This window comes from Pelophylax lessonae, assembly GCF_965119305.1.
Source record: "Pelophylax lessonae genome assembly, chromosome: 1".
NCBI lineage: Eukaryota > Metazoa > Chordata > Amphibia > Anura > Ranidae > Pelophylax > Pelophylax lessonae.
Window position 1 is genome coordinate 865,153,681 of NC_138768.1, and position 144,179 is coordinate 865,297,859.

Here is a 144,179-nt window from a genome sequence, read left to right on the forward strand (position 1 = left end):
ACATATACTGTATAGCTGTGCTGGGGGGGGCACATATACAGTATAGCTGTGCTGGGGGAGAGGGGCACATATACAGTATATCTGTGCTGGAGGGGAGGGGGAGGTGCATATATACTGTATAGCTGTGCTGGAGGGGAGGGGGAGGTGCAGTTATACAGTATAGCTGTGCTGGGGGGGGGCACATATACTGTATAGCTGTGCTGGGGGAGAGGGGCACATATACAGTATAGCTGTGCTGGGGGGGGGGCACATATACTGTATAGCTGTGCTGGGGGGGCACATATACTTTATAGCTGTGCTGGGGGGGAGGGGCACATATACTGTATAGCTGTGCTGGAGGGGGAGGGGCACATATACAGTATAGCTGTGCTGGAGGGGGAGGGGCACACATACAGTATAGCTGTGCTGGAGGGGGAGGGGCACATATACAGTATAACTGTGCTGGGGGAGAGGGGCACATATACAGTATAGATGTGCTGGGGGAGAGGGGCACATATACAGTATAGCTGTGCTGGGGGGAGGGGCACATATACTGTATAGCTGTTCTGGAGGGGGAGGGGCACATATACAGTATAGCTGTGCTGGGGGGGGCACATATACTGTATAGCTGTGCTGGGGGGGGCACATATACTGTATAGCTGTGCTGGGGGGGCACATATACTTTATAGCTGTGCTGGGGGGGGGGGAGGGGCACATATACTGTATAGCTGTGCTGGAGGGGGAGGGGCACATATACAGTATAGCTGTGCTGGAGGGGGAGGGGCACACATACAGTATAGCTGTGCTGGAGGGGGAGGGGCACATATACAGTATAACTGTGCTGGGGGAGAGGGGCACATATACAGTATAGTTGTGCTGGGGGGAGGGGCACATATACTGTATAGCTGTGCTGGGGGGGGGCACATATACTGTATAGCTGTGCTGGGGGGGAGGGGCACATATACTGTATAGCTGTGCTGGAGGGGGAGGGGCACACATACAGTATAGCTGTGCTGGGGGGAGGGGCACATATACAGTATAGCTGTGCTGGAGGGGGAGGGGCACATATACTGGATAGCTGTGCTGGAGGGGGAGGGGCACATATACAGTATAGCTGTGCTGGAGGGGGAGGGGCACATATACTGTATAGCTGTGCTGGAGGGAGAGGGGCACACATACAGGATAGCTGTGCTGGAGGGAGAGGGGGCACATATACTGTATAGCTGTGCTGGAGGGGGAGGGGCACATATACAGTATAGCTGTGCTGGAGGGGGAGGGGCACATATACAGTATAGCTGTACTGGGGGAGAGGGGCACATATACAGTATAGCTGTGCTGGACGGGGAGGGGCACATATACAGTATAGCTGTGCTGGACTTTGAATGAAGACTACCATAGGAGAAGGAAGCTGGGCACAGGGGGGGAGGGGGAGGACTGTCAGTGTAGCTGGAAGTGCTCGGGGGTCTCAGCTCACACTCTACACTTATCATAGTGCAGGCAACCACACAAATGCTGGCCATACACTGTCTGAAAAATCGTTCAAACTAATTTCCGAAAAATGAGCCCAGTGGCCCCAATCCTCTGCAAATGGGAGAATTGTCTCTTGTGTCTCTCTGTCATTATACTTTATAGTAACATTTTGAAATGTATAGAAATGGGCTGCTAAAGCTTAAAGTTGTGATACCCAATTCCCCTCCCACCTCCACCATTAATCCCATGATGGGTGAAACGCGTTAGAATGGGGCGTGGTTCGGGAGGAGATGGAGTGGGAGCCTTTCTGTTACATTTGAAGTTGAAAGGCTTTCGTGTTATTTATTTATTTATTTTTTTTTTTTACACAAGATTAGGAAAATAATATCTGGGGTGAATATATTTTAGAGCAAATAAAAAAAAAAAAAAAGTAACATAGACAAGAATGCCTGAAATTCTAAGAATTATAACTTTACCAAATTTAAATACGATCCTAAATATTAAGTTAACAGTTTCAATGGATTACAGCTGAAGCTCAAAGGATACGTTTACTTAAAAAATAATAATATTAATAATGATAATAATAATTAATACACATGAATTTGCAGGTAAAAAAAAAATATTATTATTTTTTTTATTATTATTATATATATATTTTTTTTTTTTTCATGAGCCTGCAAGGCATTGCACCTGTGATCAGTGTTACAAAGCTGGAGAAAGAATGAAAAGACTATGAATGTGCTCATCAGCTCCCTTGCAGTCCATGAAAAAAACTACAAGCCATCAGCCAAGGCTTCCTATGATTGATTATGAGCGCATGTGTTTTTTTTTTTTTTTCCATCTTTTATCATTTCACAATCTTTTTGATAATGCATTTTACATCACATTACCTATATATTTACATATACCCATGTTGCGCAATTGGAGAAAAACCGGGATCATTGAACAGACAGTTTGGATGGAACACGGTGAAGTAAATTAATGATTAATGTGTTATGTTTATTTATTATTAATACTATTAATTATTAATGTATTATATGTATTTTATTATTTAAATATAAGTATTAGTAATTCATTATTTTACGAGTAACGAGTGGAGGATTTAGGTGAAATTGATTTCAAATTGAAATGACCAAACTCTCACTCATTAAGCTGATAAGGTAAACTTTGCTGGTGAAAAGTGATATATATATATATATTTTTTTTTTTTTATTTGTGGGTAGGATTTATTTAGAATAAAAATGAAAAAAAAAAAAAAAACACGTATAGCCTCCCTATATTAATTTATTATTAATACTATTAATTATAAATGTATTCTATTTATTTTATTATTTATTCTAAGATTCTAAGTATTAGTAAATCATTATTTTACGAGTAACGAGTGGAGGATTTAGGGGAAATTGATTTCCTTTGAAATGACCAAACTCTCAGTTTCACTCATTAAGCTGATAAGGTAAACTTTGCTGGTGAAAAGTGACATATATATATATATAATATATATATATTTTATATATATATATATATATATATATATATATATATATATATATATATTATTTTTTTTTTTTTTGCAGGTAATTAATTTGTGAGTATGATTTATTTAGAGTAAAAATGGAAAAAAAAAATCACATATAGCCTCCCTATATTCATTTATTATTAATACTATTAATTATAAATGTATTCTATTTATTTTATTATTTATTCTAAGTATTAGTAAATCATTATTTTACGAGTAACGAGTGGAGGATTTAGGGGAAATTGATTTCCCTTTGAAATGACCAAACTCTCAGGTTCACTCATTGAGCTGATAAGATAAAGTTTGCTGGTGAAAAGTGACATATATATATATATATATATATATATATATATATATATATATATATATATATATATATATATATATATATATATATATATATATATATATATATTTTTTTTTTTGTCTTTGTTTTTTTTTTTTGTTTAGCAGGTAATTAATTTGTGGGTAGGATTTATCTAGAGTAAAAATGGAGAAAAAAAAGACACATATAGCCCCCCTATATTCATTTATTATCAATACTATTAATTATAAACGTATTCTATTAATTTTATTATTTATTATTAGTATTTCATTATTTTACAATTAATGAGTGGAGGATTTAGGCAAAATTGATTTCTCTTTGAAATGACCAAACTCTCCGTTTCACTCATTGAGCTGATAAGGTATACTTTGCTGGTGAAAAGTGATTCATTTGTGGGTAGGATTTATTTAGAGTAAAAATAAAAAAAAACACATATAGCTTCCCTATATGTGATATGTGTTTTTTTTTTCCATTTTTACATAAATAAATAAATGTTACATTCCATAAATAAATCCTACCCACAAATGAATCACCTGCAAAATATATATATATATATATATATATATATATATATATATATATATATATATACACAAAATTATATATATATATATATATATATATATATATATATATATATATACACAAAATTATATATATATATATATATATATATATATATATCACTTTTCACCAGCAAAGTTTACCTTATCAGCTGCACACCCCAAAACTGTATTAGAGACCAGGAAAAATCCCCCCCCCCCCAGGGTTTTTTTTACGTATACAGAAAAAAAAATAAAAATAAAATAAAATGAAAATTTTAATTTTAGGAAAAAGCAGTTGATGAAATAAATTGCTCTAAATAAATCTGGAAAAAAATTCCCCCAGTGTTTTTTTTTTTGCAGCAAATGACTCTTGAAAACAAAATGATAAAATTGTATGATTTTATTAAACAATTTGTTAAAAGATTCCACATAGGATAAAATATGGTTACAATATTGACCCATCCAGTATAACAGGAAAACATTGTTTGGAACAATTCATAGATGGTTACACAATCACAACCAAAATTGGTACCAATTTTGGTTGGGATTGTGTAACTATCTATTAATTGTTCCAAACTATTTTTTTCCTGTTATTATATTGGATGGGTCAACATTGTAACCAAAACTCATATTCTATCCTATGTGGAACCAATTTTGGTTGTGATTGTGTAACCATCTATGAATTGTTCCAAACTATTTTTTTTTCCTGTTATTATACTGGATAGGTCAACATTGTAACCAGAGCTCATATTTTAACCTATGTGGAATTTGTTCAAATAAATTGTTTAATAAAATCATAAAATTTTATAATTTTGTTTTCAAGAGTCATTTGCTGCAAAAAAAAAAAAAACCCTGGGGGAATTTTTCCGGATTTATTCAGAGTAATTTATTTCATTAGCTTTTTTTTCTTAAAATTACATTTTTCATTTTCATTTTATTTTTTTTCATTTTGTACAAAATGTTTTTTTTTTTTTTCTTTCTGTATACGTAATATTAATATTAGGCTTCAGAAACCCTCTGGAGCTTATTACACCCTTAAAAACATAACATCAAAACCATCCAAATTTTGCCTTCCCTATTGACTTCAATGCATTTCATCAAAATGACAAAACTTTGCTGAAAACTCCTGATTTTCACTGAAATGGCAGGAAAGATAAAGCCCTCAAATTTGCTCACCCCAAGTTTTTAAAAATGTAGGATTTAATTAAGTTACCGTATCTTCAGCCTTGATCTTGAGTCTGCAAAGTCTGCAGTGTGCCCCCCTATGGTTCCCAGCTCCAGTGCGTGAGACCATGCCTGGAGCACAGTGAAAAATCTGCTGAATATGGCAAAAACTGAAATATGTATGCTTTAACTTTCTGATTTCAGCACAGCTGCAGTTTTGCCTGGATGGCAGGAAAATCTTTCTTTGATAGAATATCTGTGGATGTATCTGATAAGGTCCACAAGGTGTGCAGACAGGAACAGAAGGAGCTCTGGGCAAGCGGCCAACATGCTGAGCTGGGAGGAAATCTCCTCTGTCCGCCTATAAATACAGGAGGGAGAGGAGGGGAACTCAGCAGAAGACTTTCCTTCTCCCTCCGGAACGCCTGACCTGTCCATCGCTCAGACACCATGAGGGGGTCCGGGACATTCCTTCTGCTGGCCGTCCTTCTCTACAGCATCACCTACACACAAGGTAAGTCCTATAGAATGTTGTCTGATATTCCTTACTACATGGCTGGAGTATGAGGGATCACCTGAGCTAAGCAGACTCTGGAAACTGCTCCCAACTTCTGACTGAACTGCTAAAATGTAACTTAATAGATTAGAAATTGTATTGTGTCTGTCTGTCTGTCTGTCTGTCTGTCTGTCTGTCTGTCTGTCTGTCTATCTATCTATCTATCTATCTATCCTCCATCTATCTATCTATCTATCTATCTTCATCATACATGTTATGTAAACACAGGTAATATATTGCTGTGTTCGATCTGTTATATTTGCTCCAGTAAGTTACCAACTTTTATTCCTGGTTCACAGATATGCGATGCAGGAACCTTGCGAATCCATTACGGGTTCCCGCATCGCACCCCCAACTCTCAGGCAAATCACACTGCCATATGGGAATCGCTGGGGGTGTCAATATACAGTAAAGTTAATGACACCCCCAGATCAGTTTGCACATTGCAGTGAGAACTGTCAGTTCGGACAGGAATCGGATCTCATAGGTGTGAACACCCATGCAATCCGATTCTGGTGCAGACCCAAAAAAAGGGTCCTGTGTGACTTTGGTCTGAATGCGATGCAAATTCAGTCATACAATCTGTATATCTGAATTCCCATCGCACGGACATCGCATGTGATTTGCCGAGCAGTGCGTTCCGAATCACATGCAACGTCTATCATCACACTGATGTGAACCGGCTCTTAAGCTCCGTTTTGTATTCATATTTACATGAATGTCACCACCAGTCATATGTTAATTTCTATACTTCCTCAACCATTCATCTACATTGTTCATAAATCAATAAGGCAATGCAAATCTTTCTTTTCTTTCTGCTTTCTATCTATCTTATCTATCTCTATGGCTGTCTTATTGATGGAGGAAGAAAGAAAGAAAGAAAGAAAGAAAGAAAGAAAGAAAGAAAGAAAGAAAGAAAGAAAGAAAGAAAGAAAGAAAGAAAGAAAGAAAGAAAAAAATAATATCCATATATTTGTGTTCTTTCTTTCTTTCTTTCTTTCTTTCTTTCTTTCTTTCTTTCTTTCTTTCTTTCTTTCTTTCTTTCTTTCTTTCTTTCTTTCTTTCTTTTCTCTAATTTTGTCTAATTGAGAAAGAAAGAACGAAAGAAAGAAAAAGAGAGAAAGAGCACAAATAGATGGATATTCGTTTTCTATTTCTTTCTTTCTTTCTCAATTAAACAGAAATAGAGATGGATACGATAGATAGAAGAAAGAAAGAGAAAGAAAGAAAGAAAGAAAGAAAGAAAGAAAGAAAGAAAGAAAGAAAGAAAGAAAGAAAGAAAGAAAAAAAATAATATCCATATATTTGTGCTTTCTTTCTTTCTTTCTTTCTTTCTTTCTTTCTTTCTTTCTTTCTTTCTTTCTTTCTTTCTTTCTTTCTTTCCTTCTTTCTTTCTTTCTTTCTTATCTCTAATTTTGTCTAATTGAGAAAGAAAGAACGAAAGAAAGAAAAAGAGAAAAAGAGCATAAATAGATGGATATTAGTTTCTCCTTCTTTCTTTCTTTCTTTCTTTCTTTCTTTCTTTCTTTCTTTCTTTCTTTCTTTCTTTCTTTCTTTCTTTCTTTCTTTCTTTCCTTCTTTCCTTCTTTCTTTCTTATCTCTAATTTTGTCTAATTGAGAAAGAAAGAACGAAAGAAAGAAAAAGAGAGAAAGAGCACAAATAGATGGATATTCGTTTTCTATTTCTTTCTTTCTTTCTCAATTAAACAGAAATAGAGATGGATACGATAGATAGAAGAAAGAAAGAAAGAAAGAAAGAGAAAAAAATAATATCCATATATTTGTGCTTTCTTTCTTTCTTTCTTTCTTTCTTTCTTTCTTTCTTTCTTTCTTTCTTTCTTTCTTTCTTTCTTTCTTTCTTTCCTTCTTTCCTTCTTTCTTTCCTTCTTTCTTTCTTTCTTTCTTATTCTCTAATTTTGTCTAATTGAGAAAGAAAGAACGAAAGAAAGAAAAAGAGAAAAAGAGCATAAATAGATGGATATTAGTTTCTCCTTCTTTCTTTCTTTCTTTCTTTCTTTCTTTCTTTCTTTCTTTCTTTCTTTCTTTCTTTCTTTCTTTCTTTCTTTTCTTTCTTTCTTTCTTTCTTTCTTTCTTTCTTTCTTTCTTTCTTTCTTATTTGTGGGTGCTATTGCCACTATACATTATGATATGTCTGTGGTTACTGACCCCCACAACATCTGATTGATTGGTTTTGCTTGCCCTATTGTTTAGAACCACAAAACAGGTACCTGAAGAAGCCAATTATGTTGGCAAAACATGTAGGACCCTGTTGACCTCTACCTTTGTGGTTTTCTGACTCTTATGTATCCGTATACTTACCTATATTTTGTATATGTCTTGATTTTTGTCTTTTTGATGTATATGCTACATCAGTGTTTTTAACATTCTACTATGTGATTGTCAAATAAAGCTGATATTTTTATCCTTTATTGGTCCATTCAATATATAATGTTTCCACCATATGTCTCTGCCTTCAAAGTCCCACGTTTTTGGTGGGGCCATGCTTCTAGCTTTCTAGCATGATAGAGGTGGTTGGCATCCCCATACCCAACTTTTTTCCATATATTTTCAGGGATGTGGCAGTGACAGGTGACTGTACGTGAACCAGTGGTTGCTATATGTTTTTGTATCTACTCTGTGTCAGTTTGCTTCTTGCTATTCGGGAGTCACAGCTCCTCCAATCCTGTGGCACAGGACTGGATCGGCACGTAGGGGAGCCGTGGCTCCCGAATAGCAAGAAGCAAACTAATACAGAGTAGATATTTTCTATGTAAGAATAATTCTATCACCATCATCACTCTCTCAAGTGAGAAGATAATTGATGCCTCGTGGCTACTATTCAAACACAAATAGGATCTCCTGAGGAAGCTGTTTAGCGAAACGCGTAGCAATCCATTGACATCTACACACTAGAATTCATATTGATCCGGACACGGGAGGTTGTTAGTTTCTGTGATTTACAGACTTCAGACCCTGGCATACGATGGGCAATTTATGGGTTCTTTGCTACAGGAGCATGCTGTTTAGCACCTCATGTGAACCAATCATGTTGTGGTTTTCATGCATTTTTAAAATATGTTGTCAAAATAAATTTTGTATTTTTATATATAATCAAGTACTATTGAGATTAACGGTGGTTACCTTTAAAGTCCTATTACTTATATGTTTTTTCTTTCTATACTTACATTAATTGGATGTGGTGCCACAACATCCAGGGACACGTCTCAATTTTGTATACAATGCATGCAGGGGTGTCAAACTGGCAGCCCTCTAGCTGTTGCAGAACTACAAGTCCCATCATGCCTCTGCCTATGGGAGTCGTAACTTGCAAAGCCTCATGGGACTTGTAGTTCCGCAACAGCTTGAGGGGCAACAGTTTGACACCTGTACACGATTAACCACTTAAGCCCCCGGAAGATTTTACCCCCTTCCTGACCAGGCCCTATTTTGCGATTCGGCACTGTGTGACTTTAACGGACCATTGCGCGGTCGTGCGATGCTGTACCCAAATGAAATTAACGTCCTTTTTTTCCCACAAACAGAGCTTTCTTTTGGTGGTATTTGATCACCTGTGAGATTTTTTGATCATGCGCTATAAACAAAAAAAGAGCGACAATTTTGCAAAAATAACATTTTTCACATTTTTTTATATGAAATCCCCCCCCAAAAAAATGTAAAAATCAAAATGTTTTAACATTTTAGGCCAATTTTTTTCTGCTACATATGTTTGGTTAAAAAAAAAAAATCGCAATAAGCGTATATTGATTGGTTTGCGCAAAAGTTATTGCGTTTACTAACTAAGGGAAATATTTTTGTCATTTTTATTGTTTTTTTTTTAACGAGTAATGGCGGCGATCTGCGATTTTTTTTGCGGGACTGCGACATTGCGGCGGACAGATCGGACCCCTGACTGACATTTTTGACACTTTTGGGGGTACCAGTGACATTACTACAGTAATCAGTGCTATACATAAGCACTGTTACTGTAAAAATTACACTGGCAGGGAAGGGGTTACTTTATTGGAGAAGGAGGGGTTAGGTGTGTCCCTAGGGGCGTGCTTCTAACTGTAAAGGGGCGTGGCTAGTTGTGTAACTACAGAGATATACGATCCTACATAGCAGGTCCGTATGATCTCTGCACTTACACAGGGGAGAATAACAGGCGGCTGTGTTTACATTAGCCGCCTGCCTTTCTCCCTCTGTACCGGACGGTCGCGAGTGACCGGCGGACATCGGGTCCGTTGGTCACATGCGCGGGGAAGTTAGGGAGCGAGCGGGGGCAGGAGCCATAGTGTGTATGGCCCTTTAGGCTGTAGGGGAGATGGGCTGTGGCCAATGAGAGTAGAAAATGCCCCAGCGTCAGTGGGAGTAGACAATGTCTCAGACTTGGTGGTCAGTAGGAGGAGGAATAGCTCCCCATCGTTGATATTAGTTGGAGGAATAGTGCCCTAGTGTTGGCGTCAGTGGGATAAATAGTGCCCCATTGTTGGTGTCAGTGAAAGGAATATTGCCCTATTCATGGTATCACTGGAAGGAATAGTGCCCGATCGTTGGTATGAGTGGGAGAAATAGTGCCCCATCATTGGTGTCAGTGGGAGGAATAGTGCCCCATCATTGGTGTCAGTGGGAGGAATAGTGCCCCATCATTGGTATCAGTGGGAGGAATAGTGTCCCATCATTGGTATCAGTGGGATAAATAGTGCCCCATCATTGGTGTCAGTGGGGGGAATAGTGCCCCATCATTGGTGTCAGTGGGAGGAGTAGTTTTCCACATTCAGCTTCGGGTGTGGCTGCAGGAAGGTTCTCTGGCTGTGTGTCTGGAGCTGCTCCAGGTGATTTCTGTGAGAGGGGAGTTCGGTAAAATCTCTCCCAGCCCTGCTGGCCCCTATCTGGGGAGGCCATGCAGGCCAGCAGGGCCTCTCCTGCTGGAAGCTCTGAACCATCCCCTGGGCTGATGGATGACATACCTGCTCCTGGACAAGCCATGGCTGGGGATCTCTCTGCCCCTGGTGAGGATGAGGATACCGAGTCCATTCGGGAGCGAGTGGTGGCCGGGATCAAGGTCCTGAATAGGGAGAGAGACCAGCTCTACAAACTGAGAGCAGAGTTGAAACGCCTGCGAAAGCAACGTGAAGGTTTGCACAGCCGCAACCGTGGATCTATGGATCCGGAAATCCAGTTGGCAAAGGTCCGGGTTCAACACCAGGAAACCATTGTGGCCATGATGGAAGGTAAAGAGGGGCCCTTTAAAGAAAAGTTCTGCAATGACCGCAGATTTGCAAGGATGGCAAAGATGGAGGTGGAGGAGGGGACCCCAAGTTCTGACCCCCTGCCCCCCCAAGGTGAGGTGAGCAGCCCGTTGCCTTCTCAGGGCTCAGGAGGCATGCTTAAAGTGATCCAGGCAGTGGAGTCTCCAGTACGGGGAGATCAGCTGGTGTTTGGTGAGGAGAACATACCTGATAATGTGCCTGATAAGGTAAAGCCAAGCAAGTCAAAAGTGACTGATAAAACTATTTTTGTGCCATTTAACACCTTGGTTAATGCGGATGTTTTGCCCAATGACACCCAGGCTGGTAATTTTGTATCCAGCAATATTTCAGCTGCTGATGTTTCCTTGCAGGAAAAACTGTGTTTAAAAAATGACATTGCAGCAAAGGAACTACAAGAGCCTGAACAACCCATTAACCCCCCTTTTGCTGAGCCCAAGGCTGTTTGTCCAGTCACAGCTGTTGTTCAGGACTCTATACTGCAGCATCAGGCCACCTGTGGTACTACAGCAGAAACTGTGATAGTGAATACTGATTGTTCTGACATTTCTTCCAACACAGCTGTTCTGAATAATCATACTAATGTTTGTGTAATGGGAAATCCTGCTGGCTCAGTACAAGCAATTAATAATAAGGATAATAATAATAATGTACCAACTAAAGTTACATCGGTGTGGGGTCTTGGCCCTGATAAGCCTTCTTTTGCTCAGGTGGTACGCTCTGCGCCTGGTAATGTTATTAAGCCAGGGCTGCAGCCAATGAGGAACCCTGCTTCCAGGCAGAGATTTACACCACAAACTGCCACTTTGAGCACCCCTGGTTCCGGTCTTGGGTCTCTGGCTTCTGCTGGGGGTCCAAGACGTAATGTTGTTATACTTAAGTGGGAAGGTGGTGCAGTCTCTCCAGCACGGCGTGTGGTGGTGGATATGATTTTGGAGATGGGCTTTGGGGCGAATGACCTTTATGCCCTAATACACGTAGCTGGGAGCCGGGAGTACACAATCAGCTTCACCAGGCCAGAGGGTCTTGACCTGTTCTGGGAACGATATGAGGCTCGGTGCAGGTCAAGACCCGAATGGGAAGATCTGGCACCAGTTGCTGTTTCGCAGAGATCAACGGTTAAAAAAATAACCATCATCCTCAATAATGAGAGTGTTCCTGCTCGGGACCTAGAGGTCTGGTTAAGAAACTATGGTGAGGTTTTGACAAGGCTAGAAAAAATCCTTGATGAACGTGACATCTGGACTGGGGGTTGGTCAGTAACGGTCAGGTTGGCCAGGGATGGGAATGTTGTCCGTCACCTGCCCTCCTCGGCTTTCATAGGGAGGGATAGGATGACTATTTTTTATCCTGGTCAGCCAAAGCTATGTCACCGCTGTGGAGAAAAGGGGCATTTTAGCTCCTCCTGTTCAGCCGTAATATGTTCAGTATGTCGGGGACAGGGTCATGTAGCCAGGGACTGTACCCAGGCGATAAGGTGCAACCTGTGCCTGCGCCTTGGCCACCCCTACAGCCGATGTCCGGAGGCCTGGCACAATATGGAGAAGGAGGTAGTAGATGAACTGTTGAGGCTGGACGGGATGGAGGATGAGGCCCCTGGTGTATCATCCTCCTCTGCGGTGACGGACCCCCCTGGTCCTGTTCAGGATACCTCCCCAGTTTCTGTGGCCAACCCTCCTGTGTCTGTAGGTATTCCTTCTGTGGCTGTCTCTGTGTCCCCCCAGCCTACTGTACCCGCTCCTCTTGTGTCAGAACCTTCTAAGTCCGTGCCCCCCGAGTCAGTCTTGCCCCATGAGTCTTCCCCTCCTAGGTCTGACTTAAGGGAAGGTCCCCCCCCACCAAGAGTGGTAGAAGGTACCAAAAAGGGTGCTGCGGCTTCCTCTGTAAAGAAGTCTTCTGTGAAGACTTCAAAAAAGAAGAAAACAAGAGATAACATCTCTGAATCTGACTTGCAGTACCTGGAGGAGAGAAGGAAGGTTGTGAGGCGGAAGAGACAGGCAGTGAGGACGGAACAGGGACAGGAAGCCCCAGTGTCTGTCCCCGACCGTTCTAGGGCTTCTGCATGGGATATATCCTCATCTGGAGCTTCTTCTGAGCAAAATTCTGATTCAGAAATGGAATTGGAGGAGGCTTCAAGAAAGAGAGAGGCTTCTGGTGATGAGCAGCAGAGGGGAGCTAAGAAGCAATCCACCCAATAACCCAAATGGCGGTTCCCCCTCCGTTAAAAGTGGTGACAATAAATGTCGCCAGCATTAAGTCGGTAAGAGCTCGTTCTATGGCCTTCTTTTTGTTCAGCCAATTAGATGCTGAAATTTTATTTTTGCAGGAGACTAGGCTCACCTCCTTGGCAGATATTCATATGGCCAAGAGAGAGTGGAGGTATGGTCCATCTTACTGGTCTCTTGCGGCCGAGCCTTACGGCGGGGTGGCGGTGTTGTTTAAAACCGGCATGGTAACTGTCCGGCGGGTTATTGAGGTGGAGATTGGGAGATGTATGGTCTTAGACGTTCTTGTGGGAGGGCAGGACCTGCGCCTAATTAATGTTTATGGGCCGCACACAAAGTGGGACAGGAAATGCCTTTTTACAAGGATCAAGCCATTTCTTTTTACATCCCGGCAAGTGGTTTTTGGAGGTGACTTTAATACTGTGACTAGGCCCAAGGACAGGAAGGACTTCAATGACAGGCTGGGATATGATAGCGTTTTTTTAAATAGTATGGTTAGGGATGCTGGTCTTGTGGATGTGCACATTAAGCACCTTCCGGATGACACAGGGTTCACCTTTCATCGAGGTAATAGTCAGAGTAGGATAGATAGGTTTTTTTTGAAGGAGGCCTCTGCTTTCTCACCCCCAGTGGTGCAGGCAGTGGAGTTCTCTGATCACTGTATGCTATCTGTGGTCTTGAATGCTTCAGACTTCCCTCAGAGGGGCAAAGGCATCTGGAGATTAAATTCGACTCTCCTTGAGGAAGAACACGTTAGACAATCCTTTGAGGAATTCTTTCAGGCACAGGTGACCATCCTGGACTTTTGTAGCAGCAAGGCTGAGTGGTGGGAGCTGACCAAAAAGAGGATTGCTGGATTCTTCAGGGGCCTAGCCAATAAAAAACAGTTTAATAGATACATGACCTACCAACGTTTGCGGAGGAAGCTGGATATTCTTGTCTCGAGAGGAGGAGATCCTGGGGCAATCTCTGAAGTGAAAATCCTCCTCAGGAAGTGTCAATATGACCGGCATACCTCTTTGGTTCTGGAGCGGGACTATGGGAAATACCACTCGCCTGACCCTTACCAGAACTGCAAACAGGGTGTAGCTGTTAAGATGGTCATTGGCCTTAAGGATAGTACAGGTTCCTTGACAAAGTCCAGGTCAGGGATCCTGGAGGTCGTGAGGTCTTTTTATGCTGAACTTCTTGGGAGGAAAGAGCTTGACCGAGACAAGATGGAAAGCTTTTTGGACTCTACTCCAGGTCTAAATGGTGGAGATGTCCCTTTGATGAATTTGACAGAAGAGATCACAGTTGAAGAGGTGACGAGGGCAATTGAACAGCTTGCCATCAAAAAGTCACCTGGACCGGATGGTCTGACGGCTGAGTTTTACAAAGCCTTTAAGTCTATTCTGGCCCCACATTTGGTAGAGGTTTTTAACAGTTGTCTTGCTGAGGGGGTGCTTCCCCCTTCCATGAGACTCTCAGCTGTGATTCTTCTTTCAAAAGGTAAAGATCCTTCGATGATTGAGAATTGGCGCCCCATCAGCCTTCTCAATGTCGATAGAAAGGTGCTGGCGAAGATACTTTTCTGGCGCCTATCGGCAGTAGCAGAGTCTTTGCTTTCTCGCCATCAGCACTGTTCGATCCAGGGTAGGAGCACCTTCACAGCGGTTTTAGCTGTCCGGGAGGCCTTGGAGCAGTGCAGGGCTGCAGGCTGGGGAAAGTATTTACTGGCATTGGATCAGGCAAAGGCTTTCGATCGTGTCAACCATGAGTACCTGTGGTTGCTCTTTAGTAAGTACGGTCTGCCGGGTGGTTTTGTCGATTGGTTAAAAGTCTTGTATAAGGGGGCAGAAAGCTTCCCTCTTGTTAATGGTTGGGTTGGACAGTCCTTTGAGGTTGGTTCTGGGGTGCGCCAGGGTTGTCCCCTGAGTCCCCTGCTCTATGTGTTTGCAATCGACCCCTTCATCAGGAGGCTAGAGAGCAGCATGTTGTGTGGGGTACCAGTGGGAATCCCGGGTGAGCCGCCTTTGAGGGTTGTTGCCTATGCGGATGATGTGTCAGTGATTGTCACTGGGACAGATGAAGCGGAGGAGGTGGTCTCTCTGACATCACGATACTCTGAAGCATCAGGCTCCAAGATCAATCAGGACAAGAGTGAAGTTTTTTGGATGGGAAAGGAAGGTGAGGGGTTTGATCTCCCGGACACCTTTCCAGTGCCCCAGGAAAAAATTAAGATATTAGGCATTGAATTTGGACCTGGCGATTATGGCCTCAAAAACTGGGAAGGCAGGCTGGAAGTTGCCAATACTAAGGTGGTCAGCTGGAAGAGATGGAAGTTATCTCTGAGGGAAAGGGTTGATCTGATTAAGACTTACCTGATACCGATCTTCTTGTATGTCAGCCCTGTCTGCATCTTGCCAGTGTCTCTCTATGCTAGGATCTATAGTGTGTTCTTCCAGATGCTGTGGGGGAACAGACTGAACCCCATCAAGAGGAATGTCACCTATCTATCCAGGAGGGAGGGTGGCTTAGGTATGGTCAACCCCGTTCTTTTCTTTTCACTGCTATTTATCAAGTTTAACATTGGTAGTATGCTTGCAGTGGAACCTCCTGGATGGGCAGGCATGTTTAGATCTTGGTTTAGGCCTTTTCTGCGACTTTGGGAAGAAGGTGGCCAAGTGAAGAATCTCAGGGGTCATCGTGGTCAGCTCCCAGCCTATGTCGCTCCGTGTCTGAAGTTACTGCGGCAGTGGCGACTGTCGGCTGAAGATCTCAGATCCGCTCCGAGGAAAGTCCTTATGAGCCGAGTCTTGAGCGAAGTCTTTCATGACCCACTGGCCTTAAGGGATTGCCCAGGCCCAATTTTGAGGGAAGGGTTAAGACTGATTAATTTGGCTAGAGTCCCCCTTAAATTCAGGGATCTGGCCTGGTTGTGCTTCCACGGGAGGCTCTATGTTCGGGGCAATTTGAAATTCCGCAGTGGGATGGATCGTGGTTGTCCTCGGGAGGAATGTACAGGTGAGGAGGAGACTATGGACCATTTTCTGCTTCGTTGCCCTTTTAACATAGAGGTATACAAACAGGTGGGGCGGGCCCTCGGTGTTCCTTTCCTCTCCAGGCTGGGTTATGCTGAGTGGGTGTACGGAGCATTCAATACTGGTGGGGGCTTTTGTTTGGATACACTTTTTTTAGTTAGTTTAGTAGTCCGTTATTACACATGGAACGCACGGTGTCAGGTCACCCTTCGGCGTAAAATCCTTCCTGTTCAGGTGGTGGTGTGTGACATTCTGCATGAGGTGGGGAAGATTCGGGCGCTTGAGAGAGACAAGTGGGGTCAGAGGGCTTGGCTGAAGGCGTGGAGGGGTTTCAAGCCTCCCTGACTGCCAGGAGTCTCTTTCCCGGGTGTGGCTTTCTGTCTCTTATCACCCTAGATTTTTTCTTAATGCTCAGTTTTTGATAAATGGCTGCATACATAGGTGATGGGTTGTGCCTCTTAGGCCCTCTCTGCTGCTTTATGTAAATAGTTTTCTAAAAATGTTGGAAGTGGATTATGTATATATTGTATATATTCTGCACATGGATGTGTATTCCTTTGTTTTCTGTTGGAATATTGTACTATAGTTATGTTTTTTACTTTTGTATAAAATATGTTGCTTGATTCTTTTCAATAAAAGATCAATAGTGACCCATCGTTGGCGTGAGTGGGATAAATAGTGCCCCATTATTGGTGTTAGTGGAAGGAATAGTGCCCCATCGTTGGTGTCAGAAGGAGGAATAGTGCCCTATTTATGGTGTCAGTGACATTACTACAGTAATCAGTGCTATACATAAGCACTGTTACTGTAAAAATTACACTGGCAGGGAAGGGGTTACTTTATTGGAGAAGGAGGGGTTAGGTGTGTCCCTAGGGGCGTGCTTCTAACTGTAAAGGGGCGTGGCTAGTGGTGTAACTACAGAGATATACGATCCTACATTGCAGGTCCGTATGATTTCTGCACTTACACAGGGGAGAATAACAGGCGGCTGTGTTTACATTAGCCGCCTGCCTTTCTCCCTCTGTACCGGACGGTCGCGAGTGACCGGCGGACATCGGGTCCGCCGGTCACACGCGCGGGGAAGTTAGGGAGCGAGCGGGGGCAGGAGCGTGCCTCCGGCGGCGCGCACTTGCCCCCTAGCCTCACAGGCTAGTAACGTACCCCTACAACACTTTGCCTGTGAGGGGCTGACTGCCGCCGTAAATAGTTGTGCGGCAGTCAGCAAGTGGTTAAGGTGAACAATCTTGAAGCTTTAGAACCACTTTAAATCCAATTGGGGCTTCCCAAGACTGTCCAATGGGGCTGTTTTGAATGAGCCCTCAATGGTCTGGTATTTCGATACAAAATCCTTGAACCATGGGCTGAAGGTTGAAAAAGGCCAATAAGTATGTTTTTGGATAAGCCCCCCCACACTATAAAGGAGGGGGATACAGAGCAGCCATGGTGTCAGTGTATTGGAAGCCTCTGTAGGGAAATCTTAGGGAAAACTGATAAATTGCATTGGGATGAGTTAGGGATTTGTACTTGTACTGTTCTGATTGCTAGTTCTTTGGGCAATCAACTCCCGGGCTTGGTAACTATTCATCTCAATCCTGAGTATATGTGACATACTGTGTGTATATTATATATATACTATACAGTACCGGAGGGCAAGAATGTGGAACTGAGCCCCCCTCCCCTACTACTAATTTATGTTACAGAATGGGTTTAGCACCTTGTGCTCATTGTCTGCTCCCTTTGCTCCGGCTGCCCATAGTTGGCATGCACTGCGCATGCAAGGACGATTGTTTGCTTTAGAATGTAGTTGTGCATGCACGGTACGTTTTTCATATCACCTATGGTTGGAGCATGGTGTGACAGCAGATCTGGAGCGTGCAGTGGGGGGGGGGGGGTGTACCCCCTCTCTATCACTACTCCCTGTGCTGCTGCCCCTCTTACGCACCCCTTGTCCTAGCGCTTATATTATATATATTTTATACAGTATATACTGTATATATATGAATGATTAGTACTGCCGGATTGGTTGTAAGACAAACTACGTATATATTCATTGACTGTGGTGTCTTTTGACCCTGGAATTTTTGGTCCTCTTTGATGGATTCGTGTTCATCTATATATAAGAGGTTACCAAAATGGCTCTCTAGTCTACAGTCTCTATGTATCGGCTCACCTACTGAAGGTTAGATGGCTCTATGTGCTTACCTGCTTAGCTCCCGGGGTCCCCCCAGTTTACACACCTGTAGGCCCAGTTTTACTATCAATGTGATCATATGAGATCCTATACATGATGAATACCTCCTATTTATCCCTCCCGAAGAAGTGAATTGGCCCCAGTATATGTTCTTATACCTCAGTAATCATATACCAGCTATATTGATATATTGACTTATTCTTTGATAGGGGACCCAATTTGGAGGTTTCTTATCTATTTTTATTTGTGTGCTTAGTGAACATGTTCTAATGCATGTATGGTGTATTTTATCATTCCTTTGTCATGCCCTATCATTCCTTCCTATACAACAGGGGCCTGGCAAACGTTATAATCAAAGGGCCAGATTACTGTCCCTTATGGGCCATACACATATTTTCTGAAGACTTTTTCCTTTAGACTTATCAAAACCATATAATATGAGGTCAAACCTAAACACTTTCAATTTGTATGCAATCTGGCAGGCCCTTGCACTACATAGAAAAGGTAAATCTGAAGGAAAAAGTCTTCAGAAAATCTTGTGTATGGCCCTTTAGGCTGTAGGGGAGATGGGCTGTGGCCAATGAGAGTAGAAAATGCCCCAGCGTCAGTGGGAGTAGACAATGTCTCAGACTTGGTGGTCAGTAGGAGGAGGAATAGCTCCCCATCGTTGATATTAGTTGGAGGAATAGTGCCCTATTGTTGGCGTCAGTGGGATAAATAGTGCCCCATTGTTGGTGTCAGTGAAAGGAATATTGCCCTATTCATGGTATCACTGGAAGGAATAGTGCCCGATCGTTGGTATCAGTGGGAGGAATGGTGTCCCATCATTGGTGTCAGTAGAATGAATAGTGCCCCATCGTTGGCGTAAGTGGGATAAATAGTGCCCCATCGTTGGTGACAGTGGAAGGAATAGTGCCCCATCGTTGGTGTCAGAGGGAGGAATAGTGCCCCATCATTGGTATCAGTGGGAGGAATAGTGCCCCATCGTTGGTGTCAGAGGGAGGAATAGTGCCCTATTTATGGTGTCAGTGGGAAGAATAGTTCCCCATCGTTGGTGTCAGTGAAAGGAATAATGCTCTATTCATGGTATCACTGGAAAGAATAGTGAACCATTGTTGGTGTCAGTGGAAGGATAGGGCCCCATTGTTGGCATCAGTGGAAGGAATAGTGCCCCATTGTTGGCATCAATGTAAGGAATAGTGCCCCATCATTGGTATTAGTTGGAGGAATAGTGCCCCAATGTTGATGTCAGTGGGAGGAATTGTGCCCCATTGTTGGTGTCAGTGGGAGAAATAGTGCCCCATCATTGTAAAACAATGTGTCAATCCCTTCAGAAGTTAATGATAGAAAAGTCCAAAACATGAGCAGCGCTGATAAAGAGAGTGACCCCCTTTATATCTGACAGTCTGTGAATCGGCAAAGTTCTCCACAAAAAAAGGTCAATATAGTGAATGTAGCTGAAAACTTCCACCACACCTCGTGACCCCTAAGGCAATGCTCACTCACCAGACATAAATGATAAAACAGCCTTTAAGTCGTCAGACCAGACCAGGTATAGATCCCTCCAAACTGCTGAATCTCAGTGACTCCCCATTCACCGACAGGAGAAGGGCACACAGTCCATATCCAGGCTCGTCCAATGTTAAAGTGCAGAATGGGATGTAAAACATAGAAGGGCTCATAGGGTAGTAGTTCAACTCTGTTTTATTAACCAATCCCAAAAAAAAACCCCACTCTATGCACTTACAAAAAGTAACAATAAAAAGGCATGTATACAAAGTATCCAGTACTGCAGCAGTAGCGCTGCCGAGGAGTTCACCGTCCCTCTCCCTCTCCAGCTCGTCAGCCCAGGGAGGATACAGGGGCAGGTCCGAAGCAGATCGTCACACTACTGAAGTCGGGGTGGCCGCGCGCTCACGCCCTGACATGTTTCGTCAACAAACTGACTTCTACTGAGGGAGTGCCCTATCATTATTGTCAGTGGTAGAAATAGTGCCCCATGATTGATGTCAGTGGAGGGAATAGTACCCCATCATTGGTATCAGTAGGAGGAATAGTGCCCCATCATTGTGGTCAGTGGGAGGAATAGTGTCCCATCATTGGTGTCAGTGGGAGGAATAGTGCCAGATTGTTGGTAACAGTGGGAGAAATAGCGTCCCCTTCATGGTTTTAGTGGAAGGAATAGTGACTCATCATTGGTGTCAGTGGGAGGAATAGTACCCCATCATTGGTATCAGTAGGAGGAATAGTGTTCCATCATTGTGGTCAGTGGGAGGAATAGTGCCCCATCATTGGTGTCAGTGGGAGGAATAGTGCCCCATCATTGGTGTCAGTGGGAGCAATAGTGCCCCATCATTGGTGTCAGTGGGAGGAATAGTGCCCCATTGTTAGTATCACTAGAAAAAAATGGTGTCTCATTGTTGGTGTCAGTGGTAGGAACAGTGCCTCAAATCGGTGGTAGTAACAGTGCTCCAAGAGCCACATAATGGCAAGTAAAGGGCTGCACCCTGCCCAGGGGTCACAGTTTGGAGACCACTGCTATATAAGGTGCACTGTCTGCAAACTGCAGCATAAAAAAGCATTATCCAAAAACATCCTGGACAAAAACTATACCAGTGAAAGGACAGAAGAAAACAGACCCCCAAATGGTTACCTTGGTCATCATAATATTGTCCATGTAAGTGATGTATTGTTCAATGATTTCCTGCAGCAAAGTATCAGCATTTCCCCCCCCCCCCCCTCTGATCCTGGAATAAACTGGAAACCATTGACACGTTCCAACATGAAAATATCACAGTTGATTTTTCTTGATAAGAAACAGATATTGTAGACTACGTGTGTGAAGCGTACAAGGCCGGTGTTATATCATAAAGTTTATTAATTGTGTCAGTAATAAGATTTACAGACGGAGAGTCTCCTTAGGTGTTTATGTTGCTGGAATAATTGGAGCAGGTGCAATAAACTGAAGTCCTACCCCCCGTAGGGGCTGCTGGTAGTAGCCGGTTCTTTCTAAATAGTATAAGGGCTGCCCACCACCACAGCAACCACACTGCCTCCAATAACTCAGTCTGGGGGGGGGTGAGTCTTTTTTTAAATGTATTGCTTGTAGAACTTTTAACCACTTCAATACCGGGCACTTTACCCCCTTCCTGCCCAGGCTAATTTATAGCTTTTAGCGCTGTTGCATTTTGATTAACAATTGCGCAGTCATGCAACACTGTACCTACACCAAATTTATGTAATTTTTTTCCCCACAAATAGAGCTTTCTTTTGGTTGTATTTGATCACCGCAAGGTTTTTTCTTTTTTGCTAAACAAATAAAAAAAGACTGAAAAGTTTGAGTGCCGGTTCACACTTATGCGATGCAGGAAGGCTGCGAATTCGCAGCCTGTTCCCGCATCGCACACGCACCCCCGGCAGTTCACACTGCCATATGCGATACGCTGGGGGTGTCAATGTAATCTTAACGACACCCCCAGTTTGATCGCATATCGCAGTGCGATCGTGCAGTTCGCACAGGATGGGATCGCACAAGTGTGAACCGCTGTGCGATCCGATCCTGATGCGGCTGCAAAAATGCCTCCTGTGCATGTTTGCTGCGGGTGCGATGCGAATTTAGCCATACAAACTGTATGGCTAAACTCGCACCGCACAGCCGATCGCATGTAATTTCGGAGCAGTGCGCTCCGATATTACATGCGAACCCGGCACTCGCACAAATGTGAACCGGCACTGAAGAAAAAAAAAAGTTTTTTGTTTATGTTAAAATTTTTTGTAAATAGATACGTTTTTTCCTGCACTGATGAGCACTGATGAGGCCGCACTGACAGGCACTGATGAGGAGGCACTGCTGGGGTGGCACTGATGGGGTGGCACTAATATGCGGCACTGATATGCAGCACTGATGGGCACTGATATGTGGCTCTGATAGGTAGCACTGATATGCAGCATTGGTGGGCACTGATAGGCGGCACTGATGGGCACTGATAGGCGGCATTGATGGGTACTGATATGCAGCACTGATGGGCACTGATAGGTGGCACTGATAGGCAGCACTGGTGGGCAATAATGGGCCCTGGTGGGCGGCACTGATAGATGGCAATGATATGCACTGGTGGGCAGCACTGATGGGGAGGGCACTGGCGGGCAGCACTGATGGGGAGGGTACTGGCGGGCTCCCTGAGCCCTGATTGCCATCCCTGGTGGCCATCTCTGAGGTCATGGGTGGGCATCCCTGGGGTCATAGGTGGGCATCCCTGGGGTCATGGGTGAGCACCCCTGGTGGCTCTAGAGGCACCCCCCAAGGGTCTGAACTGATAATCAATGCTCTAAATACCAGTGCAGGTCTGACATTCACAGACATGACTAGGCATGATGGGAATTGTAGTTCCTGAACAACTGGAGGGTCATAGTTTGAAGACCCTTGGTCTGGGGTTTCATAGCTGAGGACCATGAGACATGTTTCTTTGGGATCTGGTTACCTTCTACCACAACACAACTATTGGCAGCAGATGTGATTTCCATAACACTGCCCAGTCACAGGAGTCAATTTAGGGTCTTTACTCACAAGTCCCCCAGGACACTTTCCAGCCTCCTCTGAACAGGGTCCAGTAAGGGAAACAGTCCTTCTCCAGACCAGATCCCTTGTGGTGTGATCTTGTACCCAGCTTCTAAGACGATCCATCCAGGTCCTCAGCCCTGACACCGCTGAGGCCTCCAAAACAGCTACATAGTCCATGGGCTGCCTAAAGGCAGCAGCCTCTTGGGTTTTGAAATCCTCTTGGGGAGAAAGAACCCAGCTCTCCAGTGCTTCAGACTATTTTCAGTGCCTTGAAAAAGTATTCATACCCCTTGAAATGTTCCACATTGGTCATGTTACAACCAAAAACGTAAATGTAATTTTATTGGGATTTTATGTGATAGACCGACACAAAGTGACACATAATTGTGAAGTGGAAGGAAAATGATAAATGGTTTTCAAACTTTTTTACAAATAAATATCTGAAAAGTGTGGGGTGCATTTGTATTCAGCCCCCTTTACTCTGATACCCCTAGCTAAAATCTAGTGGAACCACCTGCCTTCAGAAGTCACCTAATTAGTAAATTGAGTCCACCTGTGTGTAATTTAATCTCAGTATAAATACAGCTGTTCCGTGAAGCCCTCAGAGGTTTGTTAGAGAACCTTAGTGAACAAACAGCATCATGAAGACCAAAGAACACATCAGACAGGTCAGGGATAAAGTTGTGGAGAAGTGTAAAGCAGGGTTAGGTTATAAAGAGAATCCCAAGCTTTAAACATCTCACAGAGCGCTGTTCAATCCATCATGGGAAAATAGGAAAGAGTATGGCACAACTGCAAACCTACCAAGACATGGCCGTCCACCTAAACCGACAGGCCGGGGCAAGGAGAGCATTCATCAGAGAAGCAGCCAAGAGGTCCATGGGAACTCTGGAGGAGCTGCAGAGATCCACAGCTCAGGTGGGAGAATCTGTCCACAGGACAACTATTAGTGGTGAGCTCCACAAATCTGCCCTTTATGGAAGAGTGACAAGAAAAAAGCCATTGGTGAAAGAAAACTATAAGGGTCTCATGCACACAGGGCGTTTTAGCAGCTGCTTTTAGGAGCGTCAGACTTTTTTTTTTTTTTTTGTGCAGCTTAACCACTTCAATACCGGGCACTTTCACCCCCTTCCTGCCCAGGCCAATTTTCAGCTTTTAGCCCTGTTGCATTTTGAATGACAACTGCATGGTCATGCAACACTGTACCTAAACCAAATATTTGTCATTTTGTTTTCCCACAAATAGAGCTTTATTTTGGTGGTATTTGATCACTGCCAGGTTTTTTCTTTTTTGCTACACAAATAAAAAAAGACCGAAAAGTTTGAAAAAAAAAAAAAAGTTTTTTTGTTTATGTTATAAAATTTTGTAAATATATATGTTTTTTCCTGCACTGATGAGGCCGCACTGACAGGCACTGATGGGGTGGCACTGATGGAGTGGCACTAATATGCAGCACTGATAGGCACTGATAGGTGGCACTGATGGGCACTGATATGCAGCATTGATGGGCACTGATAGGCAGCACTGATGGGCACTGATAGGTGGCACTGATGGGCACTGAAAAGCGGCACTGATGGGCACTGATAGGTGGCACTGGTAAGCAATAATGGGCACTGGTGGGCGGCACTGATAGATTGCAATGATGGGCACTGGTGGGCGGCACTGATAAATGGCAATCATGGGCAGCTATGATGAGGAGGGCACTGAAAAGGTCCCTGAGCCCAGATTGCCATCCCCGGTGGCCATGGGTGGGCATCCCTGGTGGCCATGGGTGGGCATCCCCGGTGGCCATGGGTGGGCAATCCCTGGTGGCTCTAGTGCCACCCCCCCCAAGGGTCTACACTGGTAATCAGTGCTCTGATTACCAGCACAGACCTCCCCCTGCCAGGAGAGCTGCCGATTGGCTCTCCTCTACTCGTGCCTGTCAGGCAGGAACCGAGGAAACGGCACTTCCTATTTACCATGTGACCAGCTGTGATTGGACACAACTGGTCACATGGTAAAGAGCCTACATCATTAGGCTCTTTACCGGGATCGGAGATGCGGTGTGTCAGAGTGACTCACACCAGGACCGATCGCCGCTCTGCGCGCCCCCCTAGGGAAACTAGGGAAAAGATTTATATCATTTTTATTTTTTTACTAGTAATGGCGGTGATCTGCAATTTTTAGCGGGACTGCGACATTGCGGCGGACAAATCGGACCCCCAACTGACATTTCTGACACTTTTGGGGGGGACCAGTGACATTACTACAGTAATCAGTGCTAAAAATATATACTGTTACTGTACTAATGACACTGGCAGGGAAGGGGTTAACACCAGGGGCGATCAAAGGGTTAAATGTGTCCCTAGGGGGGCTTTCTAACTGTGTGGGGGATGGGCTTGCTGCATGAACACAGAGATCTATAGTCCTAAATAATAGGATCCTTGTGTTCATTACTGAGAGAACAGCGGTCTGCCGTGTTTACAACAGCAGACCGGTGTTCTGTCTCCACAGGGAGCGATTGTGGGTGCCCGGCGAACATCGCCGGACCCACGGATTGGCTCCCCCTTATGGCCAATCAGCGTATGCGTGCACCTCCCACTAGTGGTCCTGCCAAGCGACATACAGGTATGTTTCGCAGCACAGAGCCGACCTGCCGCAATAAAACTACGGCGGTTGGTCGTCAAGGCGTTAAGCCAGCTGTCAGTTATTAGAACTGCCATTAGTAGAACGACCCAAAGGATCCAAGCATTAGGTAACCAACAGTTTATATATGAAGAAGTTTGAAAGACCTCAAACATAAAAGAAAGTGAGAACCCAAAATTCGGGATTTACCTCTTGCTGTTAAGAAAATTTTTGATTTCTCATCACTTTCTTTTTTTTTTTGTATCAAATATATTTTAGAATTTAATTATTGTTTTTTACCTTAATTTTTAATTGGTTGATATGGCCTTTTAAACTCCATTGTGTTTATATTGTTTTATTCATTTCGATTACAAAACAGATAAAAACAACAAAGCGAAAAAAAAAAAAATGTACCGTGCAATTCATACTCAATACAGTACTTGCATGGACATGGCACAAAAGGGGACTCACTTTTAGGCTCCATTCACACCAATGCTTTTTTAATGCTTTTTGGAGAAATGCAGGACATTTTTTTTTAACATGGGTGTGACGGACCCCTTTACTCAAGTAAAGTATGTCCGCCGTATAAGCTTCCCTTTCCTGGTGCCAGCACGATCCGTGTCCTATGCCTACATACTTTTGCTTATAGGTGTCCCTCATTTCAATCTCAGAAAGTTGGGAGGTGTGTACATCCCATAAAAAGTTGATCCCAAGGCAGACAGAAACAATAGAACAATGGAATACAGGCACTTAATAGCAAACCCCACCCCACCTCAAACTACCTAGCAATGGTCTATGAGATAAAATACAAGCAGCCTGAAAAGGTTAAACCAATTTATCGTCTTATATTTCCTGAGGGATATTGTTCATAAATATTAGTGTCCTAAGTGGAAGAACCTCTTCATTCTTTTAACACAAACCACACATATAGAACCCAGGATAAACGGGGGTAACACAAAATGCCCCACAAATATAGCTTTATTTTGGTGGTATTTGATCACCTCTGCAATTTTTTAAATTTGGCTCCATAAACAAAAAAAGAGCAACAATTTTGAAAAAAAATATTTTTTGCTTTCTGCTTTAACCACTTTACCGCTGCTCACTAGAGCTCTACTGCGGCAAAGTGGTTTGTTATCGTCTAGCGACGTAGACCTACGTCGCCAGACACTCCCCTTTCTTGGCGGCGCACGCGCCCCACCAGAGGCTCGCTCCCACTGTATTCAGTCACAGCGGGAGTCGGGCCAGGGGAGGAGAGGCGGTGATCACCGACGCTCTTCCCCCATCGTCGGGGAATCGAGTGTGGAGATCCGCCCGCTTGTGTAAACAGAGCGGGCGGATCTCCTAATGTCGCAGTCCGCCCCAATGTCGCAGTCCCGCAAAAAAAAACGCAGATCGCCGCCATTACTCGTTAAAAAAAAAAAAAAAACACCAAAAATGTCAGAAATCTTTCCCCTTGTTAGTAAACGCAATAACTTTTGCGCAAACCAATCAAAATACGCTTATTGCGATTTTTTTACCAAAAATATGTAGCAGAAAACAAATTGATCAAAAATGATAAAAAAATTTGAATTTTACATTTTTTTGGGGGGGAATTTCATATAAAAAATGTGAAAAATATTGTTATTTTTTCAAAATTGTCTCTCTTTTTTTTGTTTATAGCGCAAAAAGTAAAAATCGCACAGGTGATCAAATACCACCAAAAGAAAGCTCTGTTTGTGGGAAAAAAAGGACATAAATTTCGTTTGGTTATGACGTTGCATGACCATGCAATTGTCAGTTAAAGTTGCACAGTGCAAAATCGCAAAAAGTGGCCCAGACGTAAGACAGCAAAATCCTCCGGTGGTAAAGTGGTTAAAACATTCCTAATAAAAAAATTTAAAAAAATCATTTTTTTTTTTTTTTAATCAGTTTAGACCAATTTGTATTCTGCTACATATATTTGGTTAAGAAAATCCCAAAATGCGCATTTTAATTGTTATAGCGTTTACAAACTACGGGATAGATTTTTGGACTTTTTTTTTATTAGTAATGGCGGCGATCAGCGATTTGTAGCGAGACTGCGACATTGCTGCGGACAGATCGGACCCCTAACTGACATTTTTTACACTTTTTGGGGACCAGTGACATTACTACAGTAATCAGTGCTAAAAATATGCACTGTTACTGTAATAATGACACTGGCAGGGAAGGGGTTACCATTGTGGGTGATCAAAGGGTTAAATGTGAGCCTAGGGGAGTGATTCTAACTGGTGGGGGGGGGGGGGGCGTGGTTTCTGAAATGATCATAGAGATCTGTGATCCTATATAGAAGGATCACGAGGTCTTCTGTCAGTTTTCCTGAAGATCATGGGATGCCGGCGGCGATCGCCGCCGCTCCTCCCGCTGGCTGACTCCCGCTGTGTCTAATCACTATGTGAATATGCGCACCCTGCAGCAGTATATCAGCGTGGGGCGTTCGGTAATTGTTTAATGACCAGGCTATTTTTGCGATACGGCACTGCATTACTTTAAATGACAATTGCGCAGTCGTGCAACGCTGTACCCAAATACAATTATTTTGGTGGTATTTGATCACCTGTGTGATTTTTATTTTTTGTGCTATAAACAAAAAAAGAGCGACAATTTTGAAAAAAAAAAAAAAAAAACAATATTTTTTACTTACTGCTATAAAACATTTCCAATAAAAAAAAATGTAATAAATAAAATTTCTTCATCAAGTTAGGCCAATATGTATTCTGCTACATATTTTTGGTAAAAAAAATAAAAATCCCAATAAGCGTATATTGATTGGATTGCACATAATTTATAGCGTCTAAAAACTATGGGATTATTTTATAGAATTTTTATTGTTTCTAGTAATAGCGGAGATCAGCGACTTATAGCGGGACTGCGACATTGTGGCGCATAAATCGGACACTAAGTGACACTTTTGACACTTTTTGGGGACCAGTGACACCAATACAGTGATCAGTGCTAAAAAAATACGCACCCTCACTGTACTAATGACACTGGCAGGGAAGGGGTTAACATCAGGGGCGATCAAAGGGTAAATGTGTCCCTAGGGCAGTGATGGTGAACTTTGGTATCTCACATGCTTTGGAACTACATTTCCCATGATGCTCAACTGCTGTGCATCATGGAAAATGTAGTTCCAAAACATCTGGGGTGCCAAGGTTTGCTGATACTGCCCTAGGGAGTGTTTTCTAACTGTGGGGGGGGGTGCTTGTACTGAGAGAAGACAGAGATCCGTGTTCCTGCTTAGCAGAAACACAATATCTCTATCTTCTCCCCTGTCACCGAATGGCGATCTGCCTTGTTTACATGGGCAGACCGCCGTTCTGTCTGGCTCTGGAACGATCGGTGGATCCCGCTGATTGGCTCCCGCTGTGTCCAATAACAGCGGGAGCGGGTCGCCGGCAGTGCGTGTGCGCGCCCCAGACCCGGAAGAAAAAAATCCCATGATTGGACACAGCGGGAGCCATTCAGCGGGTCTGGTGGAAGCGATGTCCACTGGCACCCGCTGATCATTCAGGAGAGAAGCAAAATGGCGTTCTGTGAGAAGGGAAGGTAGTGATCCTGTGTTCCAACAAAGCAGGGACATGAATCATCGCCTTCCCCTAGTACAAGCACCTCACCCACAGATAGCAAGCACTCCCTAGGAACACATTTAACCCCTTGATCGCCCCTGATGTTACCCCCTTCCCAGCCAGTGTCATTAGTACAGTGACAGTGCATATTTTTAGCACCGATCACTGTATTAGTGTCACTGGTCCCCAAAATGTTGTTAGTGTCCGATTTGTCCGCCACAATGACGCAGTCTCACTATAAGCTGCTGATCGCTGCCATTACCAGTAAAAAAATTAAAAAATAAATACAAATTTCATAAATCTATCCCCTAGTTTGCAGACGTGATTGCGCAAACCAATCAATATACACGTATTCAATAATCGCTTAAAACACAGGGATTAGACGTGTGCGCTTCATTTAGTTATGAATCAAAATTCGGGCAAAATTTTGTTATTCAGAGATTTGGATGTATTCGAATTTCCGAATCCCAATAGTAATAATTTTCAATTAATCCAAAATAAATTATAATGAAACGAAATAGCATAACTAAGTAATGAACGATTCAAGCTCGTATTTGAAAATTATTTTGAACATCAAATGGGAACATATTGCAATACATGAAGAAAAGAAGAGAAAATAATAGCAAAAAAATTAGAATAGAAAGATTAGAATTAAAAAAAAAAAAAACTAGAATAGAAGAGAATACAAAACAGAATAGAAAATAATAAAATAGAACATAATAGAAAATAATGGAATAGAATATAATACAATAGAGTAGAAAACATAGAAGAGAAGAGATTAGAAAAAAAAAAAAAAGATTAGAATAGAATATAATAAAATAAAATGAATATAGTCATCTTCCAAAATAAACTACAACAAATTGAAATAACGTAACAAAATAACGAATTATCCAAATAGGAATACGATTTTAAATTCAAAATGGAAACATATTGCAATACATACAGTTAGGTAATAATGTGATGATTCCTTCTTAGGCTGCTTTATAGAATAGAATAGAATTAAAATAAATAGAATAGAACAGAATAGAATAAAAAATAAATAAAAGAATAGAAGAGAAAATATTAGAAAAAAATGAGAATATATTATAATAATAATAAAAAAAAAAGAATAGAAAAGAATACAAAACAGAATAGATAAGAATAGAACAAAATAAAACAGAACATAATAGAAAACATAGCAGAGAAGAGAGAAGAAGAGAAGAGAAGAAAATAGAATAGAATAGATGAGAACAAAAAAATAATAGCATAGAATACAAAACAGAATTGAATAAAACAGAATAGAAAAGAACAGAATAGAAAATAATAGAATAAAACAGAATAGAATAGTATAGATTAGGATAGAAAAAAATAGAATAGATTAGAAAAAAATAGAATAGATTACACTGGAATATAATAAAATAGAATGAATATAGTCGTCCTAAAATTTTTTTAATCTAAAATAAATTATTACAAAACTAAATAACGTAACAAAATAACAAATTATCCGAATAGTAATATGAGTTTGAATTTGAAATGGAAACATATTGCTATACATACAGTAAGGTAATAATGTGACGATTTCTTCTTAGGCTGCTTTATAGAATAGAATAGAATTAAAAGAAATAGAATGGAATAGATCAAAAAAATAGAACAGAATAGACTAAAAAAGTAAATAAAAGAACAGAAGAGAAAATAATAGAAAACAATTGAATATATTATAATAAAAAAGAATAGAAAACAGAATAGATAAGAATAAAACAGAATAGAATAGAACAGAACAGAACAGAATAGAAAAGACTAGAATATAATATAATATAATAGAATAGAATAAAAAAACATTGCATAGAATAGAAAATAAAAGAAGAGAAGAGAGAAGAGAAAAAAATAGAATAGAATAGATGAGAATAAAAAAAGATTAGAATAGAATACAGCACAGAATAGAAAAGAACATAATAGAAAATAATAGCATAAAACAGAATAGAATAGAATAGTATGGAATAGAAGAGAAAAAATAGAATAGATTAGAAAAAAAAAATAGAATAGATTAGAATAGAATAGACTAAAATAGAATGAATATAGTCGTCCTAAAAAACATTTTAATCTAAAATAATTTATTACAAAATTAAATAATGTAACAAAATAACAAATTATCCGAATAGGAATATGAGTTTGAATTTGAAATGGAAACATATTGCTATACATACAATAAGGTAGACAAGTGAAAAAAGATGATGAATAGAATAGAATAGAATAGAATAGAATAGAAGAAATATAGCTGTCTTCCAAAATTGTAATCTATTTGAAAATAAGGAATATAGTAACTGAATCTGAATATACAAAACATATTTGGAAAAGTAGGGGGGAAACTCACATCCTCATCATTTATTCAGCAGGTCCTATACAAGGTGGTGGGGGGGGTGAGGTCCAAGTCCCGCTATATTTATATAAGGGGAAATCGCAAAGAATGAGGTTGGGAAACACTTTGCTTAAACGTGTCCTGGATGGCCTTTGGTTTGCAAATATTCCATTGAGTTTAAATAATATCACACGTTCTTTTACACCCCCCCCCGCACCTCACCTGTGAAAATAATCGCTTTCCAGAAAACACGAAAACACGGGTCAAAGTTCTGGCTGGTGAAATCAAACAGCGCGTTCTTCCATTGAATGCTACAAGGTGATAGAAACATTATAGCAAACAGTGCGCCATTCTCGGGTGTTTTAAATATTGATTAATTATGTGTGAACACGTCGTCACTTGGCTCCAGCCCCGGCATAGCGGCTGTAAACCTCAACGTCTGATAACTCTTTTCTCATGCTGCAAAATTCCCGCAGTGCCGCCCCAGAAAGAAATTTAATCTCTTCAAGATACGGCCAGAAAAGAAAACTGGGACATGGAGCAGTTCATAAATTACCATCAAACAGCAGTTAGCAGAAAAGGACAACCAAACCAGAATGTACAGGGAACTGCCCAATCTGATCCCATCTGATTAACTCATGATTTGGTAGATATATTTTTAGGACCACCAGTAAGGATGAGCTGGGTTCAGTTCAAGGCGGGTTTAATGAACTTTACTGAATTTTAGGTTCAGAATCCGAAACACATTAAAGTCATTCGAATGTTACAAACCAGTCAAATCCATTTAGCACCCTCCTAGTATTGGATGTTCGGTAAATTTCGTTTTTTTTGGCTCCTCTGTGGTCATTGTAGCAGCTATTGATTTCTTTGGGCTGTTCTAGATCCCGCAGGCTGTAGGTTTGATTGTGTCTCCCTGCATTCAGGAGGTTTCTAGAACATAGAGGGCTGGGAAAGTTAAAGAGGCAACCTGAATATTTATTGTGCTTCAGTATGCCCAGTAGGTGGCTGGTGGAGAACAAAAATAGTCGTGGGTCTGGAACAGCGGGAGGTCTGGAACAGCGGGAGGTCTAGTCGTGCTGAAGAAGTCGCTGCTGCCCCTTTGAGGCAGTCCTGCTGAAGTCTTCCAGGGTCCCAGCTATAGCAGAGCTGGAGGGCCTATTTCTAATTACTTCTGGAGCCGAGCATTTGGTTTGGAAAACCCACTGGAGTGCCTGATGGGAGCTAGGAAGTGTGCAACTGCCATGGGAAATTGTGTTTACGGATCAAAGTTCAGGAATCAACTAGATTGTGCTGTTCTACTTTGGGGTGCCAGAGGTAGCTCTTCTTCTGAGACTGCTCCTACAAGGTCTCAGTATTGGCCTTCCCCTTGGTTTGGAAAAGCCACTGGAGTGCCTGATGGGAACTAGGAAGTGTGCAACTGCCATGGGAAATTGTGTTTACGGATCCAAGCTCAGGAATCAACTAAGTTGTGCTGTTCTACTTTGGGGTGCCAGAGGTAGCTCTTCTTCTAAAACTGCCCCTACAGGGTCTCAGTATTGGCCTAAGGCCTTCCCCTTGGTTTGGAAACCCCACTGGAGTGCCTGATGGGAACTAGGAAGTGTGCATCTGCCATGGGAAATTGTGTTTACGGATCCAAGCTCAGGAATTAACTAGGTTGTGCTGTTCTACTTTGGGGTGCCAGAGGTAGCTCTTCTTCTGAGACTGCTCGTACAGGGACCCCGTATTGGCCTTCCCCTTGGTTTGGAAAACCCACTGGAGTGCCTGATGGGAGCTAGGAAGTGTGCAACTGCCACGGGAAATTGTGTAGAAGAATCCAAGCTCAGGAATCAACTAAGTTGTGCTGTTCTACTTTGGGGTGCCAGAGGTAGCTCATCTTCTGAGACTGCTCCTACAGGGACCCCGTATTGGCCTTCTCCTTGGTTTGGAAAACCCACTGGAGTGCCTGATGGGAACTAGGAAGTGTGCAACTGCCATGGAAAATTGTATTCACGGATCCAATCTCAGGAATTAACTAGGTTGTGCTGTTCTACTTTGGGATGCCAGAGGTAGCTCTTCTTCGGAGACTGCTCCTACAGGGTCTCAGTATTGACCTTCCCCTTGCTTTGGAAAAGCCACTGCAGTGCCTGATGGGATCTAGGAAGTGTGCAACTGCCATGGGAAATTGTGTTTATGGATCAAAGTTCAGGAATCAACTAGATTGTGCTGTTCTACTTTGGGGTGCCAGAGGTAGCTCTTCTTCTGAGACTGCTCCTACAGGGTCTCAGTATTGGCCTCCCCCATGGTTACTGATTACACTCGGTGAAATGTGTCCTCCTGTTACAAGCCAGCATTTCTGGAGAATTCCATACCACCCACCTGTGACAGTACTCACCGTCACTGGGAGTGAAAGACAGATACTTAAGGGACACAGAGAAAATGGTTTGAATTAACTTCAAATGGGAGAGTAATATTTATCAACAATATCTCTCAAGAACTATGAAGATTTAATCCCACTTTACAATGTGAGACCTATAGCCTGTTGCCATGAAGTCTGTGACACCTAAAAATCATAGCAATACATAGATGTGTATTCCATGTTCTTCAATGTAGGAGACAGACAGACTGTCATTGACAGTCTTGTCCTATTGTGTATCTATTGAGGTGGGATGTGTATTGTGTTAAGTCTGCTTGTCCCATTGTTAAATGTTTAAGACCTCACATTATTTCTGTCCAGATGGCTAGATGATTAGTTCAGGTTAATTCTGTTTCAATGTACAATTTCATCTGCATATGATAATGTAATCAGGCAGAGGGGAGGGATTGTGTACACTGTATGGGAGTGACTGAGATTAAAACTCTGTTTTTATTGGATTGTGAATTTCATGTCCTGTTCCCCACAAGGTCCACCTGGGTGGTAACCTTGTGGGGCAAAACTGCATAAAAGAGCAGCTGTACCATTAAACCTTGAGTTCTACTTCACCCTCAATCTAGAGTCCTGTTTTTTTTTTTTTGGGGGGGGGGGGGGGATCTGCTACAAGGGATTGCTATGCTCTTCATACACCTTGAATAATCACTAAGCTCTTGTAAGAGCTTTTTCCGGTTCCTGCTTCACTCTCTGGGGAAAGAGAGGTTCGCCCTCTGGAACCTAGAGCCTTGTCATAGGTCCAGGGCGGGTAGGAGACGGTGAGACCCCAACCAAGCTGCGGTGGTTCGTGGGGTCTGAGGTGGTTATGGTGTCTGGTGAAGTGCTTGGAGCCCTCAGAAAGCACTAGGAGCATCCGTCAACGGAGGTTCCCAGTCGGGGTGCCAGTTGATCCGTTACACCACCCCTCTCCTGTTACAAGTTCTACAAGCAATAAATCATAAAAAAAATTAAGGGGTAGGCAACATTTGAAAGGTGGAGATCTACCTGAACAACATGAAAGAAATCAAAGATCACCAAGCTTTTTTTTTTTAAGAAATCAACTAGCAAGGCCTAGTAAGTAAACCTTAGAAAAATATAATAAAACAAATGTCACTGTAAAAATATAAACTTAGCTTGCCTTACAAGTGGACAGTGTCAGTCTGTAGAGCAGTGGACGGTGTCAGTAGAACAGTGGACGGTGTCAGTAGGGCAGTTGACGGTGTTTGTAGGGCAGTTGGCGGTGTCTGTAGAGCAGTGGACAGTGTCAGTAGGGCAGTAGACGTTGTCAGTAGGGCAGTGGATGGTGTCAGTAGGGCAGTGGACAGTGTCAGTAGGGCAGTGGACGATGTCAGTTAAGTAGTGGAGGGTGTCAGTAGGGCAGTTGGCGGTGTCTGTAGGGCAGTGGACGGTGTCAGTAGAGCAGTGGACTTGTGTCAGTATGACAGTGGGAAGTGAACAGTGTCGATAGGGAGAAGGATGGTGTCAGTAGGAAAGTGGATGGTGTCAGTAGGGCAATGGACTGTGTCAGTAGAGCAATGGATGGTGTCAGTAAGGCAGAGGTTGGTGTCAGTAGAGCAGTGGGCGGTGTCAGTAGAGCAGTGGGCGGTGTCAGTAGAGCAGTGGGCGGTGTCATTAGAGCAGTGGACGGTGTCAGTAAGGCAGAGGTTGGTGTCAGTAGCTCAGTGAATGGTGTCAGTAGAGCAGTGGATGATGTCAGTAGGGCATAAGACGGTGTGTCTGTAATTTTTTTTTTTATAATTTTTTACTTTTTGTTTTATTATTTACTTTATATTCGTGTTTATCATTTTTAGGAGCCCCATTGCTGGGCTTTGGCGAAAAATTAGGGGTCGAAGGGGCCAAGCCCAACCCTTGAAAAACAACCCCACACCATAACTCCCCATCCACCAAATCTTGTGGACCAGTGCACAAAGCAAGGTCCATAAAAACATGGATGAGCGAGTTTGGGGTGGAGGAACTTGACTGGCCTGCCTCATCCCGATAGAACACCTTTGGGGTGAATTAGAGCGGAGACTGCAAGGCAGGCTTTTTCGTCCAACATCAGTGCCTGACCTCACAAATGCGCTTCTGGAAGAATGATCAAACATTCCCATAGACACACTCCTAAATACTGTGGACGGCCTTCCCAGAAGAGTTGAATCTGTTAGAGCTGCAAACTGTGGGCCAACTCAATATTGAACCCTACGAACTAAGACTGGGATGCCAATAAAGTTCATGTGCGTGTAAAGGCAGGCGTCCCAATACTTTTGGTAATATAGTATATATATATATATATATATATATACACACACACGCACACACATACCAAGAAAATACTTTTAGAATACCGAGCCTACAAGTATTTTTTATTCTCACAAAAAAAGAATAATAAATAAACTTGACAATTAAATTGCTTCCAGTAGAACACATTCTTTATTCAGACTAATATAATCATTTCCAGAGCCAAGTAAATGCCTTACATTTTCTTTTTTCTTTTTCTTATTCCATAAAAAATGTATTTAAGTTTTAGGCAAAGGTACAAAAAAACATATAAAGAGGAATAACGATGGCAGTGTATAGAAAATAATTAAAGTAATACTGTACTTAAGAAGAGGGTTATATCATATTGTGAATTAAAGCGGTATTAAACCCAAAACCAAAAATGTAATATATTGCAGCTTACCAATCATTAAATGTGGTGGCTGCATTAGTTTTCTTTTTTTAGGCTTTTTACCTTTTTTTTCACCCTATGATCCTGCCAGTAACACACCTGCTGTCTAAGGGTGCTTTTTACACGGGGCAATCACTGGCTGCGATCCGCTTACTTAGTTTTTGCATTGGTTGTTAGGAGCTGGCAACTGCCGGCATCCTAACAACCACTGACTTATGCCTGCTGTTTGGTAAGGTACCGGCACCTGCCGACTTCCTTAAAATGATGAGTCATCCATGCTGTCAGCATTGGTAGTTAGGAGCTGGCACCCGCCAGCATCCTAACAAGTAGTGACTCCTCCCTGCTGTCAGCCTTTGTTGATAAGGAACTGATACCCGCCGGTGTGCTAACAACCAGTGACTCATCCCTGCTGTCAGCCTTGGTTGGTTAGGAACTGATACCCGCCGGCATGCTAACAACCAGTGACTCATCCCTGATGTCAGCTTTGTTGGTAAGGAACCATCACCAGCCGGTGTCCTAACAACCAGTGACTCATCCCTGCTGTCAGCCTTTGTTGATTAGGAACGGATACCCGCCGGCATCCTAACAACCAATGACTCATCTCTGCTGTCAGCCTTGGTTGGTTAGGAACTGATACCCGCCGGCTTGCTAACTACCAGTGACTCATCCCTGCTGTCAGCCTTGGTTGGTAAGGAACCCGCACTCACTGACGTCCTAACAACCAGTGACTCATCCCTGCTGTCAGCCTTTGTTGGTTAGGAACTGATACCCGCCGGCGTCCTAACAACCAATGACTCATCTCTGCTGTCAGCCTTGGTTGGTTAGGAACTGATACCCGCCGGCATCCTAACAACCAATGACTCATCTCTGCTGTCAGCCTTGGTTGGTTAGGAACTGATACCCACCGGCATCCTAACAACCAGTGACTCATCCCTGCTGTCAACCTTGGTTGGTAAGGAACCGCCACTCACTGGCATACTAACAACCAGTGACTCATCCCTGCTGTCAGCCTTGATTGGTAAGGAACCGGCACTGACTGGCGTCCTAACAACCAGTGACTCATCCCTGCTGTCAGCCTTTTTTGGTTGGGAACTGATTACCTCCAGCGCTAACGACCAATAACTCATCTCTGCTGTCAGCCTTGGTTGGTTAGGAACTGATACCTGCCGGCATGCTAACAACCAGTGACTCATCCCTGCTGTCAGCCTTGGTTGGTAAGGAACCGGCAATCACTGGCATACTAACAACCAGTGAATCATCCCTGCTGTCAGCCTTGGTTGGTAAGGAACGGGCACTCACTGGCGTCCTAACAACCAGTGACACATCCCTGCTGTCAGCCTTGGTTGGTAAGGAACCGCCACTCACTGGCATACTAACAACCAGTGACTCATCCCTGCTGTCAGCCTTGGTTGATAAGGAACCGGCACCCGCCGGCGTGCTTACAACCAGTGACTCATCCCTGCTGTCAGCCTTGGTTAGTAAGGAACCGGCACTCACTGGCGTCCTAATAACCAGTGACTCATCCCTTCTGTCAGCCTTTGTTGGTTGGGAACTGATAACTGCCAGCGCTAACAACCAATGACTCATCTCTGCTGTCAGCCTTGGTTGGTTAGGAACCGATACCCGCCAGCGTGCTAACAACCAGTGACTCATCCCTGCTGTCAGCTTTGGTTGGTAAGGAACCGGCACTCGCCAGCATCCTAGCAACCAGTGACTCATCCCTGCTGTTAGCCTTTGTTGGTAAGGAACTGATACCCGCCAGTGTGCTAACAACCAGTGACTCATCCCTGCTGTCAGCCTTGGTTGATAAGGAACCGTCACCCGCCGGCGTGCTAACAACCAGTGACTCATCCCTGCTGACAGCAGAATACCAATAAAAAAGAAAATTACATGAGGTCCTCCCTATTTCATACCAGGACCTTCGGATCTGGTATGAATTGGGAAAGCCTCATGCCAAAAAAAAAAAAATGGTGTGGGGTCCCTGCCAAATCCATACTGTACCCCGATGTAGATCCATCATCAGTCATGTCGTCCAGAGATGTAGGTCCATGTCAATCAAGATGAACCTGCACGAAACCTGACTGCTCCCATTGCTTGCCAGCGCCGCCAGTCCTCCCTGTGCGGAAAGTAAACAAAGGGGCGTTACCATCCAGTGCCGTCGCAGGGTGACTCCACCCCCTTATGATGAGTAGTGGTATATGAACTAGCAGATTTAAATGGACTTGACTAATTAGTTCAAACCTCCTGCTAACTTTTTTAGGCAGTTACAGCAACAGTTCTTTTTTTTTAGATACATTTTTTACATAAATAAATAAAATCTGTCAGTGTTAAACGGTTTGTCTCAGCCTTGCCTTGCCCAGATGGATCTGATGAATAGAAGTGAAGGAGGGGAGAATGGGAGGATGTTCCAGTTTCCCTGCAGCAAGGGTAGGGTTGGATGGGATTGCCGGGGTACATGCAGCGTTGCCTTTGCCTCGTGGCTCTCAGGCCTCAAGCCCCCAGCAGTAAAAAAGGTTCCCTGTAGCCAGTAACAATAGAGCCCCCCCCCCAACAACAATGGACCACCCAAAACAAAATTTCCCTAGCAGCAACAATAGACCCTGGCAGCAACAACAGGTCTCTCCACAGTCAGCATCAATAGACTCTCCAGCAGCCAGCAACAATAGAACTCCCTGCAAAAATAGATACCCTCCCGCTGGAATAGATCCCCAGCAGCCAGCAACAATAGACCCCCTGCACAAATAGATCCCCCCGCTGGAATAGATCCCCCAGCAGCCAGAAACAATAGAACCCCCGCAATAATAGATCCCCTCCTGCTGTAATAAATCCCCCAGTAGCCAGGAACAATAGACCCGCCTGCAAAAATAGATCCCCTCCCGCTGGAATAGATCCCCCCAGAAGCCAGTAACAATGGACCCTCCTGCAAAAATAGACCCCCTCCCGCTGGAATAGATCCCCCAGCAGCCAGCAACAATAGATCCCCTCCTGCTGGAATAGATCCCCCAGTAGCCAGCAACAATAGACCCGCCTGCAAAAATAGATCATCTCCCGCTGGAATAGATCCCCCAGCATCCAGCCACAATAGACCCCCCTGCAAAAATAGATCCCCTCCTGCTGGAATAGATCCCCCAGCAGCCAGGATCAATGGACCGTGCAGTACACTCCAGCACCCCTTACCATTACATACAGTCAGCGCTGGAGGTGCCGGATCTGCGTTCTGCGGCGTTCCTGCTGAAAAACGAATTCGGAGCTAAAACTAATTGCACACGTCTAGTTCCTAATACAAAACTATTAGCCTCACTTTGTATTGGCGGTGGGAATTATGTATTGTGTTTGTGTAGGAAAATGATTTCTATTTTCCAGTTTGCAGCGTTCTCCTGTTATAAAATAGAAGAAAAAAAAAGAGTAGAGCGCTGGCAGTAAAAGGGCGGCATTTTACTTTGATAAAAGTTGTGCCAAAAATCATCCTTCAGTGTCATAAAGTTTATTAGCTGTCAGTGACTGGCTGGAGGTTTATGTATGAGGAAGAGCAGGAACCTTTCCTCCTTACATTATAGCTAAAAAGAAAAGAACAACTTCAATATATTTCATGTGCCATAACTTCAGCCAATAAATAGACCAATAGAAAAATTGTCTTAACTATCACAGTGCCCAGGGCCACTGATGGGGAGGGGAATGCACCAGTCCTCCTGTAGGGGGCCCGGGCACACAGGGGGCCCCTACAGCACGGGATAATTGGTGCGGTTGGGCAGAGGGGCAATTACAGAAGGAAGCCCTGTGTGGCCCTCTGCAGCAGCTGAAAGCCAGTTTCTCCGGTGGCGGCGGGGAAGCCAATGCCTGTGTCAGGTGGCTCCGATTGCCGCTTGACACCCACGATCGCTCCCCGCTGAGAGAGAAGAACGGCCGGCTGTTGTAAACACATCTAACCGTTCTTCTCTCTGGAATGATCGCAGAGCTCCTGTGATCCTTCTATATAGGATCACAGGTCTCTATGGTAATTTCACAAGCCACGCCCCCCCACAGTTAGAATCACTCCCCTAGGCTCACATTCAACCCCTTGATCACCCGCAGGGTTAACCCCTTCCCTGCCAGTGTCATTATTACAGTGACAGTACATATTTTTAGCACTGATTACTGTAGTAATGTCACTGGTCCCCCCAAAAAGTGTCAAAAATGTCACCAAAAGTGTCAAAAATGTCAGTTAGGGGTCCGATCTGTCCGCCGCAATGTCGCAGTCCCGCAAAAAAATGCAGATAGCCGCCATTACTAGTAAAAAAAAAAAAAAAAACAATAAAAATGACAAATCTTTCCCGTAGTTTGTAGATGCGATAACTTTTGCGCAAACCAATCAAAATACGCTTATTGAAATTTTTTTTTTTTTTTTTACCATAAATATGTAGCAGAAAACAAATTGGCCTAAAATGTTAAAAAATTTTGATTTTTCTATTTTTTTTTGGGAATGTTATATAGCAGAATGTGAAAAATATTGTTTTTTTTTTTTTTTCAGAATTGTCGCTCTTTTTTTTGTTTATAGCTCAAAAAATAAAAATCGCACCAAAAGAAAGCTCTATTTGCGGCGCTGGGCATGATTTTATAAATTGTCCGTTCATTTTATATTTTCATTTATTGGAATAAATAAACCTTGTAATAAATAATTTAAAAAAAAATTGTAAAATAAAATAACTGTAAACATTTTTAACATTTTCTAAAACAAATGTAAATTTTTTTAAAATGTACAAGTCAATAAAAAGGGCTAATTCACACAGGTTCTCTGTTATGTTTGTGTCCACAAATGATGATTTTAGTGTATTTTTAGTGAAAATATTGTCTCGATATATTCGGGGGGGCCCCATGATTTCTAACAGCAGCCCACACAGTGCCCTAAAAAAGTATTCATACCCCTTGACATTTTCCACATTTTGTCATGTTACAACCAAAAACATAAATGTATTTTATCGGGATTTTATGTGATAGACCGATACAAAGTGGCACATAATTGTGAAGTGGAAGGAAAATGATAAATGGTTTTCAAAATGTTTTATAAATAAATCTGTGAAAAGTGTGGCTGCATTTGTATTCACCCCCCTGAGTCAATACTTTGTAGAACCGCCTTTCCCTGCAATTACAGCTGCAAGTCTTTTTGGGGATTTCTCTACCAGCTTTGCACATCTAGAGAGGACATTTCTGCCCATTCTTCCTTGCAAAATATCTCAAGCTCTGTCAGATTGGATGGAGAGCGTCTGTGAACAGCAATTTTCAAGTCTTGCCACAGATTCTCAATTGGATTTAGGTCTGGACTTTGACTGGGCCATTCTAACACATGAATATGCTTTGATGTAAACCATTCCATTGTAGCTCTGGCTGGATGTTTCGGGTCATTGTCCTGCTGGAAGGTGAACCTCTGCCCCAGTCTCAAGTCTTTTGCAGACTCTAACAGGTTTTCTTCTAAGATTGCTCTGTATTTGGCTCCATCCATCTTCCCATCAACTCTGACCAGCTTCCCTGTCTCTGCTGAAGAAAAGCATCTCCACAACAAGATGCTGCCACCACCATGTTTCACAGTGGGGATGGTGTGTTCAGGGTGATGTACAGTGTTAGTTTTCCGCCACACGTAGGGCTTTGCTTTTAGGCCAAAAAGTTAAATTTTGGTCTCATCTAACCAGAGTACATTCTTTCACATGTTTGCTGTGTCCCCCACATGGCTTCTCGCAAACTACAAACTGGACTTCCTATGGATTTCTTTCACCAATGGCTTTCTTCTTGCCACTCTTCTATAAAGGGCAGATTTGTGGAGTGCGCGACTAATAGTTGTCCTGTGGACAGATTCTCCAACCTGATCTGTGGATCTCTGCAGCTCCTCCAGAGTTCACATGGGCCTTTTGGCTGCTTCTCTGATTAATGCTCTCCTTGCCCGGCCGGTCAGTTTAGGAGGACGGCCATGTTTTGGTAGGTTGCAGGTGTGCCATACTCTTTCCATTTTCGGATGATGGATTGAACAGCGCTCTGTGAGATGTTCAAAGCTTGGGATATTTTTTTATAACCTAACCCTGCTTTACACTTCTCCACAACGTTATCCCTGACCTGTCTGGTGTGTTCCTTGACCTTCATGATGTTGTTTGTTCACTAAGATTCTCTAACAAACCTCTGAGGGCTTCACAGAACAGCTGTATTTATACTGAGATTAAATTACACACAGGTGGACTCCATTTACTAAGTGACTTCTGAAGACAATTGGTTCCACTAGATTTTAGTTAGGGGTATCAGAGTAAAGGGGGGTGAATACAAATGCACACCACACTTTTTACATATTTTATTGTAAAAAAAAATTGGAAAACCATTTATCATATTCCTTCCACTTCACAATTATGTGCCACTTTGTGTTGGTCTATCACATAAAATCCCAATAAAATACATTTATGTTTTTGGTTGTAACGACGTGTGACGTGCTGACGTCACCGCGCTCCATTGATCCCGGAAGGACGGGCGAATTTGTTGCAGCCGGCCGGCTTTAAGGCTGATGTTCACTACATTGCTGTAAGTGTAATTCTATATAAAATAATAAAAATATGGTACCTTTTACACTATGGCGGGTTTTTAATTACACTCCATGGGGAGTGTCTCTCCTCTGAGAGGCGGAGAAGTGTGACCAGTGATTGGAGATCTTATAGGAGGAGTCATCTGTCTGCCTATCCCTTCAGCGACTCAAAGCCCTGGCTCGGTTAAAGCCTCAAAGTAATGAGGACCTTTAGAGGTCTATATATCTGGTAAGCAGGTTATCCTGTTTTTAGTGGATGATTTCACTTTCAATGGTGGAGGAATGTCAATTTATGAGGAGGAATTGAGTCTCACATTGTGTTGGACCCTTTTTTGTAATATTTGCACTGGATTCACATTAGTGCGGATGGACTAGCGATATTATAGAATATTTATAGTTAATTTTGTCGTTTCACATTATCTGTTTTCACACAGCGCAACCTTGTTTTGGTTAATAATATATGTATTGGTGTATATCTCACATTTGAGTTGCTGCTCTTGTCTAGTCCGTTGGGTTCAATATTTGGTTGGCCCACCCTTTACAGCTATCAAACATCTACAGCTTCAACTCTTCTGGGAAGGCCGTCCACAAGGTTTAGGAGTGTCTATGGGAATGTTTGAAAAAAGTGCAAGTGTTGTTGGTGCTAGGCGCTACCACAATATAAATAGTAAAGTAATATAAAAAAGTGGTACAAATTGTGAGATGTGCGTTTTAAAATACCAAGTGCAAGTATTATAAAACCAAGTAACATAAAATCATATAGCCATATAGTTGTAAAGTGCACAGTGCGTTTTATTGTGGACCTATGAAGACAAAGAGTGCCACAATATAAAACCAAACAAAGTGCTAGTGCTGCAAATCAGGCAGTGCCTGTGCACTGGATGCTCAATGATTAGTACCGTGCAGTAGAGGTGAGGTGCTATGCCCGTGGTCCCCCCCTAGGCAAGAATGCTTACCGCACACTAGATTGGCGTGGGTGCATCCGGATGTTACTGGTACCAGGTTCCCACTCTCTTTTGCCTCAGGTACTGCAATTAAAAAGTAGCCTCCATTGCGTAGTATGCTGAATACACAATACAAAGATGCTATAGCCACTCACAGTCCAAGAAGTTCACTGTCAGCTTCTTGGACTGTGAGTGGCTATAGCACCTTTGTATTGTGTATTCAGCATACTACGCAATGGAGGCTACTTTTTATTTGCAGTACCTGAGGCAAAAGAGAGTGGGAACCTGGAACCAGTAACATCCGGATGCACCCACGCCAATCTAGTGTGCGGTAAGCATTCTTGCCTAGTGGGGGACCACGGGCATAGCACCTCACCTCTACTGCACGGTAGGGATGATCGAACTTTTCAAAAGTTCGGTTCGGCCAGAACATCCTAACTTCCCAAAAGTTCGGCACGGATTTCAGAACCCCATTGAAATCAATGAGACCCGAACTTCGGTAATCAAAAAACACCATTTTGAAGCCCTAAAACCCAATAAATGCCCCTAAAAAGTGCCTAGGGTTCTGGGTCATACCCCAGGGACTATTAATCACACAAAAAAAGTTCTTAAAAATTGTCATTTTTGATAGAGAGCCAATTATTGGAAAAATTTTAAAAAAAAAAGTTTCTTTGGATTTAGTATCTGGGGTGTCTAAAAGGTGTACCTGTGAAGTTTCAGCTCTGTAGCATGTCCAGAACCATTAAAAAAAAAGATTGTATTAGGCCGGTTTAATAGCAGGCATTTTTTTGGGCATTTTTTGGGTTCTTTGGAGGCAGGAAAAACATCTGAACTTGTGTATACGGGTATATATACCACTATACACAAGTTCAGATGTTTTGTCTGCCTCCAAAAAACCCAAAAAAATGCCCAAAAAAACGCCTGCTACTAAACCGGCAAGGTGTGAAAAGAGAGAAGCCACTAACCTGTTCTATAAGTGACCTAATACAAACGATCTCTTTTTTTTTCTGGTTCTGGACATGCTACAGAGCTGAAACTTCACAGGTACACCTTTTAGACCCCCCCAGACACAAAATCACACAAAAAAAAGTTCTTAAAAATTGTCATTTTTGATAGAGAGCCAATTATTGAAAAAATGTAAAAAAAAAATAAAAAAATTCTTTGGATTTAGTATCTGGGGGGTCTAAAAAGTGTACCTGTGAAGTTTCAGCTCTGTAGCATATGCAGAACCATAACAAAAAAGATTGTTTGTATTAGGTCACTTATAGAACAGGTTAGTGGCTTCTCGCTTTTCACACATTGCCGGTTTAGTAGCAAGCGTTTTTTTGGGCATTTTTTGGGTTCTTTGGAGGCAGGAAAAACATCTGAACTTGTGTATAGTGGTATATATACCACTATACACAAGTTCAGATGTTTTGCCTGCCTCCAAAGAACCCCAAAAAATGCCCAAAAAAAACGCTAGCGTAAAAAAAAAAACGCCCAGGTGTGTTGCAGGCATTTTTTTGGGGTTTTTGGAGGCAGGCAAAACATCTGAATTTGTGTACACACACATACTTTTTACACTTAGATATATATAGGTGTTATAGGAGCGTAACCATATTAGTGTAAATGATTTCATTAGCGCAAGCATATATTTCTGCTACTATCACACCTATATATGTCTAGGTGTGTATATACATATAAGTATGTGTGTATATATACCCGTATACACAAGTTCAGCTGTTTTGCCTGCCTCCAAAAACCCCAAAAAAATGCCTGCAACAACACACCTGGGCGTTTTTTTTTTTGACGCTAAGGTTTTTTTGGGCACTTTTTGGGGTTCTTTGGAGGCAGGCAAAACATCTGATCTTGTGTATAGTGGTATATATACACACATACTTATATGTATATACACACCTAGACATATATAGGTGTGCTAGGAGCGTAACTATATTGGTGTTAATTATTTCATTAGCGCAAGTAGTTTTTCCTGCTCCTTTCACACCTATATATGTGCAGGTGTATATATACATACATGGGTGTATATATACCCCCTATACACATGTTCAGATGTCATACCCGACTCCAAACATGTGCTAAAAAAATCACTATAGATGCCTGCAGCCAAAAAGCAAGCTGACAGGGGCGAAGCCATATTACTGCAGCGAAAGGGACTTGAGAGAAACTATCTTTTCTCTATAGCGGTCACCCTGATATGGAAGGGTTTGGTCACCCTGCCATAGCAGTCACTGTAAGTTCACCCTACACTACATTACGGTCACCCTGATATGGAAGGGTATGGTCACCCTGCCATTGCAGTTACTTAACCCTACACTACATTACGGTCACCCTGACACTTCACACTTTCCCTACAGAAACTAAATTTTTGAAGCTAACTAAAGTGTAAAGGAGCACACTAACTATACTAGATATCCCTTTCCTCACACTAATAATTGCTAAATGACACTTTTAAAGTAAAATTAACAGAACTGCTTCCACTCTCTTCCATGTCCCTGTATTACAATGCTGGGAATATGGCGGGGGCTATCTTATATACTGGGGGGCGTATTCACTAATGATTGGCCTAGGGACCCCCTAGTCACTCCAATCACATTCCTAGCATTCTCCTGCCCCCTCAATTGGCTTTTGCTAATGGTTCTGGTCCAATCACGGGCTTTTAAAGCCCATTTCCTGAACCATTGCATTTTGGTCGGTTCTGATTGCCGAATTCCGAACTTTTTGGGCAAAAAGTTCTAAATTCGGCCAAACCTCGAACACCAAATGTTCGGGTCGAACCGATGGTCGACCCGAACCATTCGATCATCCCTACTGCACGGTACTAATCATTGAGCACCCAGTGCACAGGCACTGCCTGATTTGCAGCACTAGCACTTTGTTTGGTTTTATATTGTGGCACTCTTTGTCTTCATAGGTCCACAATAAAACGCACTGTGCACTTTACAACTATATGGCTATATGATTTTATGTTACTTGGTTTTATAATACTTGCACGTATTTTAAAACGCACATCTCACAATTTGTACCACTTTTTTATATTACTTTAATATTTATGTTGCGGTAGCGCCTAGCACCAACAACACTTGCACTTTTTTCACTCATACACTACCTCAGTGGTAGGTTGACGGCAGCTTACACCACAAATACTTAAGATTTATGTGTTGAAACCCATAGCACTGGTAAAAACCATACACCCTCTATGGGAATGTTTGACCATTCTTCCAGAAGCACAATTGTTAGGTCAGGCACCGATTTTGGACGAGAAGCCCTGGCTCGCAGTCTCCGCTCTAATTCATCCCAAAGGTGTTCTATCGGGTTGAGGTCAGGACTCTGTGCAGGCCAGTCAAGTTCTTCCACCCCAAACTCTCTCAACCATGTCTGGCCAAGTGGACCTTGCTTTGTGCACTGGTCCAAATGATTTGGTGGAGGGGGGATTATGATGTGGGGTTGTTTTTCAGGAGTTGGGCTTGGCTCCTTAGTTCCAGTAAAGGGAACTCTTAGTCTCCATTCACACTAGTACGACTTGGTCAGCCTGACAAGTCACGCACTGTCGCGGTCCATTGACTGCTACAGGACCGGTTCTAATAGGAACGACACAAGTCGCTCCGACTTAGAAAAAAGGTCCTGTACTACTTCGGGGTGACCTCGGAGCGACTTGCATAGACATTCATTTTAAGAAGTCTGTGCAAGTCGTGCCGAAGTCGCGGTGCACGTGACTTCACAGGTCGCCCCTGAAGTCGTGCTGCTTCAGTGTGAACCGGCACTTAAGGCGTTAGCATACCAAGACATTTTGGACAGTATAGTGTAGATGCGGCTGCAGGTTAGGGCCTGGGGTCCGGTTCGTGTCTGTTCACCAATTCAGATGCAATTCAGGTCCAAATTTTTGGAATTTGGACCTGAACCAGACCCATACATGCACAGGACCCTTTTTCAATCTGCTTCATGGCCGCCCCGGACCTGTGTGAATCGGCTCCATTGAGAGCCGGTCACAATTGTCTGTCATGCGAATTGGATGCGGGGGAAACCTGCATCCAATTCACACATATGTGATACCAGCCTTATACTGTTTGGTCAAAATCAGTGACACTATATTTTGAATTGACACAGGTGTAACAGAGCAAGCTTACTTGGGGGGGCATCAAATTTTTGCCTATACACGTTGCAAATTTCTTTCCTGCAACCATGGAAAGGAAAGAAATGTGCTTGATTCCTCCATCAACACAGACAGTGTTAATGCGGGAATACCCCTTGCCCAGCCATTGTATTATTCTGGGTTTTCCTACCACTGCCAAGAGAAGACAGTGAGACAGCGATTACCAGTCGCTAGCGATAACTGCTAGTAAAATCTGACAGGCTGGTTGTACTCAAGTCGATCGATTAATCAACTTGGTACATTCAGCCTGCACATACATGGTTCGAATCTTGGCTGGTTCCTGGCCGAATCTCAGGCTGAGATTTGAACCGTGTATGGCCTTCCTTAGACCCCATGAATACTTGTTATGCTCTGAGCCCGTGCTCGGAATTTTATCCCCATGGCTCGCCTTCCTTCTAAGCAATGAGCCAGCACCCTGTGTTCTGTTGGCAGCTCCAGCCTCAGTTGACTTTACTTCCAGAAGAATACATTTGACTCTTATGCCGTCATGTTGGCCAGTTCCACAACACGAGCCTCCTTGATGGAGATTAATTAGTGCATTACGTCGTACTATTTACTAATTTTTGTGGCTTGGCGCTGCTAATGTTTGTTCAGTGAACATAACTGAATTCCCAGCAATTATGAACTTTAGTGCCCACTCTGGGGAGTTTGTGGTCAGGCGGCCTTAACTATCTCATGGAGATGCCGAGATCAGTCTGTTACACAAAGAAAATTGTGACCTCAACAATATTCATAACATCCAGGATAAGGGCTCATTTACACTTACTTTGCCCTCTGAAATGAGATCTGTGGTGGACCGTGGACCGCTTTTCAGAGGGCAGTTGGGGAACAGCTGGGAGGCAAAATGTTGCCTTCTGTATGCCTGTTGTAACCTCCGAAAGTCTGCAGTGACATAAATGTATAGTGTTTCCATCGAAGTTACAGGTGATCGTTGCAATATTTTATGTCCCCATGTATTTGCGCAGCAGTATTTCAAATGCAATTTTTTTGAAGGAAATACATTTTCATGAACTAAAAAAAAAAGAAGAAAAAACAGTAAAGTTATCCCAATTTTTTTGTATATTGTGAAAGATAATGTTACGTCGAGTAAATAGATACCTAACATGTCATGCTTTAAAATTACGCACACTTGTGGAATGGCGCCAAACGACAGTACTTAAAAATCTCAATAGGCGACGCTTTAAAAAATTGAAACGGGCACCAGTTTAGAGTTACAGAGGAGGTCTAGTGCTAGAATTATTGCTCTCGCTCTAACGATCCCGGCAATACCTCACATGTGTGGTTTGACCATAGGCATGCGCGACTTACATGTCCGTTTGCTTCTGAGCGAGAGCACAGAGGGATGGGGCGCTTTAATTTTTTCCCCTTATTTATTTATTTTTTTAAACTGTTCCTTTTATTTATTTATTTTTATTTTTTATTTTTACACTGTTCCTTTTATTTATTTATTTATTTATTTATTTTTTTATCACTTTTATTGCTGTCACAAGCAATGTAAACATCCCTTGTGACAGTATTAGGCAGTGACAGGTACTCTTTATGGAGGGATCGGGGGTCTAAAAGACCTCAAATCCCTCCTTTGCACTTAAAAGAATGCAAACGCCAAGTTTATAGCACTGAAAATGGACAGTGCACAGGAGTGACAATGGAAAATCAACAGGCAGCAATCTATTGTAAATGTCAATTTATTGAACAAATAAAACCAGGGATTGCAAACACGTTACCGACTTCCCCCGAATACCAATGGTCAATTCGGGGGAAGTCCAATACTGAACCTCTCGGAGATGTAAGGGTGTCCAGGGAACGGGACAGCTCTGGAGAGGAAGGAGGATCCATTATTCCATTGCATCTACATTGCATCTACATCCTATGCTTGGGACTGGCAGCACAGGGATTGTTGGTCTTGATAGTCCAGTGTCTTATTGGTCCAATCCTCTTTAGGGGGTTCTTGATTATCAGCGCTTGGACTTTTTGTATAAAACCCCAGGTTTGGCTGTTCTGAATACTGTTATGTTTTTTTGTTTTTTTTTTTAAATCTTGCGCCTTTAAGGCTTCAGTACCCGGAAGTGATGTCATGGCATCACTTCCGGGTTTCTACATCGGAGACCCAATCAGAGCCAAATCCGGCCTTGTTCAGGTCTTCGGCCACCTAGCAGATGTGCCGGCTGGTTGCTAGGGCTTCCCGGTGGGACGGGAGACCTGGGTGAGCCGCGGAAGGCAGCGCGGGGGGGGGGGGGGGGGGGATGCGATACGATTCTGTCAAGCTCACTGCAATCTGTTCAGGGTGTCATTCATGGAACATTAAGCCCCCGTTCACATCGACAGATTTGACATGCGATTTGACATGTATGCCAAATCCGAGCCTATTGCCGACAACGTCACTGTCTGAATTGGTGACAACCCTGACTTTGTGGCGCCGCACCGATTCCCAAAAGTAGTTTATGCACTACTCTTGGCGACTTCAGGGCGATTTCAATAGACATCTGTGCATGAACCCGTACAGATGTCTGTCAAATAGCCCCCGAAGTCGCACTGATATGCGAGTTTGAGATTGTGCGTGTTCAGTTGAATGATTTCAAACCCGCCCTCAGTGTGAACCGGTGTCCTTGCCAGCATTAGCTTCCAATTTGACATGCAATTTGAAAAGACAAATCGCATGCCAATTGCCAAATCAGCGCAATGTAAACGGAGGCTTTATGTTCCATGAACGATACCCTGAAACAGATTGCAAAATGCAGTGCGCTTGGCAGAAATGCATCGGATGAGTGTTCACACCCATGCAATGCGATTAGGTGTGGAGAAAAAAAGGGTCCTACAATATTTTGGTAAAAATGTGATGCAATTTGAGCCATACAAAATATATGGCTCAAATCGCATCGCACAGACATCCCATGTGATGTGCACAAGAATGCAGTGCGTTTTTGGTGCAAATCACATGCGGTGTTCAGCATGCACCAGTGTGACCCCAGGCTATGTTCCATCAAACAGAACCCAGGCTTAAAAAAAGCAATGGAATAAAAAACACCAGTTAGCAGCGTTTAAAGCATTTTTACAGCTGAAAAACGCCACTAAGAAACCCACTAGTTTTCTTCTTTTTTTTTTACAGCCAGAAAACTCCCCTGCCAAAAACTGCTGATAACAGCCTGTGTGTGCATGGAGACATAGGAGAACATGCTGGGGAGACATAGGAGAACATGCTGGGGAGACATAGGAGAACATGCTGGGGAGACATAGGAGAACATGCTGGGGAGACATGGGAGAACATGCCGGGGAGACATAGGAGAACATGCTGGGGAGACATAGGAGAACATGCCGGGGAGACATAGGAGAACATGCTGGGGGAGACATAGGAGAACATGCTGGGGAGACATAGGAGAACATGCTGGGGAGACATAGGAGAACATGCTGGGGAGACATAGGAGAACATGCTGGGGAGACATAGGAGAACATGCTGGGGAGACATAGGAGAACATGCTGGGGAGACATAGGAGAATATTCTGGGGGGACATAGGAGAACATGCTGGGGAGACATAGGAGAATATGCTGGGGGGACATAGGAGAACATGCTGGGGGGACATAGGAGAACATGCTGGGGGGACATAGGAGAACATGCTGGGGAGACATAGGAGAACATGCTGGGGAGACATAGGAGAACATGCCGGGGAGACATAGGAGAACATGCTGGGGGGACATAGGAGAACATGCTGGGGGGACATAGGAGAACATGCTGGGGGGACATAGGAGAACATGCTGGGGAGACATAGGAGAACATGCTGGGGAGACATAGGAGAACATGCTGGGGAGACATAGGAGAACATGCTGGGGAGACATAGGAGAACATGCTGGGGAGACATAGGAGAACATGCCGGGGAGACATAGGAGAACATGCTGGGGAGACATAGGAGAACATGCTGGGGAGACATAGGAGAACATGCTGGGGAGACATAGGAGAACATGCTGGGGAGACATAGGAGAACATGCCGGGGAGACATAGGAGGACATGCTGGGGAGACATAGGAGAACATGCTGGGGAGACATAGGAGAACATGCTGGGGAGACATAGGAGAACATGCTGGGGAGACATAGGAGAACATGCTGGGGAGACATAGGAGAACATGCTGGGGAGACATAGGAGAACATGCTGGGGAGACATAGGAGAACATGCTGGGGGGACATAGGAAAACATGCTGGGGAGACATAGGAGAACATGCTGGGGAGACATAGGAGAACATGCCGGGGAGACATAGGAGGACATGCTGGGGAGACATAGGAGAACATGCTGGGGAGACATAGGAGAACATGCTGGGGGGACATAGGAGAACATGCTGGGGAGACATAGGAGAACATGCCGGGGAGACATAGGAGAACATGCCGGGGAGACATAGGAGGACATGCTGGGGAGACATAGGAGAACATGCTGGGGAGACATAGGAGAACATGCTGGGGGGACATAGGAGAACATGCTGGGGAGACATAGGAGAACATGCTGGGGAGACATAGGAGAACATGCTGGGGAGACATAGGAGAACATGCTGGGGAGACATAGGAGAACATGCTGGGGAGACATAGGAGAAAATGCTGGGGAGACATAGGAGAACATGCTGGGGGGACATAGGAGAACATGCTGGGGGGACATAAGAGAACATGCTGGGGAGACATAGGAGAACATGCTAACATCAAGGGTCTGTTGGACCCCTGATGTCTCCCCTTGCCCTCCAAATCAGCTAACCTTACACAGATGCTTAAACATCTGCTTCAGCCAGAGAATCAGAACCCTCAGGGCCCTGGTGCAAGAAACCATGAATGGCCCTCCAGCTGGGACTCTTCCCACTGATCCTGAGGTTCTCTACTACCATCATAGGACCCTCTATTACGGTCCAGCAGCAGGCCCCTTTCCTGCTATCTTGGAGTCCACCCCACAGTGATGGAACGCCAGGGCCAGGTCACAAATGTGACCTTTGTAACCTATGGTTGTTACGCCACTGGTCTCAATAGCTTTTTTTTGTTATTTTATTTTTTATTATTTTTTACTATATCATTGTATTTATTTATTTTTTTTACAATTTTTATTCCATTTCTAACTTTTTTTCATTTAGCTAAACCCCCCCAATGTGATAGCTTTGAACAGTTGACAGGTACTTTTTGCTGAAACATCAAGGGTCTGTTGGACCCCTGATGTCTCCCCTTGCCCTCCAAAGCAGCTAACCTTGCACAGATTCTTGATCACCTGCTTCAGCCAGAGAATCAGAACCTTCAGGGCCCTGGTACAAGAAACCATGAAGGGCCCTCCAGCTGGGCCCCTTCTCACTGATACTAAGGTTCTCTACTACCTAGGTCCCTTTCCTGCCATCTTGGGCTCCCCCACAGTGGCAGAACACCAGGGCCAGGTCACAAATGCAACCTTTGTGACCTATGGTTGTTCCACTACTGTTCTTAATAGCTTTTTTATTTTTTTATTATTTTTTACTATAACCTTTTTTTTTTTTTTCAATTTTATTTTTTATTATTTTTTAAAAAAAATTAAGGACCCCTGTCGGATCTAAACAGACCTCTCATGTTTAACCTTTGAGACAAAGAAATTGAGGACTCCACAATGGTGACCCCTGCATGTATGCGTCTGCAGGGAGTGACAGCTGCAAAATCATGGTTGCCTTCAGCTTTTAATTCATCACGGAGGACACAGAGGAGATCAGGGAATGGATGTTCCTCTATCTCCTCTGAGTTGAGGGATCCTGGCCATTTACCAAGATTCTGGGCTCTCGAGAGGAATGGGAGAGTCCAGGAACTACCACAGGGGGCAGCAGAGGGTTGCCTTCTTGGTACAATAAAAGTGATTGGGCAGTTGTAGAGCCACCTGGATCACTTTTACAAGACAGCTTTTCTTCTGAGGGGCATGTGGATGTTGATTAGCTGAAGCAGAGAAAAATGAGGTCTCCTGCCCTGCAAGTCATGGGCTGCACTGTGTGGCAGGGTTGTGCAAATCTCAGGGCTGGATGGACAGAAATATAAATCATTTGGTGGGAAAAACATTTTCCTTATATGTATTTCATTTGTGCATTTGGTTGTTTGGCTTTCAGAGGTAAGTGTTAAAATACAAATTGCACTTTAGGGGTTCTGATTGCCCAATGACTTCACTAAGTACCTCTATAAAATATCAGGGGGGAACGTGCCGGAACCAAGGCCTGGTAGCAACAAAAAAAAAGGAAACATTTCAAAGATGGCACCGCTCCTTGCAACTAGGTAACCGGTTCCCGGCCACCCGCCGCCGTTTTACGGCGGCAGTGCGGCCCTCCTGCGCAAAATGTCATAGCTCTATGTCGGTCACGCGTCTGTAGCTAGGGGGCATGCTCCCACCCCCACTCAGCAGGGGGGACTCCGATGGACGGGACTGATGGCTCCGATTGCCTCCTGACACCCGCGATCGCTCCCCGCTGAGAGAGAAGGACGGTCAGCTGTTGTAAACACAGCAGACCGTTCTTCTCTCTGGAATGATCACAGAGCTCCTTCTATATAGGAACACAGCTCTCTGTGATCATTTCAAAAGCCACGCCCCCCCACAGTTAGAATCACTCAGGTAGACCTAGGTACACATTTAACCCCTTGATCACCCACAGTGTTCACCCCTTCCCTGCCAATGTCATTATTACAGTAACAGTGCATATTTATAGCACTGATTACTGTAGTAATGTCACTGGTACCCCCAAAAGTGTTATAAATGTCAGTTAGGGGTCCGATCTGTCCACTGCAATGTTGCAGTCCCGCTAAAAATCGCAGATCGCCACCATTACTAGTATGTATAAATAAATATGCAGCAGAAAACAAATTGGCCTAAAAGGTTAAAAAAAATTGATTTAAAATTTTTTTTGGGGAATGATATATAGCAGAATGTGAAAAATATATATATTTTTTTTTTTTTATAGTGCAAAAAAATAAAAATCGCAGAGGTGATCAAATACCGCCAAAATAAAGCTCTATTTGTGGGAAAAAAGGACATCAATTTTATTTGGGTACAGAGTCGCACGACCGTGCAATTGTCCAATAAATTAACGCAGTGCCGAATCGCAAATATCATCATTAAGTGGGAAAATCTTCCGGTCCAGAAGTGGATAAAAAAATGTTTTGGAGAAGAAGCTTTCAAAACTATTTGTTGCTAAAATGTAAATATACAAAGCTAACAGTCATTGACAGAGGAAGGGAAGTGGGCGTGACCGAGAGATGCGCCATGTTGCAGCCGAAGCTTTGTATCTGGAGAGCAGAGATGCTTCACAAACTCTGCCAGAGACGAATCCTGAGAAAGGCTTAATTGTTTCCTCGTTAGATGTTCTCCATTTCTTCAATATCCAAACCACTGCTGACACATAATTATTATTACATTGATCAAAATTATAAACGCGACATTTTTTTTTTCCCATTTTTCATGAGCTGAACTCAAAGATCTCAGACTTTTTCTATGTACACAAAAGGCCGATTTCTCTCAAATATTGTTCACAAATCTGTCTAAATCTGTGTTAGTGAGCGCTTCTCCTTTGCCGGGATAATCCATCCACCTCACAGGTGTGGCATATCAAGATGCTGATTAGCAGGGCTTTTTTTCAGCGGGAACGCGGGGGAACGCAGTTCCGGCACCTCCAGCACCTCCAGCACTGAATATATGTAATGGCAAGGGGTGCTGGGGGGTGCCGCAGGGTCTGTTGATGCCCGCTGCTGGGGGATCTATTGTCACTGGAAGGGATCAATTTTAGCAGGGTGAATCTGTTGTTGCTGGGGAGGTCAATTGTTGATGGTGGGGGATCTCTTGTTGCTGGGAGGGATCTACTGTTGAGGGAGGGGTCTACTGTTGCTGGCTGCCGGGGGGGGCTATTGATACTGGTTACTGGGAGATCTTATGCTACTGCTAGGGATCTATGGTCGCTGGTGTGCATCTATTGTTGCTGGGGGGGGGGTCTATTGTTGTGTGGGGGATCTACTGTTGCTGACTGTAGGGCATCTATTTTACTGCTTTTCTTGTTACCATTAACATATTCCATACAAATTACTCAGAACTACAAAATGATACTTGGTTTTGTTTTCTCTAAAAGGTGTGGTACTGGGAGGTGGGTAGGGGGTGGAACCAAGGGACAGTTTTTGGAGGTGGGCAGGGGGCAGAGACAAGGGGTGACTCAAAAGGTGGGGAGTTCCTGCACCTATTCCCTGAGAAAAAAAGCCCTGCTGATTAGACAGCATGATTATTGCACAGGTGTGCCTTAGGTCGGCCACAATAAAAGGCCACTCTAAAATGTGCAGTTTTATCACACAGCACAATGCCACAGATGTCACAAGTGTTGAGGGAGCGTGCAATTGGCATGCTGACTGCAGGAATGTCCTCCACAGCTGTTGCCTGTGAATTGAATGTTCATTTCTCTACCATAAGCCGTCTCCAAAGGCTTTTCAGAGAATTTGGCCGTACATCCAACCGGCCTCACAACCGCAGACCACGTGTAACCACACCAGTCCAGGACCTCCACATCCAGCATCTTCACCTCCAAGATCGTCTGAGACCGGCCACCCGGACAGCTGCTGGAACAATCGGTGTGCATAACCAAAGAATTGTCAGAAATTGTCTCAGGGAAGCTCATCTGCATGCTCATCGTCCTCATCGGGGTCTCCTCCTGACTGCAGTTCGTCATCGTAACCGACTTGAGTGGGAAAATGCTCACATTCGATGGAGTCTGGCACTTCGGAGATTTGTTCTCTTCATGGATGAATCCCGATTATCACTGTACAGGGCAGGCAGCAGACAGTGTGTATGGCGTCGTGTGGGTGAGCGGTTTGCTGATGTCAGCGTTGTGGATGGAGTGACCCATGGTGGCGGTGGGGTTATGGTATGGGAAAGCGTATGTTATAGACAATGAACACAGGTGCATTTTATTGATGGCATTTTGAATGCACAGAGATATCGTGACGACATCCTGAGGCCCATTGTTATGCCATTCATCCACAACCATCACCTCATGTTGCAGCATGATAATGCATGGCCCCATGGTGCAAGGATCTTTACACAATTCCAGGAAGCTGAAAACATCCTCCCAGTTCTTGCATGGCCAGCATAGTCACCGGACATGTCACCTATTGAGCATGTTTGGGATGCTCTGGATCGGCGTATAGGACAGCGTGTTCCAGGTCCTGCCAATATCCAGCAACTTCGCACAGCCATTGAAGAGGAGTGGACCAACATTCCACAGGCCACAATCACCAACCTGATTAACTCTGTGCCAAGGAGATGTGTTGCACTGCGTGAGGCAAATGGTGGTCACACCAGATACTGACCTTTTTTTTGCACCCCCCAATACAGTAAAACTGCACATTTTAGAGTGGCCTTTTATTGTGGCAATAATCATGCTGTCTAATCAGCATCTTGATATGCCACACCTGTGAGGTGGATGGATTATCTCGGCAAAGGAGAAGCGCTCACTAACACAGATTTAGACAGATTTGTGAACAATATTGGAGAGAAATCGGCCTTTTGTGTACATAGAAAAAGTCTTAGATCTTTGAGTTCAGCTCATGAAAAATGGGGGCAAAACAAAAGTGTTGTGTTTATAATTTTATTTAGTGTATATAGCTCTGACATACAGTGCATCCGGATCTCTGCAGCTCATCAGTCATTGGTAGCTGGGACCATGGGCGTCCCAGCAACCAATAACATTACGTGTGTTCTCCCCCCCCCCCAAGGGAGGGCCTTTGTGTGTATACTTCACAGAGATTTACAGGGGCACTCTGATGGACACATTTTATGATAACGGCATGCAGATGGGCACATTTAATGTTAAGGGGCACACTGATGGACATATTTTATGCTAAGGGGCACTCAGATGGTGTCTAGTTCAGGACACCCAACTTACAAAAAGATATTGATAAGGTAGAACGAGTCCAAGACAAGCAAGAAAAATGTTAAAAGGTCTAAGGTAGCCTTTTTCAACCAGGGTTTTAGGCACCCTGGGGTGCCTTAAAAAGGAGTTCCACACGTTTTGGTGTTTATAGCTCCTTGAGGGCAGGGACTGATGTGAATGTGTAATGTATATGTAAAGCACTGCGTAAATTGACAGCGCTATATAAGTACCTGAAATAATAAATAATAATAAAAGTCAGCAGCTACAAAAAGTGTATCTGCTGACTTTTAATAAACACTCTCACCTGTCCCATGGTCCAGCGATGCGGCCAGCGGGAGCCTCGGTTCTCTCCCTCTTCTCCACGCGGCGCCGTCATCTCTAGTATGGGCAGTGCACCTCGCTGTGACAGCTTGTGGCTTCACAGCCAGGTTCGCACTGCGCATGCGCCGAGTAGCGCTGCACATCCTGAGTAGGCGGGCAATCTTCTGGGACCTGTGACGTGTCCCAGAAGATTGCAGGGAGGGAGGGGGAGAGGAGAACTTCGGCTTGAGCCGCCTCGGCAGCCCGAGCGGATGTGGGAGTGGGCACCTGTCCCCCCAAAAAAATGACATGCCAAATGTGGCATGTTAGGGTATCCAGAGCACTTAAAGCAGAAGTTCCGCTGGAACTGTAAAATGCCTAAAATTGCCCCAAAATTGTATACTGTACAAGCCAGCAGATGGATAAAACCTGCCTTTTAGTTGCACAAAGCCACAGAATTTCATTGTCCACCATTACGACCTTCTACCTGCTGGCGTCCTAACAACCAATGACCCCTCCCTGCCTCTTTCTGTCAGCACTGGGGTTACATTAGCTGAGTGATGGAGAAGAACTGAGAGAGGGGAGAAACAGTGGAATACTGGTCAGGACCAGTGTGCAAAAGTGTATTGGATTTGGAAGACATAAATCACCTCTAACGTTAGGTGTTCTACATGTGTGGATGTTGCTGCATTATGTAAAACTAGTAGAATCGTTTTTTATGTTTGGGGATGTGGGTGCCTTGAGATTGTCCATAATTTTAGAGTGTGCCTTGAGATTGTCCATAATTTTAGAGGGTGCCTTGAGATTGTCCATAATTTTAGAGGGTGCCTTGAGATTGTCCATAATTTTAGAAGGTGCCTTTAGATTGTCCATAATTTTAGAGGGTGCCTTGAGATTGTCCATAATTTTAGAAGGTGCGTTGAGATTGTCCATAATTGTAAAGGGTGCCTTGAGATTGTCCATAATTTTAGAAGGTGCCTTGAGATTGTCCATAATTTTAGAGGGTGCCTTGAGATTGTCCATAATTTTAGAGGGTGGCTTGAGATTGTCCATAATTTTAGAGGGTGGCTTGAGATTGTCCATAATTTTAGAGGGTGCCTTGAGATTGTCCATAATTTTAGAAGGTGCGTTGAGATTGTCCATAATTGTAAAGGGTGCCTTGAGATTGCCCATAATTTTAGAGGGTGCCTTGAGATTGTCCATAATTTTAGAAGGTGCCTTGAGATTATCCAAAATTTTAGAGTGTGCCTTGAGACTGTCCATAATTTTAGAGGGTGCCTTGAGACTGTCCATAATTTTAGAGGGTGCCTTGAGATTGTCTATAATTTTAGAAGGTGCCTTGAGATTGTCCATAATTTTAGAAGGTGCCTTGAGATTGTCCATAATTTTAGAAGGTGCCTTGAGATTGCCCATAATTTTAGAGGGTGCCTTGACTGAAAAAAGAAACACTGGTCTAAGGGATGACTCAAATTGGAAGAGACTACAGGAACGTATTATGTATAGTCTTGAGAAAAAACAAAAAGGGGGGGGGGGGGCATGACTGAAACCTTTAAAGGGTGTGAATAAGGTCCAGGAAGGCAGGATTTTCAATATGAAGCCAAGACCAAGAATACGGGGACATGACCTCAAACTAACTGGAGAAAAGTTCAAAACACATCTTAGAAAGTATTATTTTACAGAAGGAGTAGTAGATGCTTGGGGCACTTGGTTTTTATCTGCCGTCATGATGACGATGGGATGATTTTCCCCCAACCTCTACCAAAACTAAATGTAAAAATGTTTTGACTTGAGTTGGACTTTAAAAATAAAACACAGTATCCATCTTGATTTTGTTTGACTGCGATGTCTGGATGATGTACGTCCTCTGTGAACACCAGAGCGTGCAGCTCAGTAAGCGGGGGGCATAAAAGAAAATAATTGCTGAGCGAATATAAATTCTGAATAATTATGTACGGAATACATTACTCCCGGTGCTCTGTAAACAGAACTGAAAGGAAAATTGATGTATGAAGGTAAATATTGTTATAGAACAGCTAAAAATTGATGTTTTCCATCTGGAGAAATTTTTGTTCTCCACCGCTGACAAATTTCTCCAGCGGGAGGGCTTCTGAGCAATTACTGTGCACGGTCCTGGCAGTTCCTATAGATGGTGAACCGCAAACACGTTTTCTAAAAAGAAACAAATGTTGTCGGTAATGTTATCGGAGCCTTTAGCCCCCTGGAACCCATCCAATCTCATTGTTTTAAAAACTCTTTGTACATATTGTAGGCAGGCAGTATATCTTCTGGATGGCCCAGTGACATCAGAAGTCCTTCCTCTTATTCCTTGCTGGACAGCAGTTGGTGGTCCTTTTGGACTGACGGGTACTCATGTCATATGATGACCTGCTACCAGGGGGGATGTCCATGGCAGCCTTGGTCCACAAGAAGTTGGTTCAGTGACTCTCTGAAGACCGGCACTTTCTAGTGGTGGTACTATGGTGCAGGCAAACAGAAAAAAGTCGCTCAGGTGCAAGCTCCCAAGCCTGGTGCAGGTCAGATCCGTCATCCGAAACAATAGAAATCCAAAGGTGAGACCGCACTCAAGGCAATTTTGTTGACCTCAATGAATTCCTTTATTCCTCATAGATGAAACATACAGACAGTGCTCGAAACAGACGTGTCAGGTTGACGCGTTTCACGATACAATTTTACCTATAACCACACCTGGGTGGTACTATAGTGCACATCTCCAGGTTGGAGGTGAATATAGAAGCTCCATTTTTTCTTGTTGCTTGATGCAAGCCAAAAAAAATTCTGGAGGTCGACCTTAACCACTTAACCCAAAAAAGGTTTTACCCCCTTCAAGACCAGGACATTTTTTGCTGTTCAGCACTGCACTACTGTAATTGACAATTGTGGTCATGCAACGCTGTACTCAAATTACATTTTTATAAATGTTTTCACACAAATAGAGCTTTTTTTGGTGGTATTTGATCACCACTGTTTTTTTTTTTTTTTTTGCTATTTAAACAAAAAAAAAATACTGAGAATTTAGAAAAAAAAAAAAATTTTTCTTAGCTTCTGTCAAAAAAAATTGCAAAAAAATAATCTTTCTTCATAAATGTAGGGCAAAATGTATTCTCCTACTTTTCTTTGGTGAAAATAACCCAAATTAGTGTATATTATTTAGTATGTGGGAAAGTTATAGCGTCTAAAGACTATGGTTTATATATTTGAATTTTTTTTTCTTTGATGATTTTAGATGCATTATACAATAAAATTTGATTTTTTTTAAGTACCCAGTGCCTGCAAAGTCCATGTTTCCTCCTTTTTCAATTTTTTTCATATTTGAAAATTGGTCAATCCTGATGTACTAATTTCTAATTTCTTGGAGCCCTAAAATGGCAGGACAGTACAAATACCCCACAAATGATGCCTTTCATGAAAGTAGACAGTCTAAGGTATTTAGTAAGAGGCATGGCGAGTTTTTTGAAGTTTTAATTTCTTGTCACAATTTTTTTTAAAGTCAAACAATGTAGTACAATTTGGGTTTTTTCACATTTTTTTTTTTTTTTTACATACTGTCACCAGTACAGTACAGCATCAGCATATGACTGGTGTGGTGGTGATCAAGGATACGAACTGGTGACAGTACGTTAAAAAAAAATGAAATAATTTTAAATTCAGTTTTTTTTTTCTTTCTTTTTTTTTTTTTTACTATTGCTTCTTTTTTTTTTTCTTTACATATTTTCATCAGAGTAGTCCAGTGTCACAATTCTGACACTGGACTACTCTGAGGAGGTGATCAGGGTTTTTTTTTTTTACAATGTTTTCACTTATAACAGTGTCAATCACTGTTATAAGCACTAGTTAGCCATTTATGACAGCTGTGATTGGCTACAGCTAATCACATGGTACACGGTGCTGTGATTAGCCCAGGTACCATGTGATAGCTGTGGGTCAATCGCAGCATCACAAAAGTAAGCATAACAGTCATTAATAGAAAACGTACATGACTGTCGTATTTGAATTATAATCATGTGAACATTACGACCAATCCTAGCGATCACATAATTCCCTGGCCACTGACAGCAGCCAGGTACAGACGGCCATGATCCGGTGAACACAGTGGTCCCTGGATCACGCTTCTGCACCAGTACCAGTATGTCATGGTGCCTGTAGCTGCCACCCAATGCCAGTAAAAGTACTTTGAGCGGGTCAGCAAGTGGTTAATTATGATGCTCAGTGGTCCCAATTTTTAAGTACTTGATGATGGTTTAATTTGCTGCATATCCAGTCACTGAAGCGCTGATTAACCACTTTACAACCGGAGGATTTTGCTGTCTTACGTCCAGACCACTTTTTGTGCTTCGGCACTGTGCGACTTTAACTGACAATTGTGCGGTCATGCAATGTGGTACCCAAACAAAATTTACTTTTTTTCCCACAAACAGAGCTTTCTTTTGGTGGTATTTGATCACCTCTGCGCTTTTTATTTTTTGCGATATTAATAAAAAAAGAGCGAAAATTTTGCAAAAAAATGAAATTTTCAACTTTGTCTTTTAAAAAATATCCAATATACTCAATTTATGTCATATTTTTTGGCCAAAATATATTTAGCTACATGTCTTTGACAAAAAAAAATTCAATGAGCGTATTTTTATTGGTTTGCGCAAAAGTTATAGCGTCTACAAACTATGGTGTAAATACTGAAATTTTACGCAGCTTTAATTTCTGACTGCCTATCTCAATTCATGAAGTGCTAAAATGGCAGGGCAGTACAAGACCCCCCCAAATTACCACTTTTTGGAAAGTAGACATCCTAAGGAATGTTCTGAGATGCATGTTGAGCTCATTGAATATTTAATTTTTTTGTCACAGGTGTTTGAAAAATGAATAAAAAAAAAAAAAATTTTTTTTTTAACACAAAGTTGTCACTAAAAGATAAATTTCTCACACATGCCATGGGTATATGTGTAATTACACCCCAAAATATATTCTGCTGCTTCTCCTGAGTACAGGGATACCACATATGTGAGACTTTTTGGGAGCCTAGCTGTGTACGGGACCCCGAAAATCAATCTCCATCTTTAGGTTTTCTAATGGCGTAAATTGCTGATTTTACTCCTCACTACCCATCACAGTTTCGGAGGCCCTGAAATTTCAAGATAGCACAAAACCCCCCAAATGACCCCATTTTGCAAAGTAGACACCCCAAGCTATTTGCTGAGAGGCATGGTGAGTCCATGGAATATTTTATATTTTGCCACAAGTTTTGGGAAAATTACAATTTTTTTTTTTTTTTTTTTTTAACACAAAGTTGTCACTAAAAGATAAATTTCTCACACATGACATGGGTATATGTGGAATGACACCCCAAAATACATTCTGCTGCTTCTCCTGAGTACAGGGATACCCCATGTGTGAGACTTTTTGGGAGCCTAGCTGTGTACGGGACCCCGAAAATGAATCTCCATCTTTAGGTTTTCTAATGGCGTAAATTGTTGATTTCACTCCTGACTACCCATCACAGTTTCGGAGGCCCTGAAATTTCAACATAGCACAAAACCCCCCCAAATGACCCCATTTTGCAAAGTAGACACCCCAAGCTATTTGCTGAGAGGCATGGTGAGTCCATGGAATATTTTATATTTTGCCACAAGTTCCGGGAAATATATTATTATTATTTTTTTTTTTGTTTTTTTACACAAAGTTGTCACTAAATGATATATTGCTCACACATGCCATGGGTATATGTGAAATGACACCCCAAAATACATTCTGCTGCTTCTCCTGAGTACAGGGATACCACATGTGTGAGACTTTTTTGCAGTCTAGCCGAGTACAGGTCCTCGAAAGCCAACCCCCACTTTCAGGCTTTCCAAGGGCGTAAATTGTTGATTTCACTCCTGACTACTTATCACAGTTTCGGAGGCCATGAAATGCCAAGACAGCACAACCCCCCTCCAAATGACCCCTTTTCGGAAAGTAGACACCCTAAGCTATTTGCAGAGAGGCATGTTGGGTGTTTTGCAGATCTCACTTTTTGTCACAAAGTTTTGGAATTTGAAAAAAGAGGAAAAAAAATGCATTTTCCTGTTTTTTCTTCATTTTCCAAAAAAAATGAGAGATGCAAAATACTCACCATGCCTCTCAGCAAATAGATTAGAGTGTCTACTTTGCAAAATGAGGTCATTTTGGGGGGTTTTGTGCCATCTTGGCGTTTCATGGCCTTCAAAAGTGTGATAGGTAGTAAGGAGTGAGATCAACAATTTACGCCCTTAGAAAGCCTGAAGGTGGGGAGTGGTTTTCCGGGTCCTGTACGCGGCTAGACTGCAAAAAAGTCTCACACATGGGGTATCCTTGTACTCAGGAGAAGCAGCAGAATGTATTTTGGGGTGTCATTTCACATATACCCATGGAATGTGTGAGCATTATATCATTTACTGACAACTTTGTGTAAAAAAAAAAAAAAAAAATAATAATTTTCCTGAAACTTGTGGCAAAATATAAAATATTCCATGGACTCATCATGCCTCTCATCTAATAGCTTGGAGTGTCTACTTTGCAAAATGGGGTCATTTGGGGGGGTTTTGTGCCATTTTGGCATTTCATGGCCTTCAAAAGTGTGATAGGTAGTAAGGAGTGAGATCAACAATTTACGCCCTTAGAAAGCCTGAAGGTGGGGAGTGGTTTTCCGGGTCCTGTACGCGGCTAGACTGCAAAAAAGTCTCACACATGGGGTATCCTTGTACTCAGGAGAAGCAGCAGAATGTATTTTGGGGTGTCATTTCACATATACCCATGGCTTGTGTGAGCATTATATCATTTACTGACAACTTTGTGTAAAAAAAAAAAAAAAAAAAAAAATAATAATTTTCCTGAAACTTGTGGCAAAATATAACATATTCCATGGACTCATCATGCCTCTCATCTAATAGCTTGGAGTGTCTACTTTGCAAAATGGGGTCATTTGGGGGGGTTTTGTGCCATTTTGGCATTTCATGGCCTTCAAAAGTGTGATAGGTAGTAAGGAGTGAGATCAACAATTTACGCCCTTAGAAAGCCAGAAGGTGCGGATTGGTTTTCCGGGTCCTGTATGCGGCTAGACTGACAAAAAGTCTCACACATGGGGTATCCCTGTACTCCGGAGAAGCAGCAGAATGTATTTTGGGGTGTCATTTCACATATACCCATGGCATGCGTGAGCAATATATTATTTAGTGACAACTTTGTGTAAAAAAAAAAAAAAAAAAAAAACAAATTGTCATTTTCCTGAAACTTAGGGCAAAATATAAAATACTCCATGGACTCAATATGCCTCTCAGCAAATAGCTTTGGGTGTCTACTTTCCAAAAAGGGGTAATTTGGGGGGTGTTTGAACAGTCCTGGCATTTTATGCTCAATTTTAGCAACACATCACCCACTCTTCTAACCACTTGAAAACCAAGCCTTTTCTGTGAGTTTTTGTTTACATGAAAAAATATTTTTTTTTCACAAGAAAATTACTTTGAACCCCCAAACATTATATATTTTTTTAAAGCAGAGGCCCTACAGAACAAAATGGTGGATGTTGCAATTTTTTTTGTTACACGGTATTTGCGCACACATTTTCCAAACGCAATTTTTGCGTAAAAAAACACTTTTTTTATTTTTAATGCAGAAATACACTATATAATTCCAAATTGTTTGGTAAAATTTAAAAGATGATCTTATGCCGAGTTCATAGACACCTAACATGACATGCTTTAAAAATTGCGCACGCCCGTGCCGCGGCAACAAACTACGTACGGTTTTAAAAGCCTTTAAAAGTCTTTACAGGTTACCACTTTGGACTTACAGAGGAGGTCTACCACAACAATTACTGCCCTCGACCTGGCGTTCACGGCGATACCTCACATGCATGCTGAAATTGCGGTTTACATATGACACTAGACCAACGCTTGTGCGCGCATTTGCGCGCAAGCACGGGGGGACAGGGGGGCTTGATTTTTTTTTTTGTTTTTTTTTTTTTTTAATTTGCTTTCTTATGTTATTTTGACACCTTTTCTTTCATTTTTTTTTCTTTAATCATTTTTATTGTTATCACAGTGAATTTAAATTTCCTCTATGATAGCAATCTGTAGTGACAGGTACTCTTTTTAAAAAAAATTGGGGTCTTTTATACTCTAGATCTTTCCTCTGACCTTAACGCATCTGACCATACCAAAATTGGTGTGATAAAATACTTTCCCAATTTCCCAATGGCGCTGTTTATTTCTGGCGAAACAGAAGTTATGAAATGCTCGTAGCCTCCGGCATCTTAGGCCATAGAGATGATTGGAGCCATTCTCATCTCCAATCAGCTCTATGGTTAGATAATTGAACCACCGGCTGCACTCTCGGGTTAACCGGTGGGACAGGAGAGCCCGAGAAAAACCGTGGAAGGCAGCGGAAGGCGGCAGGAGGGGGGGGGGGAGTCCCCTCCCACTGCATGTAAAAGCAGTCTAGCGGCCAATTATCCGCTAGGATTGCTTTTACATGTAAGCCGACCGCTTGCTGTAAAAAACGATACCAAGATGATGCCTAAATCTGCAGGCATCATCCTGGTATAACCACTCAAAGTCCAGCAACGTACCAGTACATTGCTGGTCTTTGTTTGGCATATAGGTTTTTTTTTTTTCATGCAGCCTGTGGGCTGAACGGAAAAAAAGAGAACCTATCAGAAATCAGCACAGGAATAATGCGTAGTATTACTCATCATTAACCGCCCAAACAACCACCCACTGAATTTAATGATGGGTATACACGACACTATCCACGTATACCAAAATAGGATTTTAACTGCAGTGCTGAAATCAGAAAATCACCACAGCTGCTATCAGCAAAGGTATCCATATATGCTGAGCGCAAACACTGTTTGTGTCAGAATATATAAAATCAATGCGTGGTAGCCGACGAGGGACCTGCAAGAGAAACAGGTCACAAAAGAATGAAAAAACAAACAAAGTACATTAAAAAAAGTACATTAGGAAGAGTAGGACATATAAAATGACTGACACAACAAAAGTTTTTGGATTCTCATCATTAACCGCCCAAACAACCACCCACTGAATTTAATGATGGGTATACACGGCGCTATCCACGTATACCAAAATAAGATTTTAACTGCAGTGCTGAAATCAGAAAATCACCACAGCTGCTATCAGCAAAGGTATCCATATATGCTGAGCGCAAACGCTGTTTGTGTCAGAATATATAAAATCAATGCATGGTAGCCGACGAGTACCTGCAAGAGAAACAGGTCACAAAAGAATGAAAAAACAAACAAAGTACATTAAAAAAAAGTACATTAGGAAGAGTAGGACATATAAAATGACTGACACAACAAAAGTTTTTGGATTCTCATCATTAACCGCCCAAACAACCACCCACTGAATTTAATGATGGGTATACACGGCGCTATCCACGTATACCAAAATAGGATTTTAACTGCAGTGCTGAAATCAGAAAATCACCACAGCTGCTATCAGCAAAGGTATCCATGTATGCTGAGCGCAAACACTGTTTGTGTCAGAATATATGAAATCAATGCGTGGTAGCCGACGAGTACCTGCAAGAGAAACAGGTCACAAAAGAATGAAAAACAAACAAAGTACATTAAAAGTACATAGGAAGTGTAGAAGAACATAAAAAATGACTGAGACGACAACTATTTTTGGCTTTTATGTATTTTTTTTTTTTTCTTCAAACGTCGAGTTCCAGGTTCCAGGTTCGGGTCTCTCAAAATGACGATAGCCATCGAACATCTTTTGAGACCCTGTGTAAATGTGCCCTAAACTGTGCCGTGCTGTACCCTATGCTAATAATCCACTAGTGTGTGGTAGCGACGGAAACAGTCACCGTGGCAAAGACCAGGTCGGTCAGGACAGTCGGGACAATAATTCCGGGTGTCACGCCTAAATCCGCGCTTGCTGCAGACACGGCATCTTTTTTGGGGGTATCGTTTGGTATCGGTACTCGGGAGGTATTGCGGAAAATGCCTCTCATGCAGCCGCCTCACTGCATCTGGTTGGGGAAGTTGGGCAGGAGCACCAGCTGAATACACAAGGGCTCTGATTATCTCTTCTTGGAATTGAAAGAAGGATAATGTTCCAGCAGAAGCTTTGTATAAGACAAAAGCGTTGTAAACAGCCAATTGAAATAGGTATACAGACACTTTTTTGTACCAGCGTCTGGCCTTACGGGCAATTAAGTACGGTCCCATCATCTGGTCGTTGAAGTCCACCCCTCCCATTTTACGGTTATAGTCGTGGACACAGAGGGGTTTCTCAACAACAACACCGGTGACCGTAGTAATTTGGACTGCCGTGTCTGGGTGAATGGAGGACAGCACGTAAACGTTTCGTTTGTCCCTCCACTTCACTGCAAGCAATTCCTCGCACCTCAAGCAGGCTCTCTCCCCCGAGCTCAGTGGGGCATTCACTAGCCGCTGGGGGAAGCCCCGGCGATTAGATCGCACGGTGCCACAAGCGCCAATTTGCAATTGATAGAGGTGTCTAAAAAGTGGCACGCTTGAATAGAAATTGTCCACGTACAAGTGGTACCCCTTTCCGAATAAGGGTGACACCAAGTCCCAAACTATCTTGCCGCTGCTCCCTATGTAGCCTGGGCAGTCGGGGGGCTCCACAGTGCTATCTTTTCCCTCATAGACACGGAAATTAACTGTATAGCCTGTGGCCCTGTCACAAAGCTTATACAACTTGACCCCGTATCTGGCACGCTTGCTGGGGAGGTACTGTTTGATAGCAAGGCGACCAGTAAACTTAATCAGGGACTCGTCAACGCAGACATCTTGTTGGGGGGTAAACAAGGCTGCGAACCGCTGATTGAAGTGGTCTATGAGGGGCCGAATTTTGTGGAGCCGATCATATTCAGGGTCTCCCCGAGGACGACAGAGTTCATTGTCGTTGAAATGCATGAACCGAAATATTTGTTGGCATCGAGCCCTGGACATAGCAGCAGAGAACACGTACATTTGATGAATTGGGTCAGTGGACCAATATAACCGCAATTCATTCTTTCTTGTAATGCCCGTGTTGAAGGAAAGGCCCAGAAAGGTTTTAAACTCCTGAATCGTAATAGGATTCCAGGCGAATGGTCTGGCAAGGGGTGAATTTGGGTTGGCGGCGATGAATTGTTGAGTGTACAAATTTGATTGGTCCACAATAGATCTGAAAAGATCTTCAGTGAAAAACAGCTCAAAAAAGTTTATGGGATTAAAACCAGCTGTTTCCACTTGGATTCCGGGTTGGGCGGTGAATGGGGGAAGTACTGGCGCTGTGGAATCTGTGGGCTGCCAATTAGGATATGCCAGCGCTTCAGGGAGGACACTATGGGCTCTACGGGCCTGTCTTCGGATACGCGGTGGCTGCGGGCCACTACTCGTGCTAGCCACCGCACCAGCTTCAACTGCACTCAGGTGACTCGCCACGTCACCAGGTGATACTGCAGTGCTGGTTGAAGGTCCAGGGTGTACTAGGCCGCTCGTGCTTGCCAGTTCACGAGAAGTGTGAGCGGCACTAGTACTGGCACTCTGCTGCATACCAGAAACCTCCAGTTCTTGCAAGTCAACAACTCCAGAATGGGGTCGGGTACGCCTGACCCTAGCAGGGACCCCTCTGTCGGAGCTATCTGTCAGGGAGCCGCTGCCGTCATCTGGTTCGTATATTGACCCTGATTCTGACAGTGAGGCTTCCCCATCGCTCTCACTTGACATGGCCATTATACTGTATATAGCATCATCACTGAACGAACGTTTTGTCATTTTGGTAGCTAAATTTACTCGTACAGTGATGCGACTACTAGGTAATAAAAGCACCTGGTTGTCGAGGACTATTTGGTCGCTACAAAGAAAAACTGCTAGTGCTAACAGAGATCAGGCCTGACTCTGCTAACGCAGCGGTTTTGTGTGATTTGTGTTTTTTGGAAGTGTCAGTAATCTATTGATTACTACACTTGCCTGGGTAAGGTGGGCTGGGCAGGGGGGCTAAATGCAGGTGCTAGCAGGAATCAGTGCTGATTGTGCAAACACTGCGTTTGGGGAACACTAAATTATGAGGACGCTAGTATAGTTCTGATCAGATCAGATATTGATCTGTTCAAACACTATACTAGTAACGGTGGTGTGTGTGTGTTAGTGTACTTGACTCTAACTGACGCTAAGTAACGGTGGTGTAGTGGGACCCTGACGCTAACTAGCTAGCCTAAGTTGTGTCACCCGTGACGCTAATACAGTGATCGGTAATCACTGTATATAGTGAACACTGTGACAGGGAAGTGAAGGGGTTAAACTGGGGGAGATCAAGGGGTTAAACCTTTATAGAGGATAGATGGCGGGTGGCCTAAACCTATTCGGGCCTAGCGCAAGCGCAAATTAGGGTCACCAGTGACACTAAATACAGTGATCAGTAGTTATCTGATATACTGTATATATTAGTGCACTGATTTATATGGAGTGAAGGGGTTAACTGGGGAAGATCAAGCGGTTAAAAGTTTATTAGGGAATAGGTGGCGGGTGCCCTAACCCTATATGGGCTTAGCGCAAGCGCAAATTAGGGTCACTAGTGACACTAAATACAGTGATCAGTATTTACCTATATACTGTATTTAGTGCACAGAGTAATCGGTAGTGAAGGGGTTAACTGGGGCTGATCAAGGGGTAAAAACTTTATTAGGGGATAGGTGGCGGGTACCCTAACCCTATTTGGGCCTAACGCAGGCGCAAACTACGCTCACAAGTGACACTTATACAGTGATCAGTAAAATATCTGTATACCACTGTATATAGTGTTCACTGTGAGGGGTTTTGGGGGTGATCAGGGGGTGATCAGAGGTGATGAAGGGGTTAAATGTACCTATGTGAGGTGTGTCAGTGTAGTGTTGGTGGAACTCACGTTTTTGGTGTGTCTCTGTCTCTCTCCTGGAACCGAAAGGACTCCAGGAAGGACAGTGACATCACTTCCCCTGTCTGTGTTTACATTACACAGACAGGGGACAGATTGCCATTGGTGGGGACCGATCTACAGACACTGACCAAAAATCATTGGTCAGTATCTGATGACTGATCGGTTCCCTACCGAATGACATCGGGATCGGGACCCGCGGCGCGCGGGAGCGCGCTCTGGAGCCGTGATCGCGCATCACGTTAATACTACGTGGCTGAGCGGTATCGTGCCGCTCTGCCGCAGTAGTATTACCGTGAGCGGTATTAAAGTGGTTAATGTATAGTAGGGGATGACTGAATTTAAGCAACTTTTCTAGAACATTTTGGCAAAATACGTTGCAAAAATGCATTTTTGGTGGATTTTAAGGATGCATTGGGCTTTGCATGGCTCCTGAGGGTTGGGAAAGCTCATTTTACCTATCCAGGACCTGTTCTTTTTTCACTCCTTTACATTGGCCATAGCCAATGCTTTAAATAGGATCTGACGCCTGAGGCCAGTAGGATGGGCTCTAGATCTTTCTGCACTGTGATTGAATGTACATCCTTGACGTCATCAGGGGCCCATCCTACAGGCTCCAAAAAGGCAATATGTGACAGGGAGCTGTCGGTGAACCTCAGTCACAGTTCTGGGAGCACGAATGAAGCACATCCCAGTGCAACACAGCAATGCATATATTGATCGCAAATGGGTAAAGCTGAACTCCAGGTAGGCATAACGCGCACAACTTAATGCAGCTCTGTAATCATGAATGTCCTATTCTTCAAATACGAGCAATTTATGGGCCAACAATAAACATCTGATAGGAAGAGAGAGCATAGTAATTAGCTAATCTCTGTGCTGCTTCTCCTTTCACTGTCCAGTCACAGGCCTGGGGGCAGGTTCAGGTCCAGGGCTCCCTTGGCTCTGAGGAAGGTTAAATGATACAAGGAATATTTCTTGAAACTAATTTCATCAGGTATTGCCTCATGCAGAAAGTCAAGGTGAAATTGCTTGTCTTGGTGGTCAAAATTCTTCTTGAGGTCAAAGTTCAGGAGAGAGCATAGAAATGAGCTCATCACTGTGCTGCTTCTCCTTTCACTGTCCAATCACGGCCTTGGGGACAGATCCAGGGTTCCCATGGCTCAGAGGAAAGTTGAATGATGCAAAGAACATTTCTTAAAACTAATTTCATCAGGAATTGCCTCATGGAGAAAGTGTCAAGGTGAAATTGCTTGTCTTGGGGTTCAAAATTCATCTTGAGGTCAAGGTTCAGTTCAGATTCTTCTTCATCTCTAGGCGTGCCTCTGGCCAAAAACCTCCTTGGACACTCACAGTCTATCCATCCAATAATCCTCTGAGGTCTGTGTTCTTCTGGCCTTTCTGGGGGATATTGTAAAGCAAGACAAGAAAATCATCTAGATGTTCTTATCAGTAAAAAATTAAATAATATTAATTATTAAGTTTTAAAGATTTTCTTTAATAGTGAAATGAAAAGCCCAGTAAATGGCTGGAATTTCCTTGAATCCATCAACAGATACAGATGACGTCTCTTTTATAAGACTCTGCAAAGCATTGACTCTGTTAAATGTTAATGGTTGCTCAACCACTTCCAGATGTTCCTATAGAAAATTATTATTTCTTAATGGATGGGGGTTTAGCATTACACAAAGATATTCTAAGTCGAGCAGGGGGCTCCATGAATCTCTGTCAGTAGCTTTCTCCTTAGGATAGCAGTATTTTTCGTTACCTTTTTATGATGTTTTTTGGGCAGGTTCCTGACACTCTGGGTCCTCATCTTTGGTCTTCTCCTGGCAGTGGGAAGTCCTAGATCATGGGTGTCCAACCTCTGGCCCTCTAGCTGTTTCGGAACTACAAGTCCCATCATGCCCCTGCCTTTAGGAGTCATGCTTGCAACAGTCAGCCTTGTAATGCCTCATGGGACTTTCCTTGCAATGTCTCATGGGTCCTGTAGTTCTGCAACAGCCAGAGAGCCACAGGTTGGATACCAATGTCCTAGATGATGCGCAAAGCGGTGCTGATGTGATGACACCATAACTGCCCTCTGCATCAGTACTGTGAGTGTAGGGCATTGTGTTCAGGGGCTGGGTCATGACACCTTGCATTTAGGCTGGGATCACTGCATCCAATTTGCATGACAGGAGAGTGTGGCCGACTCTCAATGGAGCTGGTTTACACACCTCCGGGCATCCGCGGTCCACATTTGGAAAGGGTCCTGTGCGCCTTTAGCGCAGAATCAGGTGCAAATTCAGGCAGAAATTCAGACCTGATTTGCAATGCTGGCAGCACTCATACATCTATTTCCCAAAGACAACCTCTGGATATGACGCTGAGCATGTGCACTCAATTTCTTTGGTCGACCATGGCGAGGCGTGTTCCGAGTGGAACCTGTCCTGTTAAACTTCTGTATGGTCTTGGCCATCGTGCTGCAACTTCCAGTGACCAGTATGAGAGAGTGAGAGCGATAACACCAAATTTAACACACCTGCTCCCCATTCACACCTGAGACAACAAGTAGCCAAAGCTTCCTACACCCTCTAGGCTTCTAGTCATAGAAGGCCCAGGGGATCCCAGGCTAGGGGAAGGGAGCGTCACCGGGGCTCCTCCAACCCGGTGGGGAACAGACATGCCACCCCCATGGGATAAAACTGTAGATGTGGAGACCCCATCACGGGTATCTGGAGACCCGGAAGGTCCCCAGTCCCCCTCAAGCCCCTGTCCAAAGCCACCGGTATAGCTAATGTCAGAGCCAGGGCCACTTGAATCGTATAGAGAGAGATAAGAGGAATCAAAGATCCACTCTCGTGTCCAAAAAAAAAACCTTGTGCTTGGCTATCAAAAGAGAGTGAGAGGAAGAAAAAGAGTTCCCCTTTGGAAACAAGTGTTTAACCTTCTGGGCACTCCATATAGTAACATGAGAAGCGGAAAAAGGATTTCACAATTGGGCATAAAGAATAGATGAAAAGTAAAGAGAGAGAAGAAAGGGGGGAGAAGCCAAGTGGCCTTTAGAGAAAGAAAAGTTAACGAGCAAGGGGAGGGGAAGTAGGTCTGCCGGGAGGGGAAGTAGGTCTGCCGGGAGGCTCTTTTTGGGAGAATACCATGCCTGGGTACAAGGGAGCTCCAATATAAAGCACCAAAGGTTCCCAGACTGCTTCAAACTTTCGCACTCTATCTTGAAGTTTAGCAACAAGTTGTTCCTCTGACATGATCCAGGAGACCTTCCGTTTTGTTGCTAATATTGAGACCGAGGGCTTCTTCCAGGCTTCGGCTATCGTAATTTTAGCTCCCAAAAACATAAAGAAGATCAAGGTCTGAGTATGTTTAGTATGAGTATGTTTTGGGGGTCTTGTCTACCCTGTGGTTCAAACGGGCTATAGATGGATCTTGAGGAACAACAACCCCAGTTACTTTCCGTATTCGGTGGAGATATTTGTTCCAATAACCTCTAATACAGGGGCAAGACCACCATGTGTGAAACATGGAGCCAACTAGATTATAACCTCTGAAGCACAGGAACGAAGAATCTGGGTAGATCCTGGCTAATCTGACGGGGACATAATGCCATCTAGTGAGTATTTAACATTTGCTTCTATAAGAGATATGTTCATGATACCTGTGTAAGAGCATTGGAGTGACTGGAATTGGAGTGACTGGAACCACTCGTCCGGGCCCCACTGTATATCCAAATCCGATTCCCAGGACTGAGCATAGGATGGTTTATCTGCCTTGTCAGCCAGGCCAGAATATATAGAAGAGATGCCTCCCCTCTGATACATAATTTTGGAACACCATTGTTCGTAGGTTGTAAGTTTGGGGGGGGGGGGTCAGGTTTGTCTAGCCAGATAGAGTGTAGAGTGTAGGAAGTGCGAAGTCTGGGACAGTCTAAATTTTCTCAATGGGAGGCATTTTGATTTTACTCACACAGTATCCAAGAGAAATGGGACCCATTGAGTTAAAAAAGTGTCCTATCCTGAAGAGACCTTTGCTGAGACACCAACGAAAGGCTTGTATATTCAAACCCGGGGGAAAGGAAGGGTTATTAAACAGGTTGGAGAGTGGTTTGGTTATAGGGATTAAGGAATATATTGTTTATATAGAGCATGACACAATGCCAGGGAGTGAGAGAGGTTCGGGGTGAGGACTGTGGGTCTCAGTTTAGGAGAACTCCAGAGCAGAAAGTCTATAGTGTGCAGGGGAACTGCCTGTCTTTCCAAAGCAATCCAATCAGGTTTGGGACCCCTAGAAATTGCACAGCCTGATAGTACCACCATAAATTGGGTAGGCCCAATCCCCCTTGATTGTCAGTCGGAAGAGGACTTCTTTCCGGCAACAGTAACCCTTCCTCCCCCAGACAAAGCGGATGATTTTGATTGAAATTTGAGAAGTATGGGGAGAGACCTGAAGAAAGAGGTACAGAGCGAGAGCAATAATTTGAGCCCTAGACCTCCTCTGTTACTCTAAACTGGTCACCTGTAGAAATTTTTAAAATGTCACCTATGGGGATTTTTAATTACCAATGTTTGTCGCCATGCCATGAGTGTGCGTAATTTTGAAACATGACATGTTGGGTATCTATTTACATGGGGTAACATTATCTTTCACATTATAGAAAAAAATTGGGCTAACTTTACTGTTTTTTTATTTTTTAATGAAAAAAAATTAATTTTTTCCCAAAATACGGTGTGATAAAAAAATATTGCAACGATCTCCATTTTATTCTCTAGTGTCTCTGGTAAAAAATAAATAAAAAAAATAAATATATATATATATGTGTGTGTGTATATATATATATGTGTGTGTATATATATATATATATATATATATACATATGTGTGTGTGTATATATATATATATATATATATATATATATATATATATGTGTGTGTGTGTATATATATATATATATATATATATATATGTGTATGTATATATATATATATATATATATATTTTTTTTATATATATATATATATATATATATATATATATATATATATATATATATATATATATATATATATATGTATGTATAATGTTTGGGGGTTCTAAGTAATTTTCTAGCAAAAAAAAAACAAAAAACTGATTTTAACTTGTAAACAACAAGTGTAAGAAAAAGGCCCGGTCCAGAAGTGGATAAATAAGTTGTGGTTACCATTTGTTTTATTTTTTTTATAATATTAAAAAAAAATATATACTATATGTCCCATAGTGAACCCTACACAGCTGTCATAATGAGAGTAACACTGCCACCTTCTGTCTACATTAGATAATGGCTCTGAACAAGAAAGAAGACTATTGCGAAGCAAAAATATTTTGTTGTTTTTTTATTTTTATTTATTTATTTATTTTCATTTTCCTTGCACGTGATTGGGTATTCTTTAACCACTTCAGCTCCCGAAGGTTTACCCCCCTCTCTTCAAGACCAGGTTATTTTTTTATTTTTTATTTTTTACACTATAACCACTTCTGGACCGGAATATTTTCCCCCTTAATGACCAGGTCATTTTTTGCGATTAGGCATTGCGTTAATTTAACTGACAATTGTGCGGTCGTGCGACGCTGTATCCAAATAAAATTGATGTCCTTTTTTTCCCCACAAATAGAACTTTCTTTTGGTGGTATTTTATCACCTCTGCATTTTTTTTTTTTTTTACGCTTTAAACACTTCTGGACCGGAAGATTTTCCCCCTGGTTGACCAGGCCATTTTTTGCGATTCGGCACTGTGTTACTTTAACAGACAATTGCACGGTCGTGCGACGCTGTACCCAAATAAAATTGATGTCCTTTTTTCCCACAAATAGAGCTTTTTTTGGTGGTATTTGATCACCTGTGCGATTTTTATTTTTTTGCGCTATAAACAAAAACAAAGCGACAATTCTGAACAAAAAAACAATGTTCTTCACATTCTGCTATATAATATTCCCAATAAAAAAAAAAAATTGAAAATCAAAATTTTTTATCCTTATAGGCCAATTTGTATTCTGCTATATATTTTTGGTTAAAAAAAAATACCAATAAGCATATTTTGATTGGTTTGCGCAAAATTTATCGCGTCTACAAACAAGGGGAAAGATTTATGTCATTTTTTATTTTTATTTTTTTTTACTAGTAATGGCGGTGATCTGCGATTTTTAGCAAGACTGTGACATTGCCGTGGACAGATCGGACCCCTAACTGACATTTTTTACACTTTTGGGGGGACCAGTGATATTACTACAGTAATCAGTACTAAAAAAAATGCACTGTCACTGTAATAATGACACTGGCAGGGAAGGGGTTAACCTAGTGGGTGATCAAGGGGTTAAATGTGAGCCTAGGGGGTGTTTACTAACTGTGTGGGGGGAGGGGCTTGTGAAATGACCACAGAGACCTGTGATCCTATATAGAAGGATCACAGGCGCTCTGTGGCCATTTCAGAGAGAACAACGGTCGACTGTGTTTACAACAGCTGCCCGTCGTTCTCTCTCAGCGGGGAGTGGGTGGCTGGCGGCAATCGCAGGCTGCTGGCCCTGTGCATCGGCATTCCGCTGCCTAGTGGGGGCGGGAGCGCACGCCCCCCAGCAACACACGCGCGACCAACGTAGTACTACGTCGGTTCACGCAGCCGAGCCAGCCTGCCGCAGTAAAACTGTGGCGGGCAGTCGACAAGTGGTTAATATGTATCAAGACAAATGTGTTAAGATCTATATAACCTTTTTTTTTAATGATTTGAATAAATATATATTTTTTATTCAACTGGATGTGTGGCAGCCTACATAGTCCTATCCAATTAGGGGTTTTTCTCTTTCTGTCTATGTCTCATTGGGACGATGGCAACCCACATCCTGGACTCCAAATAATTGGGCAACATTTAATTTTTTTTTCTATGACCACCAACTCCATCTAGTGGCCATATTGTGGTATTTTCTTGATTTGTGCTATTCTCTCTTGTGCTATTCTCTCTAGATGAACAACATCCAACTTGGAGAAAAACTAGTCTAGTAAGATTTAAATTGTTCGGCCGTGAGAGCAGACGATCGTGCCATCATGTAATGACCACATTTTGAACGATAAAACGTTCAATGGATGTTTTTCTTTCAGTTTGTCACATATGAATAAAAGAAGGGGATGAGGTAGGCGCTTATCTGGTGTATATTCAATCAAATAATAAACCAAAGTCAAATATGAATGCAATAGCAATGAGTACTAATAGATAAATAAATATTCATACAATAATAAGAAAGTGCATGGTGCTGGATAAAAAATACAACCAAGTGCTGCAAATGTGATGCCCTTCCTTAGCCACTAGAGGGAGTGGCGTGCACAAGATGCAAATGTGAAATGAATTGTTGGAATGTGCTGCCCCTTATATATTTCCAAATGGAAATATTTAAATGAATAAAAAAATATATAAAAAAAAAGGGGGTGAGGTTGGCGCTTCTCTGGTGTATGTTCAATCAAATATTAAACCAAAGTCAAATATGAATGCAATAGCAATGAGTAGTAATAAATAAATAAATATTCATACAATGATAAGAAAGTTGAGAAAAAAAGGGGGTGGTGACTAATGTCACTCACGTAATCGCGCCTAGGACTAAAATTGTGCTCAATTTTAGTGTATTATTATAATTATTATTCAAATAAAACCGATAAATTGAGCTGCTAGTCTAAAAACAACAATAATGTGTTTTGTGAACATAAAAACAAAGAAAGTGCAAATGCACTGTGCAACAAACAAATCAAAGTGCAATAATGCATCCTCCATGCAAATTGTATATATCCTCCATGCAAAAAAAATGTGGAAAGAAAGAGGAATCCACCACCAGATGTCCCACTCGCTTACCAGATGACCCCTTGGGGTCTAGTGTAGGTAAGTGATGACTCCAGGAAGGCCCCGGTATTCTATCAGACTTTCGTCTCCCCGCTCTCCTGCTATACTCAGGAACTGTCTCCACTGTGTGAGTAGGGCCGGTGTGGGTTCCGCTATATGCTTCCCTCAGGCAATATTCAATCCAGCCATAAAGAAATAAAGGAGCTTCATGGTGTAGTATGTATTTACGGTATTTACTAAAAAATGTAGTCACTTACATTCAGGTTAACACGGAACAGCGTCTACAGCATTCGTTACCGCCGCGGCCGGTTTGTTTTTCCGGCTGCGTTCCAAGTACCCGGAAGTGACGTAGCGTAGCACGGGAACCGACGCGTTTCATCATCCAACGTATGACGTCATCAGGGATCCCTGATGACGCCATACGTTGGATGACAAAATGCGTTGGGTCCCGTGCTACGTCCTACGTTTGATTTGTTTGTTGCACAGCGCATTTGCACTTTCATTTAAGGACTGTATTTTTGGACTTATTTATAGTTGAACAGTCACTTTATGTCATTTTGATCTGTTTGTTGCCCAGCGCATTTGCACTTTTATTAAAGGACTGTATTTTTGGATTTAGTTATAGTTGCACAGTCACTTTATATTTAATCTATATTTGTCACCTGTGGCTAATTTATTATCAGCGTGGAGTTTTTTGCACAGATTATATTGAGCGCTGTCCCCTTTGTTGTAATGATAAGAAAGTGCATGGTGCTGGATAAAAAATACAACCAAGTGCTGCAAATGTGATGCCCTTCCTCAGCCACTAGAGGCTGTCACATATGCCTAGTGCAAACTGTTCGGGACGAGAAACACATTAACCTTTCAATTTATCGTTCGTTCGGCAGAATTTTGCAAGCTGTTCCTGTGATTTTTCGGCTCTGAAAAATTAAAAACGATTTTCTATTTGTTCTTATTAACTGGACGAAAAACGAACGATTGGACCAAATGACAGATTTTCGAATGATTGTGTGTGGGCAGCATAAGGCTCTATGATTCTCCACTCAAGGCTCACATACACATTTTCTGAAGAAAGGCAGCAGTGGTAGTCTATGTAACATATTTTGAATTCATGGAAATAATAATTGCTTTGTACGGACTTTTCTGAAGTGTGTGAAAATTTCAAGTACAACTTCGCCATCTAGTGGAAATATATGATTATTACTAGTTTGTCATCCGTAAAGTCTGATCGTATCAATATATCCCTGCCTGGGGATTCAGAAACTTCCCTAAAGACGAGAGGAAGTGGAGATTTTGGTCTGAATACAGCCTCAGGCTCTGTTTCATAACACTGCAGTTAAATGTTTGCAAATAAGGCAGACAATTAGGTGCTTTCCATTGCCAAAGTAATTAATGAGATATAAACACAACTGGTAAAATACACTAAGCCCCCATTCACACTGGGGCGACGCTACTTCGCACCGCGTCCTCCGAGGTCGCGGTGCAAGCAGCGCGCCGCTACCTCGGAGCGGCCGCCACGGACTTCGTAACATTGAAGTCTATGGCGGTCACCTCCTGGTCGCCCCAAAGAAGCTCCGGACCCTTTTTCTGAGTCGGAGCGACTTGTGTCGCTCCTATCAGAACGGGTCCGCAGCTTCCCTATGGGAGGCGACCTGCGGCGACCTGTGAGGCGACCAGGTCGCCTCACAGGTCGCCCCAGTGTGAACGGGGGCTTAGTGGTCATCTAATAGGTAGAGCAATCTAGGAACCTTCCAGAAGTCAACAATAAGTATGAGAAAAACGGACAGCTTTCACTTCGATGTCATTTTCAACATTTCAATAAAAAGTAATCATTTTGGCGAAATGCATTGCAGCTAAATGAAGGTGGTCTCCAGTGTTTGTTTTTTTTTTTTTTTTTTTATAGAATTGTCGCTCTTTTTTTGTTTATAGCGCAAAAAATAAAGAAATCGCACATGTGATCAAATACCACCAAAAGAAAGCTCTGTTTGTGGGAAAGAGAGAACAACCATTTTATTTAGGTACAGTGTCGCATGACCGCGCAATTGTCAGTTAAAGTAACGCAGAGCCGAATCGCAAAAAATGGCCTGGTCATTAACCTCCCTGGCTGGAAATGATTATTTCAGATTTTAGTTGCTGAAAGCGGTACCATTATTTTGTAATTCTTAAGGACGAGCAGCCCAAACCAACTATTTACATATGATTTTTTTTTTTTTTACTGTGCGTTCTTCTTTATAACATTTTAGGTATGATAAAGTTTGAAACACAAAATCATAAATTGTAATATAATAAATAGCTATAAATAAGTTAAAGTGTGTATATATATATATACACACAGTGCCTTGCGAAAGTATTCGGCCCCCTTGAACTTTTCGACCTTTTGCCACATTTCAGGCTTCAAACATAAAGATATAAAACTGTAATTTTTTGTGAAGAATCAACAACAACTGGGACACAATCATGAAGTGGAACGAAATTTATTGGATATTTCAAACTTTGTTAAGAAATAAAAAACTGAAAAATTGGGCGTGCAAAATTATTCAGCCCCTTTACTTTCAGTGAAGCAAACTCTCTCCAGAAGTTCAGTGAGGATCTCTGAATGATCCAATGTTGACCTAAATGACTAATGATGATAAATAGATTCCACCTGTGTATAATCAAGTCTCCGTATAAATGCACCTGCACTGTGATAGTCTCAGAGGTCCTTTTAAAGTGCAGAGAGCATCATGAAGAACAAGGAACACACCAGGCAGGTCCGACATACTGTTGTGGAGAAGTTTAAAGCCGGATTTGGATACAAAAAGCTTTCCCAAGCTTTAAACATCCCAAGGATATACAGTATATATAAAGTACAGTAAAACTGCAGGCAAGGGCACTGGGGGGCAAACTAAGGTCAATTTATTTTATTTAGCAATGTAATCCAATAGGATTACAATATATCAGTGTGTTTGGTGTGTTTTTTCTTTTTGAATTTGCCGCCGGTTCCACCCCCCTGCGACGCTCGCAGGGAACGGAAGCCGGGGCACAGAGCATCAGGCAGAAGATCCGGCTGCCGTACACTGCCGGAATACATTGCGGGATCCCGGGGACAAGATAAGTAACCTCTTCCAGGATCCAGCGACTTCTCCCTGGCGGTACCCTGAATGTGGCTCGGGGTTACCGCTAATGGCACTGAAATTCCACCCTGAGCCACACTCGGGAATACCGCCAGGGAGGTTAAGGGGGGAAATCTTCCTTTTTGTTTAAACAAACATGTCGTACTTACCTGCTCTGTGCTATGGATTTGCAGAGAGCATCCCCAATCCTCCTCTTCTTCAGTCCCCCGCCAGCACACCTGGCTCCTCCCCCTCAACCAGTGCCCCCAATAGCAAGCCGCTTTCTATGGGGGCACTGGTGCATGCTCACTCTTGCACCAGGAAGACGAATAGAGCCGTGGCTCTGCCCTAGTCCTGCACTCTCCTCATTGGCTAACTGGCTGTACTCACTCTTGCACCGAGAAGACATATAGAGCTGCGGCTCTGCCCTAATCCCGCACTCTCCTCATTGGCTCACTGGCTGTGATTGAAAGCAGTGGGAGCCAATGGCTGGATCAGGAGGGAGCTCAGGTGAGTATTAGGGGGAGCGGGGGGAAGCAGCACACACATTGAATGCATGAAGGTCAAAAAAAACCTTCAGCCTTTACAACCACTGTAACTATGTAACTATCTTATTAAAGTATGGGGAATTCTCCTGCTAAACAGTTGTCAGCAGAGGGCTGTCCCCATTGGAAGATTTTCCCTCAACTCCTGCACCCTTGACAACTGTAATACTTTGGCTTTTCCATCACTTTCTTTCTTGGTAACAATGGTCACCAGTGCAACCAGAGATGGTGACTCTCCCCAACAAGACACAGACAAACTAAAACCCAACACAAGATACATGGTTCTGTATGGTTTCCCATTTTCTGACCACTGTATACTGGTATATACCTATATGAGTATTGTAGACAATTGTTATAAATAAAGTTTATTTAGAGCTTTATGCGGTTTTATTTGTGACCATGAAAAACGTATCTTTTCATAGTCAGACCCTTTCATTGGCTCACATTGTCTGTTTTAGGTACAGCTAACATGGTGGTCGACTGCTGCCTCCAGACCAGCCCCAAGCGAATCCCATCCAGCGTTGTCATCAGATATGAGGTGCAGACACCAGAGAAAGGATGCCGGGAGAAAGCCGTGGTGTGAGTAGAAGAGACGTAACGTAACAACACCCAACATGAGAGGACAGGGGAGGGGGCAAGTTAGGGAAATTGCTGACTTGGCACTCTTTAAGTCTTCTGAATGTAGCACCCTCCTAGATAGGTGCTAGTTTGTGTAAATAGTATTCTCCTTCTGCTTATCAGGGGAGCAGCAGGTAAACCATAGTCTGCTTCATCTGCTTATCAGGGGAGCAGCAGGTAAACCATAGTCTGCTTCATCTGCTTATCAGGGGAGCCTGGTTGTTAGTTTTGCCTGTTGCATATGTCCATGTGTGATTCATCTAGGCTGAGGGAGTGTCGCCACTGTATCCAATAGGGGAACCTGTTGGACAGTGGAGGAAACCCAGCCAGTGACACACAGGCTTTTATGACTGTCCCAGTGGGTTTTCACAACAGTGGTGCATCCTGTGATATGCTATAAATGCCACAGGGACATGTGACAGGGTGTCTTTGGGCGGGAAGCCAGGTCCCAGGAGGAGGGTGACGGCTGTCTCTCCTCCTGTCTGTGTGGAAGGTGGTCACAGGCGGTCGGCCTAGTGAGCCAGAAGTGTGGTTCTGAGCCAGGATGTCCAGTGGGAGCTGACAAGTGGAGCTGAAGGCAGAGCAACCTTGGGAAAAACAGTGTCCGTGAGTACCAGGAAGCTTTCCAGGGGTCTGCCCAGGAAGTGGACCCCTCCAGTGGACTAGCACATACAGAAAGTGAGAAAGGGGGTGCCAAGTTAGGACCCTGAAGAGGAACTAATTTAGGATCATATTCATTATCTTCACTTCAGTGGCAAGGTGAAGCAGCGGCCTTGCCGCACACACTACAGTCAGTTGTCCTCAAGATTTGTGCATAGTTCGTAGTTGGAGTATCCCACTCATCCCTTCTCCCATCCCAGTTCTAAAATAAAACACAAGAAACAAATCCCCTGGACTGTTCATTGTCTGAGCCAAGTGTCTAAAGTGATACGTTATCCCAGGGGAACCAAGAAAGTGCAATTCTCAGCAGCCCTCTAGGGGGCAGTGCTACATGAATATTTCCATAGAATATGAGCAGTTGATCTGTAGAGAATCGTGTTATGTAGGACTCCAAGTCATAATGTTTCGGGAATTGTTAAATTATTTGCAGACCGGGCAGCTCTGTTTGCAAATATTCAGGAGAATGAAAAAATTTAATTTGCTTATCATTAAAGAGGATGCCGCCTATCAGTCTTAAACAGTCTCATAGGAAACCCCTACTGAATGAAATATAGAGGAAGCCATAGCTGACCTCTTCCTTGAAATGCTAGTTGGCCTGGCTGCCTCGGGCTTGGGTTCAGTACTTTCTCAGTCCCCAACCTGGAGCAAGCATGCAGCCCAAACTAGGGAAACCTTGGCCTTAGATTCTGGGTCTTACAAAAATAAGGTACCACTAGCTGTAAAGGAAGCCAATATCAGTAAAGCATGTATGGGACTATTGCTGACCTTCTCTTCTGTAAATTCCAGTTCTTTGGCTGTTGCATTAAAGAAAGGCCACCTGGAACTAACAGTGGAAAGATCTAACCATAGGACCTACATGACTGGTGAGAAGATTAGGCAGAAAACATGGGGTTAATTGGGTATTGGACATATATGGGTTGATTAGGAGGAGCTCCAAAGCGGTGGTCCATTAGAAATAATGGGTAGGGTTCAGTTGAAGATCTGTAGATGCCAAGAGAGCCCCCCCCTTAACCTTCTACTATTGGCATCAGACAGTCTAGATCAGTGATGGTGAACTTTGGAACCCCAGATATTTTGGAACTATATTTCCCATGATGCTCATGCACACTGCAGTGTAGTTGAGCATCATGGGAAATGTAGTTCCAAAACATCTGGGGTGCCAAGGTTCGCCATCACTGGTCTAGATAAAAGTCATGGTAGTTGGTGTGCGGTTTGGGGTCTTAGAAGGCATAATTAACAATGATGGGAGGATGGTTACAGAGGACACTGAAAAAGCAACCGTGCTAAATGCTTTTTTCTCGTCAGTCTTTACACAGGAAAAGGAGGGGTACACTGACCATGACTGTATGGTTAGTAGTAATAAACAGGACTTGCCACCATGGCTAACAGAGGGGGAAATCAGGGAAAGGCTGGATAAACTTAACACAAACAAATCGCCAGGACCGGATGGCATACATCCGAGAGTACTCAAGGAACTCAGTAAAGTTATATCGAGACCACTGTTCCTGATCTTTGCTGACAGTATTAGGACAGGAGATGTACCAGGGGATTGGAAGAAAGCTAACGTGATTCCAATATTCAAAAAGGGCCAGAGGCATATCCCGGGAAATTATAGGCCTGTCAGTTTGACATCAGTAGTATGTAAACTTCTGGAGGGGATGATAAGGGACTATATTGTAGAGTTTGCTAAGGACAACAACATCATCAGCAGTAATCAGCACGGGTTTACAAATGGGCGTTCTTGTCAAACCAATCTCCTTACATTCTACGAGGAGGTGAGCTGTGAGCTAGATAGGGGGAGACCAGTGGATGTGGTGTACTTGGATTTCGCTAAGGCGTTTGATACAGTTCCCCACAAGCGCTTAATTTATAAAATAAGGTCTGCAGGTATCGATAGCAGGGTTTGCTCTTGGATACGGAACTGGCTAAAAAGGCGGGTCCAAAGGGTAGTAATAAACAGCGCATACTCAGACTGGTCTGAGGTGGTAAGCGGGGTCCCCCAAGGCTCAGTCCTGGGACCAACCTTGTTCAATTTATTCATAAACAACATTGAGGTCGGGATCAGTAGTTCGATATCAGTTTTTGCAGATGACACAAAATTGGGCAGGGCAATAACTTCACAACATGAAGCAGATATCCTGCAGAATGACCTGGACAAAATAACAGAGTGGGCAACGACATGGCAAATGAGGTTTAACGTGGAGAAGTGTAAGGTTTTGCACTTGGGGACTAAAAACATAAAATCACATTACACGTTAGGAGGGGAGCCCTTGGGGGAATCAAAAATGGAGAAGGATCTGGGAGTCTTGGTTGATGATAGATTAGGAAACAGCATGCAATGTCAAGCGGCAGCTTCCAAAGCCAACAGAATATTAGCATGCATAAAGAAAGGGATGCATTCCAGAGATAAGACTATAATCCTTCCACTTTATAAAACTCTGGTCCGACCGCATCTGGAGTATTCCGTCCAGTTCTGGTCGCCAGTCCTCAGGAGGGATGTGTTGGAGCTGGAGAGAGTCCAGAGAAGGGCAACTAAACTAATTAGGGGATTGGAGGACCTTGACTATGAAGAGCGTCTACAATCGCTCGATTTATTCTCCCTGGAGAAGAGACGTCTGAGGGGGGACATGATAGCAATTTATAAATATCTTAATGGGGATCCCAGCTTAGAAAAAAAGCTGTTCATTCGAAGGGATTGCATGAGGACTCGAGGGCATACAATGCGATTAGAGGAGAAGCGTTTTAACCTCAGGCAACGCGGGGGGTTCTTTACTGTTAGGGCAACAAGATTGTGGAATTCTCTACCACAAGAGGTGGTTTCTGCGGGTAGTATGGTGGCTTTCAAAAGACTCTTAGACTTACATCTCAAGGATCAGAACATTCAGGGGTATGGGAGATGATTACAGCCACACATGCCTACACAGGTTGAACTGGATGGACTATTGTCTTTATTCAACCTCACCTACTATGTAACTATGTAACTATGTAACTATGTAAGGCTGTCTAAATCGGTGTGTTGTCCTCTATTTGGTGCAGTCAGCTTGTGGTGACCATGTAACTATGGATCAGGATGTATCTGCAGTCAGCTGATATCATCCCTAAGGTGGTTTATTGTGGTTGGGGGACTGATATAGTCAGCTGGTGCCACAGACACAGAAATTATGTATTGCTTCTACGGTGCCTTTAACCACTTAAGCCCCGGAGGATTTGGCTGCTCAAAGACCAGGGCCTATTTTGCGATTCGGCACTGCGTGACTTTAACGGACAATTGCGCGGTCGTGCGACGCTGTACCTAAATGAAATTGATGTCCTTTTTTTCCCACCAACAGAGCTTTCTTTTGGTGGTATTTGATCACCTGTGCGATTTTTACTTTTTGCGCTATAAACATAAAAAGAGCGTCAATTTTGAAAAAATAACAATATTTCTCAAATTTTTCTATATGAAATTCCCCCCAAAAAAATGTAAAAATCTATTTTTTTTTAACATTTTAGGCCAATTTGTTTTCTGCTACATATTTTTGGTAAAAAAAATCGCAATGGGCGTATTTTCATTGGTTTGGGCAAAACTTATTGCATTTAATAACCAAGGAAAATGTCATTTTTATAGTTTTTTTTTTTAACTAGTAATGGCGGCGATCTGCAATTTTTTTTTTTGCGGGACTGCGACATTGGGGCGGACAGATCGAACCCTTGACTAACATTTTTGATACTTTTGGAAGTACCAGTGACATTACTACAGTAATCAGTGCTATACATATGCACTGTTACTGTAATAATGACACTGGCAGGGAAGGGGTTAACTTTACTAGAGATCAAGGGGTTAAGTGTGTCCCTAGGGGCGTGCTTCTAAATGTAGAGGGGCGTGGCTTTTGATGTAACCACAGAGACATACGATCCTACATAGCAGGATTATATCGTCTCTGCAGTTACATCAGGGAGAATGACAGGCGGCTTTGTTTACATCAGCCGCCTGCCTTTCTCCCTCTCCAGCGGGAGATCGTGGGTGACCGGCAGACATCGGAGCCGCCGGTCACTCGCGCAGGGATCTCCGTGAACGAGTGGGGGCGGGAGCGCGCCTCTGGCGGCGCGCGTTTGCCCCCTACAGGCTCCTGGGCAAGCGACATAGTACTACGTCACTTTGCCCAGGAGGGGCTGACTGCCGCAGTAAATGTACTTGCGGCAGTCGGCAAGTGGTTATGGACCTGCAACCCTACTTCTACTATTGTGTTATTGTTATGAAGTTATTTATATTTAAAGTTGCTATAGCTTTTTGAACTCCACTCATGTGTAGTTTGTCTTATTTTGGGTACTTTGGTTGGAAAGTTAAAGTTGTGGATAACTCTACCACCAAGTAAATGGCTACCTTGGTCATGGCTCTTGTCCTTAATGTCTTGCAGGTTCTTTACAACCCATAAGCCCTCCCTGAAGCTTTGTGCCCCCCTGGGCAACCCCTGGGTTGTGAAACTGATGAAAAGGTTGGATAAGAAGAAAGACTTGGAGAAGAAGGACAGGACTGACCGAAAACAAAAGAAACCCCCCCAGCATCAGCAGCGGCAATGAGCCAAGGTATAAGTCCCGGACCGGATTAGTCATTTCTACTTGATCTGCATTATTTCTATACTTTATTTACAGTCAACCTATTGGAAGGGAATGCAGCCTACATCTGAAGTACAGGGTTACACCAGTCATTATCAACCAGAGTTCTGAAAACCCCCAGAATTCTTCCAGAGGTTGCCAGGGGTTCCTTGAGCTGTGGTGATCTCCAGGGTTGATAGTGCCATCCTAATTCCAGGGCCAATACCACTTGGAAGAGCCAGTTACATGACAACAATGATCTTTTTAGCTTTCTATAAGTTGGCATTCTGACCACTGGCCACCAATGTAAGGGGCATTGAACTTCAATCAATTGGTTATTGTAGGCGTTTCTCAAAACTTGAATTTTTTTCCCCAAAGGATTCTTCTGGAACAGAGGCAGAATTAGGGTTGCAAGGGTCGCACTTGAGACTTGGCCTTGGCATTCTGACACCATAGGGGGGGGCACTGCGGGACTATAGGGTTTAGTTTACACTGCTGTCACCGCAACGTCGTGCAACTTACTTGCGACATGCTTGCGCCTTTTGTGATTTAACATTGCAGTCTATGGCACTCAAATCGCACCAAAGTTGCAGAAATGTAGAGCAAAATGATGTCGCTGCAACCCGAGTTGCATTGATTAGGACAGCACCCATTGAAATTAATGTGTTTTGACTTGTCATGCAACTTTTTGTGTCGCAGTGTGAACCGGGGCTTATAAATGGCCCAGTGACAGGAGTAAAGGGCCAGTTGGATCAGTGGAAAGGGCCCCAGGCTTAGAGGGAAGGGCCTTGGGACCAATGGAAAGGGCCCCAGGACCAATGGAAAGGGTCCCAGTGGTCAGGGGGGTCTTTCACAAAGGCCCTGAAGATTCTAGTCCCGCCTCTGCTCTGGATTAAAAAGGTTGAGAAAGGCTAGACTACACTAAAGTATTCTCAAAGAAGCGATGGTGGAGGGGGGGGGGGGGGGGCTGTGCATGTTATTTTTCAGCTAGGAATCAATTATGGGTGGCGTTTTCCTGATCACTTGACCTCACCACATCAAATGCCCTATGATGCCATTGGCTTTTCTTGACCTTCTCTGCCGACACAATCATTGCTAAATCACAAGGGTGAAAACACGGGTGGATGTGTGCTCTACGCATATGGGGACACATGGACAATGTGGCCCATAAGGGTTACAGGAAAGCTGAGGAGGGTGTTCAACATGGAAACCACTGCTGACCACTTTGCCAGAACATTAGGATAGGAGGTTTTTCTAAAGCCTCTAAAACCTAAGTTTAGTCACAACTTCAGTGCAATGTGTTCTTTATGCGGCAGGCTGCAGTTTTAGATAAAGTCTGAAGAACCTTCCCCATACCCGCGCAGCCATAATCTTGCGGGGTTCATATGGAACCTGTCATAAGCACACATCAAGAGTGCAAACTATGCCCGCCTTTTTCGCCCACCTCCTCCATTCATAAAAGCTGCACTATAGCTTCCATTAAAGATAAGCAATCTGTGAATGGAAGAGGCAGATCTATCATTTACCCATCCCCCCTCCATTCATAGAGCGCTTTTCTTCTTATACTACAGCTTCTATGAATAGAGAAGGGGGAGCAGAAAGGGTGGGCATAGTTGACATTCTTAAAGAGTGCCAATGACAGATCCCTCAGCTCATATTACACACCGCTTTGTGAGAAGAAGTGATGTGAAATTTCCCCAATAGGACACAGATGGTGCAAAAAAAAAAAAAAAAAACCTGACAGGGGTGATAATCCCCCCCCCCCCCCTCTAGTTCTACTTTACCACAAATAGACAAATAAATGAAAATTAAACTGAAAAAAAAGTCATACTTCTCATTTACAAAAACCTGTCCTGTGTCATCTCTCAGGTCTCTGAGGACATTTCTGTTTCTCCTTCAAACTGAAGATACAAACTGAACCCGTACCACCGTCCTCAGCAACATCCATCTGCTGCCAATCCTGTGACACCGGGAGCAGAGACACCGGGGAACAATGTATCAGCTATTGGAAATTTCTGTAAAATTAATGAAATGTGAATTCTTCTTATCCAAGTCTTTAACATTTACATGTAGCCTGTGTCTGTCTTCTTCATTCCTTGTGTCCTTCCTCCCTGTTTTAGATTTCACCAACATTACTCCCTTCCCTTCCTTCCCTCCCTTCCTTCCTTCCTTCCTTCCTCCCTCCCTTCCTTCCTTCCTCTCTCCCCCTCCCTTTGTTCCTATGTTTCTCCCTCCCTGCCTCCCCTTCTACCTCTTGCCCTCCCTTCCTTCCTTTCTCTCTCCTTCCCTTCCTCTCTCCCTTCCTCTCTCCCTCTCTTCCTTCCTCCTTTCCTTCGCTCCCTTTCTTCCTTCCTTGCCCTCCCTCCCTCCAACCCTCCCTGCCTCCCACCCTCCCTTCCTCCCTCCCTTCCTCCATCCCTCCCTCGCTTCCTCTCTCCCTCCCTTCCTTCCTCCCTCCCTCCCTTGCTCTCTCCCTCCCTTCCTTCCTTTCTCCCTCCCTTCCTTCCTCTCTCCCTCCCTTACTTCCTCTCTCCCTCCCTTACTTCCTCTCTCCCTCCCTCCCTCAAACCATTCCTTCCTCTCTCCCCCCTCAATCCCTTTGTTCCTTTGTTTCTCCCTCCCTGCCTCCCCTTCTACCTCTTGCCCTCCCTTCCTCCCTTTCTCTCTCCCTCCCTTCCTCTCTCCCTTCCTCTCTCCCTCTCTTCCTTCCTCCTTTCCTTCGCTCCCTTTCTTCCTTCCTCTCTCCCTCCCTTTGTTCCTTCCTCTTTCCCTTCCTTCCTTCCTCATTCCCTCTTTCCCTTCCTTTCTTATCTTCCCTCCTTCCCTTCTTTTCTCCCTCCCTTCCTTCCTCTCTTCCTCCCCCCCTCCCTCTCTACCTCCCACCCTTCCTTTCTTATCTCCCTCCTTCCCTTTCTTTCCTCTCTTCCTCCCTCTCTCCCTCCCTTTATTCCTCACTCCCTCCTTCCTCATCTCCCTCCTTCCCTTCTTTTCTTCTTTTCTCCCTCCCTTCCTCTCTTCCTCCCTTCCTTCTTCTCTACCTCCCACTCTTCCTTTCTTATCTCCCTCCTTCCCTTTCTTCCTCTCTTCCTCCTTCATTCCTTCCGCTCCCCCCCCCCCCCCCCGGTCATTCTCCTCTTATTTCAGCACTCTCTTTTAAGTCATAAATTACTTTCCCCCTATCTGTCCCTATGTTACACCAACACTAAAAAAAACACCCTTCCTTCCTTCCCATCCTACTTTTCCTCCCCATCCCTCTCAATCTTTCACCAACACTAACAAAACATCTTTTTTTTTTCTCTCCTTGCTTCTATTACAATCCCCTCCCTCTCTCTTCCTACTCTTTTCTGTTTTCTCTCCTCTACTTTCTTTTTTTCTCACACTTGAATGTAAGCAATCTTATTTCTTATTTGTTTAATACATCAGAAATAAGGCATTATATGTGTTTCTAAGTTTGAATTTTCTATATATAGTATATACACTTATATACATATAGGGTTTTTTATTTTTATATATTGTTTTTCTTTTATACTTTGATGTATAACGACATTGCCCTCCTTATATGCTGCTTGGCACTTACAGAATTTTTTGTACCTAAAATCTTTTATAAGCTGTGATTTTTTTTAAAAAAAAAACACTTCTGTATGATATGATGTTTCCCTTCTGAACTCAGGTCACGTCCAATTTTTAAATATGATTACCAAAAAATAAAATGTGTGTTTGTAGAAGGTGTAGCATGTATGAAGGTTCATTATTGTTTTCATCCACTAGATGGCGAGCACGCAGCAAATTAGTGACACACTAAATTATTTATTTATGTAACCAGTGAATTTATTTCTCCGGGCTAAGCTTTAACTTTCTGTTGTGAAAATGTGAGGAAAGATGGGACAGAATATGAATTTTTTTATTTTTTTATTTTTTTTGTTAACTGCACTTTAAAAGAAAAAGCTTTGTGTGTACATTATATATATATATACAGTATATATACACACAAAAAAATCATATATTATACTATATTTTGCAGAATGTGCAGACATACTAAAAATTAATGTTTTGATGAATGTGTGAATCCAGCAAAGTGCATCAAAAGCTAGGATGTAAGTCAGTTTATTTACATTTTTCTTTTAATTTTATTTTATTCAATAGAAGACCTTGCATTTTCATGGAGTAAATAATAATTAAAGAGCTATTTTATAACACGGGCATTTCCCTTCTTTTTGAAGAGCAGTGGACCACCCCATTTTTTTTTTTTCACCTGAAAAATTTGACAAGACATAAAAAAAACTCTCAAATATTGAACAGCATTCTACTGTTGAGTGAAGTAAAAATTCCCATGGTTTAACCACTTTAAGACCGGAAGATTTTGCTGCTTAATGACCAGGCCCTATTTTGCGATTTGGCACTTTTGCGTGGTCGTGCAACGCTGTACCCAAACAAAATTGACGTCCTTTTTTTCCCACAAATAGAGCTTTCTTTTGGTGCTATTTAATTACCTGTGCAATTTTTATTTTTTGCGTTATAAACAAAAAAAAGAGCGAAACTTTGAAAAAAAAAAAAAAAAAAAAACAATATTTTTCACATTCTGCTATATAACATTCCCAAAAAAAAAATTAAAAATCAAAATTTTTTAACATTTTAGGCCAATTTGTTTTCTGCTACATATTTGTGGTAAAAAAATCGCAGTAAGTGTATTTTGATTGGTTTGCGCAAAAGTTATCGCATTTACTAACTACGGGAAAGATTTATGTCATTTTTATTGTTTTTTTTTTTTACTAGTAATGGCGGAGATCTGCAATTTTTTTGTCGGGACTGCGACATTGCGGCAGACAGATCGGACCCCTAACTGACATTTTTGACACTTTTGGGGGTGCCAGTGACATTACTACAGTAATCAGTGCTAAAAATATGCACTGTTACTGTAATAATGCCATTGACAGTGAAGGGGTTAAAACTATTGGTGATCAAGGGGTTAAATGTAAGCCTAGGGGAGTGATTCTAACTGTGGGGGGGTTGGGCTTGTAAGATGACCATAGAGACATGCGATCCTATATAGCAGGATCCCATGGTCTCTGTGATCATGTCAGGGAGAATGACAGACGGCTGTGTTTACATCAGCCATCCGTCCTTCTCTGTCAGAAGGGGGGGGGGGGGGATTGCGGGTGGCCGGCGGCCATCGGAGCCACCTGTCACAGGCACTAGCTCCTCCCAGGCGAGCGCCGGACATGTACGGGACTTTGCCTGGGAGAGCTGACCTGCTGCCGTAGATCTGCGACGGCTGGTCGGCAAGTGGTTAAATTAATAAAAAAAAGAAAAAACAATATTATATATATATATATATATATATATATATATATATATATATATATATACACACAGTATCTCACAAAAGTGAGTACACCCCTCACATTTTTGTAAATATTTTATTCTATCTTTTCATGTGACAACACTGAAGAAATGACACTTTGCTACAATGTAAAGTAGTGAGTATACAGCTTGTATAACAGTGTAAATTTGCTGTCCCCTCAAAATAACTCAACACACAGCCATTAATGTCTAAACCACTGGAAACAAAAGTGAGTACACCCCTAAGTCAAAATTTTCCCTCCCCGGTGTCATGTGACTCGTTAGTGTTACAAGGTCTCAGGTGTGAATGGGGAGCAGGTGTGTTCAATTTGGTGTTATCGCTCTCACTCTCTCATACTGGTCACTGGAAGTTCAACATGGCACCTCATGGCAAATAACTCTCTGAGGATCTGAAAAAAGAATTGTTCCTTTACATAAAGATGACCTAGGCTATAAGGGGATAAAACTATACTACCTATACTAAAGGGATGGAGGTGTGTGCTTCCCAGCTGGTCATTTTTTAGTTTGCACCCCATGGCTATTACACAGCCATTCGTTTTTTCAATATCAGTCATGGATGGAAGCAGGTTGGGGGAGGATCGGGCCAAGCCCACCTGTTTCCCATCCATCCATCAGCAGTCATGTGCTTCCATTGTGGAGACACTCAGGTTGAGCAGTGTTAGGACTGCAGGATACACAGGGTGCCGTGGAGAAGCCTTGCAGCTTACACATGCGTTTGCAAATGTGTGTTAACCAAACCCCTGTTTTTAACCTACATTGTTAGACAAGTTTATTTGGTTTGTTAGCAGACTGGTGGGTGAGTATATCAAGCAAGGGACCGGCTGTTTCCAACACATCTCTTTTAGTTCCCCCTTTTTCTTGAGTTTTGTCCTATACAGGGATGGAGAAGCAGAGCAATACCTGCTGGTGTCTCATTTAAAGTCCCAAAACTGCCCATATTTTATAGGCTATAAGAAGATTGCCAAGACCCTGAAACTGAGCTGCAGCACAGTGGCCAAGACCATACAGCGGTTTAACAGGACAGGTTCCACTTAGATCAGACCTCGTTATGGTCAACCAAAGAGGTTGAGTGCACGTGCTCAGTGTCATATCCAAAGGTTGTCTTTAGGAAATAGACGTATGAGTGCTGCCAGCATTGCTGCAGAGGTTGAAGGGGTGGGGGGTCAGCCTGTCAGTGCTCAGACCATATGCCGCACACTGCATCAAATTGGTCTGCATGGCTGTCATCCCAGAAGGAAGCCTCTTCTAAAGATGATGCACAAGGAAGCCTGCAAACAGTTTACTGAAGACAAGCAGACTAAGGACATGGATTACTGGAACCATGTCCTGTGGTCTGATGAGACCAAGATAAACTTATTTGGTTCAGATGGTGTCAAGCGTGTGTGGCGGCAACCAGGTGAGGAGTACAAAGACAAGTGTGTCTTGCCTACAGTCAAGCATGGTGGTGGGAGTGTCGTGGTCTGGGGCTGTAGGAGTGCTGCCGGCACTTGGAAGCTACAGTTCATTGAGGGACCATAAATGCCAACATTTACTGTGACTTACTGAATCAGACCATGATCCCCTCCCTTCAGAGACTGGGCGGCAGTGCAGTGTTCCAACATGATAACGACCCCAAACACACCTCCAAGACGACCACTGCCTTGCTAAAGAGGCTGAGGGCAAAGGTGATGGGCTGGCCAAGCATGTCTTCAGACCTAAACCTTATTGAGCATCTGTGGGACATTTTCAAACAGAAGATGGAGGAGTGGAAGGTCTCTAACATCCACCGGCTACGTGATGTCGTCATGGAGGACTGGAAGAGGACTCCAGTGACAACCTGTGAAGCTCTGGTGAACTCCATTCCTAGGAGGGTTAAGGCAGTGCTGGAAAATAATGGTGGCCACTAGGGTTGAGTGAACACGCACTGTATTGTACCGGACTTTTGGGTTTTCGGTACCCGGACACAGACCCGAACATTTTACTGTTTATTAGGGATACAGTCCGTTGTTCGGGTATTTTGGTGCAGTTTTAATGGCGCGGGTTTAATGTCGCGGTTTCAACAGCTGCAGGGCAGCCAATCAACAAGCGTTTAACTAGTGTGCCCTTAGAAGCCATCACAGCCATGCCTACTAATGGCATGGCTGTGATTGGCCAGTGCAGCATGTGATCCAGCCTCTATATAAGCTGGAGTCATGTAGCGCCGCATGTCACTCTGCTCTAACTACTGTAGGGAGAGGTTCCTGCTGCTGCCGCTGATTTGAGGGAGAGATAGGAGATTATTGTAGGGGCAGGCTGGAGATTGCTTTCAGGCAAAGAATAGGACACAGGACAGAAGAATCTTCTTTAAACAGACAGCGATCTACATCGATTTTATTGTGTGGGGGTGCAGTGCACGATCTTTTTTCCCTGACCTGAGCCCAGTGAGGAGGAGGGAGAAACATTTTTTTTTATCAGTCTGTTAGGTGCGGCGTGCGGCGGACATTTAATGCAAGCTCAGTGCATATGTGTCTGCTTAATCTGGATTTAAAAAAAAAAAAAAAATGTTTTTTCCTTCATATTTTACTGTGACACACAGTGTTTATACACAGTGCTGTTCTAATCTGCTATTCAAAAATCACCAATTTAAAGGGAATTTTTTTTTTCAGTTTTTCCTTTATATGTTACTGTGTGATAAAGCCTTTAGACGCTGCTGTGTTCTAATCTGCTATTCAAAAATCACCAATTTAAGGGAAAAATAATTATTTTTCAGTTTTTTCATTCATACGTTACTGTGACATACAGCGTTTACACACAGTGCTGTTCTAACCTGCTATTCAAAAATCACCAATTTAAGGGAAAAATAATTATTTTTCATTTTTTTATTCATACTTTACTGTGACATACAGTGTTTTCACACAGTGCTGTTCTAATCTGCTCTTCAAAAAAATCACCAATTAAAGGGAAAAATAAATATTTTTCATTCATACGTTACTGTGAGATACACCCTTTGGATACTGTTGTTCTATTCCGCTATTCAATAAACACCCGTTTAGGGAAAAAAAATTTAATTGCGGCCTAGTCTGCATATGTTACTGTGAGATATACCCGTTGGATACTGTTGTTCTATTCCGCTATTCAATAAACACCCATTTAGGGGAAAGAAAGATATTAAATTGCAGCCTAGTCAGTATCTGTACGTGTGAGATACACCCTTTACATACAGTTGTTCTATTCTGCTATTCAATAAACACCCATTTAGGGGAAAAAAATTAAATTGCGGCCTAGTCTGCATATGTTACTGTGAGATACACCCGTTGGATACTGTTGTTCTATTCCGCTATTCAATAAACACCCATTTAGGGGAAAGAAAGATATTAAATTGCAGCCTAGTCAGTATCTGTACGTGTGAGATACACCCTTTACATACTGTTGTTCTATTCTGCTATTCAATAAACACCCATTTAGGGGGAAAAAATGAAATTGCGGCCTAGTCTGCATATGTTACTGTGAGATACACCCTTTGTATACTGTTGTTCTATTCCGCTATTCAATAAACACCCATTTAGGGGAAAGAAAGATATTAAATTGCAGCCTAGTCTGTATCTGTACATGTGAGATACACCCTTTACATACTGTTGTTCTATTCTGCTATTCAATAAACACCCATTTAGGGGAAAATTAATAATTTTGCAGCGTTTGCTGATTATGTTACTGTGAGATACACCCTTTAAATTTGTTTGGCGCATCTGCTTCCACCACCGAGGATTGCAGGGCGCTTCAGTTTGCCTCCTGTTGCTAACTCCTCCTACTCTGCTTCCTCATCCTCATCCTCTACCGCCTCCGCATCCAGTCAGCGTAACACCTTCACCACCAACAACAGCAGGCAGTTATACTGATTACTGATTTAACTGATAACAACAGATGCTACACTTAATCTTAGCCAAAAGGTCGAGAAGCAATGCTGGTGGCATTCCCACCTGACAGTGGGGGCACAGTGGAAGCACAAGGCGAAGGCAGTGGAGGAGGAGGTCGCCAACGCAGCCAGGGCACCGCCAGCACCTCAGAAGGCAGGGTTAGCATGTATGAAATGTGGAAAAGCTTTGTCGGCACGCCACAGCAACCAGGACCACCAGCTGTTTTTTTTTTTTTTTTTTTTAAGCCCGTGGTGTGTGAGCACACTCATACTATCACCCGGTGGGTACATAAAAAAGTGCACACCAAAAAAGTGAAACACAAAAAGTGCACAGGGTGTACACATGGTCCCTGACCCTGATCCCCCGGAGTGTAAGGCTCCTGACAGGGACTGGGGTACTTACACTGGCTAACCTGGCCGAAACCAGGCAGCCCCGTTCTTTAGGAGGTCTTCTGAAACAGACCACCCCAAGTAGTAGGTGGGGCTCTCCCGAAGAGAGACCCCATGAGAGAGGGCAAACCAAGCCAGAAGCCAAGACTTTCAGGGACAGGCCCAAGGACCTACACCCTACTAATCCCACTGTGCAAAATAAAGTGTACCGCCACAATAAAAAACACAAAATGTGAGACACGCAACACATAAAATTGGGGAAAGGGATAGTGGAGAAGTGCAAGGTTAGTGCCACGTTGCAATACTATGGCAGGCCCTTCGGCCAGGAATAAAAAATTCCTCTGGTCCTGACTCCTGACCAAAAGGCCCGGCCCTAGAGGCAGGTGTGAAAAAACGTGTGTAGGAAGTGCAGTGTCCTTGGTGCCATACACAAAGTGTTGCCATCCACCGTGAATTATGGCACCCCTGGACTGCCACTCCAGGGGCACATACACCACAGGCTTTTCAGAATCCCGGTCCCTGGCAAGACCAGTGCAGCCCCGTCCCTACCAGAAGGCCTCAGAACTTAGACAGCTTTGGGAGAGCCCGGCCCACAACCAGGGACACATACCTTTTCCAAGGCCAGACTCAACCCAGAAGGGGGAAAAAAGTCCCCCTGCCGCCATCACCGTTCCTTACCATATACCATATACCATATATAGTTCCTTACCGTTCCTTACGTACTATACACGTACCGAATGATGGGTCTGCCACTTCAACTTCTGGGTCTCCAAATTGGGCACATGGCCTGAGCTTGCCCTTTACGCTTTGGAGGTGCTGGCCTGTCCAGCAGCCAGTGTATTATCTGAATGTGTATTTAGCACGGCTGGGGGCGTTATCACAGACAAGCGCAGCCGCCTGTCCAGAGCCAATGTGGACAAGCTCACGTTCATTAAAAGGAACCAGGCATGGATCCCACAGGACTTGTCCGTACCTTGTGCAGAATAGACATGTATACCGGCCTTACCCAGCCATTGTTGTATTTTTGATCTTTCTCACTCTTTTGAGGTGTACCCTAATTTAAAAAGAAATAAAATTAAAAACAAAAACCAGTGTTGGCTACCTCGTCCTCCTCCACCGCCGCTTCCACATCCACCGCCACATCCACCGCCCCCTCAACCTCCTACTCCATATGGGCCTCGTCCTCCTAGATCAAGATGATTATTTTTATGTTTTTTATGTTATTTTAAGTTATTTCCCTATCCACATTTGTTTGCAGAGCACTTGCCATGCTCTTAACAAGATTTTGCTGCCATTTGCAGCCCTCTAGCCCTTTCCATGTTTTTTTTTAGAGCCATTTTAGTGCTCAAAAGTTCGGGTCACCATTGACTTCAATGGGGTTTGGGATCGGGGTCAAGTTCGGGTTAAGTCCGGTTCACGAACCCGGACTTTTTTTAAGTTCGGCCGGACCCGCCGAGCCTGGACATCCAGTTGTTCGCTCAACTCTACTTAAGAACAAACCTACAGACCCTATCTTGTTTGTAACCCAGGGACCACCTGTATACCAATTCATTCACATCTGGATGGGAGTGGTTGGCTGGGATGGCTACAATAAAAGAGAAGATATCACAATGTTTTAATTGATTTTTTTATTTATTTATTTTTTTTTTAGGTTTGTATATGCGGCGGCAGGTTCCCGTAAATCGCCGTACCTGCACTGTTCCCGGGAGCGATCCTGGGGGCACGTGCATGCCCACTCACCAGCAGGGAAGCTGATCCATGGGGCCAGCGGCCGCGTTTGCCGCCGGACACCCACGATCGCTCCCCGTGAAGAGAGAACGGCGGTCTGCTCAGCTATCAACACAGAGCTCCTGTGTTCCTCCTATTTAGGAACACAGGTCTCTGTGTTGATTTCACAAGCTCACCCCCCCCCCCACAGTTAGAAAATACCCCCTAGGCTCACATTTAACCCTTTGATCCCTGCCAGTGTCATTAGTACAGTGACAGTGCATATTTTTAGCACTGATTACTGTAGTAATGTCACTGGTTCCCCCAAAAGTGTCAAAAATGTCCGTTAGGAGTCTGATTTGTCTGCCCCAATGTCGCAGTCCCGCTAAAAATTGCTGCTCGCCGCCATTACTAGTAAAACAATTAAATAAATAAAAATGGCATAAATCTTTCCCCTAGTTTGTAGACACAAAAACTTTTGCGCAAACCAATCAAAATAAGCTTATTGGTATTTTTTTTACCAAAAGAATGTAGATTTTTAAAAAAAATAAAAAAAATTTTTGGGGGGGGGATGTTATATAGCAGAAAGTGAAAAATATTGTGTTTTTTTTTTTTTCAGAATTGTAGTTTCTTTTTTTGTTTATAGCGCAAAAATTAAAAAATCGCAGAGGTAATCAAATACCACCAAAAAAAAGTTCTATTTGTGGGAAAACACAAATTGTCCGTTAAATTAACGCAGTGCCGAATCGCAAACAATGGCCTGGTTATGAAGGGGGAAAATCTTCCAGTCCAGAAGTGGTTAATATACAGTATATATATATATATATATATATATACACACCATAGTTTGTAGACAATGTAACTTTCACACAGACAAAATAATATGCACTGAGTTTTACAAAAGAAATGTAACAGAATACATTTTTAACAAAATTTTCGAAGGAAAGGGGAACCATACCAGGCCACATGCCCTCAACAAGGGGACACACCTTATCTTTAGATGAGGACAAGGACCTCTTCCCCACAACCCTGGCCTGGTGGTTGTTGGGGTGTGTGGGCTCATTTACAAAAAAATGTAAATAGTAAATAAAAACACCACACTTTTTTTAACTGCTTGCCGACCGCCGCAAGTAGATTTACTGCGGCGGTCAGCCCCTACCAGGCAGAGTGACGTTAATTAACGTCACTAGCCTGGGAGGGTCTGGGGAGCGAGCGCGCGCCCGCGGAGGCGCGCTCCCGCTCCCGCGCGGTCACGCACCCCCCCGCGCGTGTGACCAGCAGACCCGATGTCCGCCGGCCACTCGGCAATCGTCGGGGGAAGAGGGAGAATGTCAGGCAGCTTGTGTAAACAAGCTGCCTGTCATTCTCCTCGCTGTAAAGACACTGATTACACGGATCTAGTATGTAGATCCGTTGATCAGTGTCCTTACAGCTAGAGCCACAGCCAATCACAGTAAGAATCACGCCCCTAGGGACACACACAGCCCCTCCCTCCCAAATAAAGTTAACCCCTTCACTGCCAGTGTATTTTTACAGTAACAGTGCATATGTATAGCACTGATTACTGTAGAAATGTCACTGGTAACCCCAAAAGTGTCAAAAATGTCAGTCAAGGGTCCGATCTGTCCGCCGCAATGTCGCAGTACCGCAAAAAAAATCGCAGATCGCCGCCATTACGCGTTAAAAAAAAACAACAAAAATGACAAAAATCTTTCCCTTTGTTAGTAAACGCGATAATTTTTGTGCAAACCAATCAAAATACGCTTTTTGCGATTTTTTTTTTACCAAACATAGGTAGGATAAAACAAATTGGCCAAAAATGTTAAAAAATTTTGTTTTTTACATTTTTTTGGGGGGGAATTTCATATAAAAAAATGTGAAAAATATTGCTATTTTTGCAAAATTGTCGCTCTTTTTTTGTTTATAGCGCGTGATCAAAAAATCGCACAGGTGATCAAATGCCACCAAAAGAAAGCTCTGTTTGTGGGAAAAAAAGGACGTCAAATTCGTTTAGGTACAGCGTCGCACGACCGCGCAATTGTCCGTTAAAGTCGCGCAGTGCCGAATCGCAAAATACCCCCTGGTCTTTTAGCAGGAAAATCCTCCGGGGCTTAAGTGGTTAAATAGTCCTTTATTACATACTTTTGGTAATAGGTGTCCTTCTTTCCCATCTCAAAAAGTAGGGAGGTATGCTATTTATAATATTCTGACAGCTGGGACTCCTCATCTGTCTGAATACACTGATCAGAGCTGCAGCGGCTGATTGAATAGAGGTTTCCCATCAGGACTGGGAGAGCTGCACACAGATAAATGGGATGAAAGGTTTAGCACTGGGAAACACTTTTTGAAAGATAAAAAGTGTATTTTATATACAACTATATAGATCAGACCAAAATGAGGGACACAAGAGGGGCAGAGGGACTTTGTTCCATATCAGGGAGAGTTAGGAGCTATTTACCCAATACCCATTCACATGGGGGGGGGGGGGCTGGATCTGGGGGAATCTTCAAGATTCCGATAAGCCCCCTGCCCGCATACCCCAAAAACCACAGCCCAGGGTTGTCGGGAAGAAGCCCTTGTCCCCATCAACATAGACACAAGGTGATTTGGGATGGGGGGGGGCAGGGCCCCCCCTATGCCCCAAAGCACCCCCCCATGTTGAGGGTATGTGGCCTGGTATGGTTCAGGAGGGGGGGCGCTCGCCCCCCCCCCACCCTTTTCTAACCTGCCAGCCTGCATGTTTGGATAAGGGATTTTGAGAGGGACCCCACGCCATTTTTTTTACATTTTGCCGTGGTATGGACTGGTGGGGGGGGGGGGACCCTACGCCAATTTTTTGTCATTTTTTTTAACTGTATCGCCAGGAGCCGACAATACATCACAGCCGCGAGCAAGTTTAAATGACATTTTTTCCTTTAGAAATGTCAGTATTGCTGCAGCAGGCTCTATGCATCGTACAGATGCACCACTTTACAGGCACATTAAGGGGGCCCCCAGGCACGATATTTAAAGGAATTTTTAATTTCTATTATTTCACTTTAAGCATCATTAAAATGTTTAAAAAAAATGTTTTTGCATTGATACATGTCCATTAGGGCAGTACCAGGGTCCCCATACGCTTTTTATGGCAATAACTTGCATATAAGACTTTAAAATGAGGACTTTTGATTTTTCATGTTCGTGTCAAATAGACTTTAATGGAGTTTGCATGTTCGCTAGAACTTTTCCCTTTTCGAGATGTTCTGCTGCAAACCGAACAGGGGTAGTGTTTAACCCATCCCTATCCAAGAGTGGGGGGCCCTTGCTCACCCTCCCCCCATTTCCTGACCTGCCAGACTGCATGCTCAGATAAGGGTCTGGTATGGATTTTGGAAGGGGGCCTCACGCCATTTTTTTTTTTTTTTTTATTTTGGTTGTGGAGGTTCTCCCTCAAATTTCAGACCAGACCTGGTATGGTTTTGGGGGAGGATCCCTTTCAAGATCCATGCCAGACTCAAAGGGCCTGGTATAGATTTTAAGGGGGGGGGCATTTTTTTTTTTTTTTTATGGCGTGAATCCTTAGAGCACAAGTCGCACCACAAGTCGGATCATCATGATCCAACTTGAGTGCGACTTCTATTCAAATCAATGGGCCAAAAGTCAGATCAGTTAAGACGGCTCTCATAGGGAACCATTGATTTTGAATATAGGCAGATAAACGCTGCTAAAAGCTAACGCAGCTGACAGCAATAAAAGAAGCTACTAAAATCGCATATTTACAGCCGCTTTTTCCTGGCGTTGGTAGTAACTTTGCAGCTCATATAAACAACAAAAGGTCCCAGCACTAAACTCTGTGGCGCCCACACTGTGTATTGTCATAAACCAATCAAAATCAGTGCAAAATTACCAAATCAGTGCAAAATGACCATCCAACAGGCAACCAAGAAAGACAGCGCCATCCGGATGTTGATACTATTATGGCAGTTCCCAAGTAATGAACAAGTCGGTGGACATGATAAACAGTTTATTGACAACCAGGAAAGATAGAAGTGCATAAACGTCCATTAAAATTGCTTATATAGTACCAGGCTGGCCTAGTTTGATGGGGATTGTTGGATGGCTGCTGGGTCCACTGGATGGGGCAGGGAGGGCCAATGACAGATGGGGTTGCTGCTCAAAAAAGCCACGGACATAAAGGAGCCAAGCTGGGTCTGCTGACGCTCCCGCGTGACGTCACCGCGACCTGGAACCACAGAGCGAAAGTGTCGTACCCCCAAGCAGGAAGGGCCAGCCTGGAATGCATGGGGGGAGCGTTGCCACGACGACACACTTTATCACAGCAATGCCTCCCCCATGTGTTCCAGGCTGGCCCTTCCTGCTTCCGGGCATGACACTTTTGCCCTGTGGTTTCGAGTGGTGGTGACGTCATGTGGGAGTGCCGGCAGGCCAGGCTTGGCTCTTGTCTATCCGCAGCTTTTCTGAGCAGTAACGTCATCTGTCAGGGGCCCTTCCTGTTCCATCCAGTGGACCCAGCAGCCATCCACCAATCCCCATCGGTCCAGGCCAGCCTGGTACTATATAAGCAATTTTAATTTATGTTTATCCATGTGACGGGAGTCACTTTGGTTGGGGGGCCCATGGGACACAGCTTACCTTAGAGAGGTTGAGAAATCCCTCTCTCAGCCCCCTAGGGCCCTTTTATGTGTAAGTCACCCTGTGTCTATTAGGGGTGTTCTAAAATTTTCCTCGACACGTGAAAATCCTCGACCGTGTCACTTCCAGTGCAGCCGCGTCATACAACAGCTGATGCCGACCTCCTAGTGCGCATGCCCAGATCGGGTCGAGGAAAATTTTAAGAGTGGAGAGCTCACTGAGAGGCGGAGAGCTGACTGAGAGGAGGTGGGACGGAGGTGCGGCCGTGTCATTAATGCAGGGCTTCTAGCCATTAAAAGCGGCTCCTTCTGATCAAATATATACTGTGGAGGTTATAAAGGTTGGGTCCTGGATGGGTGTTACATTGCACCAATATTTGGGCTGTGGTCCCTTTAAGGGAAGTATGGGATCACAGGAAGGCAAGGGTTAAGCTGTCTCCCAGAGAGACCAGCTCTTAGGCTCGGGTCACACTATTGCGATGCGGGAAGGCTGCGAATTCGCAGCCTTTTCCCGCATCGCACACGCACCCCCGGCAGTTCACACTGCCATATGCGATACGCTGGGGGTGTCAATGTATTCTTAACGACACCCCCAGTTTGATCGCATATCGCAGTGCGATCGTGCAGTTCGCACAGGATGGGATCGCACAAGTGTGAACCGCTGTGCGATCCGATCCTGATGCGGCTGCAAAAATGCCTCCTGTGCGTGTTTGCACCGGGTGCGATGCGAATTTAGCCATACAAACTGTATGGCTAAACTCGCACCGCACAGCTGATCGCATGTCATGTCGGAGCAGTGCGCTCCGACATCAAATGCGAACCCGGCACTCGCATCAGTGTGAACCGGGTCTCAAAGTCAGTGGGTGTGGAGAGTAGGAGCTGGGCATACACCTGGGAGGCTGAGCTGCTGAAACAAGTGTGTGTGTGTGCTGCATGGTGGCTGGAGACAAGCTGCTGCTTGGGACGACATACCTGGGGTAAACCTCTGCCAAAAGCCAGTATTGTATAGTAATTACCATGTATGCTGAAGTTAAGCGGACTTTTAAGTTATGCCTGTTTTCTGAACTGTTTGCTGCTGGAAGCCTTATTTCTGTTATGGAGTAAAATAAACCACTTCTTGTTTAAGTTTACCCAGCTTGTGCACGTGATCCCTTGGATCTATCACCCCAAATATCACAATACATATATATATATATAAATATTAAATACTAGCAAGCATACTAAATAATACTAATAAAAAATAAATAATAATGAATACTAAATATAATTAAATACTAGATATAAATATTAAATACCAAATATGAAATATTAGGATTTAAAAACAATTATAGATAGATAGATTTTTTATTATTAATATAAATAGAAGAAAAAAAAAAAAATATATATATATATATATATATATATATATATATATATATATATATTTGATCAGAACAACCCTCCATTGATATAACTGAGCGAGAGGAGTGGCAGCTCTCGCATGATGGGGGACACAGGTTCCATGAACGATGGGGGACACAGGCTGCGTAGTGGGGGACACATGATAGCAGGGACAGGGCTCACAGGCTGCACGAAGGCAGGGATAGGAGACACAGGCTTGTGTGATGGGGGACAAAGGCTGCATGATGGCAGGGACAGGGGACACAGGCTGCACGACAACAGGGGACACAGGCTGCGCAATGGGGGACACAGGCTGCATGATGGCACGGACAGGGGACACAGGCTGCACGATGGCAGGGACAGGGGACACAGGCTGTGTGATGGGGGACACATGCTGCATGATGGCAGGGACAGGGGACACAGGCTGCGTGATGGGGGACACAGGCAGCATGATGGCAGGGACAGGGGACACAGGCACCGTGATTGGGGACACAGGCAGCATGATGGCAGGGACAGTGGACACAGGCTGCGTGATGGGGGACACAGGCAGCATGATGGCAGGGACAGGGGACACAGGCTGCGTGATGGGGGACACAGGCTGCATGATGGCAGGGACATGGGACACAGGCTGTGTGATGGGGGACACAGGCTGTGTGATGGGGGACACAGGCTGCACGATGGCAGGGACAGGGGACACAGGCTGCGTGATGGGGGACACAGGCAGCATGATGTCAGGGACAGGGGACACAGGCAGCATGATGTCTGGGACAGGGGACACAGGCAGCATGATGTCTGGGACAGGGGACACAGGCTGCATAATGACAGGGGACACAGGCTGCGTGATGGGGGACACAGGTTGTATGATGGCAGGGACAGGGGACAAAGGCTGCGTGATGAGGGATACAGGCTATATGATGGCAGGGACAGGGGACACAGGCTGCGTGATGGGGGACACTGGCTGCATGAAGGCAGGGACAGGGGACCCAGTCTGCATGGTGGCAGAGACAGGGGACACAGGCTGCATGAGGACAGGGGACACAGGCTGCGTGATGGGGATACAGGCTGCATGATGGCAAGGACAGGGGACACAGGCTGCATGATGGCAGGGACAGGGGTCACAGTCTGCATGACGACAGGGGACACAGGCTGCGTGATTGGGGATACAGGCTGCATGATGGCAGGGACAGGGGACACAGGCTGCATGTTGGCAGGGACGGGGGACACAAGCTGCATGATGGCGGAGGACACATGCTGCATGATGGGGGACACAGGGTGCATGATGGCTGGGACAGGGGACACAGGCTGCGTGATGGGGACACCGGCTGCATGATGGCAGGAACAGGGGACACAGGCTGCGTGATGGGGGACATCACTTTTCCATTAAAGATACCATAAATATCTTCATCACAATTTCACAAGTTTCTTCTTTTTAGCTAGACACAGGGTTATATCAACAGTATGACATCTGGGGCTTTACAAATATACCATTATTCTGCTGAACAATAGTTTCTTTGTCATGTCCCAAAACCCATATTCCTGTAATCTCCTATGCCTCTAATTCCAAGACCCTTCCAATAACATATTTCTATACCACAATACCACATTCCAATAACACACTTCAACTTGTCCCCATTTATAGTCAGACTTTTGGTCAGACTATGTTTTCATTGGGACACAGTATTCTGAGTCTATTTCTATCTTATATGTATTTTACTAAATTCTGTATAAAGTAGAGATCGACCGATTATCGGCAACACCGATATATCGGGGGGCCGATATGCACTTTCCTCGATATATGTATCGGCCTTTGGATTTACCAATATTGCCAATATTTTCGTGACGTCATTGCGTATGTTGCGCGCACATGTTCTGCCTTCTAACACCGCCTCCCACGTCTGCGCGGCCCATATGTGACGCCATTTCACCGCGCGCTGCACTTAAGACCACCTCCCACTCCTTGCACAGCCTCATGTCACAGCAAGCTGCAGTCCGGTCCGGTCACGCTGCCAGCCATCCATCCATCCACAGGCCCTGGCCTCAGTCACCCACCACAGGGTGCCAGCCATCTGACCTACAGCAACAGAACCAGCCAGCATCCAGCCACCCAGCCCACAACAGTGTTCCAGTGAGCAAGCAGCCAGCCACCCATCACCATGACCAGTGTTCCAGCAAGCAAGCTACCTGCCACAACAGGCCAAGGTGAGTGAGTGACACCAAGCCAGCCATCCACACAACAGGGTGTTCCAGCAAGCCAGCCCCCCACCACAGTGTTCCAGTAAGCCAGCCAGCCACCACAGTGTTCCTGCAAGCCAGCCAGCCAGCCACCACAGTTTTCCTGCAAGCCAGCCACCCATAACAGGGTGACACCAAGCAAGCCAACCAGGCACCACAGACTGTTCCTGAAAGCCAGCCACCCATAACAGGGTGACACCAAGCCAGCCACCCACCATAGTGTTCCTGAAAGCCAGCCACCCATAACAGGGTGACACCAAGCCAGCCAGCCACCACAGTGTTTCTGCAAGCCAGCCACCCATAACAGGATGACACCAAGCCACCCAGCTAGCCACCACAGACTGTTCTTACATGCCACTTCACTGACAGCGGATGGACAAAAAGGCAATTGGTGTTGAATACAAAAGTGATGCAAGGATTCCACACAGCTGAGTACAGTAGAGAAATGTTTCTAGGCATGCTTGAAGAATGGGGAATCAACAAAGACCGAGTGATGCTTGCACAACTTCGAGACAGTGGAGCAAACATGCCTAAAGGAATGAGGCTTGCTGATACGTCAGACCTCTGTGTCATCATGGCACACAACACCCTCCAACTCTCAAATGATGGTCTGTCAAACCAAAGAGCTGTGATTGATATAAGTTTTGAAAAGCATGAAGAGATTAAAAATGTTGTGCTTGCAAGTCTTTTGAATCCTCAATACAAGAACCATGCTTTCTCTTCTGATGATGTATTGGCTAAGGCGAAACAATGGCTGACAGAAGATATTTAACAGGAGGTGCAGGAGGTTCCTGCTGAAAAGACAAGTCCAGAAAACTATTTTTATGAAGAGCAGCATGCTGAAAAAACAGACAAATGTCCAAAAATACGTCAACGAACAGAAGAGAATCTTCTTCATCGTCGTCTAATTGATCAGGACATTTTCAGTGTTTTATTGGGGCCTCATGCAGAGGATTCAATTTCTTCTTCTGAATCTGCAACGATGAGCCTGGATGATGAAATTCATCTCTATTTTAAAGAAGCCGTAATTGACAGAAAAAGTCATCCTCTTCAGGGGTGGAGAGAAAATGAGGCACGCTACAAAAGACTTGCTTCCCATGCTAGAAGATACCTCTCTCTCTGCTCCTCTGTCCTCCACTCCTCCTGAGCATGTTTATAAAGTGGCAGCATTGTATGAACAAAACAGAAGACCTTTAACAGGTGACCATGGACATGCTGAAATGTTCTGCTTTCTGCAGTATAATATTGTTCTACTTAACTGGGAGTATTGAAAAGAGTAGTCTCCACTCCAGTGACTCCACTCCAATCCACTGTCTAGCTGTTGCCTAGCTTTTTTTCCTAGCAGTTTTGTACTGACTGCTGTAGTTGCAGTGAGTGCCCTACAGCAGAGGTAGTCCACTGACTCCAATCCAATACACTGTCTAGCTGTTGCCTAGCTTTTTTTTCTAGCAGTTTTGTACTGACTGCTGTAGTTGCAGTGAGTGCCCTACTGCAGAGGTAGTCCACTGACTCCAATCCAATCCACTGTCTAGCTGTTGACTTGATTTTTTTTCTAGCAGTTTTGCACTGACTGCAGTAGTTGCAGTGAGTGCCCTACTGCTAAAGCCCCGTACACACGTACCGATCGTCGGCCGAACGATCGGCCGTCTTTTGTCCAGGGCTGTCGGTGTCTGTTGAAAAGTGCAAAAGACTGCACAAGAATTTTGTCCGCCGACTACAGCCGACTGCAGAAGTGATGTCATGTAATGGTTAACTTTCCCTGTGTCTTTCCTTTTCTGAGCATGCCCAGTCTTGCAAATCTGCGGTCTGTCGGCCGAAATCTGTACTGACTGGCGAACAATCGGCCGCTCTGGTGTCGGCATACAAAAATTTTAATGCTTGCATGACAGATTCTTTTCGGCCGAATGTGCGCTGTCGGAGGCATCATACTAACAAGCCTACAATCGGCAGATCGGTCGTCGGCCGAAGCTTTTCGGCCGACGATCGCTACGTGCGTACGGGCCTTTAGAGTCCAATCCAATCCAATGTGTAGCTGTTGCCTAGCTTTTTTTCTAGCAGTTTTGCACTGATTGCTGTAGTTTCAGTGAGTGCCCTACTGCAGAGGTAGTCCACTGACTCCAATCCAATCCACTGTCTAGCTGTTGACTTGATTTTTTTCTAGCAGTATTGCACTGACTGCAATAGTTGCAGTGAGTGCCATACTGCAGACAGAGGTAGTCTTCCACTGACTCCAGTCCAATCCACTGTGACGTGTAGCTGTTGCCTTGCTCTTTTTCTGGCAGTTTTGCACTGACTACACTGCATTAACATATTGCAGTGAGTGAGTCCACTATTGCAGCACTTTATTATGCATTAATGCACAATCAGATGATGTGAAATGCAAAGCAAATGTCCCTGCAATTTAAGTTTTCCTATCAGTTTTTATGCAGTTAAGGTGTGAAGAACAAGCACTTCATGTTAAAAATGTTAATAAATAGACAAATTACATGTGTGAAAATATTGGCCGATACCGATATGCGATCAGCGAAATAGCGGTATCGGCAACGAAAAAATTATATGGGTCAATCACTAGTATAAAGATTGAAACTTTTAATATTTCATATAGTATCTCTATATATCAGCTTGGCTACATCATTATAGTACCTCATTACATATCCCTATATACACTGAAGAAACTACGAACAAGTATTCATACACAATTTGAGACATTCTAATCTTTAAACATTATTTCTTTGTCTTCATATTTAAGTCAACTTGTCAATGACAGGGACAGGGGACACAGGCTGCATGACGACAAGGGACACAGGCTGCGTGACAGGGGACACAGGCTGCATGACGACAGGGGACACAGACTGCATGAAGGGGACACAGGCTGCATGGTGGCAGGGACAGGGGACACAGGCTGAGTGATGGGGGACACAGGCTGCATGATAGCAGAGACGGGGGACACAGGCTGCGTGATGGGGGACACAGGCTGCATGATGGCAGGGACAGGGGACACAGGCTGCACGACAATGGGGGACACAGGCTGGATGATGATGATGGAGGGGGCAGTGGGACACAGGCTCCCACTACATGACTGACTCCATTGTGTGCTCTTCTACATGACTCAAAGACCGTACAATCAGGGGCCTCTCCTGTAGCCACGCCTCCCTCGCTTTGTTGAGTCTTCGTAAGTTGTGAACCTGGTGCTTCTCTCCCTGTACCCAGATAGGAGATTGCCAGCATAGCGCACGGGTGGAGCCTGGGATTCACTCCTCTTCATTTTTCATTGCCTCTGACATCCAATCTCATGTATGTGGAGATGTTCTGATGGATGATCTGCACTTATGTTGCTGCTCTCACTTTACTAATAATGTAGATTGTTAGACACAAGGAGCCAGGCACAGAAATCATCAATTCTAATCACATTCCTCTCCTCTGACCCTGCCATCGCTGCCTTCCTCCAAGAACCGTGCCATGCACATATACTGCGGCAGGGCTGCCCTTATTCTTTAAATCATGTACCTGTACATGAATAATTTCTTCAGCTCTGGGAAAGGGGCGCACCACTGGAGTCCCACTCTCACTGTGATTGGACACATCAGAAGCCAATAAGCTGGTCGATGGACCTGATGTACACTAGTAACCTGGCGATCGTTTCGAGACAGGCAGGGGACACAGACCGGATGAAGGCGAGGGCACAGGCAGGATGATGGTGGGGGACACAGACTGGATGATGGTGGGGACACAGGCTGGATGATGGTGGGGGGGCACAGGCTGCATGACGGCGGGGACACAGGCTGAATGATGGGGGGCACAGGCTGCATGACGACGGTGGGGGCACAGGCTGCATGACGACGGCGGGGACACAGGCTGCATGACGACGGATGGAACACAGGTTGCATGATGATGGCGGGAACACAGGCTGCATGACCACGGCGGGAACACAGGCTGCATGACCACGGCGGGAACACAGGCTGTATGACCACGGCGGGAACACAGGCTGCATGACCACGGCGGGAACACAGGCTGCATGACCACGGCGGGAACACAGGCTGCATGACCACGGCGGAGACACAGGCTGCATGACCACGGCGGGGACACAGGCTGCATGACCACAGCGGTGACACAGACTGCAATACGATGGCGGGGACACAGGCTGGATGATGGCGGGGACATAGGCTGCGTGGAAGCAGGATACAGGCTGCGTGACAGCGGGGACACAGGCTGCATGATCGGGGGGGGGGACACAGGCTGCATGAAGGGGACACACACCCCTTGCATACCGAATGGTCGGTGCTTATCCTTGGGGATTTCAGAGCGGCTTTAGCATGAAGATGGGGTATCTGTCAGTGGAAGGGGAAGAATGAGCGGTTAGGGGAGTGGGGGGGGGGGGCCATAATGTTACTATAGGTGCAGTCACGGTAGGGAACTTCGAGGGACCACAGCTCGGGCCCTGAATGAGAGTCCGGGTCCCACATTTGGCACAGAGATAGGGGAGGTCTTCCTTTACCAAACATTTTGGAGTCGCTAGCCCAAAATTTCCTGGTCAACTATTTCCTGGGCTACTTGAGTTTGTGGCCCTTGGCTAGTACTGCGGATGGGGGAGTGCTGGGTACTGCAGAAATCCCTGGACTCTTAGACTCTTAGCTATTCAACTGTACCTGCAGAGCGGGGCTCTGCAGTTCCTGTATTCCAAATCTACCCCTATGCAGGTCCCTGTAACAATTAAGCATCGGCCCTGAAAAATGCATGTGGCCCCTGGGGATCCTTTAGTATCTTTGAGCCAAGTTTGAGGCCCCTAGCTGCCAGGGTTCAGGTACCACAAGGCCCTCAATTTCAGTCAGCTTGGTGCTGTGCTGTATGGCAATCTTCGAGTGGGCACAGTTGCAGGGCCCCAGCTCGGGCACCAAACCAGGGGCCCATATTTGGCAGAGAGGTAGGGGAGAACTTCCTTTACCACTCTTAAAATGTTGGAGTAGCTAGCTTGAAATCTCCCAGCCTGTGTCCCAGACATCATCATGCAGCCTGTGTCCCTGCCGTTGCCATCCAGCCTGTGTCCCTGCTGTTGCCATCCAGCCTGTGTCCCCCGCCATCATCCAGCCTGTGTCCCAGTTGTCACGAAGCCTGTGTCCCTGCCATCATGCAGCATGTGTCCCCGCCGTCACGAAGCCTGTGTCCCTGCTGTTGTCATGCAACCTGTGTCCCCCATCATTCAGTCTGTGTCCCCTCCATCATCCGGCCTGTGTCCCCTCCGTCATCCGGCCTGTGTCCCCGCCATCATCCGGCCTGTGTCCCCGCCGTCATCCGGCCTGTGTCCCAGCCGTCATCCGGGCTGTGTCCCCGCCATCTTCCGGCCTGTGTCACCGCCATCATCCAGCCTGTGTCCCCCATCACGCAGCCTGTGTCCCCTGTCCCTGCCATCATGCAGCCTGTGTCCCCCATCACACAGCCTGTGTCCCCTGCCATCATGCAGCCTGTGTCCCCCATCACACAGCCTGTGTCCCCTGTCCCTGCTATCATGCAGCCGGTGTCCCCATCACACAGCCTGCATCCCCTGTCCCTGCTATCATGCAGCCGGTGTCCCCATCACGCAGCCTGTGTCCCCACATTGTTCATGCAGCCTGTGTCCCCCGTCGTTCATGCAACCTGTGTCCCCCATCTCATCTGACCACAGCACTTTCTCCCAATTGTTCTCCGAATAATTTAGATATTCATTGCCAGACTTCAGATGGGCCTGTACATGTGGCTTCTTGAGGATGGGGGACCTTGAGGGCGCTGCAGGATTTCAATCCGTGACGGTGTATTTAGTTACCAATGGTTTGTTTGGGGACTGTGGTCCCAACTGCCTTGAGATCATTTACAAGCTCCTCCCGTGTAGTTCTGGACTGATCCCTCACTTTTCAAAAAAAAAGTCAGAGACCACCTATTCATCTCACAATGGAGACGAATCCCAAGATGAATTCCCTACCTGCCCAAACTTCTCCTGGAATCCCTAGAAATCCAGACCTCAACTGACATCAGGGGCCTCTGTGTCTGGGTTACCTCCTCTTCTTGGTCTATGGATCCTCAGATCCTGCTGCTGCCTTTTATCTGTTGGAGCCCTGAAAGGTCCGGCTTAAGGCACTGCTCCTTTGTGCTGACCACTGCCCTCTGTACATGACAAAAGTACGTCTGACCCATAAATTCTGCTTCACTCTGCTGTATTCACATGTTTCATGCCATAACCTATCCCGCATATAAAAGGAGTATTCTTCATTTCAGGACAGTGGGAGTACACATGTCAGTTGTTCCTTAATGCCCCATCAGCCAGATGCACATCCAGAACTGCTGGTGTATAGTGGTGTAGCACCCTCCTAGTTAGGTGCTAGGTGTATTATTATTATTATACAGGATTTATATAGCGCCAACAGTTTGCGCAGCGCTTTACAATGTGAGGGAAGACAGTACAGTTACAATACAGTTTAAAACAGGAGGAACCAGAGGGCCCTGCTCTTTAGAGGTGTAAAAGAATTATTATGCTCCATCTGCATATCTGATCTGTTCATTTTGCCTCTTGCATGTTCCCATGTGTGATTCACTGAGTCTAAGGGAGTGTCCCAATAGGGGAGCCTGTTGGACAGTGGAGGAAACCTAGCCAGTGACACATAGGCTTTTGTGAGGGTCCCAGTGGGAGGGCACAACTGCAGTGCATCCTGGGATTGCTCATAAAAGCCAGGGGGACATGTGACAGGGCGTCTTTGGTGGGAAGCAGAGTCCCAGGAGGAGGCTAACGGCTGTCTCTTCTCCTGCTGTCTGAGGAAAGTGGTCATAGGTAAGGATGATCGAACTTTTGAAAAGTTCGGTTTGGCCAGAACATCCGAACTTCCCGAAAGTTCGACCTCGATTTCAGAACCCCATTGAAATCAATGGGACCCGAACTTCGGTAATCAAAAAACACAATTTTTAAGCCCTAAAACCCAATAAACGCCCCTAAAAAGTGCCCAGGGTTCTGGGTCATGCCCCATTAACTATTAATCTCACAAAAAAAAGTTCTTAAAAATTGTCATTTTTGATAAAAAAAGCCAATTATTGAAAAAAAAAAAAAAAGAGATTTTTTGATTTTGACTTTGGATTTAGTATCTGGGGGGTCTAAATGGTGTGTATGTGATGTTTCAGCTCTGTAGCATGTCCAGAACCATGAAAAAAAAAAAAGATAATTTTTCAGTAGAACAGGGATGTGGGTCGGGACCCTCCTTTAACTTTAACACCTATATGATCTTTTTTTCTGGTTCTGGACATGCTACAGAGCTGACACTTCACAGGTACACATTTTAGACCCCCCAGACACCAAATCACACAAAAAAAGTTCTTAAAAATTGTAATTTTTGATAAAAAAGCCAATTATTGAAAAAATTAAAAAAAAAAAAAGAGATTTTTTGATTTTTACTTTGGATTTAGTATCTGGGGGGTCTAAAAGGTGTACATGTGAAGTTTCAGCTCTGTAGCATGTCCAGAACCAGAAAAAAAAAAGATCGTTTGTATTAGAAAACTTTCAGCTCAGGGTGTTGGCTTCGCTGCTGTAACACCTTGCCGGTTTAATAGAAGGCATTTTTTTGGGTTCTTTGCAGTCAGGAAAAACATCTGAACTTGTGTATAGTGGTACTGTGCACAAGTTCTGATGTTTTGCCTGCCTCCAAAAAACCCCAAAAAATTGCAGCAAAAACACACCTGGGCATTTTTTTTTTGGACGCTAGCGTTTTTTTTGGCATTTTTTGGGGGTTCTTTTGAGGCATGCAAAACATCTGAACATGTGTATAGGGGGTATATATACACATATATGTCTGAATATATACCCCTAGACATATATAGGTGTGATAGTAGAAGAAATATATTCCTGTAAATGATTTAATTAGCCCAAGCATTTATTTCTGCTACTATCACACCTATATATGTCTAGGGGTATATATTCAGACATATATGTCTATATATACCCCCTATACACATGTTCAGATGTCATGTCTGACATCAAACATGTCCTCAAAAAAGCACTGGCAGTGGCAGCCCCTGCAGCATAAAAAATGCTTGGCTGGTGAGAAGCCACATTCCTGTCCCGAAGCTATTCAGAGAAATGATCATTTCTCTATAGCGGTCACCCTGCTATGGAAGGGTTTTGTCACCCTGCCATAGCAGTCACTGCCAGTTAACCCTACACTACACTACGGTCCCCTTACACTTCACACTTTCCCTACAGAAACTCAATTTTTGAAGCTAACTAAAGTGTAAAGGAGCACTCTAACTACACTAGATATCCCTTTCCTCACACTAAAAATAGCTAAATGACACTTTTAAAGTAAAATTAACAGAACTGCTTCCACTCTCTTCCATGTCCAGTATAACAATGCTAGGAATATGGCGGGGGCGATCTTATATACTGGGGGGTGTATTCACTAATGATTGGTCTAGGGACCCCCTAGTCACTCCAATCACATTCCTAGCATTCTCTTGCCCCCTCAATTGGCTTTTGCTAATGGTTCTGGTCCAATCACGGGCTTTGCATTTTGGGCGGTTCTGGTTGCCGAATTCCGAACTTTTTGGGCAAAAAGTTCTAAATTCGGCCGAACCTCGAACACCCAATGTTCGGGTCGAACCGATGGTGGACCCGAACCGTTCGATCATCCCTAGTCATAGGCAGTCGGCCTAGTGCACCTATACAGAATTTCAGATGTTTTGCCTGCCTTCAAAGACCCCCAAAAAATGCCCAAAAAAAACGCCTGCTGCAAAAGCACACCTGGGCGTTTTTGTAGCTGGTGTTTTTTTGGGCATTTTTTTGGGCGTCTTTGGAGGCAGGCATAACATCTGTACTTCTGTGTAGGGGTATATATACACACACACACATGTATGTGTATATATATATACATATATAGGTGTGAAAGTAGCAGAAACCTATGCTTGTGCTAATGAAATAATTAACACCCATATGGCTATAACACCTATATGTGTGTATGTGTATAAATACATATAAGTGTGTGTGTGTATATATATATATATATATATATATATATATATATACCCCTATACAGAATTTCTGATGTTTTGCCTGCCTCCAAAGACCCCCAAAAAATGCCCAAAAAAACGCCTGCGCCAAAAAAAAACTCCCAGGTGTGTTATTGCAGGCATTTTTTTGGGCATTTTTTGAGGGTCTTTGGAGGCAGGCATAACATCTGAACTTCTGTATAGGGGTATATACACACACACACACTTATAGGTATTTATACACATACACATATATAGGTGTTATAGCAGAGAAGCCATATGGATGTTAATTATTTCATTAGCGCAAGCATAGGTTTCTGCTACTTTCACACCTATATATGTGTATATATACATACATGTGTGTGTATATATACCCCTACACAGAAGTTCTGATGTTATACCTGCCTCCAAAGATGCCCAAAAAATGCCCAAATAAACACCAGCTACAAAAACGCCCAGGTGTGTTTTTGCAGCAGGCGTTTTTTTGGGCATTTTTTGGGGGTCTTTGGAGGCAGGCAAAACATCTGAACTTCTGTATAGGGGTATATATACACACACACGTATATGTATTTATACACATACACACATATAGGTGTTATAGCAGAGAAGCCATATGGGTGTTAATTATTTCATTAGCGCAAGCATAGGTTTCTGCTACTTTCACACCTATATATGTGTATGTGTATATATACGTACATGTGTGTGCGTGTGTGTATATATACCTCTACACAGAAGTTCAGATATCATGCCTGACTCCAAACATGTCCTCAAAAAAGCCCTATAAACGCCTGCAGCAAAAAGCAGGGTGACAGGGGCGAAGCCACTATCCGGTTCTATAAGTGTTGTAAGAGAAACGATCTTTTCTCTATAGCGGTCACCCTGACATGGAAGGGTTTTGTCACCCTGCCATAGCAGTCAGAGTCAGTTAACCCTACACTACACTACGGTCCCCTTTCACTTAACACTTTCCCTACAGAAACTAGATTATTGAATCTAACTATAGTGGAAAATAGTACCCTAACTACACTGCATATCCCTTTCCTCACACTAATAATTGCTAAATGACACTTTGAAGCAGAAGTAACAGAACTGCTTCCACTCTCTTCCACGTCCCTGTATTACAATGCTAGGAATTTGGCGGGGGCTATCTTATATACTGGGGGGCGTATTCACTAATGATTGGCCTCTGGACCCCCTAGTCACTCCAATCACATTCCTAGCATTCCTGCCCCCTCAATTGGCTTTTACTGATGGTTCTGGTCCAATCACAGGCTTTTAAAGCCCAGTTCCTGTCCCATTGCATTTTGGTCGGTTCTGGTTGCCGAATTCCAAACTTTTTCAGCAAAAAGTTTGGAATTCGGCCGAACCTCGAACAGCCAATGTTCCCTTACAGTGTAAGGGAACTCTGCGGATTCAGATGTAATGGGGAACTCTGCAGACTCAGATGTAAAGGGTAACTCTGCAGACTCAGATGTAATAGGGGAACAGAGATGTATAGTAACGAAGTAGAACTACTTAAGTACTGTACTTAAGTACCGAAATGCGGTATCTGTACTTTCCTAGAGTAGAATTTTTTCTTCCTACTTCTACTTTTACTTCACTACATTTTTTTCGATGATTTCGATACTTCTACTCAAGTATTTTTTTTTTTGTGCCGCATAGTTACTCGTTACTTTTAAAAAAATTACCACTGCCAGAACAGTAGATGGCAGGTTGCATAAAGCTCAAAAAAATGTGTATAATGTCATTTGTAAATCAGCGCATACGAAAATAAAGGCTGTGTATAATAAAAGCTGCTATACCAAATCTTTCCAATAAAAAGAAAATATGAAACAAACAAATAAATGGTGCTACAGCGCTTAAAGTGCATCAAGAAACTACTAACAAACACAGGTTAATCATTTGAATAAATCATTTGAAATAATAAAAAACAATATGATGTTCAAACTTTTGACTTCTTTCTTTAATAACTACATAACACAGTACTTGTACTTCTACTTTCAGTACTTGAGTAGAAATTTTTTTTCAAAACTACTGGTACTTTTTACTTTTAGTACTTAAGTAGCAAATTTTTTGAAAAAACTACTTGCAATACTTAAGTAAAAAAAATGTTGAATACTTTAGTACTTCTACTTAAGTAACTTTTTCTGTGAGCACTTCCACTTCTACTCAAGTCACTTTTTGATCGAGCACTTGTACTTTTACTCAAGTAGAAATTTCGAGTACTTTATACAAGTCTGTAGGGGAACCCTGCGGATTCAGATGTAATAGGGGAACACTGCGGATTCAGATGTAATAGGGGAACACTGTGGATTCAGATGTAATAGGGGAACACTGCGGATTCAGATGTAATAGGGGAACACTGAGGATTCAGATGTAATGGGGAACTCTGCAGACTCAGATGTAAAGGGTAACTCTGCAGACTCAGATGTAATAGGGGAACCCTGCGGATTCAGATGTAATAGGGGAACCCTGCGGATTCAGATGTAATAGGGGAACACTGCGGATTCAGATGTAATAGGGGAACACTGCGGATTCAGATGTAATAGGGGAACACTGTGGATTCAGATGTAATAGGGGAACACTGTGGATTCAGATGTAATAGGGGAACACTGTGGATTCAGATGTAATAGGGGAACACTGTGGATTCAGATGTAATAGGGGAACACTGCGGATTCAGATGTAATAGGGGAACACTGAGGATTCAGATGTTATAGGGGAACACTGCAGATTCAGATGTAAAGGGGAACTCTGTGGATTCAGATGTAATACGAGAACACTGCGGATTCAGATGTAATAGGGGAACACTGCAGATTCAGATGTAAAGGGGAACTCTGCGAATTGAGATGTAAAGGGGAACTCTGTGGATTCAGATGTAATAGGGGAACACTGCGGATTCAGATGTAAAGGGGAACTCTGTGGATTCAGATGTAAAGGGGAACACTGTGGATTCAGATGTAAAGGGGAATTCTGTGGATTCAGATGTAATATGAGAACACTGCGGATTCAGATGTAATGGGGAACTTTGCGGATTCAGATGTAATGGAGAACTCTGCAAATTCAGATGTACTCTGCAAATTCAGATGTATAGGGGAACTCTGCGAATTCAGATGTATAGGGGAACTCTGCGAACTGAGATGTAAAGGGGAACTCTGCGAATTGAGATGTAAAGGGGAACTCTGCGGATTCAGATGTAAAAGGGGAATACCGCAGAGTCAGATGTTATAGGGGAACACTGTGGATTCAAATGTAACAGGGGAACACTGTGGATTCAGATGTAAAGGAGGACTCTGATGTATATGTACAGAAAAGTGTATACTACATTAAAAAAAAAAAAAAATTACTGCGCATTGCATTGTAATTTATTTAATGGACTAAAAAAAAAAAACTGCTATATGCTGCTAAAGTGTTCGGGTTTGGCTTAAAGAAAAATATGGCAACCCTAGTATAGAGTAGAACTTGAGACCCAATGGCACAATATAACCATATGGGTTATGGTGAGAAAAGACTGATTTGGTTGGAGGACTTTTTGATTCCTTTAGTCCCTTCTCCCCATAACCTTATTGTAACATTGTATCAGATAGTTTAACGATTCTGCAATAATCCATAACAAGGTATAAGACTCTATTATTATTATTATAGGATTTATAAGTTAGACATCGTGGTCAGGATGGTGATCCTACAGCACCGTGTCTATAAAATGTATCAACTGGTGGTAATGGACACCCAGGCTAGACACATGGAAGCAGGGCAGCTATCAGAAATTTTCGGGCCCCTTACACAGCTTTAGGCTTGGGCCCCTCTGGGCCTGACCACCAACATTCCAAAGGGCCGTCCCACTGAATCGCCTACTGGCCATCCCACCAAGTCCTTCAGTGCACCCACTTCTATTTAACACTCTTATAACTTAATAAATTCAAATGAATCCAATCCATCAAAAAGACATCCCCATATATTCAGCAAAGGGACATCCCAATCCAAAAAAGAGACGGCCTCATATATTTAGCAAAGAGACACCCCAATCAAGTAAAGAGACGGCCTCATATATTCAGCAAAGAGATATCCCAATCCAGCAAAGAGACAGCCTCCTATTTTCAGCAAAGAGACAGCGCAATCCAGCAAAGAGACATCCCTTCAGCTGCATCGGCTTACTCTTCAGCCGCTATGTTTCAGCAATTGCTAGTTACTACAGCTGCAACTACTCGGTCTCCTTGGTTGGGGCCTGGGCAGCTGGGCCCCTTGGAACGCCTGGGCCCCTTACATGTGTATGGGCTGTCCCCCCCTGATGGCTGCCCTGCATGGAAGTGACAAACGTGGTATTGATTACTGAATAACAGAGGAAGGAAAATCTTTGATGTAAGGAATTATTACCATTCTGGGGTCAGTAAGGTCCCCCCTCCAGCTACATTTATGGTGTTTGTTTTGTCTTCCTTTGGGATTTTCTCAAAGTTGAACTCCAGGCATGATTAATGCAGCTCTGCAATCACTAATACTTCATTAAAGCGGTAGTATCCCGCTTTTTTTCACTTTTAACTACAGGCAAGCCTATAATAAGGCTTACCTGTAGGTACAATTAATATCTCCTAAACCGGCCCGGTTTAGGAGATATTTGCAGTGCATGCAGCCGCTCACGCGAGCGGCACATGCGCTCTGAAGGTCCGGCGGACCTTCAGCTTCCCTTGACGGGAGCATGCGCGGGAGTGACGTCATCACGGCTGCGGCCAATCACAGCGCCGGAGCCGCCAAACCCGGAAGAGACGCCGTGGGATCATGTCAGCGCCCGCAGCGGTGTCCGGGGGTCCGTGTCAGGGCTTCGTTCTAAGGGAAGTAATTCATAATGAGCTAGTATGCGATGTATACTAGCTCATTATGCCTTTGTCTTGCAGGTTTTTTATTTATTTATTTATTTTTTTTTAGGTTTACAACCGCTGTAGGTGCCAGTTCACACCTATGCAATCTGATTCATGTCCGAACTGACAGTTTGCTGTGCGGTATGTGAACTGATCTGGCGGGTGTCGTTAACTTTGTATTGACACCCCCAGTGATTCGCATATGGCAGTGTGAACCTGCCTGCCTATCAGATTCTGCTACTGGAAGTGATGTACGGACAAGAACAATTTACTGCACATGCGTTCCAATAGGTTTCCTAATGTGACAGAACACGAAGCAGCAGCGGACATCTTCTTACACCCACGCAAGTCTTCAATTTTACATGTATTTTAGCAGTAAACTCACCTTATATACTGAATCACAGTATTATATTTCTATTATTATTGTATTCTAATAAGTATAGCCAGAAACCTGCAGGTAGAAGGGGGTGACAGCCATCTTGGTACACCCGGCACCAGCAACAAACTGATTATATAGTGAAATAGACTTTTTTACTCGGTCTGGGTGAAATAGTCTATTTCAGGATATAAGGTGAGTTTACTGCTAAAATAAATGTAAAATTCAAGACTTGCATGGGTGTAAGAAGATGTCCGCCTCTGCTTGTGTTCTGTCACATTAGGAAACCTATTGGCAGTGGCGGCTGGTGCTCAAAATTTTTGGGGGGGGGGGGGGGGGGCGCAAACATAAAAATGTAATAGGCATTGCTTTGCGGCAAAAAACGCTGCAAAAAATTGCGTGACTATGAGGTTGCAAAAGTGTGAAAGGGGCCTTCAGTAATTAAGGTATAGTGTGCCCCCTTTCAATGCAGAGAGATCAGCGTGCCCCCTTTCAATGCAGAGTGACCAGCGTGCCCCCTTTCAATGCAGAGTGACCAGCGTGCCTCCTTTCAATGCAGAATGACCAGCGTGCGCCCTTTCAATGCAGAATGACCAGCGTGCGCCCTTTTAATGCAGAATGACCAGCGTGCGCCCTTTTAATGCAGAATGACCAGCGTGCGCCCTTTCAATGCACAGAGACCAGCGTGCGCCCTTTCAATGCACAGAGACCAGCGTGCCCCCTTTCAATGCACAGAGACCAGCGTGCCCCCTTTCAATGCACAGAGACCAGCGTGCCCCCTTTCAATGCACAGAGACCAGCGTGCCCCCTTTCAATGCACAGTGACCAGCGTGCCCCCTTTCAATGCAGAGTGACCAGCGTGCCCCCTTTCAATGCAGAGTGACCAGCGTACCCCCCTTTCAATGCAGAGTGACCAGCGTACCCCCCTTTCAATGCAGAGTGACCAGCGTACCCCCCTTTCAATGCAGAGTGACCAGCGTACCCCCCTTTCAATGCAGAGTGACCAGCGTACCCCCCTTTCAATGCAGAGTGACCAGCGTACCCCCCTTTCAATGCACAGTGACCAGCGTGCCCCCTTTTAATGCACAGTGACCAGCGGGCCCCCTTTTAATGCACAGTGACCAGCGGGCCCCCTTCAATGCAGAGACCAGCGTACATGCCCCCTTCAATGCAGTGATCAGCGTACATGCCCCCTTCAATGCACTGACCATCTTTCTCGCATTTGGGACTCTCTATGCTGACTTAGCTTGCTTGGAACCAAACAGCTTCTCTGATATAAAAAAATCTGGACTTCAGGCACCAGCAATGGAAGAACTCAGCAAACGATTACTCAGATTTGATGAGGGAGCAACATCAGAAAATTTGCGTTCCCAACTGGCTAATTTTGCAATGCAGTGGCCCAGACTAAAAACATTACCCCTTGATGAATATAGTATTGTTCAAGAAGATGTATCTATGGAAAACCAGGAAAGCAAATTGCCAGAAACAGAACTGGAGAACAAATCTTGCATGGCATGTAAGAACCGTGCTATTTGCTGCTATAAGATACTGCAGCGCTTTAATTTGTTAACTGATGCCTATAATGTCATTGGTTTAGCCTACAAGTTTTTGCTTACACTATCTTTTACTCAAGTCGCATGTGAAAGAAGTTTCTCCACATTGAAGTTTATTAAGACCGGTCTAAGAAGCTCTGTATCTCATAAGCATTTGAGCTCTTTGATGCTAATGGAAATCGAAAAGGATAAACTAATGAACCTTGATTCTGATGATGTCATTGACAGAGTTGCAGAAACCAGTGAACATCTACGAAACTTGCTGAATCCATAGTGCAATTATTTTGTTTTGTGATTTTAAAGATAAAAAAAAAATATATGCCAAAAAATTTAATATATTTGGTTATTTATTTGTTTTTGTATTGAATCGTTCATTACAAATGTAGCACCTTATATATTGCATTCATTCTATCATTTATTATCATAAATTTATATAATTCCAAATGATTGATATGACTGAAGCAGGCTAAATATAACTAAAAGACATAGAGAAACCTTGAGTTATCATTACTTGTGATATGGTGATATGGTTAAAAAAAAAAATGGGCTGCTAAGCCTGAAATACCCGGGCCTATTTTTTGTCCCAGTCAAGGCCTGGAAGCAGCCATGGCTGGTTGGAATAGTGTACACCAACCTTTCTCAACCTTTTTAATACAGAGGAACCCTTGAAATAAATGTCTGGTCTCGGGGAACCCTGCTAAAAATTAAAAATCCATAACTTATGACACATTAGTGTGATGGTCAGTGGGAAGACTTCTCCTTCCCACAGCAAACTCAGAAAGAACCCTAGAGTTCCACGGAACCAACCTCAGGAGGAAACCTAGAGTTCCATGGAACCAACCTCAGGAGGAACCCCAGAGTTCCACGGAATCAACCTCAGAAGGAACCCTAGAGTTCCACGGAACCAACCTCAGGAGGAACCCTAGAGTTCCACGGAACCAACCTCAGGAAGAACCCTAAGAGTTCCACGGAGCCAACCTCAGGAGGAACCCTAAGAGTTCCACGGAGCCAACCTCAGGAGGAACCCTAGAGTTCCACGGAGCCAACCTCAGGAGGAACCCTAGAGTTCCACGGAGCCAACCTCAGGAGGAACCCTAGAGTTTCACGGAGCCAACCTCAGGAGGAACCCTAGAGTTCCACGGAGCCAACCTCAGGAGGAACCCTAGAGTTCCACGGAGCCAACCTCAGGAGGAACCCTAGAGTTCCACGGAGCCAACCTCAGGAGGAACCCTAGAGTTCCACGGAGCCAACCTCAGGAGGAACCCTAGAGTTCCACGGAGCCAACCTCAGGAGGAACCCTAGAGTTCCACGGAGCCAACCTCAGGAGGAACCCTAGAGTTCCACGGAACCAACCTCAGGAGGAACCATAGAGTTCCACGGAACCCTGGTTGAGAAACCCTGGAGTACACCCTGGTGATTTACTAGGGAAAGGTGACCATAATATTCTCAGAGATACAGGCCAGATCCTTATCATGGACACCTCCCCTGTGCTGTAGACAGATACACATAACAAATAAATTAAATTGCAACATTTTATGAGAAGAAAACTCCTTACAATGTAATGACCTACAGATACATATCAATGATAGAAATCACACCCTGTGATAGCAGAGAAGGACAGAGCAGAATTATTTGTATAATTTTAGACACGGTGGCTCTAGAAGCAGTAAGCTGGCACCACATGGACACAGCCGTGGGATCCTTTCCCGGCTCTGCATCTTCAGCATTTTTTCTAGAAAAAAACAAACACAACAATAGTTAGGATTTGGAAATGCAAAGGTTGTTCACATGCAATTTTTTAAATATTTTTTTATTTTCTTTTTCCTTTTATTGGTTGGACTGGATGGCCTTTTTCAACCAGGCTGACTATGTTAATATGCAGGACAAGTCTTATCCAACAGGTGAGCGAGCGGCTGCATACAACAGGGCTTAAATGGGAGGAGTTTAACTATTTGGGGTTTGGATTGAAACATTGTGACAGGTGCACTTTTATTTTAGGCCCTGTTCGCAAATGAGCATTTTTCAGCTCATAAAATGCTCATCTCTGAAAATCCAAAACGCCCAACAAGCAAAATCCCATTCATTTCAATGGCCCCTGTTCACAACTGAGCATTTTGTCCCCTGAAGCAAAACGCCTGAAGCTAAAAAAAGTACATGAGCTTCTTTTTGGGCTGATTACAGGCGTTTTTGTTAGATGTCAATGCCTGCCTCCAAACACCTTCAAAAAATGCCTAAAAAAAGCCCAAACAAAAGCCTGAAAACAATACGCTCAGGTGTGAATGGAGCCTTAAATATACAGCCAATCATTGATGAGCGAACTGGGCAAAGTTTGGTTCGCTGGAAAATTTTGCTAACCCTGAGTGCCGGTTCCACTCTTGCGAGTGCGGCGATCGCATGTAATATCGGAGCGCACTGCTCCTTCATTACATGCAATCGGATGTGCAGTGCGAATTCAGCCATACACTTTGTATGGCTAAATTCGCACTGCACCCGCACAAAAGTAGCACATGAGGCATTTTTTCAGCTGCATCAGGATCGGATCGCACAGTGGTTCACACTTGTGCGATCCGATCCTGTGCGAACTGTCAGATCGCACTGCGATATGCGATCAAACTGGGGGTGTCGTTAACATCTCATTGACACCCCCAGCGTATCGCATATGGCAGTGTGAACTGCCAGATGTGCGTTTGCGATGCGGGAACAGGCTGCGAATTCGCAGCCTTCCCGCATCGCAGAAGTGTGACCCGGCACTGAACCTTGCAGCTACAGGTAACATGTCGTTATCTTCTTATTCAGCCCTATTTATGTAAAAGCCATCCTAGTGGCTAATTAGCTGCTGGATTGCACTTACAGGCACTGCACTGACAAACCACACCCCCCCTCCCCGAATATGTCAAGACACTATTTTCACAAAAAATACACTAAAATCATTATTAGCGGACACAAACATAACAGAGAACCTGTGTAAATTAGCACTTTTTTATTGTTTTTTAAATTTTTTAAAAGTTGAAAATGTTTACATTTTATTTTACAATTTTTACATTACAATGTTTAACCACTTCCCGTCCGCCCTATAGGCGATTGGCGGTGGGAAAGTGGTTGCATTATCCTGACCGGACATCATATGATGGCGGCAGGATAATGCACTCTGCGCACACCCCGGCGTGACATTCTGACACATCGCATCTCCGATCTCAGTAAAGAGCCTACTGACGTAGGCTCTTTACCATGTGACCAGCTCTGTCCAATCACAGCTGGTCACATAGTAAATAGGAAGTGCCCTTGATCAGCTTTCCTTAATTCGGGCCTGACAGGCAAGAGTATAGCAGAGCCAACCTGCGGCTCTCCTGACAGGGGGGGGGGGGTCTGCACTGGTAATCGGAGCATTGATTACCAGTGCAGACCATTAGGGAGGGTTCCACTAGAACCACCAGGGATGCCCACCCATGACCCCAGGGATGCTCACCATGGCCACCAGGGATGGCAATCAGGGCTCAGGACACCCGCCAGTGCCCTCCCAATCAGTGCTGCCCACCAGTGCCCATCATTGCCATCTATCAGTGGCCCCACCAGTGCCCATTATTGCCCATCAGTGCCGCCCATCAGTGCCACCTATCAGTGCCCATCAGTGGCACCAATCAGTGCCCATCAGTGCTACCTATCAGTGCCCATCAATGCCACCTATCAGTGCCCATCAGTGGCACCAATCAGTGCCCATCAGTGCCCATCAGTGCTACCTATCAGTGCCCATCAATGCCACCTATCAGCGCCCATCAGTGGCACCAATCAGTGCCCATCAGTGGCACCAATCAGTGCTACCTATCAGTGCCCATCAATGCCGCCTATCAGTGCCCACCAATGCTGCATATCAGTGCTACCTATCAGTGCCCATCAGTGCTGCCTATCAGTGCCGCATATTAATGTCACCCCATCAGTGCCACCCAATCAGTGCCACCCAATCAGTGCCTGTCAGTGTGGCCTCATCAGTGCAGGAAAAAAACTTATCTATTTACAAAATTGTATAACAAACAAAAAAACTTTTTTTTTTTTTTTCAATTTTTTCTGTGTTTTTTTATTTGTTTAGCAAAAAAAAGAAAAAACCTTGCGGTGATCAAATGCCACCAAAATAAAGCTCTATTCGTGGTGGGAAAATTACATAAATTTGGTTTAGGTACAGTGTTGCATGACCGCGCAATTGTCATTCAAAATGCAACAGCGCTAAAAGCTGAAAATTACCCTGGGCAGGAAGGGGGTGAAAGTGTCCGGTATTGAAGTGGTTAATTATTATTATTATTTTTTTACAATTTGTTATTTTTGTACTGGACAGGGAAGCCTGCAGCGCTGTGGGAGGGAGAAGGGGGGTGGACGGCACAGTGAAAGACAGGGGGGGGGGGGAATCAGAAGCAGGCAGAACAGGGAGGGTGATCGGTGTCAGAGAAGGAATTACAGGAATGATGCCCTGTGTCTGTGTCTCTCCTTGCAGCAGCTGAAAACTGGCAGGAGTGGGAGAAACTGGCTTTCAGCTGCTGCAGAGAGCCGCACAGGGCTTCCTTCTGTAATTGTCCCTCCGCCTGACTGCACTGATTCCCAGTGCTGTTGGGGCCCCCTTGTGTGCCCGGGCCCCCTACAGGAGGACAGGTGGTCCCCTCTATCAGCAGCCCTTCTTAGAGGCAGTGTGAGGGGACGCCCCCTCCCTCCTCTTCAGGCTCTCCTGTACGATTAGTGATCCTAGGATCCAATCAGATGGTCCCCAGCCATCTCTATGGTCTTGGGAGACCAGAAGTGGTGTCATGACATCACATCCAGTTATGGCAGATGTAAACATAGCCATTTTTTTTTATTCTGGAAAGCATGAGATCATTTTTTTCAATCTCATGCTTTCCAAGGTAGGGGAGAGATCTGAGGTCTTATAGACACGAGATGTCTGCATAAATATATATATATTTTTTTTCATAACTTTTATTCCTATCAGAAGAAATGTAAACATCCCTTGTGATAGAAATAAGGCACGACAAAAAAATAATAATAATAATAATGATAATAATCTCATGCTTTCCAGAATTGCCTTATTTCTATTACAATGGATTTTTACATTTCTTCTGATAGGAAAAAAAAAAAAACGAATAGGACAGTGTGAAAAAATAAAAATAAAGTGCCGCGTCCCACCGTGCTTGTGCACAGAAGCGAATGCATACATTATGAGTGCATATGCATTGAATTGTATTGTAACTGTACTGTCTGCCCTTACATTGTAAGACGCTGCGTAAACAGCTGGCGCTATATACAGTAATTCCTGTAAAATAATAATATGTATACTGTGTTTGTACCCCACATGTGAGGTATCGCCGGGAACAGTATAGCGAGAACAAAAATTCTAGCACCTGACCTCCTCTGTAATAGGGATGATCGAACGGTTCGGGTCCACCATCGGTTCGGCCCAAACATTGGGTGTTCGAGGTTCGGCCGAATTTAGAACTTTTTGCCCAAAAAGTTCGGAATTCGGCAACCAGAACCGCCCAAAATGCAATGCTTCAGGAAATGGGCTTTAAAAGCCCGTGATTGGACCAGAACCATTAGCAAAAGCCAATTGAGGGGGCAGAAGAATGCTAGGAATGTGATTGGAGTGACTAGGGGGTCCCTAGACCAATCATTAGTGAATACGCCCCCCAGTATATAAGATCGCCCCCGCCATATTCCTAGCATTGTTATACTGGACATGGAAGAGAGTGGAAGCAGTTCTGTTAATTTTACTTTAAAAGTGTCATTTAGCTATTTTTAGTGTGAGGAAAGGGATATCTAGTGTAGTTAGAGTGCTCCTTTACACTTAAGTTAGCTTCAAAAATTTAGTTTCTGTAGGGAAAGTGTTAAGTGTCAGGGGACCGTAGTGTAGTGTAGGGTTAACTGGCAGTGACTGCTATGGCAGGGTGACAAAACCCTTCCATAGCAGGGTGACCGCTATAGAGAAATGATCCTTTCTCTGCTTCGGGACAGGAATGTGGCTTCTCACCAGCAAGCATTTTTTAATGCTGCAGGGGCTGCCACTGCCAGTGCTTTTTTGAGGACATGTTTGATGTCAGACATGACATCTGAATATGTGTATAGGGGGTATATATAGACATATATGTCTGAATATATACCCCTAGACATATATAGGTGTGATAGTAGCAGAAATAAATGCTTGCGCTAATGAAATCATTTACAGTAATATATTTCTGCTACTATCACACCTATATATGTCTAGGGGTATATATTCAGACATATATGCCTATATATACCCCCTATACACATGTTCAGATGTTTTGCCTGCCTCAAAAGAACCCCAAAAAATGCCAAAAAAACGCTAGTGTCAAAAAAAAAATGCCCAGGTGTGTTTTTGCTGGCATTTTTTGGGGGGTTTTGGAGGCAGGCAAAACATCAGAACTTGTGCACAGTACCACTATACACAAGTTCAGATGTTTTGCCTGCCTCAAAAGAACCCCAAAAAATGCCAAAAAAAACGCTAGCGTCAAAAAAAAAATGCCCAGGTGTGTTTTTGCTGGCATTTTTTGGGGGGTTTTGGAGGCAGGCAAAACATCAGAACTTGTGCACAGTACCACTATACACAAGTTCAGATGTTTTTCCTGACTGCAAAGAACCCAAAAAAATGCCTGCTATTAAACCGGCAAGGTGTTACAGCAGAGAAGCCATATTCCTGTGCTTAAAGTTTTCTAATACAAACAATCTTTTTTTTTCTGGTTCTGGACATGCTACAGAGCTGAAACTTCACAGGTACACCTTTTAGACCCCCCCAGACACAAAATCACACAAAAAAAGTTCTTAAAAATTGTCATTTTTGATAAAAAAGCCAATTATTGAAAAATTTAAAAAAAAAAAAAAAAAAAAGAGATTTTTTGATTTTTACTTTGGATTTAGTATCTGGGGGGTCTAAAAAGTGTACATGTGAAGTTTCAGCTCTGTAGCATGTCCAGAACCCCCCAAAAAATAGCATTTTCTTATAATTTTTATTAGAACAGGAATACGGCTTCTCTACGGCGCTTTTTCTTGCATTTATCGGGCATTTTTGGAGGCAGGCATGACTTTTTTTGGATTTAGTGTCTGGGGGGTCTAAAAAGTGTACCTGTGAAGTTTCAGCTCTGTAGCATGTCCAGAACCAGAAAAAAAGATAATTTTTCAGTAGAGCAGGGATGGTGGGACCCCTCTTTTACACTTATATGATCTTTTTTTGGGGTTCTGGACATGCTACAGAGCTGAAACTTCACAGGTACACCTTTTAGACCCCCCAGACACAAAATCACACAAAAAAAGTTCTTAAAAATTGTCATTTTTGATAAAAAAGCCAATTATTGAAAAATTAAAAAAAAAAAAAAAAAAAGAGATTTTTTGATTTTTACTTTGGATTTAGTATCTGGGGGGTCTAAAAAGTGTACATGTGAAGTTTCAGCTCTGTAGCATGTCCAGAACCATAAAAAAAAAAGATCGTTTGTATTAGAAAACTTTAAGCACAGGAATATGGCTTCTCTGCTGTAACACCTTGCCGGTTTAATAGCAGGCATTTTTTTGGGTTCTTTGCAGTCAGGAAAAACATCTGAACTTGTGTATAGTGGTACTGTGCACAAGTTCTGATGTTTTGCCTGCCTCCAAAATCCCCAAAAAATGCCAGCAAAAACACACCTGGGCATTTTTTACATGTGTGTAAATGTGTATACAACATGTGTATAGGGTGTATATATAGGCATATATGTCTGAATATATACCCCTAGACATATATAGGTGTGATAGTAGCAGAAATATATTACTGTAAATGATTTCATTAGCGCAAGCATTTATTTCTGCTACTATCACACCTATATATGTCTAGGGGTATATATTCAGACATATATGTCTATATATCCCCCCTATACACATGTTCAGATGTTTTGCCTGCCTCAAAAGAACCCCAAAAAATGCCAAAAAAAAACGCTAGCGTCAAAAAAAAAAATGCCCAGGTGTGTTTTTGCTGGCATTTTTTGGGGAATTTTGGAGGCAGGCAAAACATCAGAACTTGTGCACAGTACTACTATACACAAGTTCAGATGTTTTTCCTGACTGCAAAGAACCCAAAAAAATGCCTGCTATTAAACCGGCAAGGTGTTACAGCAGAGAAGCCATATTCCTGTGCTTTAAGTTTTCTAATACAAACGATCTTTTTTTTTCTGGTTCTGGACATGCTACAGACCTGAAACTTCACATGCACACCTTTTAGACCCCCCAGATACTAAATCCAAAGTAAAAATCAAAAAATCTCTTTTTTTTTTTTTTTTTTTTTAATTTTTCAATAATTGGCTTTTTTATCAAAAATGACAATTTTTAAGAACTTTTTTTGTGTGATTTTGTGTCTGGGGGGTCTAAAAGGTGTACCTGTGAAGTTTCAGCTCTGTAGCATGTCCAGAACCAGAAAAAAAGATCATATAGGTGTTAAAGTTAAAGGAGGCTCCCGAACCACATCCCTGTTCTACTGAAAAATTATCTTTTTTTTTTTCATGGTTCTGGACATGCTACAGAGCTGAAACTTCACATGCACACCTTTTAGACCCCCCAGATACTAAATCCAAAGTAAAAATCAAAAAAATCTCTTTTTTTTTTTTTTTTTAATTTTTCAATAATTGGCTTTTTTATCAAAAATGACAATTTTTAAGAACTTTTTTTTGTGTGATTAATAGTTAATGGGGCATGACCCAGAACCCTAGGCACTTTTTAGGGGCATTTATTGGGTTTTAGGGCTTAAAAATGGTGTTTTTTGATTACAGAAGTTCGGGTCCCATTGATTTCAATGGGGTTCTGAAATCCGGGCCGAACTTTCGTGAAGTTCGGGTGTTCTGGTCGAACCGAACTTTTCAAAAGTTCGATCATCCCTACTCTGTAACTCTAAATTGGTAACCTGTAACCTGTAAAAATATTTAAAGAGTCACTTTTGGCGGGTCTAGTGACATTACTACAGTAATCAGTGCTAAAAATATGCACTGTTACAGTAATAATGACACTGGCAGGGAAGGGGTTAACACTGTACGTGATCAAGGGGTTAAATGTGTACCTAGGGGCGCTGTTTCTGACTGTATGGGGGCGTGGCTTGTCAAATGATCACAGAGACCTGTGATCCTACATATAAGGATCACAGGGGCTCTGTGATCATTCCAGAAAGAAGAACGGTCGGCTGTGTTTGCAACAGCCAACCGTCCTTCTCTCTCAGTGGGGAGCGACCACAGGTGCCGCCTGCCCCGTGCATCGGAGTCCCCGCTGATGAGTGGGGGCGGGAGCGTGCCTCCGCCGGCGCGCGTCCGCCATCTAGCTGCAGGCGCGCGACTGACATATACCTACATCAGTTCGCGCAGGAGGGCCGCCCTGCCGCAGTATAACTGCAGCGGGTGATCAGAAGTGGTTAAAGTGTATTTTTTCCCCAAAAAAAAATTGCGTTTGAAAAATTGCTGCACAAATACTGTGTGACATAAAAGATTGTAACACCCACAATTTTATTCTCTAGAGACTCTATTAAATAAATATAAATATATAAATATATATATATATATATATATATATATATGTTTGGAGGTTCTGATTTTCTATAAGCGCCGGTTCACATTGCAGCGACGCTACTTCGCACCGCGACCTCCGAGGTCGCGGTGCGAGCAGCGTGCCGCGACCTCGGAGCAGCCGCCACGGACTTCATAACATTAAAGTCTATGGCGGTCGCCTCCGGGTCGCCCCAAAGAAGCTCCGGACCCTTTTTCTAGGTCGGAGCGACTTGTGTCGCTCCTATTAGAACGGGTCCGCAGCTTCCCTATGGGAGGCGACCTGCGGCGACCTGTGAGGCAACCAGGTCGCCTCACAGGTCGCCCTAGTGTGAACCGGCACTAAATCCCCACCGGCTTCTGTTTATAAACAAACTGGCTGGGATATCTGGCCAATGACATCATCCAGGATCTCTGGCTGGTTTGTTTACAAACATCTAGCAGGCAGGGATCTGTCATTTGGTGGTAATAGTTCTTCCACTGCACAAATGACAGAATTCCAGCTGTCCAAATATTATTTCCAATTATTATTCCTCTGGTACAGAGACTGATGTGACTGGCTCAGTGATCTCTGTACAGCACTGCGGTATATGTCAGAGCTATATAAATGTATAATAATAGTGTGTGACCGTGGGGGGACATTAGAGTGTAAGCTCCTCTGGTACAGAGACTGATGTGACTGTGGGGGGAAATTAGAGTGTAAGCTCCTCTGGTGCAGAGACTGATGTGACTGGCTCAGTGATCTCTGTACAGCACTGTGGTATATGTCAGAGCTATATAAATGTATAATAATAGTGTGTGACTGTGGGGGGACATTAGAGTGTAAGCTCCTCTGGTGCAGAGGCAGATGTGACTGGCTTAGTGATCTCTGTACAGCACTGTGGTATATGTCAGAGATATATAAATGTGTATTGATCGGTGTAATCTCAGTTTTCGCTCCGTATTAAATCAGCGTTACTCACTTCTTTTTGGTTTAGGCAGCGTATATACTTCTTCACCCAGTCTGAATTTGGGGTGGCACAGAGGTGTTTGTTCTTGTTTGTAGTGAATCTAGAAGAAAGAAGACAGACAGTTATCATATGAAACAAAGTTACATAAATACATGTTTGTTTTTTGAGTTTTTTTTTTTAACGTTCATTGTGATGCGGTGGGCAATCTGACACTAACCCATGCTGGCTTGGAGGTATACTAACTGACCAGCTGACACTGGCATCAATAGCAAAACCAATATAGACGTCAGTGCTAATATTGTACACGGTCACTGTTCTAGTGATACTGGCTGGGAAGGGGTTAACATCTAGGGGCAATCAAGGGGTTAAATGTGTGCCTATATATGTGTAATGTGTTCTGCTTTTACTTTACTGTATGTCTGTCACTCTTCTGTGTCTCTGCATTTCTATTTCCACAGTCTCTGACGATTCCTTGAATCACGTCTGCAGTCTCTGACCATCTCCTGTAGTATGTCTGCAGTCTCTGACCATCTCCTGTAGCATGTCTGCAGTCTCTGACCATCTCCTGTAGTATGTCAGCAGTCTCTGACCATCTCCTGTAGTATGTCTACAGTCTCTGACCATCTCCTGTAGTATGTCTGCAGTCTCTGACCATCTCCTGTAGTATTTCTGCAGTCTCTTACCATCTCCTGTAGTGTGTCTGCAGTCTCTGACCATCTCCTGTAGTATGTCTGCAGTCTCTGACCGTCTCCTGTAGTATGTCAGCAGTCTCTGACCATCTCCTGTAGTATGTCAGCAGTCTCTGACCATCTCCTGTAGTATGTCTGCAGTCTCTGACCTTCTCCTGTAGTATTTCTGCAGTCTCTGACCATCTCCTGTAGCGTGTCTGCAGTCTATGACCATCTCCTGTAGTATGTCTGCAGTCTCTGACCATCTCCTGTAGTATGTCTGCAATCTCTGACCAACTTCTGTAGTATGTCTGCAGTCTCTGACCATCTCCTGTAGCATGTCTGCAGTCTCTGGCCATCTCCTGTAGTATGTCTGCAGTCTCTGACCATCTCTTGTAGCATATCTGCAGTCTCTGGCCATCTCTTGTAGTATGTCTGCAGTCTCTGACCATCTCTTGTAGAATATCTGCAGTCTCTGCCCATCTCCTGTAGTATGTCTGCAGTCTCTGACCATCTCCTGTAGTATGTCTGCAATCTCTGACCATCTCCTGTAGTGTGTCTGCAGTCTCTGACCATCTCCTGTAGTGTGTCTGCAGTCTCTGACCATCTCCTGTAGTATGTCTGCAGTCTCTGACCATCTCCTGTACTATGTCTGCAGTCTCTGACCATCTCCTGTAGTATGTCTGCAATCTCTTAAGCCCCGTACACACGTACCGATCGTCGGCCAAAAAGCTTCGGCCGCCGAATGATCGGCCGATTGTCGGCTTGTTAGTATGATGCTTCCGACAGCCGACATTCGGCCGAAAAGAATCTGTCTTGCAAGCATTAAAATTTTTGTATGCCGACACCAGAGCGGCCGATTGTTCGCCAATCAGTACAGAATTCGGCCGACAGACAGCAGATTTGCAAGACTGGGCATGCTCAGAAAAGAAAAAACAGAGGGAAAGTTAACCATCACATGACATCACTTCTGCAGTCGGCTGTAGTCGGCGGACAAAATTCGTGTGCAGTCTTTTGCACTTTTCAACAGACACGACAGCCCTGGACAAAAGACAGCCGATCGTTCGGCCGACGATCGGTACGTGTGTACGGGGCTTTACCATCTTCAGTAGTATTTCTGCAGTCTCTGACAATCTCCTGTAGTATGTCTGCAGTCTCTGACCATCTCCTGTAGTATGTATGCAGTCTCTGACCATCTCCTGTAATATGTCTGCAGTCTCTGACCATCTCCTGTAGTATGTCTGCAGTCTATGACCATCTCCTGTAATATGTCTGCAGTCTATGACCATCTCCTGTAATATGTCTGCAGTCTATGACCATCTCCTGTAGTATGTCTGCAGTCTCTGACCATCTCCTGTAATATGTCTGCAGTCTCTGACCATCTCCTGTAGTATGTCTGCAGTCTCTGACCATCTCCTGTAGTAGGTCTGCAGTCTCTGACCGTCTCCTGTAGTATGTCTGCAGTCTCTGGTCTTCTCTTGCATCAAGCCCGTAGTCTTTGTCTATAACCTATTGTGTGTCTCTGATAATGATATTCGTTGAGATTTTATATGTAGCCCTGTAGTGATGTCGGGGGGCTGCAGTTGAGCCCCCATATGAAAAGTGACCCCCAATGGTCTAATCCCTAGAATTATGGAGTGAAGACTTTTATTATTTTCAGATACTTACACAATGGCGGGAATGTTGCAGCCGGATGACTCGCCCTGATGATTGTAGGTGCTGATAATTCTGTAGGGGATCACTTTATTACTCGTTGCCAAACAGCATTCAGCTGGGTTTCTGCTAGCAGCAGACACTGGGAGAAAAAAAGAACGTATAAATACAGCGATAAGCACAAGGACTGATGTGACTGGCTCAGTGTTCTCTGTACAGCACTGCAGTATATGTCAGAGCTATATAAATGTATAATAATAATAATAGTGTGTGACTGTGGGGGGACATTAGAGTGTAAGCTCCTCTGGTACAGAGACTGATGTGACTGGCTCAGTGTTCTCTGTACAGCACTGCGGTATATGTCAGAGCTATATAAATGTATAATAATGATAACAGCACTTGTTATCCTACAGAGTTATTATAACTGAATTCACATCAGCCTCTGCACCAGAGGAGCTTACACTCTAATGTCCCCCCACAGTCACACACTAATATTATTATACACTATATTGTCAAAAGTATTGGGATGCCTGCCTTTACCCGCACATGAACTTTAATGGCATCCCAGTCTAAGTCCGTAGGGTTCAATATTGAATTGGCCCACCCTTTGCAGCTATAACAGCTTCAACTCTTCTTGGAAGGCTGTCCACAAGGTTTAGGAGTGTGTCTATGGGAATGTTTGACCATTCTTCCAGAAGAACATTTGTAAGGTCAGGCACTAATGTGGACAAGAAGACCTGGCTCGCAGTCTCCGCTCTAATTCATCCCAAAAGTGTTCTATCGGGTTGAGGTCAGGACTCTGTGCAGGCCAGTCAAGTTCCTCCACCCCAACTCGCTCATCCATGTCTTTATGGACCTTGCTTTGTGCACTGGTGTCCAGTCATGTTGGAAAAGGAAGGGGCCATCCCCAAAGTTGGGATCATGAAATTGTCCAAAAAGTCTTGGTATACTGATGCCTTAAGAGTTCCCTTCACTGGAACTAAGGGGCCAAGCACAACCCCTGAAAAATAACCCCACACCATAATCCCCCTCCACCTAATGATTTGGACCAGTGCACAAAGCAAGGTCCATAAAGACATGGATGAGCGAGTTTGGGGTGGAGGAACTTGACTCGCCTGCACCTCAACCCGATAGAACAGCTTTGGGATGAATTAGAGCAGAGACTGTGATCCAGGCCTTCTCGTCCAACATCAGGGCCTGACCTTACAAATGCACTTCTGGAAGAATGACCAAACATTCCCATAGACACACTACTAAACCTTGTGGACAGCCTTCCCAGAAGAGTTGAAGCTGTTATAGCTGTAAAGGGTGGGCTAACTCAATATTGAACCCTACGGACTAAGGCCCCTTTCACACGAACGATCCGATCAGATCCGCCTGTCAGTTTTTCAGGTGGACCTGATCAGATGCTCTATGCATCCCTACGGGGCAGCGGGTGTCAGCGGAGACATCTCCGCTGACACCCGCTGCTATCCGCTTCCGATCCTGTCCGTGAAATCCAGACGGATGGAAACCCTATTTCTCTTACGTCCTCCGACAGTCGCCGCCTCTTCATATTCGTCACAATGGGGTATTAGACTTTGCTCCGTAGGAGTAGCTAGGCAACAGAATATGTCAATATTAAAGCTTTTAACATATCCCACCCCCAGGGGGTGGTCCCCTCAGTCTATACCCTCCTGCTTCCTGTTCCATACCTCAGTTTCATTGTCTAGCTTTCAGGAGTTAGCTGGCTGTTTCTGTGCTGGGGCATTTTGTCTCAGCCTTTATCTTCTTTTTAATTTTATTTGAGTTTTTTTCTCTTTCTTTACTTAGCTGTTACTTTTTTCAGCATTAGTTAGTTCTTCTGATGAAGAGGATCGTGCGGGCTGGGTCTCGGGCTTGCCCCCCTGGTCGCAGGTTGTGGGCCAGTGGCTTCCCAGCCTGCCATCGAGCGTTCAGTCAGGTAATTTTCCTGGCACATGTGAACGACCCATCCCTGTTCGCTGCAGGGATGCTATGGTGAGGTGGCTACCTCACTGGACGCCATGTGGTTTCGCACCGCAGTCCTGGCTGCGACTCTCCCTGTCACATGTGCAGTGGCTTGATCGCTTGTGCGGGTTCCCCACACCACTCAGCAGGTAAGTGTACTCTGTGTGGGGACCTGTCTGTTTAGTAGGTGTCAGTCTGGGACTGTGTAACCCTGCATGTCTGTTCACACTATTGGGATCCCTGTCTGGATGCTGCTGTGGGCTGCAAGGAGGGGGGCTGTGATACACTGTTCTGTGTGCATAACTGTGTGATTTCTCTGTGTGACATGCTATGTGTTGTAGGACATGCTGTGGATCATGTTTTGTGCAACATGCGGCGGCCGCTGCTGCGGTCCGCCATTTTAATGATGACTACAGGCAATGAGGGCTTCTTCCATAGCTGGGAGCGGCGTTTTTTGGCGCCAAGCGCCGCCATTTTGGCGGCGATCACTCCGACCTCATGTAGCACTGCATTTACCTCCTCCCCGGCGGCCATTTTTTTTGTAGCCTTCCATAGGCTTTATAGGAGCGGCTTCTTCTGCATCGCTTCCTTTTCCCTGGGCACACCGATCGATACAGCAGCAGCAGTGTTCTCTCCAGGTTTTTATCCTCCTTAGTCCTGTTTTCCTTGCCTGAGTTTGTAGTTTTCCCTGTGGGGGTCGCATTGTGCTGGTGTGTGTGTGTGCGGTGGGCTGCGCTAGCCGCGTTTTTAAAGGGGAAGTTACCCTTTTTTTCTCCTGCACACTTCTGGGGGCATGGATTCTCAGGAAAGCAAATTTCCTCCCACCTTACTGGGTGGACAAGGGGCTGCTGCTGTTTCCCCTGAGGGGGGGATTTGGCCACCGTTGTGGCTAACCTGGCTGCTCAGGTGCAGATGCTTGTGGCTGCTCAATCCACTAAAAGGCCCAGAGTTTCAATCTCCTCTGATTCAGAGGGCGAAGGTGATGGGGCTGCTATGGCTGGGGTCCCCTTATCGGGGTCCCGTTCATTCCTGGACTTTGCAGGGTCAGAAGGGGATGCAAAGGTTGAGGGGGTTGATGATTCTCCCCCTTGCTCTTCTGAAGAGCTTGCAATCATGGATGAATTGGTTGCTTCTATCAAACAAACGCTGCATTTACAGGATGAACCATGTCCACCTGCCGTTCTGGCTTCTTATGGGACCCAGCGGAGGCGCAAAACATCACAGGTTTTTCCTTGCACTGAGGATTTTCAGCGCGCTGTTAGTGAACAATGGCGCAATCTCAAAAAGCCTTTTGCTGTGCCAAGTAGGTTCAAGCTGCGTTATCCCTTCACACCCACCACTGATGAACGTTGGTGTGTACCACCTCCGGTGGATCACGCGGTGGCGGTTTTGAATAAGTCCACTGCGATTCCGGCGGAGGATACCCCGGTGTTCCGGGACTCTACGGACAGGAGACTGGAGTCTCTCGCCCGTCATACTTACTCGGTTACCGGCTCCATGCTGAAAGCTATTTTTGCTTCCCTTATGGCAGCTCAGGCTGTTGCGGATTGGACGCAGGTACTCAGGCGCGTCCTGGTGGCTGATTCTGCCCCGCCGACGACGTTGGCTATGGTGGATCAGATCCATCAGGGTGTCATGTATTGGTGTGATGCGGAATTGGATGTAATTCCTTTGGCTGCACGTGTGCACAGCGTGGCGGTGTTGACACGCCGTTTGATTTGGCTAAAATGTTGGTCTGTGGGCCAATCGTCTCGCAAGACCTTGGCTAATTTGCCCTATTCAGGATCTCGCCTTTTTGGGGACTCACTGGATACGCTGATTAAGGGGATCTCTGGGGGTAAGAGCACGCTCTTGCCCCAATCTCACAAGACTAAGGGCGCTCAAGGTAAGAAGCACGCTTCATTTAGGCCCCCTCAGGGGTCCTTTCGTGCCTTTCGGTCGCACTATAAGGGCAAGCCCTTCAAGGGTCAAGGCTCCCAAAAGAAACCGTGGGCAGGTAAGCAGAAGTCCGGCCAGTCCAGATCCGCTGCCCATAACAACGCGGCCTGAAGGGACTCCCTCACCCAGTTCTGGGGTGGGGGGACGTTTGCTCGGTTTTCTTCAACCCTGGCTGGCCCGCGTTCGGGACAGGTGGGTTCAGGAGATCGTTCGGTCTGGATACAAGATCGAGTTCCTCTCTCGGCCGGCGAACAGGTTTTTTCCCTCAAACCTTCAACTGTCTCCGGAGCGTTTGCGGGATCTGCACCTGGCAGTGCAGGACCTGCGGGCTCAGGGAGTGGTGGTTCCGGTGCTTCATCGAGACAGATTTCGGGGGTTTTATTCAAATCTGTTCACTGTGCCCAGGAAGGAGGGCAAGGTTCATCCAATTCTGGACTTAAAAGCTCTGAACCGCTTTGTGCGGGTTCGCAAGTCCGGCATGGAATCCCTGCGCTCGGTGGTGGCTGCCCTGGTTCCAGGGGAATTCATGGCCTCCATCGACTTGAAGGATGCGTACCTACACATCCCCATTTTCGAGGGTCACCAAAAGTACCTTCGATTTGCCATTGCGGAGGATCATTATCAATTTGTGGCGTTACCCTTTGGTCTCGCTTCGGCTCCGCGGGTTTTCACCAAGGTGCTTGCGCCGGTTCTGGCCTTATTGAGAGCCCAGGGTATCTCGATCCTGGGGTATCTGATGACATTCTGGTCCGGTCTGCGACCAGTCAGGGTCTGATGAAGGACCTGTCCATCACGATGCAAACTCTGCAGGAGTTTGGTTGGACGATAAACTTCCCAAAATCGACGCTGTGCCCGTCGGTTCGTCTTCCCTATCTGGGTATGATTCTGGATTCGGTTCAGGCAAAAGTCTTCCTGCCGGAAGACAAGCTCAAGACGCTTCAGGACGAAGTCAGGTCCCTTCGGGACGTTCCGTGCTCATCCCTCCGGACGGGCATGAGGTGTTTGGTTTTGATGGTCTCGGCTTTCGAGGCGATTCCCTTCGCCCAGTTTCACACGAGGGATCTCCAGGCGGAGATCCTGTCCAGGTGGGACGGGCGACCACAATCTCTGGATCTTCAGATCTCGTTGAGTCTTCATACGAGAAGGAATCTGCTATGGTGGCTGCAGTCCCCGGCGGTGTCGGGGGGCATGTCTTTTCGTCCATTTTCGTGGACGGTGATCACAAAGGATGCCAGCCTGTCGGGCTGGGGCGGTGTTCTGGGCGTTCTGTCCGCCCAGGGTACTTGGTCGGAGGAGGAATCCTCCCTTCCGATCAACATTCTGGAATTGAGGGCGATAAATCTTTGCCTTCAACGTTGGACGGACAGGCTACAGGGCTGTCCGGTTCGGGTTCAGACGGACAATGCCACAGCGGTGGCCTACATCAACCACCAGGGGGGCACCAGGAGGGCCCGAGCGGCTCAGGAAGTGGCCGACATTCTGTTTTGGGCCGAGACACACGTTCCGGCGATAACGGCAGTTCACATTCCGGGGGTGGAGAACTGGCAGGCGGATTATCTGAGCCGTCAGACTCTGGACCAGGGGGAATGGTCGCTCCACCCGGAGGTTTTCCAGATGTTGTGCGCGAAGTGGGGTCTTCCGGATGTGGACCTGTTCGCGTCTCGTCTGAACAACAAGGTGGGAAGGTTCGTGGCAAGGACGCGCGATCCTCGGGCAGACGAGTCAGACGCGTTAGTGGCTCCGTGGCATCAGTATCACCTGATGTATGCATTCCCACCAATTCAGTTGCTGTCCCGGTTCCTTTGCAGGTTGTCCTCGGAACCACGAACGGTGATTCTGGTGGCGCCAGACTGGCCCCGCCGGTCTTGGTACGCAGACCTCATGAATCTGGCGGTCGACGCTCCATGGCGTCTGCCTCTTCGGGAAGATCTTCTGTCTCAAGGACCGATATTCCATCCTGCTTTACAGTCGCTGGCTTTGACGGCCTGGCTGTTGAGACCGAGGTCCTGAAGGATAGGGGTCTCTCTCCGGAGGTCATTCATACTTTGATCAATGCTAGAAAGGCCTCTTCGGGGAAGATATACTACCGTACTTGGAAGGCCTACTTTACCTGGTGTGAGTCCAGGGGGTACTCCCCTCGCTCATATTCGGTTTCGAGAGTGTTGGCTTTCCTTCAAACGGGCGTGGACCAGCGTTTGACGTTGGCCACGATTAAGGATCAGATTTCTGCTCTGGCCGTTCTTTTTCAGCGCCCTGTGGCGTCTAATTCTCTGGTTAGCACCTTTGTTCAAGGGGTGCGACACCTGGTCCCTCCTCGGAGGGAGCCTTTGCCTCCATGGGACTTGAACCTTGTTCTGTCCGTGTTGCAACATGCTCCCTTTGAAAAGATCAGGGAGATCTCGTTACCTCTGTTGTCCAAAAAGGTCGCCTTTTTGGTGGCGATCACTTTGGCTCGCAGGGTTTCAGAGCTGGCAGCTTTGTCGTGCAGGTCTCCGTATCTGGTACTCCACTTGGATAAGGTGGTCTTGTGACCTAATCCTTCTTTTCTTCCAAAAAGGATTTCAGAATTCCACCTCAATGAGGACATTGTCTTGCCTTCGCTTTGCGCGAAGCCCGAGCATCCGAAGGAGGTGGCTTTGCATTCCTTGGATGTTGTCAAGGCGAGATTCTCTCTTTGTCCTTCCTGAGGGACCTCGGAAGGGCATGGCGGCGTCGGCTTCTACCATCGCCAAATGGATCAGACAGACATTGAGCAGGCATATGCTTTGAAGGGGAAGGTTCCTCTTATGCCTGTGAAGGCGCACTCTACCAGATCTCTGAGTACGTCTTGGGCCTGTCATCATCGGGCCTCTGTGGCCCAGGTGTGTAAGGCGGCGACTTGGTCGTCCGTTCACACCTTCTCAAAGTTCTACAAAGTGGATGTTCGGGCATCGGCAGATGCTTCCTTTGGCCGCAAGGTTCTTAGTGCGGCAGTACCTTAAGGTCCCTTGTTTTTTGGGCCCTTGGCTGTTTGGGATGTTTTTTATCCCTAGGTTATTTGTTCTTCCTGGGTTGTTGCTCCTGTTGAGCAAGCTTTTTTTCATGTTGCCCAGTTGGTTTCCTTCCCTTGGTAAGGTTACTTTCTCTGATGTGGAGACTGCGTTGCCTTAGGCGCGGCTGCGTTTCCCACCCCTCATGTTTGCACTGCTTTGGGACGTCCCCATTGTGACGAATATGAAGAGGCGGCGACTGTCGGAGGACGCAAGAGAAAACTGAATTTTTGTAAAATCTTACCTGTAAAATTCCTTTCTCTGAGTCCTCCGACAGTCACCGCCCCCGCCCCTCTTTTGGGGTTTGTGTATGTACTCTACTGCTATTCTACTGAAACTGAGGTATGGAACAGGAAGCAGGAGGGTATAGACTGAGGGGACCACCCCCTGGGGGTGGGATATGTTAAAAGCTTTAATATTGACATATTCTGTTGCCTAGCTACTCCTACGGAGCAAAATGTAATACCCCATTGTGACGAATATGAAGAGGCGGCGACTGTCGGAGGACTCAGAGAAAGAAATTTTACAGGTAAGATTTTACAAAAATTCAGTTTTTCCATCCGTCCAGCAGATCGGATTGGATGAGAACGGACAGGCGGTCCATTCTCATCTAA

The 144,179-nt window shown here is 44.2% G+C and overlaps 2 protein-coding genes across 2 annotated transcripts in view; one reads left to right on the top strand and one right to left on the bottom strand.

The window, feature by feature from the left end:
• Nucleotides 1-5,413: 5,413 nt before the first annotated feature.
• LOC309544159 (C-C motif chemokine 21-like) lies at nucleotides 5,414-90,441 on the top strand. Its single transcript, XM_082243033.1, has 4 exons — nucleotides 5,414-5,513; nucleotides 83,072-83,192; nucleotides 88,289-88,457; nucleotides 90,336-90,441. Exons 1-3 carry the CDS (start codon nucleotides 5,450-5,452, stop codon nucleotides 88,449-88,451), a joined length of 348 nt encoding a protein of 115 aa, XP_082099159.1. The 5' UTR covers nucleotides 5,414-5,449; the 3' UTR covers nucleotides 88,452-88,457; nucleotides 90,336-90,441.
• A 43,844-nt stretch (nucleotides 90,442-134,285) lies between these two features.
• LOC309550265 (eotaxin-like) overlaps nucleotides 134,286-144,179 on the bottom strand; it is a gene marked incomplete at its 3' end in the record, with an annotated part of 902,909 nt that continues 893,015 nt past the window's right edge. The window contains exon 3 of the mRNA XM_082250673.1: nucleotides 134,286-134,409. Coding sequence (XP_082106799.1) covers nucleotides 134,286-134,409 — 124 coding nt within the window. The remainder of the gene's footprint in view (nucleotides 134,410-144,179) is intronic.

Coding starts and splice junctions, on each gene's coding strand:
- LOC309544159 (XM_082243033.1), top strand. CDS start 5,450: ATGAGGGGGTCCGGGACATTCCTTCTGCTGGCCGTCCTTCTCTACAGC. Junction 5,514..83,071: donor CAGCATCACCTACACACAAG/GTAAGTCCTATA, acceptor TGTCTGTTTTAG/GTACAGCTAACATGGTGGTC. Junction 83,193..88,288: donor TGCCGGGAGAAAGCCGTGGT/GTGAGTAGAAGA, acceptor AATGTCTTGCAG/GTTCTTTACAACCCATAAGC.